The sequence below is a fragment of the Aquarana catesbeiana genome, linkage group LG01, assembly GCF_042186555.1.
Source record: "Aquarana catesbeiana isolate 2022-GZ linkage group LG01, ASM4218655v1, whole genome shotgun sequence".
Taxonomy (NCBI): Eukaryota; Metazoa; Chordata; class Amphibia; order Anura; family Ranidae; genus Aquarana; species Aquarana catesbeiana.
Window position 1 is genome coordinate 671,300,939 of NC_133324.1, and position 144,179 is coordinate 671,445,117.

General features: G+C 41.2%; 1 pseudogene; it reads left to right on the forward strand.

Annotated features, from left to right (window-relative positions):
- The first annotated feature begins 109,952 nt into the window (after positions 1–109,952).
- Positions 109,953–110,071, forward strand: LOC141124188 (5S ribosomal RNA; annotated as a pseudogene).
- Positions 110,072–144,179: the final 34,108 nt, after the last annotated feature.

Sequence of the window (144,179 nt, forward strand, 5' to 3'; positions counted from 1 at the left end):
ATAGAAAAAGTCATAGATCTTTGAGTTCAGCTCATGATAAATAGGGGCAAACACAAAAGTGTTGCGTTTATAATTTTGCTCAGTATATATGTATGTATGTGTATATATATATATATATATATATATATATATATATATATATATATATATATATATATATATATATATATATATATATATATACATATATATTCTCTTTTTATTGCTTTTTATTGTTTTTATTGTATTATCTTCATAGGAAGTAAGGGAAAATCTCCTTCATAAAATTCAGACAGAGGCTCTTAATCCTGCTCACTGTAGTAGATTTATTTTTTGCTGCCTACATCCCTGCTAGATATGTGGATGGAAGGACCTAGTAGGAATGGTCATCTTGCCTGGAAATTTGTTTAGAGTGTTGATTGAAAAAGAGCGTCAAATTCAACATGTGGATACTGATAGTAAACGTAAAATGTAAAACAAAAATGATAAAAATATAAAAATAATTAAAAAATAAATATGTTAACCATTCATTTGGATTATTATTTATTTCTAAGCACTACATATCCCATGTAGATACTGATAATAAATGTAAAATATAAAACAAAAATTTAAAAAATATGAAAAGAATAAAAATTAAAAATAAATTAACCATTCATTTGGTTTATTATTTATTTCTAAGAACTACATATCCCATGGTACCTTGCCTCCTACAAGCAGTGATTCCTGTACTGACTCTACCTCCTGAAACTCCTCCTCTCAGCTCTTCTGTGGTTCAGAAATATGTGATACAGCAGTGCATACCTACAAGGCATAGTGAATATGTGTCATGGAATTTAAGGAAGTAAATGTGTAGTTGTGAGATTCTACAAAAAATATGTTTTCAAACGTCAAGATCATTCAGGCTAGAAATCATTGAAATTCAATGTGGAAATGAATATATGATTTTACACTTTGACCAAAGATACACTTTAAGTATTATACTGAATCATACATTGTGCATCACAACCTCTTATATTAAAACAAGGCACAGTTTGTTGAATAGCCTGAACTGGATTTATAATGGGGTTATGGGACAATGTGCTGAAAGTTATCAAAGGGTGAAATGGATGAAGGGAGGATGACAGGAAAAAAATCTGAACCTTAAGCATTTAGGTCAATTTGGCGTGCACTGATGAATATGTGGGAACCCGAAAAATAAGTGTTTGAGAAATATTAAAAAGGGCTAACATGACTTGTAAAGGCGTACTATGCAGTTGGAGGTAGCAGGGTAAATAGAGCTGATGAAGATGTCTGGAAGTGCAAAGCTGATGGAGATAGAAAGCTCTTGTAGTTTGTGTGGAATCTTCCATAATATTGGAGTGGTGCTGAGCAGAGGTTGTGATTGTACAGGATCTATTAATTAGTGGTGGCTGAGCTAGGAAAATGTGTAGTGTGGAATTAATGAGCAGAGAAATCCAAGAGAGATAAACTGTGTGAATGACTATAGCTGGAATGGAGGTAGAAATGGAAAATGTGTGAGGCAAAGAAGAGAAACAATGAGGTGAGGACCTTGAAGAATTGTAATAATTGATGTAAACAGTAGTGTCATTGGGGTATGATGCTTGGAAGAGTTACAGAGTAGTATTAGTAGTAACTAATAGGGTAAAACTACCCTGACAGCAAAGATTAGGGTGGAACTGGCAGAGGAAGGAACTGTATGGGGTAGCCCAGCTTCCCAAAAAATGATTCTCTCTAGAACTCCACTATTTCACCAAATAATTTCATCAAGCACATATACAAATAACTTGTTGGCAAAGAAGAACTTAAATCATAAACAGACCCTCCTGGGAGACTCATGCCCAGACCTTTTCTGCTTGGAAACCATCAACGTAATACTTACACACAATTACCTTACTCAAACAAGGGGCACAGCAATGGGAACCCATTTGTTATGGAAATCTATAAATGACAGCATTCATGCTTAAATTAATTTATTCTAAAAACCTATAAACTCTATTACTAGTCTAAATGGGAATCAAGATGGCACCAAAAAATGATGAAGAGAGTGTCTGTAGCAGCTGTGTACTGGAGGAAGCAGCTTAGTTACATAGTAGAGGGATAAAAAATACTGGGGAATGAGCTGACAGGGCAACAGGTCCAGTAAGGAAATTAGAAGTAAGAAACTATGAATGCATCAGGGAGGGGAGGAACTAGGATACAATTCTGTTGAAAAGAGGTGGGTAAACCTGAATAACAGTGATTAGGCTGAAAAAGGTTGGATAGAAGGATGATGGGACAGTCAGGAGACCAGGAAGTGCCTGGTTGAGTGAGTGTCAGGTTTGCTGTGGAATAACTATAGCAGACGTGAAGTAATAGAAGAGGAATTTGTAGACATAGGTAAAGCAGTAGGAGATCAGGTAGTATGGAGTGTAGCACCATGTTATAGGAGGCTGGGAACAGACCTGTTTGTTGGTGTGACCAAACAACAGTGAGAGCAGCTGACTACTTCAGGGGGTAATGTTGACACCGAAATTTAAACAGATGTTGAGGTTTGACTATTCTTAGAGAATGCATATTCTAGAAGAACTGAGCTGGAGCAATGGAATTAGAGGAGGGGAAATAGATGAATAGTTGTGAAAGTCACGAAAAATGTTAACTGATAGGCAGGGATTACAATTCAGAGAACATAATAGTTTATTAATGAATACAAATGTAACAATAATGGATTTAAAATAATAATAATGAAAAAATGACAATTAAAATCATGTGTTTTTGTAAAAATAAATAAATACTTGAAAATACCAACAAAGATTTAAAAGAACAACAGAATACATATAGAACTTTGTCCTGGTAAACCCGTTGTAGTTGGAATGATAAGTGCCTGGTTATGAAGGTGCAATGTAAAAGAGGTTTGGCAGTTTCTATTCTAACTGGTGAAATGAGGCAGTGGTGGTGTGGGATGTTGTTGGTTCATTAGAATGCGCCTTCTATTAGTTGGTTTGGATATTATTTAGCTTTAAATCTTGATTTAAATGTGATTACATGATGAAGGAGAAATCTGTGTTACAATTTTCATCTGAGCTGTTTGAACTGTCAAAAGTGGATATTTTTGAGCCATGGCTTGTTTTGGCAACTGGTATACTTTAGATACCCACTGCTGTCGACTGTTTTGAAGAAGTTTCTGATGGTAATGGTGCCATCTTGATTCCCATTTAGACTAGTAATAGAGTTTATAGGTTGTTAGAATAAATTCATTTAAGCATGAATGTTGTCATTTATAGGTTTGCATAACAAATTTTGAGAAATCCTCAAAATGGGTAAAGTAATTGTGTGTAAGCATTACATTGATGGTTTCCAAGCAGAAAAGAGCTTGGGATGTGGGCATGAGTATCCCAGGAGGGTCTGTTTATGATTTAAGTTCTTATTTGCCAAAAAGTTATTTGTATATATGCTTGATGAAATTCTTGGGTGAAATAGTGGAGTTCTAGAGAGAATTGACCAGTAGGGTCTTCATTCAGAGCGGTATAGTAATCTTTGTCTTTAAGAGATCTTCTTTTTTCATCAGTGTATGTGTCTCAATCTTGTATTATTATTCTGCCTCCTTTAGGCCAACATTTCATTTTTATATTATTTTAGTGTCTTTAATGCCTGCTTCTGTTCTCTTTCGAGGTTCAGGATTTTCACTCCAAGTATGTGGACAATTGATTGACATTTGCTGTTACTAGAGTTTATCCATTTCACCCAGTTAATCCCCAGCTAACACACTACGTTACTACTCCGTAGTACTATTGTTTACATCCCTTGCAACACTTACCATAGTGCTCTGTTTACATTCCCAGCCACACACACCACAATACTGTTATAAATGCATCCTTCAAAATTTTTCAAGGTTCTAAGCTCACTTTTTTCTCTATCACCACTTTCCTACCACCAGATTTATCTGCTCATCAGTTCCACAACACACATTTCCCTTGCCCTGCTATCGCTAATCACCAGAATATCTACAAGCATACCCTCTGTTCAGCACTACCCTAATAATAAGCAAGATTCAACGTGAACTACAATAGCTTTCTATCTCCTTTGCCTCTGTTTTAATTACCTTTCATGATCATTACTTCTTAGCATCTCTCTGCCTTGATTAATTCACAAATAATTTTAGACGTTTTAAAAAGTCTGTTCTTTTCTATTTCTTCTAAGCTTGTGATTTTTATGTATAATATCAATAATCTCAATATGTCATCCTCTGTGGAGACAGATCCTTGTTGGCCAATGTGTTTCTCATGTTAGCTTTCTCAAGACATACAAAGTAAAAGTATTGCAGTGGTCACTGAATAAAAAAGAGAGACCATTAACATTTATTAATATTTTGTATTTTACATCAAACCTATATTTCTACACCTAATCGTCTGCATCTTCGATCTATAGGTATGGCCGACATGCAGAGAACTCCCTTGGCGGGCACCGAAACACATAAAGCAGGCGGGGGGGAGGCAACCAATTCTCTTAAAAAGTATTATAAATATGATGATAACATGATTAGAGACAACAGTCTAGGCTCTGTACTGGTACTGTACACCAACCCTTCCCAATATGTTCGCCTCCTTAAAAGAGAACACCTCCTCTTTTGGATTCACACCAAAGCCAATTCCTATTTCTACTGGTTCAACTCTATCACATAAGCAGCAATAAATATTGATGTTCTAACCGCCCCCCCCCCACGTTATGAACAACTAAAGATTTAACAAGATATATAAATATTGAACTAGATTTGGGCTTTTGATTATCACCCCTTTCTAATGAGAGGTAGGAGTGAATACCTATAGTACTTTAGAACAACATTGCTTTACAAGTAAAAATATGTGAAGGCAATCAAAATGGTTTAATTTTGGATATCTTGAGTTCTTTGTAGTTCACAAAATGTTCATATGTATTTATATAAACCTAAACCATTTATATTAATCAATGCATGCTTTAATTGCAGTATAATTTTGATTTTCCACATCATTTGCAATATCAGAAGATTCAAACAAATGTTGATTTTCCAGTAATGTTTGCAAACATTTTTTTTCATTACATATGTGGGAGGCCTACAAAACACTCCTGCTTTGCCTTAATTGTGTTTTATTTGTATTATATTAAGCATTTAATTGAGCGGTGATGATTCCTTATGCTCTGGGACCATTTTGAAATAATGAGATGGCTTGGATGCAGAAAGACTTGCCAAATTCTATTTCCATATACATTGAATTTTTAAGCTGCCAGGGTGTACCACAGAAAGCAATATGAATAATTCATATGTTGGTGTAAATGTTGTCTTTCTACACAGACATATGTCATTTCTCTTTTATGATTATCAATATCTTTTCTCCATTGTATATTTTCTCTGCCCTGGTTCAGGTGATATCTTACCTTAATAAAGAAGTAAGCTTAACTGTGCCTTATATAAAATGGTGCCATGCCTTTTAAAGAAACAATACTACTACCATTTCTATTATATATATATACATATATATATATATATATATATATATATATATATATATATATATATATATATATATATATATATATATTACAATTAAAAATTTCCAAAATCATTGCTAAATGGAAATTATGTGTTTTTTGTTTTGTTTTTTTAGATTTATTAGGTTTGTATTTTGTATCATTGTTTTTAATAAGGTAAATAAATTATTTATATTACCATTTACTCTTGGATGCTTCAATACTTCAGTGTATGCAATGGATTCTCAGGCTACCTGATATGCAAGCCCAATATTTACTATGCATTTGCTAATGTGCTCCTACAGAATGAAGCTCCAAATAGCATCAATAGTGAAACCTTTCTGATTCATTCAGCTAACTCCTTGAGCTGTGTATGAAACCTACGATTTTGCTATTTCATTCTGTACAGCAGAACAGTAAACCATATATCTGAAACCCTAGAGTACCAGATGTATGCTTGCTACCTCAGGTTGCAGAAAGTAAATGACATCTATAAGCTCTGCGCAAACTGTTGGCACAATCTAAATCCTGTATTATAATAATAATAAATAATAATATATTCATAAGTAATCATATGAATTGTATTTTTTTGTGCAGGAACATGCTGATATGCTGAACTGGCACCTCCCAACACAGCCCTATTTCCTGAAAGTGGCTGTATGGGGCTGTCATATTGAAAGCCACATACAGCAGGTCTCCTCAACTTATCACACATCAAGATCTCAATCGCCTGTCGATCTGCATCCCTGAAACCTATCAGCATCCCTGTAAACCATCAGTACCAGTTTCCTGCTCAACCAGCACAGATGATGTGTGATAAGAAACAGATTTTACCATTGGCTGATCATGTCTGGTTTTCCTAAACATTGCAACTCTGGGGGAATCAAGGATGGAAAAGGACCTGGGGTCCTAATAAATGATAGGCTCAGCAATGGCATGCAATGCCAAGCTGCTGCTAACAAAGCAAACAGAATATTGCCATGCATTAAAAAGGGGATTAACTCAAGAGATAAAGCGATTAATTCTCCCACTCTACAAGACTCTGGTCCAGCCCCACCTGGAGTATGCTGTCCAGTTCTGGGCACCAGTCCTCAGGAAGGATGTATTGGAAATGGAGCGAGTACAGAGAAGGGCAACAAAGCTAATAAAAGGACAGGATGATATTAGTTATGAAGAAAGGTTGCGAGCACTGAACTTATGCTCTCTGGAGAAGAGACGCTTGAGAGGGGATATGATTTCAATTTACAAATATCATACTGGTGACCCCACAATAGGGATAAAACTTTTCCGAGGAAGGGAGTTTAATAAGACACGTGGCCACTCATTATAATTAGAAGAAAAGAGGTTTAACCTTAAACTGCGTAGAGGGTTCTTTACTGTAAGAGTGGTAAGGATGTGAAATTCCCTTCCACGGGCAGTGGTTTCAGCGGGAAGCATCGATAGTTTCAAAAAACTATTAGATAAGCACCTGAACGACCACAACATACAGGGATATACAATGTAATACTGACATATAATCACACACATAGGTTGGACTTAATGGACTTGTGTCTTTTTTCAACCTCACCTACTAGCCTGAAGGAAATTATGTGCCCCCCATTAATTGGTGATCACTGCCAGTGATGCAATGGGAAACTTCCTGGACAGGTGGGCATATGTTATTTTAGCAGATTTTCTCCCGACAGCTGAAAACTGAGAGCCCATACACAAAGCAGAGGAGGGTCAGGACAGGAGTTGTTATTGTCAACAACTTCCTATATGTGGATCATTCACATACTCAAGCAACACTGACACACCCACTGTCTTAGGATCCTCTATTTCCAAGGATGAACAGACCCCCTGTCTGCAGCTGACAGTTCTCAACAACAGCTCTGTGCATGACACTTTTGCTGTGCATCACTCATGTGCTACAGATGAACCACTAAACAGAAAGATACTGTCACATTATATGATGATTAATATGTCAGAATTAACAAGTTATTGATTTCCTTGCAGCCTCCTGATTCTGACTTGAAACATAACTCCTGTTCTTAGTACTGATGCTTTAATACATCTGGGTCTGTCATTTTCAGCTGTTCCCCCTTTTAGAAGACCATCAGAGGATTTGTCCTTTGAAATTATAGTCCCTGGTAATATCCTTGTTTTTCAGAACTGACCCCATTTACCATAAAATTTCTACTTAATGCTTGTTTAACTGCTTTCTTTCTTTAAAAATGTGTTTAGGTGCAATTTTTTTTGGCATTACAATTTATTGTGTGGCAGAATTAAAAATGCCGAAATAATTTTATTTTGGTAATCCAGCATTAGGACTTATGTACAAGAGGGAGGTCTTCAAGGGGCCACACAGAAACTACCACAGAGCCACAGGTTGGAGTGATAAGAGTCAAGACCATGAAAGGGATTTTATAATGTTGGGGCTATTCTTGGTACAGCTGCTAGTGTGATATTACCATCACTCAGGGCTTTTTTTATGCCGGAATGTGCCAATATGCCTTTGTAACCACATACAGGGATACTCCTCTTCTGCTGGTGATACAACAAGATCGCACTCACTTGTCGCTCTGGGCTCTGGCTTCTCTGGAAACCTTGACCTGAAAGTGACATGACTTCCAGGTCACAGGTTTAAAAGCTACAGCAAAAAGCAAGTAAGATCTCTCTGCATCACTGCAGAAGAGGATCAGTCCTGTATATGGCTGTCATTGGACCTATAGTCTTTTCTGCTTGGAAATTAGTGCTTTGGTTGTAAAGAGTAGTTTGAATTCTAAGTAAGGTTGTAAAGAACCCCCCTTATAAAACTGTATGCAACATTGGGTTGTTCCATAAGAATTCATATGATTCAAACATGAGGAAGCTGCTATAAAGCCAACATTTTGATAGATATACATTCAGTATTTATATTGTATGTAAAGGCATTATTATACAGGATTTTAATTGCACCAACAACGAATCAAGAAGTGAGGTAAAATCTTACCAGCTGGACCCCACAATACTTTCTGAGCCTCCTATTCTGAATCAGAGTAAGGAGTTATCCACCCTTATTCTCTCCACTTTCTCATCTGTACTATTAAGAAGAAATTGTTTTGGTCAGTTGCATAAGTTTCTTCAGTGGTGAGCAGAATCCCATGATATTGAATGAAACTTTACCTTCTCATTCTTCAGTCTTAACTATTAGACCACTATTACAGAGATTCATGGGAATGTACAGCTCCTAACTACCCATGCTTCTGTTCCAATATGTTATTCATGTTGTGATCATAAAGACTATTTTGGTAACATGGTCTCGCTGATTTCAACACTGTAACCTATCGTTCTTTGTTTGCAAGATACCGAACACTCAATAGATAAAGAATTTACAAAAAATCCTACCAACTGGCATACCTGTCTCCTTTGGCTTTCTGTTACATCCCATGGACAGGAAGTGATGGGAGATCTCCTTTGTAGGACACAGGCAGCAAAAAGTAATCTGTTAGGGTTTCACTACTCTATCCAAAGTGAATAAAAAATGTAAAAAAAAATTTTCTGGGTTTACATACATGTACACCTTATAGGAAGATTGGTTTTATTTGGCTGGAATTCACACTAATGCCCCGTACACACGGTCGGATTTTCCGATGGAAAATGTCCGATCGGAGCATGTTGTCGGACATTCCAACCGTGTGTGGGCTCCATCGGACATTTTCCATCGGATTTTCCGACACACAAAGTTTGAGAGCAGGCTATAAAATTTTCTGACAACAAAATCCGAATCGCGTCAATTCTGAACGTGTGTGGCCTGTTCCGATGCACAAAGTGCCACGCATGCTCAGAAGAAATTCCTAGACGGAACAGTTCGGTCTGGTAAACTTAGCGTTCACAATGGATACAACACTTTCTTCACGGTGCAATGTTAAAAATGGTTTAATACAGCGCACTCTCTTCTTCTTTATAATGTGAGAAGAATGAAGTAGTTTTGCTGCTCATATTCACACAGACTTCTTACAAACTTATTTCTTTATTATTTATCGGGATTCCCTTAATATATTTTGATTTGTCACATCTGACAAAAATTATTATTTTTTTTTTTTTAAGGCAGTTTTTTTTTTTATTTTAGGTTTGTATTTTTTCCAAGGCTGATCTTTGTTTTATTTTATTTTTAGTTTTACTCCAGAATATTTTTGTGTGTGTTTTGTGTGTCAAGTTACCACAACACCATTATTATCTTGTATTATTTAATCTCAAGGAGATTGTTTGGTGTTGGTGTCCCTTGTTAATTTCACATTGTATTTTTGAAATGTACCTGAATCCTCACAAACAAACTGTCCTTTTTGAAGGAAAAAACACATAGGCAAGTATAATAGAAACCAAAAATCCTTTATTAAGGGCTCAGAACTAAACAAAGAGGGAGGCAACGCTGGAGAAACAGCAGAAATTAGCGAAGCCTTGGACCCCCAGGGCAGACATCAATTCTTGAACATCAAAATTGGTGGCCTGAGGAGTCCATATGTAAGGGAGTGCAGTCTGGTCCAGAAGTCCCAGAGATCCGGAAAGCAGCAGATGACATCTGTATCCCCAGGCTGTGGTACCACAGGGGGCTGCATCTTTTGCCAGACCAGACTGGATCCAGGGTCATCACTTTCTGGTCTTCCTTCCACGCTTCCTTCTTGGCTGTGGCTCTGCTGTTGGAGATGTGGCAGGAGGAGGAGTAGGACCTGGAGGAAGAGGAGGACTAGTGGGACCTGGAGGAGGAGGAGAAGTAGAAGGACCTGGAGGAGGAGGAGGACCATGTGTGAGGTCACAAATGTAGGTATGAGATGTTATTTGGTCCCTCAACCCCTTATTGAGAGCTTCCAACATTAATGACTCACACATGAGTTGTTGGCCCTCCTCCATCCGCTGCATTTTACAGGCAATTATGGCAGCAAAGTCCTCCTCCACAGTGTGTGGTGCTCCCAGGGCCTCTGTAGCCTTCCAAAAGAGGCCTATGGCAGCCTCCTCTAGGGTACTCCTCTTCCTGCCACTTTCTCTTTGCAGCTGTAGGGGAGGGACCTGCATATCAGGCAGCCTGCTCAGCCTAGCCACCTCCTGGCTGAGACTTCCCTGTGTATGAAAAAGGGACATGTTGTAATGTTTTGCATCATCAATCACAATCATAAATTAGTACTCCAAACTAACATCTAGTTAACATCATTGATTGGACAACCTGAAATATTTAGAAGAATGCTATACCTGGCTCAAGCTGGGCTCCTCCACATGTTGCTGCCTGGAAGGCCCAGGTTGGGTGTCAGAAGCCTCAGTTGGGGGTTAAGGAAGACTGGAGAGTGATGACCTGGGTTCAGTCTGGCCTGCCAGAAAATGCAGCATAGTACCACATGCTGGGGACATAGATGTCATCTGCTGCTCCGGATCTCTGCGAATCCTGGCCTTTCTGGCGCTCCCTTACATATGTGCTCCTCAGGCCACCAATTAGGATCTTCAAATAGGTGATGTCTGCCATGGGGATCACCTGCTTCACAATTTCCAACAACTGATCCAGCGCTGCCTTCCTCTTTGTTTGGTTCTTATAATGTGGGTGGTTGATCTCCCACAGACAAGGCAGCTCCCTGAACATGTCAATGACTATTGCCATGAAGTCGGTATCGTTCAAGATATCCATTTTCATTGCAAGACACAACACAATACAAACCCTAATGTCAGCCAAAACTCTCCTAATCTTGTTACAATATAGGCCTCAATCTAGAAGCAGTATAGGCCCAAGTTTGTCTCTTACCTTCGTTATTACGATTGGCGCCTCCGTTGCTCCTTCCTCCGCTCACAGATCGTACGTAATACGCACGCGTGTTACGCTTTATACACAATGCGCATGCGTGTAACTCCGCCCGCCCCTGACATTCTTTCTAGTCTATTCCCCACCCCTTTTCGTTCTGTGCAGTGGGGGAAGAGCACATAGCAGATACACAGCAGGTGCGTGCTAATTATAGCAACGAGGAGGAGGAGGAGGAAAGCCCGGACACGTCCCGATCCAGAAGGAGATTTAAGGCCTCAAATATGTCCTTTGGGGAGATGGTGGACATCCTGAAGAAGGCCGACTATGATGGAAAGTATGAACCTTACCCCAACCCCAATGTCAGAAAGGCCAAGATCATGGCGAAAGTGGTCAGAAGTCTGCACCGGAATTTCGGGGTACGACGATTGAAAGATCAGCTCAGGAAGCGGTGGTCGGACCTGAAATTACGAGAACATGAGCAGTACAGAAAGATCCGGAGAGTGCTGCAAAAAAGTAAGTAGTTGTGCTGTGCTCCTTTTCTTTCTGTTTATTACGTTAGTGCTGCTCCATGTGCTTTTAGGAACTGTTGTACAGTTTAAAATGGCAACTTTCATGTTCATGGGCATTATTCGTTCGTATCAAACATTTTTCTTTCGGCCTATAAAATACCATTGTTTTGGCCATATGCATTTGGCCACATTTTTTACGCCCTACTTGTATGAAACTAATTTGGTTGTGTAGATGGCTTTGTTACTAGAATGAAATGCAAACTAGATTCTGTGTAAGGAGAGGACACTGAGCAGCTGTTTTCACATCTGGACACTGGAGCACTAGTGTGGTACACAAGAACACCATTTTTATTAGGGGGGCCACACAGGAGCTACAGTGTATACTATAGGGGTGACTCCATCTGTGAAGCTTGTACCAAACAGGTAAAGTATTGCAGCTTAACAAAGGACACTGAAAATGCTTGGAACTCTGCAAAAATAGACAATTGTACCCCACTTCCAAGCAATGTTTCCTATTTATAGTTCTGCCATCAAATATCTGTGTGCTAAGTAGACCTATTTTTTTTTTACATAGGGGAGAAAAGACTCGGAGGACACCCCTCATCCGAGGAGACCACAGACCCCCCCACCTCTGGAAGAAGGGGAAATCCCCCAACCCAAGAAGTGCAGGAGGAGGAAGAAGATGTGGTGGAACTAGTCACCACAACAGGTGAGTGTCTGCGACCGCAGGCTCAGGTAAGAGATGGATGCCGGCATTTTTTTGATACCTGTTTTTGTTTGGTTTCTCTCTTTGTAGGTGATTGTGAGGTTGTGGATCCAGATCCTTTCACATCAGAAAGTGCCCAGATCCTGATTGGGGAGATCATGGGGTGTAATTTAGAATTGGAAAACCTCAAGAAAAAAATCAATGATGTTATTAAAAAAAATAAAAACATGATTGAAGTTTTGGGGCGAGTTTAAAACCCCTCCAAATCCCTTTTTTTTGTGTGCTACAATGTTCAAAATGTTTTAGCGATTTTTAGAAAAGCCAAATTTGGAGGATGCACACAGTGTGTCAACATGTGCTATCTGCCATCACGGGAGATCAATGGACGCGTTTTGGGGGTGCAACCCCTTCCTCAATATTAAAGTAGCTGAGAGGAAGGGGTTTCTCCCCCAAAACACGTCCCTTGATCCTCCATGATGGCAGCTAGCACATGTTGACATTGGCAAATTTGTGTGCATCTTCCAAATTTGGCTTTTCCTGGGGTGAGTTCACCCCATCTGAACGCAATATCAAACACAGTTCCTAAATACTCATGTCTGATATTGCCTTCAAGTTCTACCAAATGTGAACTTTGTAAGTTCAAGATTTGTGTCTTTCTTGTTGGTTTTACACATGCCTGTTTTATCTTAAATGGACATTTCTATTTTTTATAATGCCACCCCAAAAATTGTTATACAACAAACATGTTGGTTTGTTTTAAAAACCTTTTCTAAATGCACATGTGATTGTGCAGGTATTTAAAAGATTGTTAATCAACAATGTGTGGATTATTGTCTCAACGTTACAACACTTTTGTGGTGATGTAATTGCTGCTTTCTGTGAAAATGGGGGTTATTTCCTAAGGGCAAATCCTCTTTGCACTACAAGTGCAGTTTCAGTGCAGTTTCAAGTGCACTTGTAGTGCAAAGTGTCTTTGCCTTTAGTAAATAACACCCAACAGTGCTTTGTATAAGGTTACACAATCACGCCATTTTCAGGACTCCCCACATTTCTGTCAGGGTCAGCTAAAACAAACACAAGCAGTAAATGTCACCAAAGATTTGCTTTTTTTTGTTTTTATTTGATAAAGGCTTCACAAATTGTCTGGCATATTGATGGCCCCCCTACCCGCAAAGAACTCAAAGTATCTTAACCGGACATCACGGGCACTCAGGGAGGGCAAGCCAGGACGGCCACTTTCAAGCGCCGTCAGGGTTGTTTCATTTAGAATTCCGGCCCCAGGCCCAACTGAGCCAGCATAGTTGGCAGAATGTTAGCGTAAAAAGTTATGTAGAACACAGCACGCCAGGATTATATGATTAAGTTTATACTCCGCCATATGGATGGGTGTCAGAAATAGGCGGAACCGGCTGGCCATGATTCCAAATGTGTTCTCCACCACTCTTCTGGCTCTGGCCAGCCGGTAATTAGAAACCCTCTGTTCCGGGGTGAGGGTCCTCATCGGGAATGGCCGCATAAGATGGTCCCCCAGCGCAAATGCTTCATCCGCAACGAAGACAAATGGGAGTCCTTCCACATTCTCTTCTGGAGGTGGCAAGTCCAAGCTGCCATTCTGGAGACGCCTGTAAAACTCCGTCTGGGCGATGACTTCACCATCAGACATCCGGCCATTCTTCCCCACGTCCACATACAGGAAGTCGTAATTAGCTGACACCACCGCCAACATCACAATACTATTGAACCCCTTGTAATTATAATAGTAGGACCCCGAGTTGGGTGGTGGGACGATGTGGACGTGTTTCCCATCAATTGCCCCTCCGCAGTTAGGAAAGTCCCACCGCTGGGCAAAGTGGGAGGCCACAGTCTGCCATTCCTGTGGCGTGGAAGGAAACTGTTGAAGAAAACAAAAAAAACTTAGTATTTTTGCACATAAACATGGAAATCAGATTGGACACAAACATTCTTGGCCAACATCCAGATAACATTTATTAAGGGGAATTTTACAACACCAAAGTATAAGGTACACCTATCATATCCCCCCCTCTCATGGGCCATTTCTAACATTATAGGGGGGGGGAATCTTGGACAGGTAACCCTCTTCACTTCATTGAGAGATGAATGCCTAAATACAAGGTATTGCTTGGAACAGCCCCTCCTTAGTTACACTATTGGCAGCCCACTGGCCCTTGCACTACATGCTTTGGGGAATTCATCCATACATCTGACCACAAAAGAGGTGGGTATAGTGTGTATGGGTTTGGCAAAGTCAGCAAATAGATGATTGAGGATAGATAGAGAATTGGGATCAGCTGACTTAGCAGTTGAGGGAGGGTTAATAAAAATGATTTGGGGACACTACAAAAACAAGCCTCTGGCACTCTGCCTGAATTTAAAGCACAAATCACATTTCTAAATATTTTAGGGGGTGTTTGGGGTAAAACACTACTATGGAGCTGATAAAATACATTGTTAAGTGACTACATGAGGTGAATATAGGGGCAGGAGAGCATGCTGGGGAGGTTAGTGAAGGCAAATATGTATGAAGGACAAAAATAATTACCTAAAAATCCAGCATGCATGAGGACAAAGGGGACATTCACAGCATATTACAATCATGGTAATTAGGGAATGAGGAAAGAAAACATTCAATACAATAAAATTTGATATTAAAGGATAAAAATCTTACCTTCATATACTCCTTCTGCAGGACCTGGATGATGGCAAAACAGGTCTCTGGGATAATGATCCCCAGAGCCTGGGGGGAGATGCCTGTCGAGAACTTCAAGTCCTGCAGGCTTCTCCCTGTCGCCAAGTACCGCAGGGTAGTGACAAGCCTCTGCTCCTGAGTGATGGCTTGCCTCATGCAGGTATCCTGCCTGCTGATATAGGGGGTCAGCGAAGCCAACAAACGGTGAAATACGGGGTCCGTCATCCGGAGAAAGTTCCTGAAATCATCAGGATTATTCTCACGGATTTCACGGAGCAAAGACATATGAGAGAACTGGTCACGCTGAAGCAACCAATTCTTGGTCCATGAACTCCTCCCCACCCTGTTCATGGACTGCACTTGTGTCAAGGTCAGGACCCCAACACCAAGCCCCCGCACAGCACGAACTCTACGAGGAGTACGTATACGCAACATGGCTGGAAAACGGTCGGCTGCTCAGAACGAAGTAACAGAACGCACTGAAGAACAGCAAGGCCTGTGAAGAGCGACCTGAAAAACAGTAACGAACAAACAAGAACACAATGACAAGTCAAGGGTACTCGCTGCACGCACTGAAGAGCAGATACAAACCCACAAGCACAAACTGAACCGCAGAAAACGATCTGAAAGCCACGAGTCTGAAAAAGCACGAATCGTCTCTCACCAAACTTTTACTAACATGAGATTAGCAAGAGGAGCCCAAAGGGTGCCGCGCTTGGTTCTGAACTGGCCTTTTCTAGTCTCGTCGTACGTGGTGTACGTGACCGCGTGGTTGGCGATTGGAAATTCCGACAACTTTGTGCGACTGTGTGTACGCAAAACAAGTTTGAGCCAACATCCGTCGGAAAAAATCAGAGGATTTTTTTGTCGGAATGTCCGATCAATGTCCGACCATATGTACGGGGCATAATGCCGCGCACACACGAGCAGAATTTGCGTCAGAAAAACCATCCATGATTTTTCCGACAGAAATTCTGCTCGTGTGTACGCGACATTAGTGTGAATTCCAGTCAAATAAAACCAATTCCTCTCAAGCTTGGATTGCATGCACATGGTCACACAAAAGTTCGCTGAACTTTCGATCGTCAAGAACGCGGTGACGTACAACACTACGACAAGCTGAGAAAATGAAGTTCAATACTTCCGAGCATGTGTCGAATTGTTTCCGAGCATGCGTAGGAATTTTGCGCATCGGAATTGGTGCAGACGATCATAATTTCTGATCTGAACTTTTTCCGACTGAAAAATTGAGAACATGCTCTCAATCTTTTGCTGGCTGGAATTCCACCTGCAAAAGTCCGATGGAGCATACACACGGTCTCATTTTGGGAACAAAAGCTCTCATCGGACTTTGCTGGCGGAATTTCCGCTCGTGTGTACGGGGCATTAGGCTGGCTGTAGACAATGTAATATTATGACAACATTTTAAACACATTTGGGAACATAACCAATCAAAGTAATAAATAAATAAATAAAATAGTCTAAAAATCAGAGTTTTTTTCAATATACTGAAATAAATTGTACAAAAAAAAAGAACTGCAAATATTTTTCCTCTCTTTTATCCATGCCTTGTGGTTTAATCCTTGAATGATTAGAGCCCAATGTTCCTTCACCTGTGCCACTTAATCTAAAACTTGGCAAGCTCAAATGTGCTTGACGTGAATTTCATATATAGCCATTTGCTTCATACAAACTACATTATACACTTATCAAACTGGGTGTTCCAAAAACTCAAGAGCAATTCTGGTGATCTTTAGCTGGACTGGAACTAAAATGCAGTACTGCTACATAAAGCACATAAGCCATCATAAGTGTATAGGCTGCTGTGAATGTAATTTTATTAAAACAGCTCTGATTGAGGTTGATCAGCACAGAAGAGTTTCAACAGCCCACAAATAATCTCAGACTTTTTAGCTAATGCCAGAGTGGGATCATTTTAGTGTGATGTAATGTAGAATCACAAACTGCATTTCTTTAAAAAGAAAAGAAAATATATTATGAATACATAATAATGTCTTAGTCCATGATATTTTCTGGAACTATTTGTTGATATCTATTGCGTAGAAATAAAGATCTAAACAGGGGTCTCTTAATATATGCTTTTACATAAGATGCCCACAACAAGATCCTCTTATATTTTTTTTAATTGGATTAAATTGGAAAGATATGTAATCCCAGGAAAAGAGTTGTTGGAAAACATTTCTAAATAGACATTTTTTTAGGAGCAATTGCAGCTCAAATCACTCTATTCAGTAAAAAACAAAGTCTAGCATTTAATGAGCAGAAATGCACCAGAATGGCCTTAAAATGTGTCCTACTGTAGAATACAGAATGGACACTCTGTGCCAAACATGTTCTCCTCAGGTTTGTGGTACCTTTCCTTGCTGGATAATGGAAAATGGTAACAACAGCATGATGAGATTATTTCTGTCCTCTACCCTCCTGAAACCATTTTTCCTATTTTAGACTGACAGCACATGCAATGCAATAAAGACTGTTTGGCAGACATGGTTGCTTTTAGCTCTGCTATATAGGGGGCTATATAAGAACAATCTAAATACAAATTTGGTGACTTATGCTGTTTATTTTACAATTATTACATACATTGTTTTTTTTAGATTACTTTACTGTAAAGTTTTAAATTGGATGCTTGGGATAAATTAAACATATTCATAAATCTAGGGAGTACATATACTTATGTAGCAAGTTAACAATGTTACCTCTGCAGTACCAAAATCCCAAACAATGTAGTCAGCCCTGCCTGTGCAGAGTTAATAAGTACCCCCTCCTTATGTTATTGAGATGAGCAGAGGGGAGGTGTCCTGTAGTCCAGAAAGGAGGACTCTGTCAGGAATGACAACGCTGATTGGAATTTTAGTGCATCAGAGGCAGTACTGCAAGCTTAGAACATTAGGAACATGTATTTTTCTTTACTTGCAGCATTTTTTATATTTTTATTTAGTAAGTGAGAATGTATATGACATTCATTTGGCAATAACATTTAGACAAAAGAAATGGCATGTATGTACAATCATAAGATAAAAACACTGCAAGGACCCCGATATTTGGCCACAAGAACATGAAACTCCTGTCACCTGGCTATATAAACAACCCTAGAAAGGAATTAACATGTATTGGGTCCCACAGCTAAGATATCATGAATCTGTTGGATGCAGCTTTTTTACAGAGACAAAACAATATACAATACATGGGAATACATTGGATACACGTACATGTTGGACACGTGCAGGAAGGCCTGCCAATGGCACATTAAAACACATTGAGTAAGAATTGTCATCCTGGAAAGGAAGTGCCTATGGGTACACCTTGTTGGTAGAATCACAATTTATGATTTATTTTAAATAATTATATGTAAAAATATATATATATATATATATATATATATAGCGTTTACCACCTAATTCATCGCAGCCCATAAAATCAGAAACAGTCCACATTGCATTTTTTTCTTGCATTATTAAGTAACATGAACTGGGATAGGAGAAGGGTTTCTTTTGAGATGCTCTTTTGTTTCTTCATCATCTTTTCTCTGTCTCTCATACAAGAACCTAGAATCATTGCGGTTAATAAGATATCACTTTGTGCGATTTCTTCAATCAGGGAAGATGGAAGTAGATTTGATAGAGAATAATCGATAAAGAGTCACTCTGAATAACTTCTTCGTCTGCAGAACTCTGTATCTCTATATGTGTGTTCGCAGCTTTACTGCTACCTTTTTACCACTACTTCCCATCTGCATGGTACTTCCAAGTTGAGCTAAAGAAAAGTCACTCTGAATAACTCCTCCCGCTTGACTGATTGGAATCCCGGGGCATTGCTGAACCCAAAGTCACAGGCCATCACCACCTGTCTCACTGACTTGCGTACCAACATCCCTCAGCCTCTGGCAGTACCCTTCCCTTGGGCTTTCACTCACGTGATCGATAGTCCATGTGCCACTCATAAACGATCGATGACCCAGTTTCCTTCCGCTTTGTTGCTACTTCTTCCGCAATTATTCTTTGTTCCCTATTCTCCTTTCTGGCACGCTCCCTTCCCCACAGGGGCGGCCAACAACACCAGCGACTACATGCTGTAAGGTGTCATCTACTCCTCCACGGATGCCGGTTCCCCACCCTCCTCACAAGGGGGGCTCCGTTGGCTCCCCGGAGGGGGAACCTCTCCCCTCCGGGAACCAGGTTGGGCTTCTCCAAGCTCAAACAGGAAACTCCCGACTGACCATGTGACCCGGCTTTTATATGAGAGTCCCGGGACATTGCCCAACAAATTAATGATTGGCCGGGACTCGCATACAAACCACCTGCCACTCAAATCCCAATGAACAGGCCTGCTGTAATGATACAAGCCTGCCTAAATTTACCTGAAACTATAACCTAGCAAAAAGGTCACATACTAAAAAGTAGGTGCCCACTACATATATATATATATATATATATATATATGACATTTTTTGACATCACAGAAATATGTGCAACAACATGTTTGGCTTAAAGTGTATGTATAGCCCAAACATTTTTGTTTTGAATACAGTAGAGAACGAGTAAAACCCATCAGTTCATTTTTTTGTCTGTTCATTAGGGAGATTTCCCAGTACTTCCTGTCCCAGAGATGCAGCAGGAGGTGGAGGAAATCTCTACAATGTGAGGGAAATGTCTTTTTAAGACAGTTGTCACCCAATCAGATGTTCCAAATGGACAATCAACTCTGACTTCTTGCTCTTGTGACAACTGTAAAATTTGGATTTTCCATCCAATTTGTCTCCTACTGACAATGCTCTTTAGGACAAATAGAGAGGGTGAAGCTACTTAGTTAGGACACAGGCAGCAATGAAATTTAAAAAGATCCTGATTACTTCCTAAAATACTCAAAACTAGAAAAAACATTTTGGCTATACATACACTAAGTATATGAGTATAGATACAATTTAAGATTACTTGTTGCTGTATCACTAATCAATACTGCCTTGAGTGCCACCTCATTCATGCACACCCACTCCTTTACTCTAAAGATTTTGTGCAACAGGGCAGGATTTAAAGGTTTAACAGGAAATGCTCCATTCGTTGGCATAATTTCATACTGAAGGAACACTTAAGTTTAAAACATGTCCAGGAAAACATGAAAAAATGAACTACACCTCTGCAATACATGCACATTTCTGTGTTGTATCCCTTTAAAGATGCTGCAAGTAGACATACTGTAAATAGTTATTGATTTTCCAAAAATGTACTCTGCTCTGAAGCCCTGTTGTGGGCTGACAACTAATAGAATTTTTGTGGGCCTAGTGTTGTCAGCCATGCCCAGTCTTTTACTGACAATCACTCCAACTCTCAGATCTCTACAACATAAAGGATATTCATCCTGTAGGTTCAAAGTAACTACTAGAAGGGTTAAACAGACATTTTGATAAAACAAGGAATATGCAGTTTTTGTTTTGCACATATCAAAGACATATAACAAATGTTCCCAAAGTTACTGTATATTTAACAGACTAAAAGGGAGGCTCATTATTTTTAGGGTTTACACAAGCTTCAATATGACCTAAATGTTTACCACAAACACAGTATGGTCCACCCTTTTCAGCAATATGCTTTTGATTCATCTGAATTACTGTATATATATTGTAGAAAAAAACAACAGTCTTCCTCATCATATATTAGGATATCGGTAGCCTTAAAAAATGTCACAAATGTTTTGAGTAGCTACAGCTGAAGATGTAGTGTGGCTCAATCTTGTGACCCTCTGCTTGTTTGAGTTCTTGATCTTGGACTTTGCAAGTGTGTGAGAATTAAAGTAACAGACCATCTTCAAGGCATGAAGTATTTGGCAGTCACTACAGCATTAATAAACACCACTAACATTACAGATGCTAATCTAATCTTAAAAAGCACTATAATTTATCCTAGCATCTTAGAGTGAACAGTTGATATCATAAACAGGGGTGGTCCTTCTAATACCATCCAAATGATAAATTATAGTGTGTTGCTTATTTAATTGTGATGCCTTGGCAATTTATTTAAGCAATGTACAAAAGCAGATAGTCTTTGAGTGTGTTTAATTGATATATAAAACGCTATCATTAAAGGATGCCCTAAGAAGCATTTTTTATATGCTAAAAAGTTCTAAGGCCTGTTGACAAAGTAAAGAAATGGTGTGAAAAATAATTTCAAAACCTTTTGACCTGCAAGCTTTAAGAGAATTAGGCACAGATTCTTTTCAGTAAGCCTCTTAGTGACAAGAAATATGGTCTATTGCCAGCCAGTTTGATTGACATTGGTGTTTGTAGATTCAGCTGCTAATACTGTATGCTATCTCCACATCTCCGCTTGGTAAATATAGAAGGCTATTTGTCACCTGGGTTTTAGGATTATGCATAAGTGAGACAATGTGACTAAAGATCTTGCAACAGATAAAAAAGCAAGAAAAAAAGGTATGATTTTTATATAAAGGAAACATTTTTTGATCACCGTGATAATATGGTTTGGTAAGTAGTATAGTTACATAATTACATAGTTATTCAGGTTGAAAAAAGACACAAGTCCATCCAGTTCATCCATAAAAAATAAATAAATAAATAAATAAAATAAAAAATATCATACAATCTCATATACCCAATCCTATACCCATAGTTGATCCAGAAGAAGTAGAAAAAAACCCAGAAAAGCTGGATCCAATTTGCTACAGCAGGGGAAAAAATTCCTTCCTGATCCCAGAGAGACAATCGGATTTTCCCTGGATCAACTTTACCTATAAATGCTAGTACCCAGTTATATTATGTGCATTAAGGAAATGATCCAGGCCTTTCTTAAAGCAATTTACTGAGCTGGCCAGAACCACCTCTGGAGGGAGTCTATTCCACATTTTCACAGCTCTTACTGTGAAGAAACCTTTCTGTATTTGGAGATGAAATCTCTTTTTCTCTAGACGTAAAGAGTACCCCCTTGTCCTCAGTGTTGACCGTAAAGTGAATAACTCAACACCATGTTCACTATATGGACCCCTTATATATTTATACATGTCATCATATACCCCCTTAAACTCCTCTTCTCAAGAGTGAATAAATTCAGTTCCTCTAATCTTTCCTCATAGCTGAGCTCCTCCATGCCTCTTATTAGTTTGGTTGCCCTTCTCTGCACTTTCTCCAGTTCCCCGATATCCTTTTTGAGAAATGGTGCCCAAAACTGAACTGCATATTCCAGATGAGGTCTTACTAATGATTAGTAAAATTTTTATTTTTTTTTTCTAACTGCAGGATAGACAAAAAAAATCTCATGATGAACAGTAAGTGGATGTGACATACCTTGGGGACCACAACAGAACAAGAAAGTACAGGTAATTACTGAGCTTTTCGTTTAATGTGTTCAATTGCATGTCAACATAGATATGACATAGATTGCATGTGTGTTACATTGTGTGGTACAATTAGACAACAAAACTCAAAGATAATAAGGATTAACCTTTTCAGTTTGATTATAGTGGTTTGTGGAGTTTTGATTGTGTTTTTATTTCCTGCTTGATAGACCTTATTTTAAGGCAGTTTATTCCCCTCACTATGACTGTGAACAATGTGAACAATAGGTAGCATATGCACAGAAAGGTTTTCATCATTGAAATATGATTCCATAAGACATTACAATTTTGGATTTAAATGTTGCATTTATGCTGATTAATACAACATAGGAAAAAGAAAGCGGCTTTTAATGTTAAAAGGTTTCCTAAATTTAGACTAGACAAAAATTGCCAAAATGCACCCAGCAGACTTTTACAACACCCAAACAATTATCCATTAAAAACATATAGTTTTTTTATTGATTAAAACGTCAAATAAATTCAAAGCACGTTGATAATCAACATCGAAAATACATCCAAAGGGTATGTCACACCCCTAATATATAATATACATACCCATAAAGGTAGTTTACATGAATCCAGAATGGATATTTATTATAAGAACATCAACACTTAAAACATATCAAACTGGGGGGTGGGACTAGCCCTTTACTCAAGGCATTTCCTGGATTTATGTTCTGCTTATTCAGGAGAACAGATGAAAAATATATTATAAAATCTAGTAAACGCCAAGACCATCCAAATGGGGAAGGGGAAAGGGCACCAAAACCCAATACATGGGTCATAGCCAATACACTTTTCTATGAGTAAACACACTGAAAGTGGGAAAGGGGGCTATCAAAGATGTCAGGACATTATTTTATGTATGCAAGCAAAACCTGCAATTGCTGGTCCTGAACAAAAAACAATTTAGGCAGTCAATATTCTGTAATTTAGACCCAGCCTATGCTTCCAAGATTAAATGATAGTCTAAATGTCTCTATTGATGGTAATAGTGGCATCACCCCATAGATGAGCAGCATTTATGCTGATGCATCAAATAGGAAATTAGTAAAGTTTGGGCATGCATTCAAATTTTGATTGTTGTGCTGTACATGCTAAGGTCAACTTTTGGTTCTATTTAGTACTGATAGATGGTATTGGTATTGCTGTACATGTCCGGGAACAATATTTCAGTATTATGGATATAAAAGTTGGCTTCAGATGCTATACTTTTAATATTTGTGTTCATTTCATCTATCCATTTAGATTATCAGTAGAGTTGCTTATTGCTAAATTTTTCTTATATTGTATTTATAATGTTTGAGTTGTGGGGTCAGCAAACTAGTTTAGACATAACTTTGCCTTAGCTACAAGCTAAAAAAGTTTTAGTTTTCCCCAAACTGTCCAAAACATTCTTGATCTTTTCTTTGGCCATCTACCAGTTTTATTTAACTGTTCAAAACCCACCTACCTCAAATTTAGGTAAAAATAAGTGCACATTCCATTCCTAGGACTCGTTCACACTTGTGAAGAGACCTGCATTTTCCTGCACTAGAAGAATACAGGTATCTGCAAGGGGAGCACAATAGATTTCTACGTGTTTCCGATCCAATTGAATTGGCCACAGAACCACTTTGTTTTATGTTATAAAAAATATCAATGGGGTAATCTCTCGTTTCTATTGGCCTGATACAAAAGGGCGAGTCATCCTAGGGCTGGAAATGAGTAATTGGTAGAATCACAAGGTGAATATAAAAGGAAAAAGTTTAAAAAAAGAAAATGAATGCAGCGATCACCTCTAAGGACTGGTCAGCTGCAATACTTTTGCATTTTGGTTTAGAAATGCTTTAAGGAAACAATTTTTTTTATAACTAATCAACTCCTAATGACTGCATGCTAAATGAATACATTTTTAGGAATTACACACATGCCTATATATTAAAAAAACTGAAAGTTTCAAGATCCAAAGTCTGTATGCCTAAGAGCAAGCACAAAAGTCACCATGAAGATGTCTTATTCTCCCAATGGAAATAGAATTCACATCTAGCAAATAAAAAGAACAGAAAGAGTTTGAGCAATCATTTCAATGCTAAGAGTTCTAAAGCCTCTGAGTAACCCACAGTACACATGTCAGTTGGAAATGAATTTAGTTCAAAGCATAGTTTTCCAATGAGAAAACTACCAGAATAACAAAGATTGCTACATTTTATCTACATAATGTCCTCTTCAAAATACCTTACCTTTCTTTAACCATCTTGTTTTTGCCTATTATTATGGGTTTCCATAGTATGAGTAATTAATAGTTTTACCATACCAATAGTCTTGACATTTTACAAAATTAGATATGGAGTGTGTATGAACAGTAGATTGTATACTCCACTGATGTGATTAGTTTTATGTACTCTGTGTAATATGTTGGGGCTATATACTGTACACATAAATAATAATAATATGGTGGATAGCCAATAGTTAAACATATAGAAACTACAGTAATGAACAATACCTAAAAAAATTCCATGCAAGTAGGAATACATCAGAAATCAATAATGTTTTTAAAAAAATTAAAACAATACTTGAGTGTCAAATGTGTTACTCCAGCTTATCTCATTTGTATATTATGAATGAATTTTTTTTTATGTTATAAAATCCCTATGCCTATATCTATAGGATATTGTACATGTGTACTGTATATCAAATGTATATCCTTATTATCTTCATTTTAATTTTTTTTTTTTAAATATATCAACTTCTGTTGACACAGTAGTCATTATTGGTGGTGGTAATATTAAAGCTGAAGTTTAGTACAATCTTTTGCCTATAGAGCACCAGGGACATAACTTACCTCTATTAAACTGCATCCCATGTCCTGCTGACTGCTGCTTAATATAGGAATCTTCCCTGCATTGACTTTAGATACCTCCCACAGTTCTGATCTTCCAGTGCTTTAGGGTTTAAGATCAACAGCTACAAATGTGAAGCACCACCACAGCGCAACTACCCCTTTGATCTCCTTCCTATTCATAAAACTCATGCAAAGCATTCTGTGAATGGAGGATGGGTGGATAAATAACAGGATCTGCTTCCTCCAATTACAGAGCATTCTAAAAAAAAAATAGTATGAGTTTGGTGACTGGGCAAAGGGGCTGGTGACCAATGGTAATGCTTTACATTCGTATCCACTGATCTTAAACCCTAAAGTGCTGGAGAATAATCACCATGGGAATATGTGGAGTCTTTACGGAGTAGATTTACACTAAGTAGTAGCCAGTAGGACATGGGACATAATTTATTCATGGTAAGTTATGTTCTTGGTGCTGTATAGCCAAAATAAATGTACAAAACTTCAGCTTTAATAATAATAGCATGGCCAATAATAACCTGTGTGTCAACAGAAGTTGATAGGGTTGGGTAAATTATTATTAACTATGCAGGTAAAATGGGGAGGTAGGTATCTTTGGGCCCCCTTCTTATTAATCATTTTTCAGATTTAGATGGACATGACCATGTTTGGTCAACAACATCACTGGTGCTGTCATGTCCATTTTCTGTCGATGATATTACTGAGCTGTCATCCACTGGAGCTGTCATTGGGCCGAGGGTGTTTTTTTTGTGTTTTTTTCAGCAGGTTAGCATCAGTCATTGTGACTAATGTGCACCTACATGGCTGGAAGACATGACTGATAAGACACATACATGGGACATTTTTCTTTTTTTTTGGTTATTAATGGACTAATGGTCAAAAACTGCGTCTATCTTTATTTTCATTTTATATTTTTTAATGAGTAGGGGTACTATGTATTACATGGGAGGGGACCGGTATCTTGGGCCACCCTTGTTATTAAATGGGGCTTCCAACTTCTGTATCCACAGACTTCCACAACCACTGTCCCAGAATTGTGGGAAATATACTCTTGTTCTCATCAACACAGGGATAAGATGCTTTGCAAGGGGGTGGGAAAGGGAGAACTGTAGGGTTCTGTGGTCCTCTCTTGTTTCTATTCTCTTGATATAGAAGGGTGAGTGTCATCCTACGTAGTGAAGTGTAAACAGGGAAAAGTTTGGTCAGCAGGAGGTTCAGTGAAGCAAGTAAAAATCCACTAAACCAAAATAAAGCATTAATAAAGCATTAAACTCTATTGAAGTCTATGATAGCTGAATTGTTTATTTTTTTCTGGCCTTTTCCAAAGCCAATGTTAGGTTATCCTCTGGCAAGTGGTGCAGGCTCTACCTGGGCCCAGGATCTATGAATGAGTTGGTCTTTATCAGAGCTCTCGATAGTGGTAATGGGCCAAATGGTCCCAGGAACACTTTGCTGCAATTGCCACCAGGTTATGTGTCGTGATTTTACACCACCATGTGGTAGCAAATAGACAGGAGACCATCATGCAGTCGGAGACATTAGCAAGCAAAGGGTAATCAGACAGTCTGAGTTAGCAGCAATAGCAAGGCAAAGGCAAGGCAGAAGACAGAACAATAGTCAAGCAATCCGCAACAACAGGTAAAAGGCTTTAGTATTATAGCTCTTATGCACTGGTAGCTGGTTTGAAGACATGACAGCTTAAATACTCCTTTGATCAGAGGACACATGCAACATTGTTTCAGGGAACTATGGAAGTCCTGAAAGGCATTCTGCAAGTGTCTTTGAAAGTACTGGCAGGGTTTCAATGAGTACCTTTGGTAGTACTGGCAGAGATTCTGAAATTCCAGCAGGGATTCTGCAAGTATCATTGTAAGTACTGGCATGAATACTACAAGTGCCATTGGAAGTATTTGCAGGGTTTCTGTGAGTGCTATTGGAAGTACTCGCAGGGATTCTAGAAACTGTGTCAGTTTGCAAGTTTTTGTCAAAAAAAGGGATGTGACGCCAAACTCATTGCCACCCGCCTGAATGACATCCTTCCATTCCTCATTCATCCGGACCAGACGGGTTTCACCAAGGGTAGACAGACTGTTGATTAGGGATGAGCTGAACACCCCCCTGTTCGGTTCGCACCAGAACATGCAAAAAAAAATTTGTTCAAACACGCGAACACTGTTAAAGTCTATGGGACTCGAACATGAATAATCAAAAGTGCTAATTTTAAAGGCTTATATGCAAGTTATTGTCATAAAAAGTGTTTGGGGACCTGGGTCCTGCCCCAGGGGACGTGGATCAATGCAAAAATTTTTTTAAAAATGGCCGTTCTTTCGGGAGCAGTGATTTTAATAATGCTTAAAGTGAAACAATAAAAGTGTAATATTCCTTTAAATTTCGTACCTGGGGGGTGTCTATAGTATGCCTGTAAAGGGGTGCATGTTTCCCCGTGAAAAAAAGTCATTTAAAACTACTTGCAGCTATTAATGAATTGTCGGTCTGACAATACACATAAAAGTTCAATGATAAAAATGGCATGGGATTTCCCCACAGGGGAACCCCGAACCAAAATTTTTAAAAAATGGTGTGGGGGTCCCCCTAAATTCCATACCAGGCCCTCCAGGTCTGGTATGGATTTTAAGGGAAACCCCACACCAAAATTTAAAAAAAAATAACGTGGGGTCCCCCCAAAAATCCATACCAGACCCTTATCCAAACACGCAACATGGCAGGCCACAGGAAAAGAGGGGGGATGAGAGAGCACCCCCCCTACTGAACCGTACCAGGCCACACGCCCTCAACATTGGGAGAGTGGTTTGGGGTCCCACCCAAAGCACCTTGTCCCCATTTTGATGCAGGGGGCTTATCGGAATCTGGAAGCCCCCTTTAACAAGGGGACCCCCAGATCCCGCCCCCCGTGTGAAATGGTAAGGGGGGTACCCCTATCATTTCACAAAAAAAGTGTCAAAAATGTTAAAAATGACAAGAGACAGTTTTTGAGAATTCCTTTATTTAAAGTCTTCTTCTTTCCATCTTCTTTCTTCTATCTTCTTTCTTCTATCTTCTTTCGGTTTCTTCCTCCATCTTCTTCTTCCTCTGGTTCATCCTCCGATCCTCTGCTTCTTACTCTGGTGTTCTCGTCCGACATCTTCCTCGGCGGCGTCTTCTTCCCTTCTTCGTTCTCGGGCTGCTCTGCATCCATGATGGGAGGCTCCCACTGTGTGACGTTTCTTGTCTTCTGATGCTTCTTAAATAATGGAGGGCGTGGCCACCCGGTGACCCCGCCCCCTCTGACACATGGGGACTTGACGGAGACTTCCCTATGGGTTTCCCCGTGACGTCAGAAGGGGCGGGGTCACACGGTTACGTAACGGTTATGTAACGGGTGACCTTGCCCCCTTTGATATCACAGGGAAACCTAAAGCGAAGTCTCTGTCAAGTCCCTGTGTGGGGACTCCCTCCCTCTACATGAATCAACCCACACTATCAGCCTTTTTGCGGATGACATCATTATGGTGCTCACGGAGGTGGAGTTTTCCCTGGCTTCAGTACAATCCACATTGGAGTTATTTAACCGAGGTGAAAGAGAGTAAATCATATATATGAGGACTGGGCATCGATCCATCCCTACAAGGGAAACTTAAGGCACACTTTCCGTACACCTGAAGTGCAGAGGGGATCAAATACCTGGGCATCACGTTGACAGCCTCCACCGATCAATTAGTCAAATCTAACTATACCCCCTTTCTAAATATATTAAGTAATAAGCTTCAGGACATAGCTAAGGTAGAATTGTCATGGTTTGGGAGGTTGGCAGATTTCAAAATGGTAATCTTACCACAGTTACTGTATTTGTTCAGGACATTAATTATACCAGTCCCGCATTCATTCTTCTCCACAGCACAAGCTATATTGAATAAGTACCTGTGGCAAGGTAGAAGAGCGAGATGTGCTTTTAAGAAATTGGTAGCAAACAGGAGGGTAGGTGTTGTAGGACATGTACTATTAAAAGACTACCATACCGCTGCAACACTGGCGCAGATGAGGCCTTGGTTCCCCCAGTTAAGGGCATCTGGAGCCAGATGGCTGGAACTGGAGAAGTTGCACGTTCAGGGTCACAACTTATATGATCTACTTCTAGCTAGCAGACATCATTCTTACTGATTCCAATCTATCCCCTACTATAGTGGCCACGCTTCAGGAGTGGAAGGTACTCTCTTCCATGCAATTTATTGGGATTACGAATAAACCTCTACCACTCACTTTAGCAAGTCTGGCCATGCTCATTCCGGACCTCCACATATCACAATGGGTAGCTAAAGGCGTAACAGCAACAGAGGACCTAATGGTAGGCCCCACACTAAAGGCTTTCAGGTCTCTACAATTAGAATATGGTATTGAGGAGCTGGACCATTATAGATATCTACAAATCCCTCATTTCCTCCATACTAACCTTCACTCCACCATCTCCCTACCATGGAGAATGGTTTTATACCTTACCAGCCCAAATACTAACATCAAAGGCATCTCACTATTTTATAACGTGTTACATGATAAAAATAAATTTATCAAGAATGCAACTATTAAAGCATGGGTGTGTCTTATACCACGGAGCAATGGCAGAAAGCACTACACACTACGTATGCAGCAACTAAGAGTGCCAATTTGTGGGAGCTCACCCATAAAATATTGCTGCGTTGGTATTTGACACCCTATCGGATCTCCAAATTTAGTTTGCAGGCCTCCCCACTCTGTTGGAGAAACTGTGGAGATATAGGAACACTGTACCATATTATGTGGAAGTGCCCAGTGCTTAAGGCCTTTTGGGCCAAAATATCTAACCTAATCACACAGATCACAGGGTTGTATATTCTACTATCTGCTGAAATGGTAATTCTGTCCTTGGGAATAGAGTCCATCCCGGGAGATTCAAGGGTCATAGTCATACATTTATTACTCAGTGCTAGATTGGCTATTTTGCGCCACTGGAAAGACTCAGGATCGCCTCCACTCACAGAAATAGTGGAGACGACTAATACCCACGCCACCTACGAGCTAATGTTTGCATCAACGCAAGGTACCTACCAAAATATGTGCTCCAGATGGAACCAATGGGTTGAATAGTATAAGAGAAGCAGCTAAGATAGGGGCCAATGATAACAATATCGTGATTGAATATTAATCTAGTGATAGAGACTGTAGACTCATTCTTTTCTTCTTTTCTTTTCTTCTTCTCTTCTCCTATTTCCTTTCCTTTTCTCTCTCTTTTCAATGAAGATCTCATCTGTCATTAATGTGATACTATTCTATTGTTATATTTTGCTCTACGTTTATGACAAGGAGTACTTACATATTTAAACCTCATACAAGCCTCAAACTTTAGGTTGACGCAAGTTAAACTTATGCATTAATCTAACGTGAGAATAAGAGTGTATGATATCCAATTTACAAATGTTTCGTACCAACATTGAAGGTAAGCCTGGTAACCAAAATAAATTCCTGAAATCATAATCTAGGTCATATAGAGGTGGGGGGGTGTCTTCCTCCCCTTTCCACAAATTTTGATCCCAGATGGGGTGTCGGGGGGGGCGGGGACTAGCCCTTATGCTGCACTTAAGGTGTAATATTACTTATTCGGTTCAATTATATCTGGCATTCTGATAATCATACACCACTATTCATTGCTTACTGATAATGTATCTTATTGTATCACATGTTCTGTTTACTTGTACTTTCATATCGTTCCCTTATTTTTTGTTGTTCTTGAAAAACTTAAATAAAAATCATTGAATAAAAAAAAAGAAAAGGGACGTGGGTATCTTGGCAATGCCATGGCTGGCATGTACCATTTCAGAAAGAGAAATAAGTGGGGAGAGGGTCTTTTAATGCAGCTAAACCACTTGTCCTCCGGAAGGTTTTACCCTCTTCACGACCAGACCATTTTTTGCTATTTAGAACTGTGCTACTTTAACTGGCAATTACTAGGTCATGCAGCACTGTATGTAAATTAAATTTATATCATTTTTCCCACAAATAGAGCTTTCTTTTGGTTGTATTTGTTTACCACTAGGTTTTTTATTTTTTCTATATAAATGAAAAAATACATTTTTGAAAAAAAATGCTATTTTCTGTTATAAAACATATCCAATAAAATAAAATTTCTTCATAAATGTATGCCAAAATGTATTCTGCTACATGTCAGCATCTATAAACTATGGTATATATATTTGGAAATTGATCAATCCTGATGTAGTGATGGCCTATTTCATTTCTTGAAGCCCTTAAAATGTCAGGAGAGTAGAGTACAAATTCCCTCCAAATTCCCCCTTTTCGGAAAGTATACAGTCTAAGGTAATAAGTCGGAGGCATGTGATGAGTTTTTTTTAAGCTGCAATTTTTTGGAAAATGAAGAAATTAAATTAAAAAGCTTTTTTTTAACATACTGTCTCCAGTGCAGTGCATCAGGGATGTAAAAAAACAAAACAAAACAAAAAACTGTATTCAATTTTTTTAACCCTTTTTTAACCTTTTTTTCTACTATTTTTACATTTTTTTTTACATACTTTCATCTGATTAGTTCAGTGTCACCATAGTGACATTGTACTACTCTGGGGGGGTTATAATGGATTTTTTTTTTTTTTTTTTACATACTGTCACCAGTCAGTATCCCTGATGCAATTTTTAGTCTCTTAACTGAACCTTTGGCAGAATCTGTTCAGTCCAACCCTAATATCGCTGTCTTCACATTCAATCACAGACATCATAAAATAAATCTCTTTGCAGATGATTTTATGCTATACTTTCAAATTCAGCTACTTCCTCACTGAAGCCAATCATTACTTGAACCTGTTCAGCAATATTTCCTACTATAAGCTCAATTCCATGAAATCGTATATTTTAAATCTTGGCGTTGATGCAGACATTAATCAGCATCTTCAAACTAACTTTTCCTATATGTGGAGTAACTCAGGGATATTATATTTAGGAATTACTCTAACTAACACTACCTCTTTCCTAGTAGAACAAAACTATAAAGGCTACTTACGTAAGCATAGAAAACTGTGGTGGTGCCTTCATAAGGGCGGACGGGCGCTGTCCCCTCTCTCCAGTCACCCCCCTCTGTGTATAATGGATAGATTCATGCATTGTATGAATCTATCCATGGCTGCTGTAGACACCCCCTATTCAGGCAACCGGCCCCCTTTTGGTCACCGGGCGCCTGAATTATAGCTGCGGGGGGTGTTTTGATGCACCTGATTAGAGCCATAGGCTCTAATAGGCTTCAAAAAAGGTGAATTGCGAGCGCAAAGCATTGCACTTGCAGTTCACCCAGGTTGGTTAGCAAAGCAAATTAATATTTGCTTTGCCAACACTGAGTCGCCTTTCAGTCATTTACTAGGCATGGATCTAATACCCGTCACCGGATTGGCTGAAGACACAGGTGTCCTGGTTGGAAGACTGGGAGGGCAGAGAACCATGGAGGACACAGGAACACGCTGCTGTCACCTGCTGCATGTGCCACAGCTCGCCGCTGTCACCCGCCACAAGGATGGGGTAAGTGTGTGCCGGTCAGACAGCGAGCGGGGGGGTCACAGAGGCTATATATGATGGGCACACAGGCTACATATAATGGGCACACAGGCTACATATGATAGGCACACAGGCTGCATATGATGGATACACAGGTTGCATATGATGGGCACACAGGCTACATATGATGGGCACAGGCTGCATATAATGGACACACAGGCTGCATATGATGGGCACAGAGGCTACATATGATGGGCATAGGCTACATATAATGGGCACAGAGGCTACATATGATGGGCACACAGGCTGCATATGATGGGCACACAGGCTGCATATGATGGGCACAGAGGCTGCATATGATGGACCCAGAGGCTGCATATGATGGGCACAGGGGCTACATATGATGGGCATAGAGGCTACATATGATGGGCACAGGCTGCATATGATGGGCACAGAGGCTGCATATGATGGGTACAAGGGCTACATATGATGGGCACAGGCTACATATGATGGGCACATAGGCTGCATATGATGGGAACACAGGCTGCATATGATGGGCACACAGGCTACATATGATGGGCACACAGGCTACATATGATGGGCACAGGCTGCATATGATTGGCACACAGGCAGCATATGATGGGCACACAAGCTGCGTATGATGAGCACACAGGCTACATATATAATGGGCACAGAGGCTGCATGTGATGGGCACAGAGGCTGCATATGATGGGCACAGGGGCTACATATGATGGGCACAGGCTACATATGATGGGCACAGAGGCTACATATGATGGGCACACAGGCTACATATGATGGGCACACAGGCTGCGTATGATGAGCACACAGGCTACATATGATGGGCACACAGGCTGCATGTGATGGGCACAGAGGCTGCATGTGATGGGCACAGAGGCTGCATATGATGGGCACAGGGGCTACATATGATGGGCAAAGGCTACATATGATGGGCATAGAGGCTACATATGATGGGCACAGGCTGCATATGATGGGCACAGAGGCTGCATATGATGGGCACAGGGGCTACATATGATGGGAACAGGTTACATATGATGGGTACAGAGGCTGCATATGATGGGCACACAGGCTACATATGATGGGCACACAGGCTGCATATGATGGGCACACAGGCTGCATATGATGGGAACACAGGGGCTACATATGATGGGCACACAGGCTACATATGATGGGCACACAGGCTACATATGATGGGCACACAAGCTACATATGATGGGCACAGAGGCTACATATGATGGGCACAGGCTGCATATGATTGGCACACAGGCTGCATATGATGGGCACACAGGCTACATATGATGGGCACACATGCTGCATATGATGGGCACACAGGCTACATATGATGGGCACAGGCTGCATATAATGGACACACAGGCTGCATATGATGGGCACAGAGGCTACATATGATGGGCACAGGCTACATATGATGGGCACACAGGCTGTGTATGATGAGCACATAGGCTACATATGATGGGCACACAGGCTGCATATGATGGGCGCAGGGGCTGCATATGATGGGCACAGAGGCTGCATATGATGGGCACAGGGGCTACATATGATGGGCACAGGCTACATATGATGGGCATAGAGGCTACATATGATGGGCACAGGCTGCATATGATGGGCACAGAGGCTGCATATGAAGGGCACAGGGGCTACATATGATGGGCACAGGCTACATATGATGGGCACAGAGGCTGCATATGATAGGTACACAATATACATATGATGGCAACACAGGCTGCATATGATGGGCACATAGGCTGCAAATGATGGGCACACAGGCTACATATGATGGGCACACAGGCTGCATATGATGGGCATACAGGCTACATGTGAAGAGCACAGAGGCTTCATATGATGGGCACAGAGGCTACATATGATTGGTCACAGAGGTTGCATATGATGGGCACACAGGCTACATATGATGGGCACACAAGCTGCATATGATGGGCACAGAGGCTACATATGATGGGCACAAGCTGCATATGATGGGCATAGAGGCTGTTTGATGAGCACAGTGGCTGCATTTTATGGGGCACAGTGGCTGCAATTGATGGGCACAGTGGCTGCATTTGATGGCACTGTGGCTGCATTTTATGGGCACAGTGGCTGCAATTGATGGCACAGTGAGGCTGCAATGGATGTTTTATTTTCAGATTTTTCAGTTTGTTTGTGCCCCCCAAAAAATTTGAGCACCAGCCGCCACTGATAGAAAATAACTTTTTCAGTTAGCTAAGCATGAACTATCTTGGCTAGGACAAATAGCCTCCTTTAAAATGCTGGCATTGCCTCAGATTCTTTACTTGTTAAGAACTCTGCCAAAACCCATTCTCCCTCTTACTTTAATACTTTATACTCAACAATTAAACAATGTATCTGTCAAAATGGCAGCGCAAGATATACACACTTACAGTTGATCATACACAGAAAGGCAGGAACAATGGGCTATGATAATCCTATGGATTATTATGTGTCAGTGCTTTTAGGCCAACTCAAATACTGGCTTAAAGGAGCAATGTGAGAAAGGAAAAAAAAAAAACCCAAACATACATACTCACCTGTATAGCCCAGTATCACTGTGATGCTGCAGCTGTTTTCCGCTGGCTCTAAGCCTGAGAACTGAGCGATCATATGACCGTTGAACGCTCAGTTCCTGGGTCCACTCTGAGCAGAGAGTGGTGACTATCACCACTCCCCGCTCTGTCCCTCCAGCCTTCACAGGAGTGTCGGGCAGGAGAGAGATGGGAACGGCTAGCTTAGGCTCTCAGTGGCGTGGTGCTGGTCAGGCATCTGGGTGGATCACAACATTATTTTCGGGATACATCCAGAACTTTAGCCCGCTGTTGCCTGATTCTGGGTCACAGAAGTACAAATGTAAGTGCGCTCCTGTGATCCATATGGGAAGTAGGGATAAGCTTGAACATCGAGTGTTCGCTCGTTCGCCGAACAGCGAACATTATGGGGCGCTCGTGGAAAATTAGAGTGCAGCGGAACGCCCCATAATGCACTGCAAGATCGCAGTGCATTGCTATAGGATGATTGAAGACATGCACCTGACCTTCATGCTTTGGCCAATCACAGCACACTTTGATAAGAGAGTCATAATTGGCCAAAGGCAGGGTGCCTTTGGCCAATCATGTCTCAGGGGGACTAAGTCCAAGCCCCACACTATATAAATCTGCTTACACTGCGGCTGTGTCTAGTGTTGTTGGCGTGGACAGAGAGATAGCTTGATTTAGGCATGCTTGGCCAGTCCATCACCTTTACCCTCAGCTTCTTTAGCAAGACAGTGGTCGTCTTGGAGGTGTGTTTGGGGTCGTTATCATGTTGGAATACTGCCCTGCGGCCCAGTCTCCAAAGGGAGGGGATCATGCTCTGGTTCAGTATGTCACAGTACATGTTGGCATTCATGGTTCCCTCAGTAAACTGCAGCTCCCCAGTGCCAGCATCACTCATGCAGCCCCAGACCATGACACTCCCATCACCATGCTTGACTGTAGGCAAGACACACTTGTCTTTGCACTCCTCACCTGGTTGCCACCACACACGCTTGACACCATCTGAACCAAATATGTTTATCTTGGTCTCATCAGACCACAGGGCATGGTTCCAGTAATCCATGTCCTTAGACTGCTTGTCTTCAGCAAACTGTCTGCAGACTTTCTTGTGCCACATCTTTAGAAGAGGCTTCCTTCTGGGACGACAGCCATGCAGACCAATTTGATGCAGTGTGCAGCGTATGGTCTGAGCACTGACAGGCTGACCCCCCACCCCTTCAACCTCTGCAGCAATGCTGGCATCACTCATACGTCTATTTCCCAAAGACAACCTCTGGATATGATGCTGAGCACATGTACTCAACTTCTTTGGTCAACCATGGCATGTTCTGAGTGGAGCCTGTCCTGTTAAACCTCTGTATGGTCTTGGCCACCGTGCTGCAGCTCAGTTTCAGGATCTTGGCAATCTTCTTATAGCCTAGGTCTTCTTTATGTAGAGCAACAATTCTTTTTTTCCAGATCCTCAGAGAGTTCTTTGCTATGAGATGCCATGTTGAATTTCCAGTGACCAGTATGAGAGAGTGAGAGCGATAACACCAAATTTAACACATCTGCTCCCCATTCACACCTGAGACCTTGTAACACTAACGAGTCACATGACACCGGAGAGGGAAAATGATTAATTGGGCCCAATTTGGACATTTTCACTTAGAGGTGTACTCACTTTTGTTGCCAGTGGTTTAGACATTAATGACTGTGTGTTGAGTTATTTTGAGGGGACAGCAAATTTACACTGTTATAAAAGCTGTACACTCACTATTTTACATTGTAGCGAGGTGTAATTTATTCAGAGTTGTCACATGAAAAGATATAATAAAATATTTACAAAAATGTGAGGGTATACATATATATATATATATATATATACAGTCAGTCTAGTATATACTCTGCATTTAGAATAGACTATATATTCAGTGTTTACTCGATATTCAGACAGTACAGGCAGTGTATTAATATATATATATATATATATATATATATATATATATATATATATACACACACAGGCTCGTATATATATATATATATATATATATATATATATATATTTCTAATACAGTGTGTACAGTTTATACTACACTTCTGGTGGTGTACACAGTACACAATACAGTGCTGCCATAGAACCATTTCTATTACTTTTCTGATGGTGTACACAGTATCTAATACAGTGTGTTTAGCTTCTACTACACTTCTGGTGGTGTACACAGCAGATAATACACTGCAGCCGTAGTACCATTTCTACTACTTTTCTGGTGGTGTACACAGTACACAATACAATGAAGCCGTAGTACCATTTCTAATGTAGTGCAGGCGGTGTACACAGTATCTAATACAGTGTGTTCAGTTTGCACTATACTTCTGGTGGTGTACGCAGTATAAAATACAGTGCAGCCATTGTGCAGTTTTTAATACAATATCTAATACAGTGTGTACAGTTTCTACTACACTTCTGGTGGTGTACACAGTACACAATACAGTGCAGCCGTAGTACCATTTCTACTACTTTTCTGGTGGTGTGCAAAGTATCTAATACAGTGTGTACAGTTTCTACTACACTTCTGGTGGTGTACACAGTACACAATACAGTGCAGCCGTAGTACCATTTCTACTACTTTTCTGGTGGTGTACACAGTATCTAATACAGTGTGTACAGTTTCTAATACACTTCAGGTGGTGTACACAGTATCTAATATAGTGTAGCGTGGTGTTGCAAAACAATAAATACATCATGTCCGGAAGGCCACCAAGGAGAGGCAGAAGCTCACAGGCCACTAAAACAGGGGAAGCAGCCTCTGTGTCTACAGTCAACAGTGGTGGTCGTGGACATCCTTTGCAGGGGCTGTGGGGCACGCTTGTCCTTTTTTTCTGCTGCTGGCCGTGTTATTAAACCAGAACATGCAGAAGAGTTGGTGGAGTGGATAACAAAGCCATCCTCATCCTCCTCATCCTCTGTCACCCAGGCTCAGAGTAGTTTGCCTTGTAACGCAGCTGCCACAGCGTCCTATTCCACCAGCTCCTTTTCCACAGTCATTACTTCCATAGCCCCGCCATCATGCACAGAGGAGTCCCCAGAATTATTCAACCACAGTGTCGGGTACATGCTGCTGGAGGATGCGCAGCGATTTGAAGGCTCCAATGTTGGTTCCCAGGTTGAGGACAAGAGTAACGTGAGTCTAGAAAGAGAGGTGCCACAGAAAGACAAGAGACTGGCAGTCATGTTCCCCCAGCTGAAACATACTGCTAAGTTTGCTCCAGTGACGAGGAGGGAGGGGATGATGAGGTCACTGACTGTACTTGGGTGCCTGAGAGAAAAGAGGAAGAGGAGGAGTAACAACTCCAAAGAGGCAGGATGTCCTCTAGGGAGCAGTTTAAGGGCAGCCACCCTACTTCATCACACCGCAGAGCTCCGCAGGTGCCGGCTGCTGCTGACTCCCCGCTGACTTTTAAAAGTTCCTTGGTGTGGGCCTTTTTCAACATGTGTGCAGCAGATAGCACAGTTGCTGTTTGCAACCTATGTCTGAAGCAGATTAAGCGTGGCCAGAACCACATGCTTGACCAGACATATGACGACCTGCCATGCAGTCCATTGGCAACAGCACTTGAAAGACCCACAGCAAAGAAAAAGGTGGACTTCTCCTTGCTCCTCATCTGGGATCTCCAACTTTACTATACCTACAGTCCTCTCAAAAACCTGCACTGAGAGGAATGAAGGTATAGCAATAGGTGTCCCAAGTACTTGCAGCCAATCTGCTAGCAGTACACAACCATCTGATTTTAGCAGGCAAATTTCCCTACCCCAGTTGCTGAACCATAAAGATAAATTCAGTCCCAGCCATCCACATGCTCAGTGTCTAAATGCTAGCTTGACCAAATTGCTAGCACTGCAACTGCTGCCTTTTTAGCTGGTAGATTCTGCCACCTTTTGTGAATTTGTGGAACGTGCTGTACCTCAGTGGCAGGTTCCAAAACGCCATTTCTTTTCACTGAAGGCCGTTCCGGCTTTCTACCAGCATGTGGAAGGCAATGTTTTGGCCTCGTTGGACAAGGCAGTCAGCAGTAAGGCCCTGCTCCCCCTCTGAAACCCCGGGAAAGCCATAGGGAAGTCCCCATACTATGGCATACTATAGACACCCCCCAGGTACGAAATTTAAAGGAATATCTCACTTTTATTGTTTCACTTTAAGCATTATTAAAATCACTGCTCCCAAAAAAAACGGCCATTTTTAAAACTTTTTTTGCATTGATACATGTCCCCAGGGGCAGGACCCAGGTCCCTAAACACTTTTTATGACAATACCATGCATATAAGCCTTTAAAATTAGCACTTTTGATTTCTCCCATAGACTTTTAAAGGGTGTTCCGCGGCTTTCGAATTTGGCGTGAATACCCTAAATAGTTCGCTTTTCGGCGAACAGGCAAACACCCAATGTTCGAGTCGAACTTACGTTCAACTCGAAAATCAGGCTCATCTCTAGTTGTCAATGCTGCAGCGGAGCACACAACACACAGCAGAGGGCCATCAATGAGTACCTGTGTGAGTATGGCACCAGGACAGGGTCAGGGGAGCTTGGCTTCTTTTCGCCATGCCAGTGGCTACTGATCAAGCATGCATGCACTGTCCTGTCACCATTTGAGGAGGCCACAAGCATAGTGAGCAGTGACAATGCATGCATCAGAGACACTGTCCCTCTAGTCTTTCTGTTGGAGCACAAGCTTTGTGGAATCAGGGACAGGGCACTTGAGGCAGAACAGTGGGAGGAAGAGGAGTACTTCCTTACCTCTCAAGGCCCCCTTTATCCAGATTGCATTTCTGTGGGCCCACCAAACACACAGGAAGAAGAGGAGGAGGATTGTGACAGCATGGATGTAGAGGATAACACTCAGCAGCAGTCTTCAAGGGATGGTTTTCAGTCCCCAGAGTTGTACGTGGCTGGGAGGAGGTAGTTACGGAATATGTGATCCTTAGTGACCCAGGGGACTCAGATTTGAATGCCTCTGCAAACTTAGCTGCATGGCCTCCCTGATTCTGCAAAGCCTGCTAAAGGACCCTAGGATTCATGGTATCAAGCAGAGGGATCATTATTGGCTGGCAACCCTCGTAATCCACGTGATCCACGTAACAAGGGTAAGGTTGCAGAACTCATCCTGCCTTTGCAGAGGGAGCAGAGGATGAAACATCTTCAGGATACCTTGAAGAAAGGTTTGTGCAAAGCATTTCAAGACCCTGGGAGGTTACAATTTCCTGGTGCTGGACAACGTGTTGCTGAGGCTTCGTTCAATCAGAGGAAGAGCAGTGGAGAAGGTGGCCGGCTAGCCGATGCCTTTAAACACTTTTTCAGTCCTCAGCGCCAAGGTCTGATCGGTTCACGCAACCATTGCCAGGGTCTGAATTACATGGTGCAGGAATATCTAGGGGCAAGAGCAGACTTATAGACCTTTCTAACAGAGCATCCACTGGGTTACTGGGTCTTGAGGATGGACCACTGGCCAGAACTTGCTCAATATGCAATTGAGCTACTAGCCTGTCCTGTATCCAGCGTGCTTTCTGAACGCACATTCAGTGCTGCTGGAGGGTTTGTAACGGATCAAAGAGTGCGCCTGTCCACAGACACTGTTGATAGGCTCACCTTCATAAAAATGAATCAGTCTTGTAAATGTAACTGATTGAATTTGCTATGGATGTGGGATGCCTTGAAGACTGCCTATGCTGACTACCCTATTCCTCCTCAATCTTGATGATGCTAGCTTCCAACAATATTTTTGATTTAGGGCATCACTACCACCACCACCACCCAAGCCCCAAGTTTTCTGTCCCTGTTTAACAGGGGCATGTAATTAAAATTTTTGATCTAATATTTCACAGTAGGGCCCATTCCTGTGCCCAACAAGAGTATCTGTGAGAGGTTACAGTGTTGTGGCATCACCACCACCACCCAAGGCCCAATTTTTCTGCCCCTGTTTAACAGGGGCATGTAATTATAATTTTTGATATATTTAAACGCAGGGCCTATTCCTGTGCCCGCCAAGAGTAACTGTGAGGGCTTACAGTGTTGTGGCACCACCACCACCAAAGGCCCAGTTTTTTGCCCCTGTTTAACAGGGGTATGTAATTACAATTTTTGATATAAAATTTCAATGCAGGGCCCATTCCTGCACCCAACAAGAGTAACTGTGAGGGCTTACAGTGTTCTGGTACCACCAACACCTAAGGCCCAATTTTCTGCAGAGTATATAGGGTAGGCCATATAGTATATATACTGCTGTTCAGATTATATAGTGCCTGGGGGTCTGGGGGACCCCCATGCCATTTAAAAAAAAAATTGGGTCCGGGGTTCCCCTTAATATCCATACCAGACATGAAGGGCCTGGTATGTATTTTGGGGATGACATCCACGTCATTTCTTTTGGTATTTTTGGTATTTTTATCTATATTGCTGGGTCGGACAATACATTACAGCCACAAGCAGGTTTCAATAAAATTTTTTCCTTTAGAAATGTAATTTTGCTGTGGCACTGGTATAAACATGGGAAAGATGCACTACTTTACAGGCATACTAAGGACACCCCCCAGGCACAATATTTAAAGGAATATTTCATTTTTATTGTTTCACTGTAAGCACTATTAAAATCACTGCTCCCGAAAAAAAACTGCCATTTTTAAAACTTTTTTTTCATTGATACATGTCCCCTGGGGCAGGACCTGGGTCTCTAAACACTTTTTATGAAAATAACTTGCATATAAGCCTTTACAGTATAAGCCTTTAAAATTAGCACTTTTGATTTTTCACGTTTGTGTCCCATGTTCTGCTGTGAATCGAACCGGGGGGTGTTCGGCTCATCCCTAATGGGAAGTATGACCAAACAAGCTTTGGCCATACTTTCCTTTAAAGCCTTCCCCGGAAATGTTATGGTTTGACATAGCACAGTGCTTAGTCCCTAGAATCTCTACTCCTGCTTAATGTCTGATACATGGCAAAATGTTTCCTTTAAAGAATTATTTCTGATCATACAGACATCCATCACTGCCTAGAGAGCTATTTACATTTAATTATGTAATATGAGCACCCAAACACAATCCCTTCCAAAGCCAATAATCATCTTTAAAATTCTCCCACCACATCTATCTATCTATCCAAAATTCGTGTACAAATGGTATTAATTTTATACATAATCTTTATTCATACTCCTTACTAAAGCAGTTCAAATGCCCTGTACACACGTTCAGACTTTCCGATGGAAAATGTGCAATCGGAGCTTGTTGTCGGAAATTCCGACCATGTGTGGGCTCCATTGGGCTTTTTCCATCGGAATTTCCGACACACAAAGTTTGAGAGCTGGCTCTAAAATTTTCTGACAACAAAATCAGACAATTCCGACACACAAAGTGCCACGCATGCTCAGAATCAAGCAGAAGAGCAGCACTGGCTATAGAACTTAATTTTTCTCGGCTCCTCGTACGTGTTGTACGTCACCGCGTTCTTGACGTTCGGAATTTCCGACCAACTTTGTGTGACCATGTGTATGCAAGACAAGTTTGAGCCAACATCCGTCGGAAAAAATCTGATGGATTTTGTTGTCGGAATGTGCGATCGTGTGTACAGGGCAATAGAGCTGACTGAGGAATTAGGTCTTTTGAATGCAGATTTTTTTTTTAAATATCTGCAAGTTTCACGCCACTTATCGCAAAAACCTACAATAGAGGTAAAAGGCTGTGGACAAATAAGCAATTTGGCGCACAATTTATGGTCCCGTAAGAACCTTAACAGCTTCTAGTGAAAAATATTTCAAGTTATCCCCTTTTTTATCCAAACTTCTTGAATGTTTGGATTATAACCAACTAAGCGACCACCTCACTGTGACTAACCTTCCTGATATCTTTCAGTCTGGATTTCACCCTCAACACTACACAGAAAACACCCTCCAAAGACTAACTATCTACTAATGGCCAAAACCAATGGACAATATTCTGTACTCCTACTCTTGGATCTTTCTGCTGCCTTTGATAAGGTAACCACCCCCTCCTCCAAAAAACTCCACATCTTTGGTAGGGTTGCCACCTTTTCTTCAAACCAAACCCGAACACTTTAGCGGTGGCATTTTTTTGGGGGGTATACGCTATAAGATTGTAAAAGACCTGGGACACTTTTGGTGGCATGAAAGAGAGTAGTAATGTGGCGCATAGCTCGCCGCAGCAAACAGTGAGCGGGGCTGAATTGTGAGTGTTCTGCATGGAATGCAGGGGTCAGATATGTCCAGGGGAGATGGCTAGTGCTAGCAGGGGAGTGGGGAGAGTTAGATATTTGCTGTGGGGCAGTGGCGGCTGGTGCTAAAAATTTTTTTGGGGGGGGGCGCAAACAAACTGAAAAATTCTAAAAAAAAATCAATTGCAGCCTCACTGTGCCCCATAAAATGCAGCCATTGTGCCCCTTTAAATGCAGCCATTGTGCCCATCAAATGCAGCCACTGTGCCCATCATATGCAGCCACTGTACCCATAAAATTCAGCCTCTGTGCTCATCAAATGCAGCCTCTGTGCCCATCATATGCAGCCACTGTGCCCCTCATATGTAGTCTCTGTGCCCATCATATGCAGCCTATGCCCATCATATGCAGCCTCTGTGCCCGTCATATGCAGCCTCTGTGCCCATCATATGCAACTTGTGCCCATCATACAGCCTTTGTGCCAATCATATACAGCCTCTGTGCCCATCATACAGCCACTGTGCCCATCATATGCAGCCTCTGTGCCAATTATACAGCCTCTGTGCCCATCATATGCAGCCTCTGTGCCCTTCTTAAAGCCACTGTGCCCATCATATGCATCCTCTGTGCCAATCATACAACCTCTGTGCCCATCATATGCAGCCTGTGCCCATCTGTGCTGGGGGCGCTTGGGGGGTTAGATATGTGCTGGGGGGGTTATTTGTGAAAGAAGAGGGCCAGTGCAAGGGGGAGGAGTAGGGGTAGGATATGTGATGGAGGAGTCCTTTGGGAAGAAAGAGAGATAGGAGGGGTTGTCAGATTTCAAATCCAACCTCCCTTGTCACTTCCACCCACTTTCGCCTTCAAGACTTTTCCCAAACCTCTCCCATCCTGTGGAACTCCCTACCCCAATCTGTCCGATTATCTTCTACTCTGCTTTTAGACAATCCCTGAAAACCCATCTCTTCAGTGAAGCCTATCCTGCCCTCACATAACAACTGTACTTTAATTGTTTCCATTTTCTCAGCTATTACCTTTTGTATCACTTGCCGCTCCCTCCTAGATTGTAAGCCCTAATGAGCAGGGCCCTCTGATTCCCCTTGTATTGAATTGTATTGTAACTGTACTGTCTGCCCTCATGTTGTAAAGCACTGCACAAACTGTTGGCTCTATATAAATCCTGTATAGTAATAATAATAAAGTAACAGGGGTCCTAACATGACCTAACCTCACATTAGCCATTTTAAATTTGAGAATAAATGACTTCCTTCCATGATTTTGTACAGTGTTTACTCATATCCTTCTGGCAGTAAGATTTACTATCACTGGACACTGGAAACCTATTCTAGCACCTAATACATCTGAAACTGTCGGACTGGTTCAAATACACTATAATTATGGAAAAGTACTAACTATAAGAAAATATAAAATTGCAGTATTTGAGAATTTCTCAAGACCTCAGGTTACCTTGTTTTGAACTGAGCATCAGCAATGAGGCAGATGGAGAAAAAAAACAGTCCCTTTTTGAGTAGAAATATCTACATAATCTGTACTGTATAGTACATTATTATATCTCCCTTTTTTTTGTGAATGCTTTATGCAAGAAATTGAGTGTGCAAGTTTTGTCAGACCCTTTCCTTCTAAGCTGATTATTTAAAATTGACTTTACCACTTGATGCCATCAATGTATGATTTGATATTTTAACCACTTCAGCCCCGGAAGGATTTCCCCCCTTCCTGACTAAGCCCTTTCTTGCGAAAAGGCACTGCGTCTCTTTAACTGACAATTGTGCAGTCGTGCAACGTTGTACCCAAACAAATAGAGCTTTCTTTTGGTGGTATTTGATCACCTCTGTGTTTTGTTTTGTTTTTTTGCGTTATAAACAAAAAAGTGCAACAATTTGGAAAAAAAAAAGAAATATTTTTTACTTTTTTGCTTTAATAAATATCCCCAAAGAATATATAAAAAAAAAATCTTCCTCAGTTTAGGGCAATATGTATTCTTCTACATATTTTTGGTAAAAAAAAAACGCAATAAGCGTATACTGATTGGTTTGCGCAAAAGTTATCGTGTCTACAGAATAGGGGATAGATTTATGGCATTTTTATTAATTTTTTTATTAGTAATGGCGACGATCTGCGATTTTTATCATGACTGTGACATTGCAGCAGACAGATTGGACACTTTTGACACTATTTTGGGACCATTAACATTTATACAGTGATCAGTGCTATAAAAATGCACTGATTACCGTGTAAATGTCACTGGCAGGGAAGGGGTTAAACACTAGGGGGAGATCAAGGGGTTAAGTGTGTTCCCTCAATGTGTTCTAACTGTGGGGGGGGTGGGCTCACTAGAACATGACAGAGATCACTGCTCCCGATCACTGGGAGCAGTAGATCCCTGCCATGTTGCTAGGCAGAACAGGGAAATGCCTTGTTTACATAGGCATCTCCCTGTTCTGCCTCTCCGTGCCATGATCTCAGGCCACCGGAGGACATCGATCCCGCGGGCATGCTCCCGCAGCGGGCTTGCTTGCCGCCGATGATGGAGTGATGTATGGGTACGTGGTTTTGCGCACCCGTGCCATTCTGCCGACGTATATCGGGAAATGGTTAAGCATAGCTCTCAAATCATTTAACCTAATGTTTTCACACTTTTCTTTTTTTTGTGCAAAACCAAATAAAGTCTAGTCTTTAAAAATGTTTAAAATCAACGTTGCCTTTAAAATAAATTTTCCCTGCTGGAACGTAGACCAAGTGGAACTGGACTAAGTGGTCATGCTATTTTGAACACTTGAGAGGATTTGATCTGACAAGTTGGTTGCTTCTGAGGACTGCTTCTCTGTGATATCTCTTGACCAATTGGATTGTCTTACAATTTGATCTCCAGCCCAGATCCAGGTCTCATATTTTGGTGGTTGCACCATAAGCCTTGTTGACTCACTGAGCATATGCCCATTTGAGTCTTCTCACTCCGGTAAGCCTCCTCACTAACCGGTGGTAGTTCTATTGTCTGTCTCTTCAACTGAACATTGATGTCACGTGGAATCCCACTTCCTTTCCTTCTACCTTTTATGCCCAGAGTCCAGCCTTAACCTTTTCAGTGCCGCCCCCATTTGCCATAAGTAAATGTCCATTTACTGATCTCCCCTTCCTAGAAAGAACCTAGAAGTGAAAACATCAAAATCTGTCACCCAAAATGCCTCACATAGTGAACATTTGTCTCCTATGTGATGAAAAATATAGTTTAATATAAAAAAGTGCAAAAAATTAAAGCAACACCCAAGCTCTCCACCCCTCCAAAAAACATTTTTGAGCCACCCACCCCCACATATACCCACATATTAACGTAAACACAGACATCGGGGGTACTTTTGCATGAAAACATCCATTGTGCTACACACATTACATATAGCTGTGCATATCAGAGTGGGAGCAATAATTATAGGCCCATTATTAATGGTTAACTCTTAATTGATGACCTGCAGGGGCTTTTTAAGCATTACCTATGGAAAATTTAGGGTGCCAAAGTTTTTTTCACTGAGCAAACAGATTTAAGGCTTGACATACTGTGTATCTATTTACTCAGTGCAACCTCATACTTTAAATTTTACAAAAAAATGGGTATTTTTTTTCATTTGTGTGCCCTAAAATTAACTTAAGTGTGTATTTTACTGACATTTTTCCACTTAAACTATAAACTATAGCTCTAATTTTTGTGTGACAAAAAAATTGGAACTACCGCTATTTTTTTCCAGGGTTTTTGCTTTCAGAAAATATACAATCTTTGAGGACTTTAAGTAATCTCAGGCCTAAAATGATTGTGTGTGCAAAAGAAACATAAAAACAGCTCTTGCAGTGAAAGAGTTAAAGTGTTTCTTACCCCAACACTTCATATTCCTGATATGTGTCTGCTGTACCGTGTACTTGTATGAGAAAGTATCCTGTTCTCTTTGTATTGCTTCCTGTATGTGAAATTCCCGGTGTTCCTGCTAGCCCCTCTGCTTTACTATTAAAACTGACCACACTAAGCATGAGAGCACACTGTGGTCAGTTCCCTAGCTCTGCTGGGAACTCGGCCTGTTCTCTTCCAATGATCAGTCTTGCCCTTATATACCCCTCTGCACAGCCTCTCACTGTGAAGATTAGTGTACTGTTGCTCCCCCCCCCCCCCCCAGCTCATCTGCAGCTGAGAACAGAGAGAATGATCACTTATGAAAAAGGGGGAAAAAAAGGTATTGATCATTTTTTTTTATATCTATATGCAAATGGTTTGCCTTTCATTTTAGTTTTAAACTGAATGGGTTGTTTTAAAAGGTGTTTAACAATGAAACATGAAATGTAACAAATATAGTAAATTTACACAGGGAATGCAATCTCCTGGCTCAAGGTTTCTGATTCTTTAGGACAGGCATTTCCAACATTGCCTATCTGAGTCATTTAATAAATAACTACTTACATATCATTCCAACCACCACTGTAGTTACTTGAGGCATTACTCAGAATAATGGTTGCACATAAAAAATTATTGTATAAGGGTTCATTCCAACAGGCAGAAAAAAATGCTGCATTTAGATGCATGTTTTCTGCATGAAAGAAAGATCCTGCATAAAATAGGTGCCTAAAGTACTCACATTTATGCGTGTTTATAATCATTTATGCGTGTATGTAAAATCTGCAGAACTACAAGCATGACCAAACACAATGCACATTTTCGTATGACACAGCTGTGTATATGGTTTATTGAATACTATAGTGCTCAATTTATCTGCTGTATGCATCTAAACGCTAGTTTTTTTCTGCCCACGTGAATGAGTCCAAAATAGATAGCAGTCTTACCCAGAGGCATAAAAAAAATGGTTTCAGGCTAGTAATAGAAAGTTGAACAGAACTAAATTTGGAGTGAGATTTGGAGATGTTACTGCTGTGCTGCTCACTGCTGCTCTTGCTGGAGGCTCTGACATGTGCAAAACAAGGAATGGTAGGTCAGTGATGGGGAAACAACCAGCTACTTTCCTCCGTCCTATTTTCGGTTCAGTTTATCTTTAATATGGCAGAAGGTGCAGCCATGTCCAGATCTGTGTCTTTCCTAAAATTGTAGTTGAGAAACTTTTAGAAAAAAAGTATTTGTATTCAGGTCTACAAATATGTGATGTGTTCTAAATATGACAAATCATTGCAGTCCAGGAAATCTCACATACAGTGCCTTAAAAAAGTGTTCATACCCCTTGAAATGTTCCACATTTTGTCATGTTACAACCAAAAATGTAAATGTATTTTATTGGGATTTTATGTGATAGAAACACAAAGTGGCACATAATTTTGGTAGGTGGTAGGAAAAGGAAAAATTGCTTCCAAAATTTTTTTAAATAAATACGTGAAAAGTGTGGCGTGCATTTGTATTCAGCCCCCCTGAGTCAATACTTTGTAGAACCACCTTTCACTGCAATTACAGCTGCAAGTCTTTTTGGGTATGTCTCTACCAGCTTTGCACATTTAGAGAGAGAAATGTTTGCCCATTCTTCTTTGCAAAATAGCTCAAGCTCTGTCAGATTGGATGGAGAGCATCTGTGAACAGCAAATTTCAAGTCTTGCCATAGATTCTCAAATGGATTTAGGTCTGGACTTAGACTGGGCCATTCTAACACATAAATATGCTTTGATCAAAACCATTCCATTGTAGCTCTGGCTGTATGTTTAGGGTTGTTGTCCTGCTGGAAGGTGAACCTCCACCCCAGTCTCAAGTCTTTTGCAGACTCTAACAGGCTTTCTTCTAAGATTGCCCTGTATTTGGCTTCATCCATCTTACCATCAAGTCTGACCAGCTTCCCTGTCCCTGCTGAAGAAAAGCATCCCAACAGCATGTTGCTGCCACCACCATGTTTCACGATGGGGATGGTGTATGCAGGGTGATGTGCAGTGTTCGTTTTCCGCCACACATAGCATTTTGCTTTTAGGCCAAAAAGTTCAATTTTGGTCTCATCTGACCAGAGCACCTTCTTCCACATGTTTGCTGTGTCCCCCACATGGCTTCTCGCAAACTGCAAATGGGACTTCTTATGGCTTTCTTTCAACAATGGCTTTCTTCTTGCTACTCTTCCATAAAGGCCAGATTTGTGGAGTGCACGACTAATAGTTGTCCTGTAGACAGATTCTCCCACCTGAGCTATGGATCTCTGCAGCTCTTCCAGAGTTACCATGGGCCTCTTGGCTGCTTCTCTGATGAATGCTCTCCTTGCCCGGCCTGTCAGTTTAGGTGGATGGCCATGTCCTGGTAGGTTTGCAGTGCCATACTCTTTCCATTTTCTGATGATGGATTGAACAGTGCTCCATGAGATGTTCAACTCTTGGTGTGACAGACTCACCCAGGACAGAGGCTTTTGGAGGGGACTGCATGCTAGCCTCTTGCCTATCGCCTATGAGCCCTGGCATTTGAGGGAGCTACAAGCATTTAGGAATATATTCAAAAGGACATTATTAAGGAGGCTATGATGGTCTCTGCATGCTTGGGACTCATATAGCAGATGTATCTGAAAGGAATACTGATTAATGAGATCTGGAAAGCCCTGGGTCTCCTGTTGTCTACTAGTGTGGCTTCTAAGAGTATTTCACCCATTGTTGTTTGTGCTAATTAACCTTGCTATTGTATTAAGGAGTTATGTGTTGATATTTACGATAATGTGTATTATATAGTCGGTGAGCTAGGAGATGTGAAGTCTACCCCGAGGGGTCATATCTCTGAGTCACCTAGTCTGGGTAAATGATTTAGTAAACTAGCTCATGTTATTAGGTTTCTGGTTACAGGTGTATTGTTAGAGTAATATGAGAAGGAGGGAGGAACCTCCTCTTTTACTGTATGTAAGACTTGTATTTTGGTTCTAATAAAAGAGTCCATGTTTAGCAACCAAACAAGTATCATCTTGTTTTGTGTTTGTGAGTGGTTGGAATATCTGATATCTATATTCAGACTGGAAGGAAGCGGTATATGACGAAAGCACTCAAGCGGAGTGTGGGACGATTCCTTACACTTGGGATATTTTTTTATAACCTAACCCTGCTTTAAACTTCTCCACAACTTTATCCCTGACCTGTCTGGTGTGTTTGTTGGCCTTCATAATGCTGTTTGTTCCATGAGATTTTTTAATGAGATTGAATTACGCACAGGTGGACTCTATTTCCTAATTAGGTGGCTTCTGAAGGCAATCGATTCCACTTGATTTTAGTTAGGGATATCAGAGTAAAGGGGCTGAATACAAATGCACACCACACTTTTCAGATATTTGTTTGTAAAAAATGTTGAAAACAATTTATCCTTTTCCTTCCACTTCACAATTATGTGTCACTTTGTGTTGGTCTAGCACATAAAATCCCTATAAATTACATTTACGTTTTTGGTTGTAACATGACAAAATGTGGAAAATTTCAAGGGGTGTGAATACTTTTTCAAGGCACTGTAAAACAGTAAAGCAGCCATTATATTATCTCTTCAATAGAGGCTATATTTTCCTGCCTCCTGCATTTCAGATTTCCAGTGAAGAAACAATTTTCTCCTTACTGTGAATAAAGGAAAGAGCGTGCTTATATTCCAAAGCATGACTGGTAAACTGTGCTCATCAATCGCACATAGGGAACCATGAGGAGCTGTACAGAAATAGGAAGCAGGTTCATAGCAGGGGAATGCTCATAGTGTGTGCTGCTAAATATATCATTACAAATCTGGTAGCAAATTTTTAACAATCAAGCCAAGATGTTTAGAGATGTATCACAATTAATCCAGATGATGAATAATTTACATAAGGGTGACAGCTGGCTGGTTTGTAAGCATATTTTTTTTTTTATAAATTATATTGAGTTAAAATACATCATGCAAATTGAATTACATATACTATCAACACATAATCCAAAAGTACACAAACACAAAAGAGGTAAGCAGCAAAACACAAGTCAGATTACTGCTGCAGGCCTTTATGGTTAACCCAGACCAAGCTAACATTATGCAGTCAGAAAAACTATTACAATTTAAAATTTACAATGCTTGTCCCAAATGGACAGTTTGCAATTTATTGGGTTATGAAACAATTATGGCTTGAAGAATCATGTGTTATTCTTTGAATTGTTTATATATTTAAGTGGATGCCCTGCTAATTCTGCCCCAAGCACTATGTATCACACATTTATAATGAGGGCCTATCCAGACTTGTCTGTTACAGTTTATCAGGTTAATGCACTGAAGTTGACATGTGTTATGTCACACATTAGAGTGCTTTGCATTAAAGCAGCCCATTCTAATGAATGTACAGACAACACACCAAACAGACCTAAAAAAGGACGTGCACCACAGAGCACAGTAGTGTGTTACTGGGGCACTACAACACGTGCATCAGGGAAGTGTTAGGTTAATGTGCTGGGATGCCATTAACAACAAAAAGCACCACACTATGCTACAGCATATAATGTGCCTCTACATACTTTGTGGAAATGAGTGCCTTCCTGCAAAATGCTACACTGGAGATGAATTTGCCCTAAGAGAATATTTACAGAATTATGGGAAAGATGAAGATGTAGAAGCCTTACTCACTTTCTCCATAGTAATGTTGTATATGGCCAGGTACATCAATCAAACTGGTATAAGGATAATGGATTTTAATAAGGTATCAAATATGTAGATATGACACATACATGTATTGATTGCCTATTTACAGTGTTAAATCAAATCTGCCACAATTTTCATTGTCAAGATTTCACGACCCTCTATTTGTCAAACGATGTACATGAATTTGCCCTTGTTTATCTGTGGAAGGCAGCATATGAAAAGTAAAATGTGAAATTGTGGCCTTTTTTTAGGCCTCATGCACACTTGACTTAAAAAAAATTCAGGTGTTTTTTCAGCCTGTAAAATCACCTCTGTTAGCCTATGTGTGCATATTAGAAGAAGAACATATACAGGCTGAAAAAAACCCTCACTAGCTCACAGTGGCAGCTGGTGGGTTCTTCTTTTGGGGGGGCAGCACTGAAACAGCACCCCTCCCCTGCCTGCAGGCGGTCGATCACTTACCCGCTCATGTGGCGGGGCTGTAGTGTCCTCTCCTGCTCTTCTGGAGTGTGGACAGCGGCCGTGGCAGCTCCTGTGTCCGCTCCTCCAGCTTCCTCTGCCGTGACTCCTCTTCCACCAAAGCGCTAGGCATCCAATAGAATTGCCTGGCGCTTTGGCCAATCAGGAAACAGGTCTCACAGACCTGCCTCCTGATTGGCGGGGAGGATCTCTAGTGTGATAATAACGAAAATTCATTCGCTATGGTCACACAACTGGGTGGCTTCGGAGCGCATTGCTCTTCGCTCCGAGGCCACCCTTTTTGAAGCCTATTAGAGCCTCTGGCTCTAATCAGGTGCTTCAAAAAAACAATCCATGGTCTGGCACCACTGATAGGTAGATCAGGGGGCCGGATGCATGGATAGGGGAGGCGGAGCCCGTGCACCCTCTATGGATGGGCCGCCACTGCTAGCGCATTCAGGAGAGAAACTTTTGAGCAGAGAAAATGCTAGATCTGCCTAAACAGGCCTAAATGCACCTAAACACTAGGAGCCTTTAGGTGCGTTTGAACATTAATGCATTCCATTGGCATGAATAAGTTAATATTTATTGCCATGGAGTCCATTAACACCCAAATGCTTTATGCACCTACACTCACCATCAGCCATCTGCAAGACCCATGGGGGTTATTTACTAAAACTGAAGAGTGTATAATCTGGTCCAGGTGTGCATAGAAACCAATCAACTTCCATTTTTTTTTGTCAAAGCTTATTTGAACAAGGTGAAGTTAGAGTGCTCCAGTTTTAGTAAATCTACCCCCATGCTGTATCAACTAAAAAAAAGCTTGAAGGCATTAGTAGTTCTTAGAGAAAGAGAACATGTAGGTTTGTAACCATGGTAACAGATTGCTCACACCAAAGTTTTAAGCATTTCTGATTAAGTTGGCGTGACTATTCATCAGCCACTGCAATCACAAAATTTGTACAAAGCTTTCAACACCTGTTGAAATTTGCAATCAGCATTCATTTTTCCTTCATGCGAACAATATTCTTTGTATGATGTCCATGTGGACTGCCAACTTGTCTCTCCAATGACTGACAGATATGAAATACACAAATTACACAAAATTCACTAACAAGTATAACTTAAATAAGTACGTAATAAAGCAATGCATTGGCAACTTTAAAACCCATGAGTGCTAGGGTCACTAACATATACAATATATCTAATATATCTGAAACATATCTGAAAAACATTTCCTCTCTAGCTCAGCCATATACATTTCAAGTGCTGTAGCAAATATGTAGCTCATCCTTCCTGCTTAACCACTTCAGCCCCTGAAGAATTTACCCCCTTCCTGACCAATGCGTTTTTTGCGATTCGGCACTGCGTCATTTTAACTGACAATTGCACGGTCGTGCGACGTGGCTCCCAAACAAAATTGACGTCCTTTTTTTCCCACAAATAGAGCCTTCTTTTGGTGGTATTTGATCAACTCTGCGTTTTTTATTTTTTGCGCTATAAACAAAAAAATAGCGACAATTTTGAAAAAAACGTATCATTTTTTACTTTTTGCTACAATAAATATCCCCAAAAAATATTTAAAAAAACATTTTTATTGTCCTCAGTTTAGGCCGATATGTATTCTTCTACATATTTTTGGTAAAAAAAAATCGCAATAAGCATTTATTGATTGGTTTGTGCAAAAGTTGTAGCGTCTACAAAATAGGGGATAGTTTTATGGCATTTTTATTGATAATTTTTTTTTTTTTTTACTAGTAATGGCGGTGATCAGCGATTTTTATCATGACTGCGACATTATGGCAGACACATCGGACATTTTTGACACATTTTTGGGACCATTGTCATTTATACAGCAATCAGTGCTATACGAATGCACTGATTCCTATGTAAATGACACTGGCAGTGAAGGGATTAACCACTAGGGGGCAGTGTAAGGGTTAAGTATGTCCTGGGGAGTGTTTCTAACTGTGGGGGGGTGTGGCTACATGTGACACATCACTGATCTCTGCTCCCAATCACAGTGAGCAGAGATCAGTGACATTGTCACTAGGCAGAATGGGGAGATGTGAGGCGATCGCGGGTATCCCCGCGGCAATTGAGACCCACGACCCGTCCCACGGAGCTCCCGGCTGGTGCGCGCCGCCGATGGCATGCACGCAATGGCACGGCCGCAAATTTAAAGGGACGTGCGGGTACGCCCATTTGCCCAGCGTGCCATTCTGCCGAAGTACATCGGCGTGCACCGGTCGGGAACCGGTTAATTTCCCTTAGAAAGCAGCCACAGCCTGATAAAAAGCCTGTCCCCTTCCAGCATACTGAAAAGAAGGACCACTCCATTTATACCTGAGCGATTTGTAGCAACAGCTGCAGCAGCTCGTGTTTTTGAGCTTTTTTTTGTTTTTTACTTGAGCGTTTTTGGAGCATCACCATTCATTTGAATAGACCTCCCTCCACTCCAAAAATGCTAAAAAAGAAGCTCATGTACCAAATCTTGGCACAGAGCCAGGAGCATTTGCGGTCGCAATTTTTTCCGCGGTTGTACTGCAATTTGTCACTCGACAATCACTGCAAAATTGCACTGTGTTTGGGGTGCCATTTAGAAATAATGGCATCACAAACGCATTCCTCGCGATCCAGAGCGCTCAGGTGTGAATGGAGCCTGTTTGATTGAATACTATTAAGAAGGTCGAGCTGTCTGTGGCAGCTTTTCTCTCAAACATCTTGGTGAAGTCCATAATGGCTATCAATAATTTTTTTTTTCACACATTACAAACTACAGTTTTTTAGAGGAGATTCAATAAATATGGTGTAAAACTGGGGATGCTGTAAATAGTATGTATTTACAAACTAGCTATTAATTTTGTAGTCCAGTTTTATCTCAACCACATGTATCAATATCATGAAGCAAGGACAGTGTGTGACACTGGCACTGGACTTTTAAGCTGGCCATACGCGGTTAGATTTTTATTTGAACATTCACATGGAAATTCTAAAAATTGTTCATGAGAACATTCTCTCTTGCCATCACTGAGTCAATTGATTTACATTTTCCAATACCAAAACCACATTCACAGCTAGAGTTTCATTTGTTCAAGAAGAAATTTCCATAACGATCCTCTGAATTTATATTGTCATTAGTTCAAAATTAACATCTAAATGAACATTTTCAAACTAAATTCTGCTGTTCTGTACTGGAAATCTTTGTGTATAGTTACATAATCACCAGCTGAGAAAATTCTGGACCAACCACAAATATAGGGATGTTACCCGATCTCTGCCTATGGACATCTCGAAATGATTGGCACACTTGCAGCTCTGAGGTCCTGGGTTTGGGAAATAATTATGAAGAATTTTACGTGTTCCTACAATTACTATAATAAATATCAATCCCTGAAAAAACCCACAAAACAAATATTACAGTAGAAAATGTCATTTTAAAGAATTAAAGTGGTGCTTTACTGTTATTCCAGCTTAGCTCACTTATGCTTGTTTAAAAGCCTAAACAGGTTGTAAGAAATTTTGATTTCCATCATTTTCCCCTAATGCCTAACTAAAGCAAAAAACTTTTTTTTTCACTTTTGTATATGACTTTCTTTGTGATACCACTGCAAGACCTTGCGATACCTCTGCAAAAAATAGGGAATCGTTACAGGGACCATTCTCCACTTTACTAAAAACATATTATTATTTTATCTGCATTCTTGTTGGAGAGGTTTCCATTGCATTTTGTCCTGACAGGATGTAACAGGAAGACTCTAACCTTTCCCCAATGTATCCAAAATTTAAAAAATGTTTTGACCAGAGTTGAGCTTTTTCTCCACTTTTGTCATTAAGTTAACAACTTACATGAATATCCTTTAATCAGTGCATACATGTTGGCTTTATTTTAAAAATTTTAAAATACCCATAAATAATGAATGACTAGTATTCAATTTTTACATATGCTGACAAAAAGTCGACAAGTTCTAACAGTAACATCTATGAGATACAGGCTGTCCCACTGCCAGAATATTTGAATTAGAACTTTGCAATCAGTCCAACTTTGTTGTGTTTTTTCATGTTAATAATTTCAGCATCATCAGTAAAGGTCAGTGAAAGTTTAAAGCTGAGCTCCAAGCAAACAAGTAAATGCACAGTTTTAATATACTGTATTTTAGAGTGTTTTTAACCTGCCAAGGGACTTGTATTGCTGTCTCTACATTCCTGGGATTTACCCAGCCTTGATAGACAGCACAGCCAGCCATGTAACCTGACTTTTCTCTGATGCAGTTAAACAACCCAATTAGGTCTCCTACCTGCCCCAGAGGACTTCAATTCTAATGAAACACGTCGGCTGGAGACCATGCCCGTGAGATACCACACACGCCAATCCTGTATACTGGTTGATTGACTTCTAGGATGTCTTGAATCTATTAATGCTTGTTTTATACAGGATTTCTGTAAGTGTTTAGCAATGATTTCTTTTAATAAACTGTCAAGCAGTTTTACACTATGTGGCTGTTTTATCTTTCCTTCAAGGGCCCTACTATGGATTAAACTTTACCATCAGCCATGATAGTACCACCACCTGCAATATAATAGAGGAAGCTAATTGGATCTTCTATACTTGCATATCACGCCTGCCTAGACTCTTATAATTTGGAGTCAAAACCTCTGGTAATGAGGCACTTTATCAATATCGGTGTAGGTGCACTTGGGTGATCAAAATGCACATCAACATTAATTATACACACTGTTACTGGATGTTCATCATGAAATTCACCTACACTTTATAGACACTTGTTTATTCAATATCTATGTTTAGCACGGCAACATTTTTTTATTGTTTCATATTTACCACGATTGGTCCTGTTGTGTTGTTGCCAGCAGCTTGTACTTTTATATGTAGTTTGTATACCAGCCCGATAATTTTTTTTTTCTTTATGCTCCTCCCTGCCTTGAATCTGTGAGCAGACAGGAGCAGAAACAGAGTAATGAGCTTATGTCTCTAACGTCTACTCCCGATTGGCCACTAGTGTTGCCGCCACATCTCTCAACCTAAATTCTTCTGTACAGTGGATTTCAAGAGATTGAAATTAAATTAAATTCATGTATTAGTTATTTTATTAAAATAATCTTAAGGTAATAATAATAATATTTATTATTATTATTATTATTATTATTATTATTATTATTATTATTATTATCATAACTGTATTCATTGGTGTTTGGTTTTAATGCTCTCCTGGAGATCAGCTTTAAATTGTATTATGTTTTTAAATAACAAGGACACTGTTGAATCTTGTCGCTAAATGATCAAGCACTTGTTTTTACTTTGGTCTGATCATTTATGTGTAGAATAGATTGTGCAAAGACTGAGTCACTGCAAAAATAATACCTTTTGTTAGTGTTGCCTAATATATCTGCAATAGAACATTTTACTTGGTGATTGAATTGTTGGAATGGTAGAAAAATATTTTAATTAACCACCTGAACACTCCTGAACACTCCTCCTGAGTGTGGGGATACCACATGTGTGATATTTTTTACATCCTAGATGTATAGAGGGGCCCTGTCAGAAACCATGAACCAGACCGAGACAGAAGTACAGTAAAATCACACTTGTTTATTATTTAAAAAAAAAAGGTAAATAAAGTAAGCATAATCAAAGCATAGCCAGAGTCCAGTAACCGGATCGGGTAGTCAGCCAAGCCAAAGTTCAGTAACCAGATCGGGTAATCAGCCAAGCCAGAGTTCAGTAACCACATCGGGTAATCAGCCAGGCCAGAAGTCAGGGATCCAAGTAGAGGAACAGCAAGCAGGATAAGGAGCCAGAAGGGATGTCAGCAAAGCTAGTCTTTAAATAGGAACGCAGGAGGTGGTTTCTTGTGATGTGACCAAAGTGAAGGCAGGAATGAAGTGAGCTGGAGATCTTTAAGTAGGCGGGACTGACGAGCAGATCCACAACAGCTGGTTAACTGTGGAGAAAGATGAGAGCTGGCAATTAGCCAACAGCTGAGCGGCCAGCTCAGAGAAGGAAGGGCTGAGCCAGCCCTGACAGGCCCAAAATCCAAGGAGCACCCTCATGCTTTCTAGGGGCATAAACTATGTATCTAATTCCCTGACTATCTATCATAGTTATTGAGTCCCTGAAGTACCAGGAAAAGAAAAACACCCACAAAATGACCACATTTTGGAAAAATTTGAAAGGTATTTTCTAAAAAGCATAGTGAGTCCTATGAAAATGTTATTTTTTGTCACAGGATTTTGAAAAATGCGGAAAGAAAAATGTATTTCTTTATACAAAGTTGTCAATTAATAAGATATTTCTAACACAGCATAGGCATACTTAGAGCCCTGACAGTACCCCCCTCCTCAACGCCCCCCCTCTCGGAGGACACCGGGCTTGAGGGGAAAACATCTATGGAAATCACGGAAGAGGGCAGGAGCATGTACGTCCGAGGATGAGACCCAAGAGCGTTCCTCCAGACCGTACCCCTTCCAATGCACCAGGTACATTGTTGACTCCCGATCACCTACGGGAGTCAACAATGGATTGTACCTCATACTCCTCATGGTTCTCAACCTGTATAGCAGGGATATGCAATTAGTGGACCTCCAGGTGTTGCAGAACTACAAATCCCATGAGGCATAGCAAGACTCTGACAGCCACAAGCATGACACCCAGAGGCAGAGGCATGATGGGACTTGTAGTTTCACAACAGCTGGAGGTCCGCTAATTGCATATCCCTGCTGTATAGGGTGAGGACGTGGCACCGAGGTGGTAAAGCGGTTGCAGACCAACGGTTTCAATAAGGAGACATGAAACACATTTGAGATGCGCATACTAGGAGGAAGGTCCAACGCGTAAGCCACTGGGTTAATCCTGCAATGGATAAGGAAAGGCCCAATAAACCAAGGTGCGAGCTTCAGTGAGGGAACACAAAGTCAGAGGTTGCGAGATTACAGCCAGACCCTGTCCCCAACCTGGTAGGAAGGCGCAGGCAGCATGGAGTCTGTACCTATCATTAGCATGACGCAAAGCCTCCTGGACTTGTGCCCAAGTGGAACGAAGACCATGGAGATGCTGCTCTAGTACAGGAATACTCTGTGGAACAAACGAGTCAGGCAACATGGAAGGTTGGAAACCATAATTCGCCATAAACTGAGACAATTGGGAACCAGAATTCAAGGCACTGTTGTGAGCAAACTCTGCCCATGGTAATAGGTCTGACCAGTTGTTGTGATGGTCAGAAATATAGCAACGTAGGAATTGCTGCAAGGACTGATTGGCTCGTTCTGCAGCCCCATTAGACTGCGGGTGATACACAGAGGAGAGAGCAAGCTGAATTCCCAGCTGTGCACAAAAGGCTCGCCAGAACCAGGAAACAAACTGACTACCCCTGTCCGAGACAATCACCTTGGGTAGCCCATGTAAGCGAAAGATCTCCCGAGCAAAAATGGAAGCCAGTTCCTTAGAAGTGGGCAACTTCTTAAGTGGACTACAATGACACATCTTTGAGAACCAGTCAACCACCATAAGGATAACTATGTTGCCTTGGGAGTTGGGCAACTCCACAATGAAATCCATAGACAGGTGGGTCCAGGGCCTCTTTCCATTGGGTATGGGTTGTAGGAGACCCACTGGAAGGTGTCCTGGAGTCTTACTCTGAGCACACACGGAACAGGCAGCTACGAAGGCAGTTACATCAGCACATAGACTAGGCCACCAGAATTGTTGGGAAATAGCCCAAACGAGTTGATTCTTACCAGGGTGGCCAGCTGCCTTGGGAGAATGGTAAATCTGGAGCACGGCAGTACGGAGACAGTCTGGGACAAAGCATCGGTCACAAGGTTTCTCAGGAGGAGCATCGACCTGAGCAGCAAGAATTTTGTCACCCAAAGGAGAAGTAAGACTGGTGCGAACCGTAGCCAGAATACGATCAGGAGGAATCATAGGAACCGGAACCGACTCCAATTTGGAAGTGGAGGAAAATTGTTGTGACAAGGCGTCAGCCCTTACATTCTTAGTACCGGGTAAGAATGAGAGTATGTAATTTGAACTTGACAAGAAAAGAGCCCATTGCGCCCTTCTGGGAGAGAGGCGTCTAGCCTCAGACAAGAATGTGAGATTCTTATGGTCAGTAAGAATGAGAACCGGCACAGTGGTACCATCGAGGAAATGTCTCCATTCTTTCAGGGCTAAAATGATTGCCAACAGCTCTCTGTCACCAATCTCGTAATTGCACTCGGCAGGTGACAATTTCTTGGAAAAGTAGCCACAAGGATGCTTAGCACTCTCAGAGGTAGGGCGTTGAGACAGAAGGGCGCCAACACCAGTCTCAGAAGCATCAGCCTCAAGGATAAAAGGTAACGTAGGATAAGGATGTGCCAACAGAGGATGCCACCCCGGGGGTTGAGGCCACTGTAGGACTGCTGAAGGTTTCTCTGGGTCCTTTGAAAAACCAGCAGTGGAAATGACATAGCCAAGGAATTTAACCTGTTCCCGATGGAACTCACACTTCTCCAGTTTACAATAGATATTGTTCTCTCTTAATTTCTGAAGCACACAACAGACATCTGTGTGGTGGCTCTCTGGGGACTTGGAAAATATGAGGATATCATCGAGACAAACCACCACACATAACTGCAATAAATCTCTGAGGCCATCGTTAATAAATTCCTGGAAAACTGCTGGGGCGTTACAAAGGCCAAAAGGCATTACGAAATACTCATAATGGCCTGTTCTGGTATTAAATGCAGTTTTCCACTCGTTGCCCTCCTTAATCCTCACGATATTGTAAGCCCCTCTCAGATCAAGCTTAGTGAAAACCGTTGCTCCCTTGAGACGGTCAAATAACTCTGTAAACGGGATTGGGTATGCATTCTTAATCGTGAAACGATTGAGACCCCTATAATCAATACAAGGTCTCAGTTCACCGCTCCTCTTCTTCACAAAGAAGAAACCAGCACCAGCAGGAGACGAGGATTTGCGGATGAAACCCCGAGAAAGTGCGTCTGCAACATACTCCTCCATGGCTTTATCCTCCAAGACCGGCAAAGGGTAAACCCGGCCACGAGGGGGAGTGGCACCAGGTTGAAGGTCAATTGCGCAATCATACGGCCGATGTGGAGGCAAACTACCGGCTTGACCTTTGTCAAAGACATCGCTAAAATCACGGTACTCCTCTGGCAGGGAGGAGAGTAAAGAGGTACACAGGACCTTGGCTACCTTCTGGAAGCATGTGTCACTGCATTGTAGACATGTGCACACTGAAATATTTCATTTCGGAATTTCGTTTTCATCCAAAAAATAAATTTATTTAGTTACTCCCTAAATTCCTTTTTATTTATTTCGTTTTTCGTTAAAAATTGCATTAGTCCGAAAATCCAAATTAAGGTTGAATCTGTCATTGAAGGCTTATGGCAGGGGTCTCAAACTGGTGGCCCTCCAGCTGTTGGGAAACTACAAGTCCCATGAGGCATTGCAAGGCTGACAGTTACAAGCATGGCTCCCACAGGCAAAGGCATGATGGGACTTGTAGTTTTGCAACAGCTGGAGGGCCGCCAGTTTGAGACCCCTGGCTTATGGTGTCTGTTGAATGTTCAAAGAAGATTCGACGGAGCAGCTACTCCGCAACTGTACGATGCCATATAGTTTACCTGCTCCGTCGAATCTTCTTAGAACTTTCAACAGACACCATAAGCCAAAGTACGTGTGTACTTAGTTCTAGCTATTTTACTGCTCCTCCTCTTTGGTTACAATCAGCCAATAACATTCATCATCATCATTATTTTTATTTATCTTTTCTCCCCTACATCGAATCTTTTCTCCCCTACGTCAAATCTTTTCTCCCCTACGTCGAATCGTTTCTCTCTATGTCGAATAATTGAATAATCTTGGACAAATAGAGTTAAGGTTAGGCACATTCGACCACAGGTCTGATGGACACAGATTGTTATTGTCATTATCATGTCAACGAAAATAAAGCATTTGTTTATGTCGGATCTTTCGTTTTTTGGATTCTGCACTTTCGTTATCGTTTGTTAAAACGATAACGAAAATACCTGAAATTCGGACGAAAATGCATTCGAACTAAAATGAATGCACATGTCTACTGCATTGTGGTGACCAGGAGAGAACCTCAGCACGGAGCCAATCAAAAGAGGGGTTGTGCCTCTGTAACCAAGGATAACCAATAACCAGCAGAAACTTAGGAGAGGAAATCATGTGGAATTGGATTATCTCATGGTGAAGAGCCCCTACGGCCATGGACAATGGAACCGTCTCATGAGTCACATGGGCAGGATGTAGAGGTCTCCCGTCAAGAGCCTCAATGGCAAGTGGAGTGTCACGCAGCTGCAGTGGAATCGAGTGCTTTGATACAAAGGCAGTATCATTGAACAGGCCTGCAGCCCCAGAGTCGATTAGAGCCTGTATCTCGATAGACGACTTAGCTCAAGAAAGGGTGACCGAAACCAGGGGCTTATACTTCTGGATAACTGGGGATGACACAACACCACCTAAGGTCTGTCCATGACAGGACCTCAAGCTTTGGGTGTTCCCAGGACGGGTAGGAGAAGACTTCAAAAAGTGACTTGCCTGGCCACAATAAAGGCACAATCTCTCCCTCCTCCTAAAGGCTCTCTCATCTGCAGAGAGACATGTGAAGCCCAAGTGCATGGGTTCAACTTCACTAACCGACTTGGTACCAGGAGGAATGGGAGGTGAGGAAGGCACTGGTGGGACTGCAAAGCTCGTAGGCAAACGTACAGGAGGCTTCCTCAAGCGTTCCTTAAAAGAAAGTCTTTCTCTGAGTTTGGAGTCAATGAGGATGGCAAACGAGGTCAAGCTCTCCAGCTCAGTGGGTATATCTAGGGCTGCTATCTCATCCTTGATGGAATCCAAGAGACCATGAGAAAAAGCAGCCTCATTGTTCCAAGCAACCTCTGCTGCCAGAGTATGGAACTCAATGGCGTAGTCGGCAACAGTTCTCGTACTCTGTTTAATTGGACATGAGGCACTTGGCAGAAGAAGCGGAGCATACGGGAACGTCAAATACCCTTTTAACCACTTCAGCCCTGGAAGAATTTACCCCCTTCCTGACCAGTGCGTTTTTTGCAATTCGGCACTGCGTCGCTTTAACTGACAATTGCACGGTCGTGCGACGTGGCTACCAAACAAAATTGATATCCTTTTTTTCCCACAAATAGAGCTTTCTTTTGGTGGCATTTAATCACCTCTGCGGTTTTAATTTTTTTATTGTGACTGCGACATTATGGCGGACACATCGGACATTTTTGACACATTTTTGAGACCATTGTCATTTATACAGCAATCAGTGCTATACAAATGCACTGATGCCTGTGTAAATGACACTGGCAGTGAAGGGGTTAACCACTAGGGGGCTAGGGAGGGGTTAAGTATGTCCTAGGGATGTGTTACTAACTGTGAGGGCGTGGCTACATGTGACACATGACTGATCTCTGCTCCCAATCACAGGGAGCAGAGATCAGTGACACTGTCACTAGGCAGAACGGGGAGATGCTTGTTTAGTTTAGCATCTTCCCTCTCCGTGAGGCGATCGCGACCCGACTCACAGAGCTCCTGACCTGCGCGCGCACGCAATGGCGCGGCGGCAAATTCAAAAGGGACCTACGGGTACGCCCATTTACCCATTTGCCCAGCCGTGCCATTCTGCCGACGTACATCAGCGTGCGCCGGTCGGGAAATGGTTAAAGGAGGCCACAAGCTCAGGGTAAGTCAAGACAACAGGTTTTTGCGCCTCCCATAGAGAGTTAGCCCAGGCCAAGGCTCTCTCAAAAAGCAAAGACATCACAAACCCAACTTTGATTCTCTACGTGGGAAACGCCTGGGGCAGCATCTCAAAGTATATCAAAGTATATCTCAACTTGGTTGAGAAACCCTCTGCATTGAACTGGATCACCCCCAAATTGCTGGGGAAGCCGGGCAGAACCAGACATACCTTTTATAGAGGTAACAGTCAAGGTGGGTGCCTGCACAGAGACTGACGCAGCAGCAGGGATGGCCTGCAACTCAGGTTGTACCGGAGCAGCCACAGTGGGGGATTCCAGGTGAGCCGTGCGACTCAGGAGCATTTGTAACGCCATGGCAAACTGATCCATGCAGTGATCTTGCTCATCCAATCTGGAAAAAATATTACCAACAAGTGGATTGACTGTATCTTCTGAATTCATGGCCTTCACCTACTGTCAGAAACCATGAACCAGACCGAGACAGAAGTACAGTAAAATCACACTTGTTTATTAATAAAAATTATAAGGTAAATAAAGTAAGCATAGTCAAAGCATAGCCATAGTCCAGTAACCGGATCGGGTAGTCAGTCAAGCCAGAGTTCAGTAACCAGGTCGGGTAATCAGCCAAGCCAGAGTTCAGTAACCAGATTGGGTAATCAGCCAGTCCAGAAGTCAGGGATCCAAGTAGAGGAACAGCAAGCAGGATAAGGAGCCAGAAGGGATGTCAGCAAAGCCAGTCTTTAAACAGGAATGCAGAAGGTGGTGTCTTGTGACGTGACCAAGGCGAAGGCAGGAATGAAGTGAGCTGGAGATCTTTAAGTAGGCGGGGCTGACAAGCAGATCCACAACAGCTGATTAACTGTGGAGAGAGATGAGAGCTGGCAATTATCCGACAGCTGAGCGGCCAGCTCAGAGAAAGAAGGGCTGAGCCAGCCCTGACAGGCCCAAAATCCAAGGAGCACCCTCAGGCTTTCTAGGGGCATTAATTATGTATCTAATTCCCTGACTATCTATCATAGTTATTGAGTCCCTGAAGTACCAGGAAATGAAAAAGACCCACAAAATGACCACATTTTGGAAAAATTTGAAAGGTATTTTCTAAAAAGCATAGTGAGTCCTATGAAAATGTTATTTTTTGTCACAGGATTTTGAAAAATGCAGAAAGAAAAATGTATTTCTTTATACAAAGTTATCAATTAATAAGATATTTCTAACACAGCATAGGCATACTTGGAGTCACACCCCAAAACATATTCTGCTACTCCTCCAGAGTATGGGATACCACACGTGTGAGACTGTACCACAGCCTAAGTACATAGAGAGGCCAAAATTGCATTCAGGTGTTCTAGAGGCATCATTTTCACATCTAATTTCCTGAATACATATCACATTTTTGTAGGTCTTGGAGCACCAGGACAATGGAAACACCCACAAGATGAACATATTTTAGAAACCAATACTCCAAGGTATGATGAGTTATTTAAAGACTTCATTTAGTGCCACAAGATTTTAGAAAGTTGTGTTATTTAATAAAATAAAAAATAAAAAATGCAGCGCTCAAAGAATATAACAACTCCAAGAGTCACCTTGGGGTAGGGAATTCACTGGTGAAATACTGATTGGTACCGCAAATGTACAATGTATAAAATACAATAAAAGTGCTCAGTGCATAAGTGAGGACAGTGGGAGAACTCATGTGGCACAATCACAAAAACCAAAGGAATACATATAATAAATACAGTAATTACACATGAAGTGTTGTCTGACATAGGCCAGTCAGCATAACAGTATGCCTATAATGCACATTAAAATGTCCGTGGAGACTCTAATAAAAGATATATAGTCTCTTATAGATGACATAGAGATGCAATCATTCTTGTGAGGGAAAATGATGAATATACAATGTAGGGAGTGAGTTTCACACACGACACTCTGGGTTGTGCATCCAACACCGGGGGAGAGGGATGGGTACTCTTACCCCAAATCGTGGACACACACGCCAGCGGCGGTGGGTCAATCGAGTAAAAAATTATCCTCCAAATCGGACTCTCCAACCAGAACTCCTGCAGAGAAGATGATGTATACCAGCATCAACATCCAGGGGGGTCGGTGGTAAGTTGTCACAGTAGAGGCTCCAACAGGTAGGTGTTTGTTGTCATCCAAACGGGCAGCATGGATCATGGGAAGAAGGTAAAACAAAAAGGCCTTCACATAGTGCAGATAAATCCGGAATAAAAATGTATTAAAATAAAATAGATTAAAAATGTACCAAACATCGTTCAACATGCGTACATAGTGTGATTACAGACCTCAAATAAAAAAAGCACGGTCTGTAGAGCCAAGCAGGCTATGTACCCGACATGTTTCGTACTAACGTACTTCTACTGGGTCATTAACCTGCTATTTGATACCACGACAATATATAGTGATTGGATGCACAGCCTTGGGGCTGTGCATCCAATCAAGAATCTTAAACCCTCTGCATCACATCATCTACGTCATATGACATTCCCCTAGAGACTTATTTAATAAAATGGTTGTCAATCGCAGTATGGGCATCCTTAGAATTTCACCCCAAAACACATTCTGCTACTCCTCTCAAGTATGGGGATACCACACATGTGAGAATTTTTTATTATCTGGACTGATTATGTACCAAATATTGTATCTTACGTGTCACAAAAATCAACCAATTTTATCAAAAACAGTGTACTGTGATGCTTGCCTCGGTATGAGTAGTCAGGGAATATAGCTTAGTGTATCATCACCTATAGCAGTCCCCATTCCTTTAAGCCGAGCAAGTCTTAAAGGACTTGCTTGGCTTATGGTTTTCAATTGCAGTATGGGCATCCTTAGAATTTCACCCCAAAACACATTCTGCTACTCCTCTCAAGTATGGGGATACCACACGTGTGAGAATTTTTTATTATCTGGACTGATTATGTACCAAACATTGTATCTTACATGTCACAAAAATCAACCAATTTTATCAAAAGCAGTGTACTGTGATGCTCGCCTCTGTATGAGTGGTCAGGGAATATAGCTTAGTGAATCATCACCTATAGCAGTCCCCATTCCTTTAAGCCAAGCAAGTCTAGCCTACTGGTACATGGTTACCCCTATCAATGCCATGTTCACTGGGCAGGAAGTACAGGATGATGAAGAAAGGAAGAACAATATTTCTGTGGTTTCAGGAGTGCAGTTGTCCACAGGGGATGGCTGGTGTCTACTCAGGTCACCTCAGGCAAACAGGCAGGGACATTGTGACTGATAGGGATGGGCCGAACACCCTCCTTTTCGGTTCGCATCCACAACATGCAAACAGGCAAAAAAATTGTTCGAACACGTGAACACCGTCCATGGGAATCCTGCGTTGCATCAGAGGGGGGTAGGGCCACCCGTAAACGTCACTGGGAAACCCCACCGTTTCCCCTTGTCAGAGGGGGACAGGGTCACGGGTGGCCCTGTCCTCGGCTACATAAGAGCTGTCAAGCTGGTGCCATGTCATTGGCTGGGTGCCTCCGGTGGAGGCAGGATCCTGTGCGTGTTCCTCGCTGGAGTCGCTGGAGATCTTCCATTGCTGGAGATCGAGAATTGGATTACATCGCTGGAGTAGGAGCATGGATTTATTGGATTACATCGCTGGAATCTCTTTTTTATTTTTTGACCTGCTCCCGAAAAAACGGCCATTTTTAAAACTTTTTTTTGCATTGATACATGTCCCCTGGGGTAGGACCCGGGTCCCTAAACACTTTTTATGACATTAACTTGCATATTAACCTTAAAAATTAGCACTTTAGATTTCTCCCATAGACTTTTAAAGGGTGTTCCGCGGCTTTTCGAATTTGCCGCGAACACCCCAAATTGTTCACTGTTCGGCGAACGGGCGAACAGCCAATGTTCAATTCGAACTCATGTTCGACTCGAACAGATAGCCCATCCCTAGTGACTGGCTGCACTGGTCTGGTGATATTGTAGTACTGTGCCGGTGATCAGAGACAATGGCTGGCTGCACTGACATACAGTGATATCAGTGTACATGATTAACACCATAGCATTACAATGTCACTATAGTGACACTGAACTGGCTCTATTGACAGGAGGTAAAAACAATTTTTTTTATACACTGCCACCAAAGCAATGCTGTGTTGCTATAATGATATGGTACTACTGTGGCTAGTGATCAGAGACACCGACTGCTGCACTGGTATAGGTTGTCACCAATGCAGCCAGCCAGTGTCTCTGATCACTAGCCACAGCTCTGAGTGCTCACTGTATTAAGCATTTTGTTTCCTCTCACGGCAATGAAATGGTTCAAAGGCTGCGAGATACAGCCTTTGTTTACAAGTGTGATCACTGTAATTGGTCACAGTAATCAAATGATACAGGGCCAGTTTTATTGGATCTGTACCTGATCTGTGATCCACAGCCCAGCTGTTTATATACAGTGGCTGGGCGGGAGGTGGTTAAAATAAACCAAGCATTTTGGATTGTGTATGTGATCCACTTAAAGAGTGTCAGCTTTTTCATGGAGGCCTTACAATGCTTAGAATGAATTTTGGATATAAAAAATAGGCCACTCACATACGCAATTGCAAGCCCCTATTGGATGGCTGTAGGGAAGAGTGGAAACATTCAAGACAGCATGGAAAGGCATGCAGAGAAGCATGAGGGGCTTATCAAGTGTCATCAAAACATAAAAGCTGAAAACTATTTGATACATGGCACAAAAAGTTTGGAAGTTTCCCCATCAATCTCTAGTCAAGGGTCACAGACCAGCACAGCGCATGCACGCTTATAGGATTTGAAAATAAAGATCCTTTGACATCCACTGAGCTCTGTATTTATTCCAAGACACATTAATCTACTAGTTGATTAAAACGAATGCAAGTAAAATGCACATAAGGCTAAATGCTCTGGCTCTCAAGAGACTGAAGCCAAAAGATGTTATGGAAAGAAGGCTTCTACTAAAACAATATATACAAAAATTCAAGAAGTACAAAAGTATATCTCATTTACAGTGTTAAGATAATAGTTCATAAAAACTATTTTGATTCACTTAGGTATACTTTCAAGTGTCATGGCGTGCAGTAAGGCAGTGGCTGCTCTGACTCTCGGTAGTGTTGTAAAGGCTGTAGATCATATGAACAGTGTAACTGTTGACTGCAACAACTTAGAACTAAAATGACAAGGCCAGATATTCAATCGCCTTTTCTGGCCAATGTTCATCCAGTGGATATCAAAATGCATCTGATTAGACTGAGATTTAATTTTTTTTGGGTGGGGGGGGGGAATGAGGAACTAAACATGTGCAAAACAAAAAAATGTGTTACGTTTCGTTTCGATCTGTTATTTAACCAGTTTTGTTTAGCTAGATTTGTTAAATTTGTTTAATTTGTTTTCGGAATTCATTTAATTTATTTGTATTTGAATTTGACTGCATTCGAAAAACATTTCAACTGCATTTGAAAACATTTCAACCAAATTCAAAGCATTTTAACCACATTAGAAAACATTTCAACCACATTAGAAAACATTTCAACCACATTAATTAATCTTTCAACCGCACTAGAAAACTAGAAAATGATTCGAATTCGCTAATGGTTTGAAACTAATTCGAAAATGGTTTGAATTTGATTCAAATTTCGTCCAAAATTTTGTTTTGTTATTTCTGATTTGTTTAAATTCATTACTAATGAAATTCAGAAATTAGGATACATCCGCATTCCCAAATACTGAATAATTCATCCAAATTTCAATTCGGAACAAAACGAACTGCACATGTCTATGAGAAACTGTTATGTCCTCACAATACAGAAACTTGGCTAAATAAGAACATGCTAGATTCTCTTTTCCAACTCGATGGGATGCTACCCTTCCAAGCAGATTGCAATCAGCTGCCAGGGAGAACCCAAGGAGTTGGACTTTGTATTTACATTAATAAAAATTAGTGCTAAAACTATTCCCTGGTTAGTAGTCACTGTACTAAACCAGTGATATATCTAACATTAAAATGCCGACTGCATTATTTGTGTCTATATTCCCATCATCTTGGTTGCTGCCTAACTCCCCTTGTTATAAGTCAGTAAACCAATAACAAAGACTGAAGAAAAGAAAAAGAACAATTTGGGACTTTATGTGAGGCGTTGACCTGGTAAGGTCCAGTGCCTCCATCCCTGTCTAAATGAAAATGGGTAAAAGGGGCGGTGGGACTTTAAATGAATCACATAGGTATACAAAAAGTTTAATAATGATAATAATAACAATATTCTGGTACATGTTAATAATCATGATGCATAATGGAATCAATACAGTTAATATATATACACAAGTTTGCATGTAGCAGAAACAGGTAATCACATAAAAAATAGGTAGTTGATATCACATAATGCACGTATAAAAAGTATGGTAAATAGAGACACGCCATTAGATAGCTCTACGCATTTCATGGATTGATCCAATCTTCAGGAGCATGCACGTGACTTAAAAAATGAAGTATCTGGTAGTGGAAATATCTATAAGGTCTGACCCTGCCAAGGAAAAAGGGGGTTGGTGATGAGAAGTAGAATTCAAGATTAAACCCATAAAAGCCCCCACAGTCTAAAGTACTTACAAACGTAGTTATATGATGAGAGTGTGGCACTGCAGATCGGAGACCCCCTAGGGACATCTCCACCTGGAGCTGAGATGGTGTGGAGTGGCCCGAAACCCAGCAAGGGCCGCATTCCAAATATCTGTTACTGATATGTAAAGATCTACAATTACTTTGCCATGAACAGAACTGTGATGTTCAAAAACAGAAAAGTGATGACTGTGCTAACCCCTATGTTATGTTAAATGAATTAAATAACACCACTCCTGTTATGACAGTAAATATATAGGTGGGGTAATGAAATCCTAATATATATATATATATATATATATATATATATATATACTGTAGTATGCACAAAATGTACCACTATACACTATATAACCAATACCTGTGTCGCATCAAGATATGTCAACATTAATCTTTAAGTGATATGCCAAAACAACACCCCACCAACAATATAAATAATTATAAATCAAATAATAAAAAATAATAAAACAAATGTCCTGTGTTTCTGCTGGATTAAATATCCCAGCTGATTGTTACTAGTGGGTAAGAAAATAGAAAGTCCCAATGCAACTCTCCAGTGGGTAAGAAAATATAAAATCCCAGTGCAACTCTCCAGTGTGGATAAACTACTTCCGTGTGCTTATGTCCCCATCCATGGTTCCATGCAGCTAATTCCACCAATATTGTGACAGCACCACCACCATATGGATTGGCCACTCACCAGATGCGGGTGTCAACACGCCTTTGGCTCATTAATGGGATAACCACTCCACTCAGGGTCTTTGCCTATGCTTTTCCCAATAGTATCGGTACAAGGGATGTTCATCCTCATAGAAAATAAACCATGATGATTGTGCAGTATGTATGCAATTTGGCTGTGCCCATATGCAGGCACCAAGCCTATCCAGCAGTTTCAAAAGGGTGAAAGTATTGCAGTGTATCTCCTATGGCGGCGTGCGTCTCAAGCCTCGCTTTCGCCCGGCAGGAAGTGACATAGTATTTTTCCCAGCAGCCTTTCCCAGAGGCTGTTAGTAGGGGGTTGTATTGGCGTATCACTTAAAGATTAATATTGACATATTTATAACCATAGGTATTGGTTATATAGTGTATAGTGGTACATTTTATGCACACAACATATATATATATATATATATATTTTTTAGGGTTTCATTACCCCATATATATATTCACTGTCATAACGGGAGTCGTGTTATTTAATTCATTTAATATAACATAGGGGTTAGCGCAGTCGACACTTTTCTGTTTTTGATTTTTCACTCCACCTAAAGGTGGAATGCATTTTTGACTGCGGCAAACAATAATTTCACATTAACTAGGTTACACTTATAAAATTTTTTTATTTTTTGCATTGGTGGCTTATATATTTCAAAAATGTGATATTATCCATCACCAAGGTTACCATTCCCCTGCGCCCCACGTGCACTGCCCAGCCGTGGGCTTATGTATGTATATGTCAATAACTCTGCTCAAACCATCTAAATGCTTTAATTTTATTTAATCAAATCTAATTTTCCTTAAACTATATGTATCTATCTATGTTTTTACACTAATCCTGTTAGTGATCGTGCAATGCATTGATCCTTCTCCTCTTCAGCCCACTATGTCCCCACCCAGCTCACAAAGGCCCACCATCTAGTATGGTGGACCTCTTTGTACGCTGCACTGCTGGATGATGTGCATATCCACCCTGTGTGGCGATGCGCCCTGTCCAATGCATCTGCTGCATTTTGTGCACCGTTGGGCTGTGGGTGCATGACGTCCTTCCACTTTTGAGAGTGGGGGGGCCGTGCACGTATGGCTCTGGGGATGCCTCTTGCAGCCTCCCACATTAAGCGATGTCCTTTACTTTATTCTTTTCCAACAACATTCCCCCTGGGTACGAGCTACAATCGCATTTAGACACCCACATCTATTCACGCCCCTTAATCCTCTATCTGTCACACCCCTAACTGCACATCGACGCGGGATGCTGCGGCGTGACCAACGTCCGCACTGCACATGTGCGGGCGTCTGTATAAAATCTCAGGTGGCGTGTCTGCTCAATGCAAATGCTGCTGCTCTGGAGATTTATATGGAAACCCAGTTTTGTGCCATTTGAACTACGCCATCTAGGTAGGTGTTTTCAACCTTTGTGCATTTCCCTTCATGGACTTTTCCTATGTAAGGGCTGCTTAATAATATCAATAACATGATACATGGCTGGGTAAAGCACACCCATATAAAATGTTGGCCCTACTGTTTATTTATTAGCTTTTGCAATTCCTTTACTAACTATGTAAAGACTCGGATGGCTCTGACAATATTTTTTTTTTTTTAAACTCCTTTGTTTGCATTATTGATATCACCCTATTTTTCTCAATGCTATGGCATGTCATTTTTTATTATGATACTTATGCTTTAGCTTTTGGCCTTTATGATTTATTGTTATGTATTAATTTTTCCCCCATAGGCTGAACTATTACACCTGTGTGTATATCCATCTTCAAGATTTGCCCGTGATAGACCACTGGCACAACCTTTATTTCTAGCCCTGTGGGTTGACTGCAAAATCCCCCTTTTTGGGATCCTTGTGTGGGACATCCTGGGCCTTAGGGGTTCTCCATTTATTCAGTCCCTTTTCCAACAGGAAAATCTGTACTCTTGACTCAGCTCCATCCTGTATTTCTTAACCATTTCAATACAAGGCACTTACCCCCCTTCCTGCCCAAGCCAATTTTCAGCTTTCAGCACTGTCACTTTTTAAGTGACAATTCTGCGGTCATGTAACACTATCCCACAAATAGAGCTTTCTTTTGGTGCTATTTGATCTCCTCTGCGGTTTTTATTTTTTGCTAAACAAATAACAAAAGACCGAAAATTTTGCAAAAAAAAATTTTTTCTTTGTTTCTGTTATAAAATTTTGCAAAAAAAGTAAGTTTTCTCCTTCACTGATGGGCACTGATAAGCTGAACTGATGGGCACTGATAAGGCGGCACCGATGGGGTGGCACCAATGAGATGGCACTGATGAGGTGGCACTGATGGGCACTGAGGATGGGCACTGATAGGCAGCACTGATGGGCACTGATAGGCGGCACTGATGGGTTGCACTGATATGCAGCACTGATGTGCATTGATAGGCACCACTGATGGGCACTCATAGGTTGCACTGGTTGGCACTGAAAGGCTGCACTTATAGGTACTAATGGGTGGCACTGATAGACGGCACTGGGCACTGATAGGCGGCACTGCTGGGCACCAATGGGCAGTGATAGGCGGCACTGATGGGCACTGATGGCTGTCACTGATAGATTCCACTGATAGGCATCACTGATGACACTGGCAGGCATTATTAATGGGCACTGATTGACAATTTTTTCTATGCTTTACTACAATTTGCTTACTATAGTCTGCCCTTAAAGTCTCATAGTACTGGGGGGTACTTTTTGTTCTTTCTATACAATACTACAGGACTGTTTTGAATGCTCTAATTTGCAGGTCTTTAAAGACAAGTAACAAGTGTCAAAGATGTGAACCTGGAGGAATATAATTAAGCTGTTATGAATTATATAAGCAAGTGTGTGCAGGATGTTACTACACCTAAAACCAGGGCTTTTTTTCAGCCTCCAAAGTATTCCGGCACCTCCAGCAGCCCTCCCCTCTCTAACCTTCCTTTTAACACAGAAGCCGGTAGAGGAAGTTTTTAACACAGCTCACTTTCTCTACTGGCTTCTCTGTACTAGTGATGGGCACTCAGGGCTTCTGCCCTCAAGCCTTGGTCCATGCCTAGGGTCCTGTTGCTGCAACTGCAGCTGCCTGTGTTGATTAGGAAGGCAGCTACTGTCCCCACCTGCCGCCTCTACTCAATGCAGACGTTGTAGCATGGAGCCGAGTAAAGTCTCTGCCTCTTCAGCTCTCAAACTGTATCTATGCTCAAACTGTAATCAAACTGTAATGTGCTGAGATTAAGTAAAAAAAAAACAAAAAAAGTGCATACCTTAAAGAGTGGTGTCGGCTTTCCTGAAGAGGTGAGGGAACTGTGAATAAAAAAGAGGAGAGCTGGAAAAGTGTGTGTGTGGGGGGGCACTTAAGTAGAGAGGAGAGCTGGAAAAGCATGTGGGGACATTTTAGCAGAGAGGAGAGCTTGGGGGATTTGTGAAGAGAGGAGACGTGGGGGGGGGGATTTTAGCAGAGACAAGAGCTGGGGGAGATTTGTGCAGAGAAGAGAACTGGAAAATGTGGGGGGGGTCATCAGAGGAGAGCTGTAAACCTGTGTGGGGGGGTTTCCAAAAAAGAGTGCTGGTGGGGATTTGTGCAGAGAGGAGAATTGGAAAAATGGGGGGGGTTAGCAGAGAGGAGAGCTAGAAAAGTGTGTGTGTTTGTGTGGTGAGATTGAGATTTTTGCAAAAAGGACAGCTGTAAAAGTGTGTCGGGGATTTAGCAGAGAGAAAAGCTGGGGGGAGGATTTGTGCACATAGGAAAAGAGGAACTGGAAAAGTGTGTGCGTGGGGGGACATTTTAGCATAGAGGAGAGCTGGGGGGATTTGTGCAGAGATCAGAGCTGGAAAAGTGTGTGTGTGTCTGGGGGGGTGGGGGTTAGAAAGAAGAGAAGAGCTGGGAAGGGGATTTGTGCAGAGAGTAGAGTCAGGGGGGATTTGTGCAGAGAGGGAGGGGAATTTAGAGCTGCAGAAGCCAGGTTGTGTAAAATGAAAGATGTGGAGGGGGAACAGGTTGTGCACAGGTGAGAGCTATAGGGGAGGGTGGGGCAGGTTGTGCAAAATGAGAGCTAGGGAGGATGGGGCAGGTTATGCAGAGGTGAGAGTTGTAGAGGAAGCTGGTGGTGTAGTGGCAAAATATAGGGGGTGGCAGAGGTAAGAGCTGTGGATTGGGGTGAGCTTTAGATGGGGGTATAAAAGTGAAATGTGGAAGGGGGTAGAGATAATATGGATGGGGGTGCAGAGGTGAGTTGTGAAATGGGAGTGTAAGCTGTGTTTGGAGGGGTGCTGAAGTGAGATGTTCACAGGCGGGCAAGGGTGAGCTGTGGATGGGGGGTGCAAAAGTTAAACTGTGAATAGAGGTGCAGAGGTGAGCTGAGGGCAGGGGGAGAAGAGGTGAGCTGCGGATTAGGGTTGCAGAGGTGAGTTGTGAATGGGGAATGCAGAGGTAAGCAAAGAGATGTGCAGAGGTGACTCCTGAATGTTGTACTCTGTAAAATGGGTTTTGCGTTACATACTCCTGAGCTCTGCACTCTGTATGCTAGACTGCATATTACATACACTTTACTACTGCTATCTGTGTGCTGGGAAATATGTTACATATTCTTGACCCCTGCACTTTATACACAGGGCTGAATGATGCATATTCCTGAGCACAAGGAACGCTTCGCATTGAATATAGGTACTCTTCCTTTTGCTGATTTTTTTTCTGCACCCTATGTGATACACACTTCTCACCACTGCACAATACACAGTCCTAAACCCTGTGTGTTATGCACACCTGAAACTTTACTTTGTGTGTTACACATTCCTGAATCATGTGTCTTGTGCGATTCACAGTTCTGAGCCTTAACTTAGTACCATTATTGGGCGCCACTGTACTTCTCTCCTCTAAGAAAGGAGTTGGCCGGGGAGGGTAAGTTCCTGCACCTTTTCTCTGAGAAAAAAAGCCCTGCCTAAAACTATTATTCTCTACTCTATCCTAAATCCCAGGATAAATGCAGAGGTCGGATTTCCCTGGAAAGCCGTGGTTCCACGTTCAAGTCTGGAGAAGCATTTGAAAGCAGCAAGAAAAAGCCTCATTACAAGTATAAGGAGGGCTAAGGCTAACTATGCTCTAAAAAATCAGTGTTGCTTTTCCACCAATGACCCACAGGGATTGAGAAGGGAGCATTAAGAGCATCACCGATTACACCAACAGTGATGCAGGATCCTTTCTCTTCCTGAAGCTCTGAACATTTTGTATGCTCATTTTGAAGATTTCAACACATCCTCTAGCTCTAGGCTCACTTCTCCACCAAGTGAGCTGCCCCTCAGGGTGACCATGACAAAGGGGAGAGAAGGTTTTTTGGGGGGATTTTAGTTATGTCTTCAATGCTATTTTTCCAAAAGCCCTGATAGATTAAACTGAAATTACTTGGAATACGTTCTGCATGACCCCAAATTATTTCTGCTGTATGTTAGTATTTTTTTTCTGGGCATTGCTGCAAAGATCTATTTAAGAAGGTGAGAGTGTGCTCACTGGGGAAGGTGGAGGTCACAATTGTTTTGCAACCAGTGTATATTTATGACTTCAGATATTGCACAAGGATATTAGAAGATACAATTTATGGTCATTGTCATTTGTTTGCAACATATTGTCTTTAAGATTTTGATTTTTTATGTCCACGTTTCATGATTTGTTATTGTGTTTTGATCTTTATATGAATGTGATACACAATTTGTTATGGGATACACTTTGTTATGTATTATTGTGTTTTGTGATATACAGTAGGTGTATAGGTATGGCACATGATTTGATGCACTGGATAGGATTTATCTATTTGCATTTAGCGCGGCATAGGTTATACACACATTTTCTGGGTGTTTTTTTTCACTTCAAATGCTAGCTGCTTAAAGTCAGGTGAAGGTTTTACGTGAGATAGCTTAGGATAAACACACTATATCTATGTTTGGTAATAATTGCAATATTATGTATTTATATTTATGTTTAAATATTTTTATTTTTATTTGTTTGTGTTGATTTTATTATAGTTCACCAAGGAAGGGGTACCTTATTTCATTGCATTCATGTATTCATTTTTTTAAAAAATGGCAATAAAAAATATCCTTATCCTTATATAGCTACAGCTAAGCCTGACATTTGTAATATACTAGTCCCACAATTCATCAGTTTGGTGGGGGTCGGGTCTTATATTCAGCACCATCACCAGGGTTTTCCTAGAATTCTTGTGTTGATAGTAAAGAATAATAGCTACTAATTCAGTATCTGATCCCATGTTCAGTGTATCATATAGCTTCTCATCTATAACCTCAGTGTGCTCCATATTCAATAACGAATCCTCAAAATAACCCATGATGAAAGTGAAACATGTGGGGCTGAAAAGTACATTGACATATTGATAAATTAGTGGTGAGAGATTAATGAACTCTTACTGTTTTGCACTTGTGCTGTATTTATTTTGGTGATTTTATGTATATATTTAGCTCTATCTTACATGGATAACAAACTTTTCTTTCATTTTTAGAATGTGTCATATGTTATTTTTCAGCTAAATTCTTATTACAGTATCTTAAATATGTGTACATCAAAATCATACAAATATCAACAAATTCAATTGCTGTATCCTGGAAACAATTTTTAAAAGGTTTAAGTATTGATTAATTTCATTCATTTATTATCTGTGAAAAATACAGTAGGTGAAGAAAATGTAAAAAGATCATTTTAGCCTTTATAATCAGATGGGTGATGTTGAGTTGGGCTGAAAGAAACCAAAAATACCCCAATGTGGAGAAGGCTATATAATGCAAAGCATCTTAAAACACAAGGTTTTCATAGCCAGAACCCATGTTTTGAGATGAGCACCATCAACCCTATTACACATTTAAAATATATTTCCTAATGCAGATAGTAGGACTATCATGGTACCCTAAAAAAGTATATGGGCTCAATCCATTAAAGGATATCAAATGTGATATTTGGATCATGTGACACATTTCACCCAAATATCACATGTGATATAGAAAATCTCAATTTACTATAGGTTCATGTGTTTTTTTTCCCGCAAAAAATAAAAGAAAACTCGGTAAATACCTCATAAACCTAAAATCTAAAAGTCAATTCACTTTTAAAAAAATGAAGTAAACAAATACATTTGTTAAATAACTAATGGTCTAACCAAGACTGTATTCAATTACCAGCTGGTTGTTAATGAGCCAGCACCTACCACATCCTTAACAACCAGTGACTCATCTGCTGTCAGCTGGGGATTCCCTGCTGACAGCAGAATGTAAACAAAAAAACTACAGTACAAATAAAAACAAAGTGCGGTTCCTCCCCAATCTATTCCAGGCCCTTAGGGGCCTGTATAGATTTTGTAAGGGATTCACACCAAAAATAAAAAAAATATATATGTGAGGTCCTCCCAAAATCCATACCAGGCCCTTCTCCAAGCATGCAGTTTGGCAGGCCACATGCCTTCAACATGGGAGGGTTCCTTGACCTGGGGGGCCCCCTGACACCTTGTCTCTGTGTTGATGAGGACAAGGGCCTCTTCCCCTCCACCCTGGCCCAGTGATTGGGGGGGTGCAGGGGGTGACTTATCAGAATCTGGAAGGCTCCTTTGACAAGGGGATCCCCAGATACCGCCCCCCCCCCCATGTAAATGAGTAAGGGGTATATAGTACTCCTCATTCCTGCCAAAAAGGTCAAGTAAGAATAAAAACACAAGACAGTTTTTGAAAAGTCCTTTATTAAAAAACAAAAACCAGTCCCCCCCATGCACTGTAATCCATTGTCAATCACAATGGACAACAGCCGACCCGCACACAAACAATAAATCTGCCACCTACCGACACCTGACTGCTTTTGATTCTTGGCTCTCACACTCCACTCTGCTTCTCCCTACTGCTTAAATAAATAAGGAGAGCGAGCCAATGATATCATAAGGGTCAGGGCCAGTCTGTGACATCGTTTACCATACATGGACACATCTATATTTTGGTAAATTACGTCATAAGGGGGCAGGGCCATCCAGTGACATTATTGACCAAAAATGGATGTGTCCATGAATGGTCAATGATATTGCCAGGTGGCACCACCCCTTATGACATCACTAATCCCACACCATTGTTTACTTTTTTGGTGGTGAGAAACAGAGCAGTCAGTCAGATGGAGCTAAGCATTGGGAGCGTTCAGGCAGGCAATGTTGGACATGTAAAATCTATACGTGAGTAAACCTTGTATGTTGCTGAGAAAAGGGTATAATCCCTGGTATCCGGGTGGATTATACACCAAACATCTACCAGCTGAGCTTTGTGCAGTGCTTGCAATATACAATTGCGGGAGCCAGGAGGGGTCAAGGCAATCCCTAAAGAAGTGTCCAGATTGGGGTCTAAGGAGAGATTAAAATCCCCACCCAACAGAAGAAATCCTTCAGAGAGGAGAGAAATTCTATCAGTATATGGAGTATAAAGCATTCCTGGTTGACATTAGGAGAGTAGATTGAGGCATAAATGTAACAACCAAGCCTTTTACAAAGAGTGAATGCCCATCATCTGTAGTCTGAGAGTCTAAAAAGGTCCACGGGAGGCAGCACAAAATCAAAATAGAGCCCCCTTTGACTTAGCACATTTATTGTAAGAATGATACAAAGTGGGAAATAATTATTTTGGGGCAAAGCTGCTTTACCTGTTTTAAAGTGAGTTTCGTGGATCAAGGTTATGTCTGAGTGCATTCTATGCAGGCCCTTAAGTAAGGTTTGCCTCTTCACAGGAGTATTAATTCTGAATTAACATTCAGGGATATGATTTGTAGGCTGTCTATCTGGTGGTTCTCGAAGAAGAAAGGAGACAGATGAAAAGGAGAAAAAATGTTTAAAAATTGGGGGGGGGGGGGTTAAAATGGAGGGAGGTTGAAGCATGCAGGAGGGAAGAACATAAGGTATATGAGCTATGTTAACTTCCAAACTTTAAGGGAGAGAAAACCGTGAAGTTTAGTCCAGCTAGATAGAACAGGTAGTAAACATGAGGGGAAGCTTCAGAAAAGAGGTGAAGGTGGGAGAGGGTGTTTCTAGAAACAAAGGAAATCTAAACTTGTAGTAAAGACTGCATCTAATATCTGGAGAGAAGAGGAAGCCTAAATGGGGGGAGGTTGCTATGGAGGTGGGACAGTAATGTGCCAAGGGCAAATCTGGAAAATATATGTTTACTAGAAAAAAGGCACCGTGAAGTGCAGGCTGTACCACACAATTGTCCAAAGTATTAGTGCAATGTCTATAAGAAGTAGGTAAATAAGGTTCCGTTTAGAGTCAGCCAAATTTTCACTGGTACAGAGATGTGTCACTAATTCTGAACAATGAAGTCTACCTTTTTTCTCATAAGGAAAAGGCACATAAGGCGATAACTCAGTTAAACACATTGCATGGTAAACATGAAAGGCATCTTAAACATCTAAATATATTGCTAAATAACATATCTGTCTAATAGCAGAGTAGTAAGACAAAAGTGAATAAATCAGTAAAAGACATTCTCTGACGGCGGGTATAAGAGACTTTATTCTCACAGGAGTGCTGTAGATAGCACCAGGCAGGGCTAAATAATAGCATAACATATGGAAGCGAAAACAGGGTCTCCAGATGGACCTGAGGTTTATAAAGTCTTGTCTTGTACTCCAGTACCCTCCACGTAGAGAGATGATCTTTCCCATAGATTGTACCGGGGGGCCAGAGCGGGGCTGTTGGCTTCACACCAAAGGCTCTCTGGCATGGGCTATGGCTCAGTAGGCAAGAAGCCAGAGAACCACACAATTAGTCTCCCCAGCACAATACATTTCTCAAAAAAAGTTGAAACATTATGATGTTAGAAATACATGCTATCAGGCAAGTAACCATTTCAGACATAGTAAAGGTACATAGCTGGATTAAGTATAGAAATATATGTGTAGCGCCCCTTAGTTAGCTATTAGTGTTGGGTAATTTTTGTTTTTGTCCTCCCTGTTGTCAGGAAGAGCCTTATTCATTTGCTAGTGTCTGTTCTAGGTTTTGCTGATGCAGGCTCAGGTACTTTCCTTTGCATCCCTCTGAATTCTGGGATATAATAGACGGAAGAGCTTTGACTCTGGCCTGCATATTAATGCCTCTTCAGCCAATTCTTGGTTAGGATAGTGAGTTACCAGCAGGGGGATGAGAGAGGTATAAACAGGCTGGGGCCTGGAACAGCTTCCTCTTGTTCCTGGGGGAGTAAGACCCAGACCGAGGGCTGAGGCATCCCTGGGAGGCTACCTGCAACATCAAAGATTTTTGTGGTCTCAGCTCCTGCTTGTTCTCAGGGACCTCTGGCCTAGCCTCCTGAAATCACGCAGTAAGCTCATCTGAGGATCCAGGCCGCAGGCAACAAGTACAGAAGCTGACTAGTACTGCAGGTACACATTATATGGGGCACAGGGAGTACCTGCCATGTGGATTTTAGAGACTTTTCTTTGCACTGTTTGGGAGCGCTTACAGCAGTACATCCAGGACTATATTCCTGTTGAGAAGTTCCTGTTTGGAATCTACCTTTCACATTAAAGAGAGTGGTTCTCACCCTAAAGGAGCAGATCAGATTTAGGGCTCATGCACACTGCTGCTTAAAAAAAGCTGCTTTTACAGGCATTCAAGCTTTTATTTCAGCTTGAAGAAGCTTGTGCTTTTTTGTGCTCTTCTGTACGTTTGTATTGAGCTTCTTCAAGTTCATTTGAGCCCCTCTGAGTGCCTTTGAGCTTTTTTGAGCATAAGTCTTCTTTTTTTTTCAAAAACCCTCCTAGATAGTATTTTCTTAACCACTGTATAAACAAAAAAAAGCTAGAACAAACGTTTTCGTGTGTTTTCTAGCTTCTTTGAGCTTTTTTAGCTCTTTTGAGTTTGGTAGGGGGTTTTTTTTCCTGCCTGTAGGAGCATATGCATTAAAATGCCTGGAAAAATCAAAGTGTGCATGGACACTTTGGCTAACATGGAGGGGAGTTTCCAGGCAGAAAAAATGGGAGCTCAAAAGAGCTTAAAAGCCTGTAGGAGCCCCTTCTTTAAGCTCATTTGAGCTGCAATGTGCATGAGCCCTTAGAGTCCTCCATTACAGTCTTGTTAGAAGTTTCTAACAAGTATCCCAAGGCTCACCCTCACCCTATCCAAATTTTCTCAGCAAATAAACTGCAAAAAAGTCATGCACGGCCTGTTTTTTGACTCGACTGACTGTGAACTACTGTGTGACTGGCTTGATTGAGTGACTGTGTATCAGAAAATGGAACCTTGGACCAAACACTTGGACCAGTACCGGGTTTTTGCTACATAAGCATAAACTAGGGAAATACAAAGAGTCCCAGGAATAAAAAAAATATATAAAAATGACCCTTTGGTTAATGTATCATGTCACAGACTCGGGTCCATAGGTTTCCATAGTAACTGGGGCAGCATGGTGGTGACACCCAGACAAGTGATCTGATAAGTCACCAAGGCAAACAGGTACGCAAAACAGGTAGACTAAGCAAATAAATAGCCCCAGGATCAAAACAGGGAGCTAGGGAATAACTATTAAAAAGCACACTGGTGGAGTAAGGTTTATTTAGCCGAAAAAGCAGGGTTATGTTCATTATGCCTCTAAAGCTGTTGGAGGATTCTGTGGTGAGGCAGTACAGTGGGTACATGAGCGAGATCATCTGGGTGCTGAGGTAGAGTATATGAGTGTTGTGTGTTATCCTCCTCAAGAAGAGGTTCAAAAAAGTTAGGGACTTGGAGCAGCTGGATGTTCAGGAATTCAAAGAGATCTGGAAGTGGGTCCAAATGATATAATGTAAAGGTGTTATCTGCCTTAAGAATACTAACATGCAGTGAATATCCCCATTTGTATGAGGCGTCTTGGTGTCTAACTGAGCTAGAGGAAGATGCAATGCAGGGTTCTAATGCACAGTACTGTCCAGTGGAAGTTAATGTGTTGTTGCGAAGGACTACAGTATTTGTGTCATATTCAAGCCAATCAGACAGGAGACGGGTGACTGGCAGAGGTGACGGTTACTGTGGTAGTGGAGGGGATAAAGTGCTTGGCAACTCCACTTGCGGCAGGGTCCCCAATCTTTGGCACTGGACCTGTGACACAGAGTGCCTAGAGACCCACCTTGAAGTCACGCAAGAAGGAGAGAGATGTATGAGGTACCTCGGGAGAATAGGAGCAAGCATGGTGGATGGAGAATGAGAAAGAGCATTTCCTGTATCCCATAGCAACAGTGGGATGGGTCATTAGGAGAGAGGTGACATGCATTGCTGGATTGGTGGAGCCGGTACAGGCTCAGCTCTACCGGCCTCAAATTTCTGCACACCTGGGAAGTGGTGTCCTCTATGCAAAAGTGTGTCTGAAGTGTACAAGTGTCATTAGTGTAATGGAGTCAGCACAGAGAGCAAGGAGTTAACGGTGTATTTGCAGCTCGCTTCCAAGTCCAGGAGACCTGCTTTAATGTTGACTGTCCCATGACCACAGTTCCCAGCCTGAAGTTCAGGCATTAGCAAGTGCAGTTCTGCTAGTCCCCACAGGGGAGCCTAAGCCCCAACCACAACTAGATCTGCTTTAGTAGGAAGAAAGTACAGGAGAGCTCTGAGGTCTGTGGGAATAAGGGATGCAGAGATGTCTCTCACATGCAGTAAGGAGGGCTGTCCCTATCCTTTTTAAATTCAGTCAGAGAGGAGGGAGAGATGAGTGCAGAGATATCAGGATCCTTGCTCAGATGCCACCCATATGCTGCCACCCAGATGCTGTTGTGGGAGATGAGCTTGAGTGCCTGTGTCTTCCAGAAAAACTGAGCACAGGACGAGAGAGGCAGGGCACTGAGATGGTAGGTTCACCACTCATATGCAGCCATGTGGGCTAAGCTGGAGCACCTGTGTGTCCTGGCATGTCAGATTCAGCAGGAGCTGAGCTGAGTGCTGTGAGAGTGGGCTCCCCACTTAGCACAGGCACCGGTATGTGGGTTAGGGCAGGACTAGCAGTCGCTACCTTGGCGACTTGAGAGGAGGAGGGTAGTGGTGCCATCTTCAACTCTGCCAGTGTCATTGAGGCAGGAGAGGGTGAAGTGAAGAAGTTCTGGATTGGAGGTTCTCTGAACATGCTGGGAATTCTCCCGAGTTTTTTGCAGGCATATGAACATGGGCTGCCTGCAAGGATGGAGAAGTAGAAGTTCCCGAGTTGCACAGAGCTCCCTGGTGCATGTCCTCACACCACCATAGCTGGACACGCCCCCATCTGAATTTTTTCATTTAGGACTTGTCAAAAACTGTCTTGTGTTTTTATTCTTGACTTTTTTGTGAATGAGTAGGGGTACTATGTACTCCCTACTCATTCATATGGGGGGGGGGGGGGCTGGAATCAAGGGGCCACCTTGTTCTTATTTATAATTCTCTGGTAGATTCTTGGAGACTTTTGAATCTGATTGCGCAGGATTATACAAGTTATTTCATGGGGCATGCAACATTTTCTAGAATCAATCAAATCCCCCTGCATAAAACCCTCTTCTCCAGTGTAACAATGGTGACTATAGGCAATCTGGCACTTTTGGACCATGCCCCTCTCATATTGTCTTTATCCTTGCTTTGTGCAATAACTAAATTGCAAACATGGGGGTTTTCTACATTTTTCGGCAGATCCCCACAAAAAAAAGTTTTTCTCATAGCCAACTAAGACAATTGCCTTGATGACAAGTTGGAGCATTGGGATACCTCTGTTTTACTGTTGTGGACCCTAAAGGAGGTTTTGTGATACCATATAATACTACACACTGCTCATTAACGCAAGGAAACACAAAAACCTATGCAGACTTACAAAAAAATGTCCACCAAGCCTATAAAAATAATTTCCACCAACATGTTGAAGCCCAAAAAGGCATGGTAGGAAGCAGTAGTCCTCTATAAATCCCATGTGTTGGCAAGAGTGCACAATAACACTATATTCACACAGAACAAAATTTTTTAATGATTCAATAAAGATGGCTCACTACTGATGAAATTGACAAGACCACGCACATCAAAACAACACATTCTTAAGTTTAAAAAAATCCAGACACCCCTGCTCTTGCCACTGTGCCTGCCACTATTGTTAACCACTTACTACAGAATTACTACACTTAAAACAGCAGAATCCTATAACCCAGCAGTTTTAGATGTTTTTATTGCCAAGGCAGGCCTCTATTAAGTAAAGATAAAGCAAGGAGCTACACTTAATGCCCATATTACCACTAAGAAGGTATCAAATAACACCACAGCTAACAATAAGACTACCAGCCCTGACAGCTTTCTGTCCAAAATCTTCAAATTCCTAACTGTAGAAGTTAACTCAGTTTAGACAAATTGAGAGCACTATATCTGACTAAATGCACGGGTGCACTGGGGTAATCATTATTCATTTTGTTTATATTTCTTATTTAGGTATCCATATTTCCAAGGACCCTCATAAATTACACAGTGTGAATGTTCCACCAGTGTTCTCACAGACTTGTTCTCCAAGTGGTTTCACCTGACTCTATTCTACATGGACAGAATTAGCTTATTTAAAATTGAGCTGTATGTTATTCAAACACTACCATTCTTTGTCATGTTATTTAAACTGAAAAACTTAAATCAAGTGATTCAAAGATTCATATGGGCTGGGAGGACATGCCAAACTTGATTCAATGTATTTTAACAGCAAGTGAAAAAAGGGGGTCTCAACCTCCTTGATATAAAGTTGTAAAATTTAGTGGCCATTACAAGATGGTTGCATTTGATTGCATTCATGGCACAAGAATCTATGCAGATTCTGACTTATACAGCACCACATTTGCACCTTCTAGTACTCCACATGCACAAAGAACTTTAACCCCAGTAGATTGTGTCCAATCCTCTTCTACTGTATATTCATATTGAGTTGGCTGGTACAAACTTCATACATATCACTTCACAGTCATTCTTCCCTGTATACTCTTTTTAGGGGAAACCCTAAATGCTTTCCTGGCTCTTGCAACAGTGTCTTCAAGGATTAGTCTTCTCAACATTTTTTTTTACACTGCAATCTCTTGTGTGAACCAACTACTCATAAACCACTCATAATTGCAGCAGTGATGAAGGTATACTTTTTTTCTCAAACTCTTCTCTTTTTTGCATAACATGTGCCCATATGCATCTTACATACTCAACAATATTTCCCAAAAAAGATTGGGAAAACTCCCTGGACTGCCTTCTGGGGGAACCTAACTTCCTTAAACACTATTTTATGGACATACACTTTCCTTCAATCAAACACTGATTATGCATAATGGACCTTTCCAAATGGATGAAACATTTTCCAACAATATCTACCATGGACATATAATTCTCCTAATAGAGTTTGGACTGTGCTCACTTCCTCTACTCACAGGGAATTGATGCTCAGCATTTGCCATGGTGCCTACATCTCTCCACATAGATCTTACCTTGTGGGTCTGAGTAAATCATCACAATGTCCTAAATGTGGGCAAGACTCTGAAGATTTATATCATACATTCTGAACCTGCCCTTTGATAAAGCGCTTATGGAGAGTGGCTTCCTGACATGTCACTTACAATTTGGAGAATTATCTCCTCCTTACCCTGTCATGGGCACTCTTTTGCATCTTGGAATTAAATGCTGCCAAAATTGTAGTGGGAAGTAGGAAATTATTGACTATAATATCGTTTGTGGTGAAAAAAAACAATACTACTTTAATTGATTCATCCTTAGCCACCTTTCCTAAATCTTTTTTTGAACAAGCTGATGTTTGTCTTCTAAATGGGCTGGACTGAAGCAACTTTGTGGAAGGAAGCACAGACACAAAAATCCTTAATTAGGGGGCCATATTGATAATTATGATAGAGGCTGGTTGCTGCTGGATACTGTTTCTTATTGTATCTTGCTCTTTGTTTTATGCACATGTGTCCCACTGCTGCTTTTATTTGTTAGTTTCCATGTATAACCCTCATAGCTTGTAGCAAGCTTTTTGCCTTCTATCAAAAAGGTTTACAACTTATTGGAAGACCTTACATTATAATGCAAGGTCCACCTAAACTGGCTAAAAAGCAAAGACATCCTCCCATAGTAAGAAATCATGAGGCATAAGCAAAGAGCCAAGGGAACCAGAGGTATGCTGTTTATAGGTGGGAATTCAATGTCCTGGCCACCTTGCCAGAGCTTGGCCCAAAGAAACTAAATGATGCACACATGTAGACAAACCAAATTGAGGTATGGTGCCATGAAACACAAGAAATGGCAAAAACATAATCTCTTACATATTTTGAGGCTCAAATAAATTGAACTTGGTTGGGCAAACCCATGTTCACTTCAAAATATTCATTCAAATGAAAAAGAATTAAAGAAAAATAAATAGCTCTGCAAACAGAGATTCACTGGATCTCCAGGAAATATACTCATCAAGTAATTCAGCCCATTCATATATCTGTTTATAAATTATAAAACTATTTCACAATACAAGAATAATTAGCATATTAAAATGTATATTTTGATAAAATATTTTATTTGGATCGCTGTCATTTAGTAAAGGGACAAAAAGATTTTCCATGAACACTTGGGAGGCCTGTGGCAAACGATATGGATACCCCAATGCAAATACTCTTAGCTACACATGCTATGACATTGAAAATCAATTTATGGAACATGCACAGCATCTCCTTGTGTTAATGTGCTGTACAGTCATATAAATTATGCATTCCTTTCTTACTGTCTTTAAGCAGGACCATCAAAACACATAATGAGTTTGTTTGTTTTCTTTTCAGTCTCCCAGCTGAATGTCTCAATATGCAAACATATGACTTTTTTTTTACCATCAGAATTTCATCAGCATACAACAGACATCCGAGAGCTATGTTTTCTCCCTTCATTCTAATTAATTATTACAACACTGATCAAAGCTCCCTTCTGCTCGGACTACACAATGAATGGTATCTTCAAATGAAAACAATTTAAAAATTCTTGAAGTCTAAAGAAAAACACCAATGCTAACGTTTAAACCTATTTTTTAAATAGATTCAATTACTTTAAAGAAAGAGATGGATGTCACGCAAAATAAAATTCCCTTTTGGATGTCATCTGTTTGTAGTCTGCTTCCATTATTATTCTTACCACATCAAAAATATCCTAATAAATTGCACGCCCTGTGTCTCAGCTGCACCAACTGTAAATAAAATAAAGGATTTTATCAGTCTTCAAATCTCAAAACAGATTTTGTTGGTGTGGGGGAGATCACAACATAGAATGCCTTCTGAGGCTGAGGCAGGGATTAAATTTACACCCTAGAGCAGTGATGTCCAAACTATGGCCCTCCAGTTGTTAAGGAACTACAACTCCCATCATGCCTAGTCATGTCTGTGAATGTCAGAGTTTTACAATGCCTCATGGGAAGTGTAGTTCCGGAACAGCTGGAGGGCCGTAGTTTGGACACCCCTGCCCTAGAGTAACTCAGCCCTACTTCATGAGCACTCCACTGCATCATGCTGAGACATACTAACCAGACCTGTGGGGACGAGGTAAAAGGGTTTTCTTCAATTTCATGATTAGCTCCCTCAAAGAAAACAAAGGTTTTCCTTAATTTTCTGTAACTTCTAGCTGCTGGAATTTGCAATGATTTTTACAATATAAAATAGTTTTTGCAGAAAAATGTTACCGTATGTGCAATGTTTAATCTTATAAGAACTATATATGAATTCAAAGAAACGTAGACAGCACCTGCAAATATTATAGAAGATGCATGCAACCAGAGCTCTGCCTTCCAGGCTTAATATGTAGCAAGATTCAATAAATAGGTTGCAGCCTACTTGAAGTTTACTTAAATGTCCATCAGACAAAAAAGTTTCATTTTAGTTATCCTTTTGGCCAACAAGCCCTTTGTAAGCACTCACATACTATATATACTACTAAGACCAGCAATAAAAGTTCATATGGCAACTTAATTACACAGACTCATGCAAGTAAAAAAAATATTTAAAAAAACTCCTTTTTTTCATATTTGAATAATGTATGCATTCATAGCAAAGATAACTACCCCTGTTTCTGGCACCTAAAAAATTAGTAGTAGATACAGTGAAACTCACACACTCAGCAAGAACCGCTTGATTATAAATTGTCCAGCCTCTTCTATATGATTAAAGGAAAATGACAAAATTCTCTAATTTGTGGGTAGTTACTCATCAGTATGTGCCAATGTCACTTAAGGCAAGAAAATTTTTTTTGCGACATTAGTTGATATTAAAATATGAATGAAATTCTATATTCAATTATTGTTTGAGTTTCAATCTGATTGTTCATCCAGGAAGACAATGATGACGATGTTCTGAACAATGGCAGAAACATTGCACAAGCTAAAAAGCATCACAAGATACATCCCTGGTCTTTCACTCATCACCTTTTTGGATCAAATTGTAGATTCTTGGAAGGTCCAACTTAGAGAAGATTTGAACACCCCCAAACCTGTCAAAGAGCTCTAAAATCTGACAGGGTCATCCTAACCTCTGGTATACCTTTAATTTCTGATATCTGAGGGGCACTTTCTACTGAAAGGCCAATATGATTCTTTCAGAGTTTTATTGAATTAACATGATATATTTGGAAGGGGCTTATCAATCCAGGCCCTTGACATCAGAGCCTTGGCATCACTGATTTTCTCTATCATCTAATAGGGGCCATACCACTTTTGCAGAAATTTACTCTGAAAAAGTTAGCACAAAAACTAAGACTGTTTTTTGGGTTAAAGGTACTGATTTTAGCAGACAGGTTATAACCTCTGGCCTGTACCTCTGGGGTTTGCTGTATATGCTCTGAAACTATGTGCATGATTCCTGCTATCTTGCTGTATCTGGCATCTGAGCAATGTGTCTGATTACACTTTTGTGAGGTATGGCCTCATGCTTCCAAATTGTACAGGCTATATCTATTGGGGAACTGTGCCACTTCCCTTTTCAAAACATTATATATCATAACAGGAAGTCCCAGTCCTTTCCATCCTTAGCAAATTGCTTTTTTTAGCATTTCATTCATACCATTATGTTGAACAGTTTTACCAGGCCATCAGCTTGAGGGTGAATAGGCGAGTAGTTTTCAATAACCAATAGAGCTCTTTATTCACCCTTGACATTAAAGGAGTTCATTGATGTGTCCAAATTTCCTTAGGAATATGGGAAAACATGTGAGACAGCTCTTTCGCTATAACCATATAACGTGTTTCTGAGAGGGATTGCTTCTGGATACTGGGTGGCATAGTTAAGCACTACTGATATGTGCTGGTGACCCTTGGCAAACTTTAGAAGTGGCCCAACCAGATCAACAGCAACCCTCTCAAAGGGGACCTCAATTATAGGCCAGCGGGTTTCAAAAAATGTTAATTTGGCACCCAGGGCATAATTTACAATACTCAACTGCTGCTCAGCTGGCTGTTTTGATTTGTTTTTTTACCTCTAAATGACCACCCAACTTGCTCCTATTCCTTCTTTACACAATATATTTAGTCATGGTATACTGCAAAATGGGTGTAGGTGTAGAAGTCAGCAACTTTGTCACCATCTGTAGCTGGATTTCAGTCAGCTGTTTCATCTGTTCTTGCAGTAGTTGATTAGTCTGGATGTAATGTCAATATTCCCATTGCACACTTTCTTGAATAAGGCTTATGCCTCGCACACACGATTGGAATTTCCGACAACAAAATCGAGGATTTTTGTTCGAAGGTTGTTGGCTCCAACTTGTCTTGCATACACACAATCACACATATGTTGGCCAACAATTATGAACATGGGAACGTGGTGACTTACAAGACGTACAACGAGCCAATAAAAAGGAAGTTTAATAGCCAATGCACCACCCTTTGGGCTCCTTCTGCTAATCTCACATTTATCTCGTGTTAGTAGAAGTTTGGTGAGAGACGATTCTCGCTTTTCAGCCTCGTGCTTTTCAGTTCGTTTCTGCCTTTCAGTTTGTGCTTGTCGGTTTGTATCTGTTCTTCAGTGCGTGCTTGTCAGTTCATTCCTGTCTTTCAGTGCGTTCTATTTATAGTTTGCTTCTGATTTTCAGTGCGTTATTGTCCACTCATTTCTGATTTTCAGCTCGTTCTTCTCAGCTTTTTTCTGATTTTCAGTGCATGCTGTCAGTTCATTCTGAGCAGCTGTTCGTTTATTAGCCATTTTTCGGTTACATACTCGTCGTAGAGTTTGTGCTGTTGTTGGGCTTGGTGTTGGAGTTATTGCTTTGACCCAAGTTCAGTCCATGAACAGGGGGAGGAGGAGTTCTTGGACCAAGAATTAGTTGCTTAATCGTGACCAATTCTCTCATATGCCTTTATTGCGGGAGCTCCAGGAGAATAATCCTGACAATTTCAGGAATTATCTCCGGATGACGGACCCCATCTTTCACTGTCTGTTGGCTTTGCTGTCCCCTTATATTACGAAGCAGGACACCTGCATGCGGCAAGCCATCACTCCCGAACAAAGGCTCGTCGCCAGCTTACGGTACTTGGCGATGGGGAGAAGTCTCCAGGACATCAAGTTCACGACTGGGATCTCCCCCAGGCTCTGGGAATCATTATTCCAGAGACCTGTTCTGCCATCATTTAGGTCCTGCAGAAGGACTATATTAAAGTAAGTTGTATCCTTTAACATCACATTCTATGTATTTAATGTTTGCTAATGTATTGTATTTATTTCATCATTCCATAATTACCATGATTGTAATATGCTGTGAATGTCCTCTTTGTCTTCATGCATGCTGTAAGCTTTTAATGCTCTTTTTTTGTCCTTCATGCATATTTGCCTTCACTAACCTCCCCAGCATGCTATCCTGGGCCCATACACACCTAGCCTAAACGTTTAAGCATATATTTTGTCAGCTCCATTGTAGTGCTTAACCTAAACACCCCCTAAAATATGTCCAAATGTTATTGTTGTCCTTAAATTCAGGCAGAGTGCAAACGGCTTTTTTTGGGCGGTCAAAACTCATTTGGAACCCTCCCTCCCCCCAACTGCTAAGTCAACCGATACCAATACGCTATCTGCTGACTTTGCCAAACCCATACACACTATACCTACCTCTTTTGTGGTCAGATTTATGGATGAATTCACCAAAACATGTAGTGCAAGTGCCTGCCTGAATACTTTCAAATGGTACTGTTTAAAGTTTTGTCCTCCTATTAACTTTAGGTAATTGCAGAATGTAAAAATGTGCTTCAATTTGTTCAGTGTGTATTCATATTTTTGGATTATGACACTTCTTACCTGTCCAGTGGGCTGTAAATAGTGTAAGTAAGGAGGGGCTGGCCAAAGTAACACACATTATTTAGGCATTCAGCTCTCAATGAAGTGGAGAGGGTTACCTGTCCAAAACATCTCCCCCCACCATAACATTTTTACAATGGGCCCTCAGAGGGGGTGAGGAATTTGATAAGTGGACCTTATACTTTTGTCTTTAAATACTCATTTCAATAAATGTTATACTTTGTTGGCCAAGAATGTTTGTGTCTAACCTGCTTGCAATGTTATGTGCAAAAGTACTCATTTTTTTTCTTGTTTGACTCCACAGTTTCCTTCCAACCCACAGGAATGGCAGACTGTGGCCTCCCAATTCCACCAGCAGTGGGACTTTCCCAACTGTGGTGGTGCAATATATGGGCAGCACGTCTGGATCGTCCCACCCCCCAACTCGGGGTCATACTACTTTAATTATAAGGGGTACAGTATTATTGTGATGTTGGCGGTGGTGACGGCCAATTATGAGTTCTTATATCTGGCCGTATGTCAGATGGAGGAGTGATCGCACAGACGGAATTTTACCGGCATCTCCAGAATGGCAGCTTGGGGTTGCCACCTCCAGTGGATAACGTGGCGGGTCTCCAGTTTGTTTTTGTGGCAGAAGAGGTTTTTGCGCTGGGAGGACCACCTGATGAGGCCATTCCCCATGTGGACCCTGAACCCAGAGCAGAGGGTTTTTAATTACCGACTGGCACGTGCCAGAAGAGTGGTCGAGAATGTCTTTGGCATAATGGCCAGCCGATTCCGGCTTTTCCAAACGGCAATCAAGATGGCTGAATACAAACTCAACCACATAATTTTAAGCTGCTTCATAATTTCCTATGGAAGAATGCAGCCAACTCTCTGGCCTCAATTGCGACTGAGGACGAATTTTCTCCGGTACAAACAATGACGGCACTTGAAAGCGGCCTTCCTGGCTTGCCCCCCCAAAGGGCCCACGAAGTACCGCAAAACTATGTGGAGTACTTCGTGGGTAGGGGGGCAATTGATTTACCAGAAAATCTGGAAGCTGTTTAAAATATTTTTTTTAAACTAAACACATATTTCATTTGATTTACTGCTTGTGTTTCTTATGCTTGCCTTTCAGCCTGATGTCTCAGTGCTTGCCTTTCAGCCGGATGTCTCGGTGCCTGCCTTCCAGCTTGATGTCTCCACTACCCAGTGTGATGTGCCCGCTTTCCAGTCTGATGTGCCCGCTTTCCAGTCTGATATGTCCGCTTTCCAGTCTGATGTGCCTGCTTTCCAGTCTGATGTGCCCGTTTTCCAGTCTGATGTCTCGATGCTTGCCTTCCAGCCTGATGTCTCAGTGCTTGCCTTCCAGCCTGATGTCTCGGTACCTGCCTTCCGGCTTGATGTCTCTGCTTCCCAGTCTGATGTGTCTGCTTTCCAGTCTGATGTGCTGGTACCTGCCTTCCAGCCTGATGTCTCGTTGCCTGCCTTCCAGCCTGGTGTCCCGTGTCCTGCCTTCCAGCCTGATGTCTTGATATTGGTGTCTCAGTCTGAAGTTTCGGTGCCCGTGTCTCAGCCTGAAGTTTCGGTGTCCCTGTCTCAGCCTGAAGTTTCGTGCACGTTACTCAGTCTGCTGAGCCGGTGCCCATTACCCAGTCTGCTGAACCGGTGCCGTTACCCAGTCTACTGAACCGGTGCCCATTACCCAGTCTGCTGAACCGGTGCCCAGTCTGCTAAACTGGAGCCCTTTACCCAGTCTGCTAAACCGGAGTCCATCACTCGGCCTGTTAAGCCAGTGCCCGTTATTCAGCTTGCTGGACCAGTGCCCGGTGTCCAGCTCGCTGAACCGGGGCCCATTACCCAGCCCACTGGGCCAGGGCCAGTTATCCAGTTTGTTGTGCTGGTGCCTGTGATCCAGCCTGCCCTTACGGTGCTCGCTGTTCGGCCTAACGACCCGGAGCCTGCTGCCCAGCTCGACGACCCCGAGCCTGCTGCCCAGTTTGACGACCCCGAGCCTGCTGCCCAGCTCAACGACCCGGAGCCTGCTGCCCAGCTTGACGACCCCGAGCCTGCTGCCCAGCTCGACGACCCTGAGCCTGCTGTCCAGCTCGACGACCCCGAGCCTGCTGCCCAGCTGGACGACCCGGAGCCTGCTGCCCAGCTCGACGACCCCGGGCCTGCTCCCCAGCTCGACGACCCCGAGCCTGCTGCCCAGCTCGACGACCCAGAACTTGCTGCCCAGCTCGACGACATGGAGCCTGCTGCCCAGCTCGACAACCGGGAGCCTGCTGCCCAGCTTGATGACCCAGAGCCTGCTGCCCAGCTCGATGACCCAGAACCTGCTGCCTGCTCTGATGATGATCTAGCTTGACAAAGGAGTACAGCCATCATGCCATTTATGGCTTGCTGACTCAGGAAACGCATCGCATGTGTGTGATGTCATCGCCCCTCGCCTGGATTGCTGTTTGCCTTCCAAGCCTCATTCTGTTATTCCTCCATCTTTGCAACTGGTGGGCACAGTGCATCTGAAAGACCAGTCTGATTACACATCCATGGCAGGGATGATCGACCTCACAGACCCCTCCAGTTACATCTGGGATTCTCATATGCCTTTTTAACTCAACACAAATGAGTGCAATCTCTGTTGCTGCTCTTTTTATTAAAATTGTTTTTAAGTCTGCACCCAGAGGCGCCTCCTTTCTTTGTTTCTTGCCTGCTCTGATGTGCCCGCTGTCTGCTCTGATGTGCTCGCTGTCTGCTGTGATGTGGTCGCTGTCCGGTTTGACGTATCCGCTGCCCAGTCTAACGTACCCGATGCCCAGCCTGATGTGCCCTAATCCATTGTTCGGTGTGAGGCCATTAACTTTGGACAATTTCATCTAGTTGGAGCGTCCAGAGGCTGCTCCTTTGGGGGGTACTGTCATGAAAAGGTTCATCCATTGGTGGCGCTGTCGGTCTCTTGGATCGCAACACCAGTGTCCACCAGCGGGTGTCTTCCAACACCCAGAACCTGTAATAAGAGGACTCACCTGCTGGTGGCACTGTTGCATCCTTGGGCCGTAGTACTGGTGTCCTCCAGCGGGTGTATTCCGGCAGTGTGGAGCAGACAGCACCTTCTGCGCTCAGGTGTAACGTGAGGTCAATTACTGCAGTCTGATAAATACCCGGCAAGCCCTCACATCCTTGCTATGGTGTCTCTCTCCCTGCGCCCTGACCTTGCTGCCTGTTATCCTGACCTTGAGCCCGCATCTGTCCTGTCCTGACCTGATCCGATCCCAAGCCCATCCTGGACCTGTCCCTCCTGTTCCTGATTACCTTGTATCCCTGCCCTGTAGCCTATCCATCTGTCCTCTCCCTGTCCAGTTGGTTTCCCATCCTTACCCATCTGCTGATTCCCCTGTGTATGACCTCGGCCTGGCTTTTGTTACGATTACGGTATTTCCCATTTTTTTGTATATAAAATTTGTTGTTTGTGGGTCTGTGGTTGGTTGTGCACTGTAATATTCACTTGCTTGTAACCTATTTAAATAACACCATTATTATTCACTTACATTTCTGGTTTCCTCTGTGCAGTCCACACAGTCTGGTCTACTAATTCTCTGACAGGAGGAAGGGGTTGTCACACACAAAATGCGTACATTCATATCCAATGATGGCAGATAGCACATGTTGACACACTGTGTGCATCTTCAAAATATGGCTTTGCAATTACTTTAAAACTTTTAAAAACGTACAACAATAACGACAAAATTTACATTTTTTTGGGTTAGATTTTGCCTAAAACATCAATGATACTAGTCAGTCTTTTTTTAACATCATTGATATTTTGCTTCAGCTTTTCTAAATCCTGATTGCACTCCATGATCTCACTGATGAGAACTTGCACTGCTGAAGTAAGTTTTCTTCTTCCACAGCATTGGCGCTCCACATGCACTCCGACGATCAGGGAATGGTTTGCGAGAATCTCCAAAATAAAGGATATGGAGGAGTTGATCCATATCTCACAAGATAGAATAGACAAATTTCCATTTATATGGGCTTGCTGGATCCATTTTATAACCACAGATAATTATCATCAATATGCCCAATAAGGGCACTCTATGAACCCTAAGACAAACCACAGGCGGCCCGCAGTTGATGATCGAGGTGTGGGGGCGGACTCAACCCGACTAATCCTATAACTTTCCCTTATATGTCTTACCCCCGTGTCTGCCTTCCCTCACTTTCCCCTCTACATTCCTCCATCTTCTTGACCCCCCTTTCCACTCCTTCATGTAGACCCCCCCTCACCTCACCCCCCCTTACTACTTCCCTTACCTCTCTTTCTATATGGCTTTGCCTACACCCTTTCTTTACTCTCTATCTATTTGGCTCCATTATTGAATCCTTGGCTCTCTAACTAAACCAGAGAGCCCAGATGCCAGGTACTATGGTTCAGCTCCTCTTACCTACTCTCTTACCTAGTATCCCGTATGCTTTAATACGTCACATTACATTTTTGCCCTGGACCAGGAACATAAACAGAATGCTCTCCCTACCCTTGCTTCGGCCGGGGGGGAATGAGGGGGAGGTGAAAAAATGAAAATAAGATTCTTTGCCCTCCGAAGCTAATTTTGTAATAACATTGTGGAAACTCTTTACTTTATCCCTGGACATGGCCCTTCAATTTGCTTTGTCTTGTTGTATCTTTCAAATGGTACTTTTCTAATGTCCTTGTTTAATACTGATGTGCGATCTTGTGTTCGATTTGTATGTTTACTTTTTTATATTACTATAAAAGAGAATTGCGCTAGGTGAACAGTTAGTGAATAAAATTATAATTAAAAAAACATCCGTGATAGAAGTCCTGCTGCTAAACACTATAACCCAGATATAATGCAAAAATAATATAGATAATAAACAGTGTAGCGCTGGACATAAATTAATAGTTATAACAACGAATGATAATGAAGAATATTAATACAAAAATGTGAATAATAATGTGCTAATAAAGAAACTGTGAGCAATCAAAATAATCAAAATAATTAGCCTTCAGTATAAGAAAACCAATTAGTGAAAAAAACTGAAAAGCACCTAAATAAATTACAAAAAATGTTCAGGTATAATAATAGAGTCCAAGAAAAGAAGATCCCAAAAAAGGTGTAGAATGAAGAATGTGAACTCCAAAATCCAGTAATCCACTTGCGAGTGAGGCCCACCACCAAAAGAGAAAAATGGAGGCTTATAGAAAGCCTGCGACCGTCCTTATTCAGGGGGGTCAAAACAGGCTTAGTAGATCTTCGTTGATGTCCTGCCAGGATAAGATCTATGGCTCCACAGACCTCCCTTCACGATGGCTTATGGGTGATGGCCAGAAGCACTCAGGAAAATTAGGTGACAGGATGGTGCACTCAGCGAACACTCCAGCAAGGGTATATCATGTAAAAGAAGAAGGAACTCCCATAGTGTAGATAATCAAGTTCCGTTTATTCCAGAAAAGCAGATACAATAGCAGGTACACTGCATTAAAAAGGCATATACAATGCCCAAACGAAAACAGTATAAAATCTGTAAAAAAAGCTCCGCCGCTGTTTAAATTAAAACCGTGCATGCGCGATGCGTGTTCACGTTGTGACACGTTGTTTTAATTTAAACAGCGGCGGAGCTTTTTTTACAGAGTACCTGAAGCTGTGGTCTCAGATACTGACCTGTTGTCAACACCAATTCGACCACTTCCTGAACCTCTGCATCCACATCCTCAGGTTCTGCATCCACATCCTCAGGTTGTGTGCTGAGTTCCCCTTCTTCGGGAGTTGTGGGGTTACTGGTGTCCTCAGATGTCCCAATTCTTTTCTCCCCTATGTGAATACAAAAAAGTTATACTTAGCAGACAGATATTTGAAGCTAGAAATAGTAATATGAACCATTGCTTGGAAGTGTCGTCCAATTGTCTGTTTTGGCAGAGTTCCAAGCTGAAAACATGATTTTTCCCTTTCAAAAACTGGAATAATTACCTGTTTTGTGCAAGTTGCACACATGCCATGGAGAGACCCCTAGTATCCACTGGAGCACCTGCATGGGACACCATAAAAAGGTTGTTATGGTGTCCCACACTAGTGCTCCTGCGTCCAGATGTGTAAACAGCTACTGAGTGTCCTCTCCTTACACTGAATCAAGTTGGCATTTCATTATAGATTCAAACACATCTAGACAACAATGTAATAAACTTCTTTTAATACAAATAGGCATGAACAAATGTAGTTAACCTGCATCTGCCAAAAATGTCATATTAGTGATCGAACGAACGATGTTTAATACAAGCAATTAATGTGCCCGTGAACCTCAAACTTGGCATTTTAAACTGTACAACAGTAAAGAAAAGCACATGGACCAGCACGAAAGTAATAATAATAATAGGAACACACAACAAATACTTACTTTTTTGCAGCACTTTACTGATCCTTCTATACTGATCCTGCTCCCTCAATTTCAGGTCTGACCAGTGTTTCCTAAATTGCTCCTTGGATCGTCGTACCCCAAAAGTCCAGACTTCTCACAACTTTAGCCATGATCTTTGCCTTTCTCACATTAGGGTTTCTGTACGGTCCATGATTCCCATTATAGTCGGTCCTCTTCAAGATGTCCACCATCTCCACCATCTCTTCAAAGGACACATTTGAGGCCTTATATCTCCTCCTGGATCTGGAACTGCCTTGCTCCGGTCTTCTTGCTCCTCATCGTTGCTGATAACAGCACACACCTGCTGTGTCTCCGCCATGTGCTCTCCCACTGCCCCAAAAGAAAAGAGGCAGGGAATACACTAGAAAGAAGGACGGGGATTTTCTCGCATGCGCAGTGTATATAAAGCATAATAATGGGTGACGTACATAGGATCTGTGAGTTGAGGACGGAGGAACGTTAGCGCCGATCATTCAAACGAAGGTACAATTGTGACTTGGGGCATCAGTAGTTAGTGGCCTATACTGCTTATAGTTTGAGGCCTATATTGGGACAAGATTAGGAGAGTTTAGCCTGACATTAGGGTTTGTCTTGTGTTGTGTCTTGCAGATAAAATGGTGGATAAATTCACAGCCCCTGATTTCCTGCCCAACTTCATAGACAAGTACAGGGAGCTGCCATGTCTCTGGCAAGTCCAATGCAGGAACTATTTGAACAAGCAAAAGAGGAAGGCAGTGCTGGATAAACTGTTCGAATTGGTAAAGCCTGTGTATCCCTGGCAGACATCAACTATTTGAAGGCAAAAATTGGTAGCCTGAGGAGCACATATAATAGGGAGTGCAAGAAGGTCCAGGATTCCATGAGATCCGGAGCAGCAGCAGATGACGTATATGTCCCCAGGCTGTGGTACTACCACAGCCTGTGTTTTTTGTCCGACCAGATGGAACCCAGGCCATCGCTATCAACACTTCCTTTCACATCAGCTGAGGCTCCTGAAGTCCAACCTGGGCCTTCCACCCAGGAAGAAGATGTGGAGGAGCCCAGCTTTACCCAGGTATAGCATTGTTGAACATATTTCTTGTTAAAAATTGAATGATGTTAACTAGATGTTATTAATAACTAATTACTGATTTAACAAAGTGGTTTACATATCAACAGACAGTAGTAGCCAAAAATGATTGGGACAAGAATGAAAAATTCTGGGCTCAGAATGCTAGTCTTTTCTATTTGTTACCATTCAATTTGCAACAGTCATGAGCTCAAAATTGTATGTGATTGATGACCAAAAACCTAAAACCATGTACCATTTTCATACACAGGAAAGTCTCAGCCAGGAGGAGGCCGTGGCAAGCAGCCTGATGGAATCCCAGGTTCTTCCCCTCCGCCCTCCAACCAAAAGGACTAGGAAGGCAAGGAATCTTGAGGAGTCCGCGGCTGCTTTCCTAAAACAGGCTACTGCGGCAATTACCACGACCCCTGGTGTACACGAGGCATTTGGATATGTCCCTGCAGGCAAATTAGAACACACGGAGGAGGGGCAACACACGACCTGTGAAGAAATTATTCTGAAGGCCCTAAACAAGGGGATGAGGGGCGAGCTCCCAACTCAAACCCACCTCTGTGAGTTGGACCATACTCCTCCACCACCTCCAGCAACACCACAGCCACCCAACCCACCACAGCAGAATGGAAGGGAGCATGGAAGGAAGTGTTGAGAGTGATGGCTTGGGTTTTGTGTGGTCTGGCAAAAAACGCAGGCTGTTGTAAGACCACGGCCTTGGGACATATATGTCATCTGCTGCTGCTCCCAATCTCTCGGAGTCCTGGACCATATTGTGCTCCCTATTGACTCTTCAGGTTACCAATTTTGACAGTCAAATAATTGATGTCTGCCCTGGGGTACAAATACCACCAATACCAACTGTTTCTCCAGATTTGCCTTCCTCTTTATTTTGTTCTGACCTTGTGATCCCTATTAAATTTCAAATTTTGGTTTTGACAAACACTTGGCTATGTGTTTTACTTCATAAAGAACAGTTTGTTTGTGAGTAGGCAGTTGCATTTCAAAAATACAATGTCAAATTAACAAGGGACACTAACATAGTTATATCTTTGAGGTTAAAAAATACAAGATAATAATGGTGTTGTGGTAACTTGACACACAAAATGAAAAATAAAATTATGGAGATCACTAGAAAAAAAAAAAGAAAAAGATTATTCTAGAGATCACGAGAAAAAAAAAAAAAAAAAGAGTATTCTGGAGATCACGAGAAAAAAAAAAAAAAAAAAAAGATTATTCTGGAGATCACAAGAAAAAAAACCAACAAAAACAAATATTATTCAGGAGATCACTAGAAATAATAAAAAAATTTGTTTGTCAGGACTCTGTGAATATCAGCAGAAAAGCAACTTCATTATTATAGCATTATAAAGAAGAAGAGAATGCTCTGCATTGAGAGATTTCATAATTTGCCACGTGATGAATGTGTTATCTCCATTACGAACGCTAGTTTTACAAACTCGAGCGCTTCCAGCTCGTACTTGATTCCGAGCATGCGTGAACTTTTGTGAGACGGACTTGTGTACACACAATCGGAAAGTCCGACAACAAAGTTTTGTTGGCGGAAAATTTGAGAACCTGCTAGCCAATATTTGTTGTCGGAAAGTCCGACAACAAATGTTTGATGGAGCATACACACTTTACACTCCCCTCATCACCTTCTTCTTTTTTATTACAGTTATCGTGACATATGTGGCCATTGGGGCATTCCAGGATACACCACATTCTCTTCCTCTTTCTTCGCCATGTCCCCCTTCTGCCAGGCCCCTGTTCAGTTGCTGCGGGCTACGCCCCTTCAGCTTCCGGTTGGAGTACTCTCCGCTGCTGCCTTTATTGACCAGTCCTATGGACCAATTGACCATAATGTAAGTATGGGTTGCCTCTTCTAGGCCACGTGCTTCTCTTCTGATCTAATCATCATTGAATGTTATATCTTATCGATACCTATTATCTTTTAGATATCCTGCATATACACCAACTCCTGAGGAAGCGAGCAGAGCTTGTGAAACGCATCGAGTATTATTTTAAGTTGTATATGTATACTATGTATCCTATTACTGTAACCAACATGTCAATGGTCAAACCATGCCCTATGATGTTTTTATGCTCATTTATAATCATGTTTTTGGAATTTCAATAAATCTTTATACTATTTGTCATAACCTCTATGACCAACTCATTTAAAGTCCCATGGGCTAACTTCTTTTGTTTTGGATGGAGCATACACATGGTCAGACTTTCAGCCAACAAGCTCACATCCAACATTTCCCATTGGAATGTCCGACTGTGTGTACGCGGCATTAGAAATGCTGAGTGCTGAAGCAACAACCAGCTAGAACTGGAGACATCACAGATCAAGTGCACATATTTGCCAGCACACCACGGATCATTAAATAGCGTCCAAAATCTTTACTGAAGAATGATCACATCACAAGGGTGCAATGTTTCAGAGCCATGCAGGACCCCTTCACATGTCTGAGGAAGAGGTCCTGCAAGTGTCCGAAAGTGTCCTTTGTGATGTGATCATTCTTCAGTAAAAATTTTGGGTGCTTTGCAGTGGGATTAGAATGCTTCTCAGTTACTATTGCTATCTTTGCCCCTGTTAAGGAGATTCCCCCTCTCTATTTGGCCTCTTTACCATTATCATTGAAAGTGAAAGTAAAAGAAAATCTCAAATTTTGGGTTGTCCCCAGAAAAGTAATACAGGGGAAATCTTCCAACTGGGACACTAAGTCTGGTGACCTGGGGGGTCCCAAGGAATTCCTTTAATTTGCAGGGATTTCCTCTCTCTACCTGTTTGGCAATGGGACAGGAAGTGAAGGAAAATCAGAGATGGTGAAAAACTTTATAGCTCTATAGTTCTACTTTAAGAAATTACTTAGCATGTTGCAACAAGAAGTCTTTCCTCTACTGAGATTAACCACTTTAGATTTTCCTCCTGCTTCTGAATGAAGGAACCAGCTTGGTGCAGCAGAAAATCAAAGATATCGACAGATATGCATATGTACACTATCTCACAAAAGTGAGTACACCCCTCACATTTTTGTAAATATTTTATTTTATCTTTTCATGTGACAACACTGAAGAAATTACACTTTGCTACAATGTAAAGTAGTGAGTGTACTGCTTGTATAACAGTGTAAATTTGCTGTCCCCTCAAAATAACTCAACGAACAGCCATTAATGTCTAAACCATTGGCAAAAAAAAGTGAGTACACCCCCCAGTAAAAAAATGTCCAAATTGGGCCCAATTAGCCATTTTCCCTTTCCGGTGTTACAAAGTCTCAGGTGTGAATGGGAAGTAGGTGTATTAGATTTGGTGTTATCTCTCTCTCACTCTCTCATACTGGTCACTGGAAGTTCAACATGACGCCTCATGACAAACAACTCTCTGAGGATCTGGAAAAAAAGAATTGTTGCTCTACATTAAGATGGCCTAGGCTATAAGAAGATTGCAATGACCCTGAAACTGAGCTGCAGCAAGGTGGCCAAGACCATACAGAGGTTTAACAGGACATGTTCCACTCAGAAGAGGCCTCCTCATGGTCAACCAAAGAAGTTCTGTGCATGTGCTCAGCGTCATATCCAGAGGTTGTCTTTGGAAAATAGACGTATGAGTGCTGCCAACATTGCTGCAGAGGTTGAAGGAGTGGGGGGTCAGCTTTTCAGTGGTCAAACCATACACCACACACTGCATCAAATTTATCTGCATGGCTGTCGTCCCATAAGGAAGCTCGTTCCCAAGATGATGCACAAGAAAGTCCGTAAACAGTTTGCTGAAGACAAGCAGACTAAAGACATGGATTACTGGACCAAGATAAACTTATTTGGTTCAGATGGTGTCAAGTGTGTGTGGTGGAAACCAGGTGAGGAATACAAAGACAAGTGTGTCTTACCTACAGTCAAGCATGGTGGTGGGAGTTTCATGGTCTGGGGCTGCATGAGTGCTGCAGGCACTGGGGAGCTACAGTTCATTGAGGGAACCATGTTATACAAGCTCTACACTCACTACTTTACATTGTAGCAAAGTGTAAATTCTTCAGTGTTTTCACATGAAAAGATATAATAAAATATTTACAAAAATGTGAGGGGTGTACTCACTTTTGTGAGATACTTATATAGGTATGCAAATTTGCCCAAAATCAGGACCTTTGGAAAGATGCTGGGACAGCAGTGGATGAAGCTAGCATCTTCTATGGAGAAAAATTATCTTCCCACCTTTCCCACACATGATCAGGACAAAGATCCTGATAGTGCACAGACAACATTTTCTACTACCCTTAATACTACTGTCTTCTATTCCATTTTACATAACTTCCCTTCCAAATAAAGAATGAAGAAGCTGAACCCAAGGGAAGGCATTAAAAATGTCTCTTGCCGTGCAAAAAATACTTTAAAAAACATGGACGGAGGTGGTGGGGGATCTATTGCCCTCGGTTATCTCTGCTAGGGACAAGGTAATTTTACAATTTAACTTCCTACATAGAATTTACTATACCTCAGCTCATCTGTATCAGATGGGTAGAGCAGACTCCCCAGAATGTCATCGATCTCATGGAGAGGAGGGGAACTACTTTCACATGATATGGATGTGTCCACGTGTAGCACAATTTTGGAAGGCAATCCTGGTGCTCCTGGAGGATAGATTGGCCATCCCAAACATTTACTCCCCAGCGAGGTGCCTCCTTGGAGACTTTGAAGGGGAAAAAATTCCAGTAATACAAAAACCCTATTACATAGCTTGTTTTTTTTATGCCAAGAAGGCTCTAGCGCTCAAATGGAAAACTGTTCAAGCTTACAAAAACTTCTAGAGGATGCCCAAAAAAATTTGAGAAGCTATGGTCCGGATGGATCACTTCGGTTTCTGGTGACATTGAGACATAAATATCTATAGATACTAATTTACGTTTTTTGGAGCATAAACATGCTAGTATTGAGGGTTTTATGGAGTATTTACATACAGGCACGGTGAACACTGATATGAACATTGGAACAGTAGATACTCTTTACCAAAGTGTTGAATGTTATGCTTAAGTTAGGATAATTTCCCTTTTACACCTAATGTACCTGCATTCGTTTTTTCATAGCAGTAGAGATTAGAATATTTAAATCGCTGTATGTTGAAAAGTTACATATGTGACTGAACAAGTGCTTATTTCTGATTATGTGACCATATACTTTCTGAAGAATAGTTAATGCTGTTTATTGTATTTTGTGAAACACCAATAAATTTACCCTTTGAAAAAAAAAGAAAGAATAAGCTGAACCATGGCCATGTAATGGGTATACCAATAGAGAGGCACAGGTGGTGGGAGAGATAGTCTCAACTTTCCCAGCTCAAATCACAATTTGCATAAATGAGTTTCCCAAAAGAAATCTGCAAGTCAATCTTCAGCTCCCTTTTTCATTATTATCCCTAGTGTTGGCAGCATAGTATCATAAAACTTTTTTGTTAGTGAGTTTCAGATTTAAACAAGAAAGTGGCAATCCTCATTGGTGTTCCTTGGGGTCAGCCAGAGGCATTGGCAAAGTGAGGAGTTGATTAGGACCCTTTGGTCACCAGGAAGCAACAAAGAAGTATGCATAACTATAAACACATTGGTTTTGTGATACCCTTTCGCTGCCAGAGCTGTTGTTGCTGTTTTTCACAGGTTTATAACATCATTTATACCTGAAGATTGGCTAAACCCCCGAACAATATATTTTCTGAAAGCAGACACCCTAGAGAATAAAATAGTGATATGTTAAAATTAATGCAATTGTTTAAAAAAAGCTACATTTCAGTAAAAAATACACTAAAGTAATTTATAGGGGGCACAAATACAATATATTACTAACTTTTTTTCCAACATATAAAAGACAACGTTGCACCAAGTAAATAGATCACCAACATGTAAAAGTTTAAAACCGTGTGTGCCTGTGAAATGGTGACAAACTTTGATACCCTATATTTTCCATAGGCAATGCTTTAAAAGCCTTTACAGGTCATCAGTTTACAGCTAACCTTGAATAATAGGCCTAGAACTATTGCTCTCACTCTGGTGTGTGTGGCAATATGTAACATGTGTAACGTTGACGTTTTTCAATTGAGGCATGTATTTATAATTGCACATATGTGTATGTGGGGACGAGCGGGGAGACTAAAAATCTTTGGGGGTGGTTTAAGTGTTTGAGTGTAGCTTTAGTTTGTTACACTTTTTAATTTTTTTCACTAAACTTTATTTTTCATCACATAGGGGACAAAACTGTCTCATGTGATGATTTTATTTTTTGGTATTTCTGGGGATATACCCTGGAAGGAAGAAAAAAAAACACAACATACAGTAGGGGAATCACAGACTCTAACTACACATATCAATTAAAATTACAAAAACAAGAACAGAGAGCTTTGTGTACAAATTTCAATCAAATAAAAAAAAAATCAATACGTTCTTAGCGCTTCTAACTCCACACTTTGCAAAGGCCTTTAATTTGCTCTTGAAGGGTGCAGTGCTTCCTACAGACTCTCTGCATGTGGAAGAGGGGAAAGATGTGCTATAATGTGCTAATTATCGCCCGATTTCCTTACTAAATGTAGACTTAAAAATATTCAATAAAAATCTAGCTAATCGGCTACTCCCTCTACTACCCCAGCTTTTCCATGGTAATCAAGTGGGCTTTATGCCCACGAGAGAAGCCAGGGATAACACTACTAGGGTCCTGGACCTTCTTCACTTGGCATGGTTGAGAGCTGTCCCTACTTTACTGCTTTCAGCAGATGCAGAGCAGGCTTTCAACCCATGTCTGAATCTCGGGGTGAATATGTGTAGGTGGATTGATGCACTATATTCCCATTCTTCGGCAGCTGTTAAGGTGAATGCGGGACTCTCCCTCTACTTCTTTTTAGTAATGCCGCAAGGAAGGGGTGTCCTCTTTTGCCATTCATTTTTACCCTTACCCTGGATCCCCTATCGTGATTTTAAAGAGAATACTGATATCAAGGGTTTAGAGGTTGGAAAGGACTCCCATAAGGTTGTGGCTTACGTTGATGACTTAATGTTCATTATGCATCTCTCTCAAACTACAAGATTAATGCAGGGAAGTCTGAAATGATGAATGTAAATATCCCCCTGTCCATATTTGCTTTTTTCCAGCTAACTTCCCATTCAAGTGGACTTCCACAAAAAAGGAGACATCTGGGAATCAACATTGCACCTTCTTTAAAGATATCTTCAAAGAAAACTTTTCACCCCTACAGTCAGTGATCCTTTTGGACTTGAAGTGCTGGCATCCTCAAACCTTTATCTGGTTTGGAAGAAATAATATTTTAAAGATTAATATTCTTCCCAGGTTTTCGTACCTATTACAAACCCTACCGATCCATATACCCAAGGCTTTCCTTTACTCCTTCAGGGCTGAGTTTCTCAACTGCCTCTGGTCATACGGGCCAAGAGGACCTCTTCCCGAGTTTTGACTCTCCCCAAGACCTGTGGAGGTATGGGGGTTCCTACACAAAAGACATTGTTTTGGAGACAATGAGGTGCACACGTTGGACACAGAGAACAATTGAACACAAAATGGTAAAATAAGCCATCTATGTCTAATTGGGGTGGGGGCTCTCACACATCTGTCTTCCACATATATTGCCATTTTAACATCTCTACCCCAAGAATTTGAAAACAGTTTTTCTTGTTCATACATCATGGGACACAGAGCCTTTGATAATTACTTAGTGGGTTACATAGTCACCATCAGGTGATTGGACACTGGCAACCCTAATTTCAAGGCAAGTTCCTATCCTATATAACCCCTTCCATATGGAGAGTACCTCAGTTTTTTCACCAGTGTCTAAGGTGGTTGGTCACGTTAAAGATGTGCTAAGAAGAAAGCTCTGTTTGATGATCTCTGCAGGGGCCTAGGAGCTATACAACCAGATCCATGCCTCGGGCCAATAAAAACGCCTAAGATGGATGGTACCCGGGCCTCGTAAAAGAAGAAACAAGGTTTTGCCTGTAATGTCTCTCTCTGAAGACTGGGCTCTGGGATCCAGCACTTTCGGGCACAAATTAAAAGTTGCTCGAAAAGTTTCTGGCAGAGTCTTCTACAGGTCCAGGGAAGAGGATCCTGTAAGTAGAAACCAAAAACCCTGAAGGTTGGCACAGTGATGGGTGAAGGTTGGATCTGTCTGTTCTCAGCAGTCCTGCGGCGGGGCTAAGGTAAGTGAAGACCATCCTCAGTATACACCTTATGGATTATCTTCCATGAGTAGTTTGCATGTCTTACCTGTTTTCTGCCACTAGAGGGAGTAAGAGACATGCCTGGTGTATACTTACATACCTTCCAGGATACACGCTCAGTGAAGCCAGTCTGTGAAGCTGCTCACCTCCTCCGCTGCAGGCTCTGCCACATGATCTGAAGGGGGGATCCCACGAAGTCTAGAGGGTCCCATGTAGTCCTCCGGTTGTCTCTTTTCTCCCCCCCTCGCCCCTGGCCACCACCATGTTGGTCCTACATGCGCGCAGGTGGGCGCGCTTTTACGGCGGATTCGGCGGGGAAGGAGGGGGGTGTGGTTGCTAGTGCCGTGCACGCCGCATCAGTGCTCAGGTGTGAGGCGGCTGTTTTTAAAAGCCCAGAACGCCAGAGCCCTGTAAGTGATGGGACACAGAGCTGTGGGCAGTAAGAATCTCGGTGGGTTCGGATCCAGGCATAGCTAAGACACCTACTCTGCATCAGGTTGTGCAGACTAAGCTAATAATAATATTGTAAGACTAGGCACAACAGTGATTGCATTTATACTAGTACCTCTGCTTTTGTCAGCTTAGGACTATGTCTCCCCATAAGAGGGCTTCAGGGGCAGCTTAAAGAGCCTAGATCTAAGGGTTCTATCCCCCCCCTGAAAGACTGGGGGCAGCTGCACAGAATGAGCCATTGTCCCTGTCAGGCTTGCAGCCTCTCCCAACATTGCAGCCCTGCATAGGTTTTTTAAAGACGGTTGTTTGCATTTGCAGTGTGTGGTGTACAGGAGAAGTTAGCTGCCTAATCGCAGCATCCTCACAAGAGGGCAGAAATTGGGGTAGTTCCCCTTCCCCTGCCCTAAATCCTCAATCAAGAGAATCAACAATCTGATGATGAAAGATCACCATCAGGGGACAGGGAACAGGTGCAATCTGATGAGGCGGAGGTATCAGAGGCCTCACAAGCTCTGAAGTTGTGGCTGCAATCTTTTTCAGAAATTCATGCTGCGTATAACTTACCCTCAGCCTAGACGGCCGAAGCCTCTCTCTCCTACTTGGGTTTTTTTCTTAAATTCCCATAGGCTTCTTGTACCTTTCCAAGTCCGTCCATTACTACAAAGAGGTGTAGAACCTCCACAAGGTCCTCATGCAGGTGCTTGCTTACAAACTAGCCGAATGCACAACTGCTGAGATGCCTACGGCCATATCACCCTGAAAGCGCCCAATCTCGTCTGATCTCAGAGGCTAAGCAGGGTCGGGCCTGGTTAATACCTGGATGGGAGACCGTCTGGGAATACCAGGTGCTGTTTACGGTTCTGTGCACATTGTTGCTAACACAAACAGCTAAACACATGAGTGTGGGAACGCACGTCAACGGAGGATAACTTCCTTTTTATCAGTTCACATATTTGCATAAATTACCTGAGTATTGGAATGTACAAGATGCATGTGCCAGAACATGTGTTTTCTGTTTGTGGTGGAATTACATAGTTGCATGAGAATGCTTGGTCGTTTGCTTATTTGTGGCAAAATGCCTAAAAATCGCATTAATGCCTAAAATCGTATAATTTCCTAAAGACGCATAAATGCCTGTTTGCATAAAGATACAGCGTCGCACAAGAGTGCTTGACCCCTCGTTTGCCCAGGAATACTTGTTCACGCAGAAAGGCTTGTTTTCACAGAAATGCCTGAAATCGCATAAGAATGCTTGGGTGCATAAAGTTGCAGGTTCACACCAGGGTGTTTGACCTCGCAAGAGTCCTTGATTACCCAAGGATACTTGGTCACGCGGAGAGGCTTGTTTTACAGAAATGCCTAAAAAAACGCATAAAGATGCTTGATTGCATAAAGATGCTGAATCGCACAGGGGTGCTTGATCTCACATTTTATGTTTTAAACATATTATGGCGTTAACTTTTGCCACTTATACATATGGAGAATCGTTTGCATATGTGTTTTCAGAACTTGTCTGCATTTCACAGGGAAATAGCATCTCTTCTGGTTGGTAGGCTTGCCCTTGTGGTTTGTCACCATGCTCAAGTCTTTTATAAACTGCTAGGACCTGCCTCTAAAGGGCTCAGGGTATAGCTGTAATGGCATACCAAGGCAGTCTGCTGCCGATAGATCAGTCGGTAGCATGGCGGGACCTAAGTGTGTCCAGCATGGTCTTTATAGCCCCTGTGGAGGCTAGAGTATTTGGGGATATAGCCCAAAGCAGGGTATCTTTTACCCAAATCAAAGGTCATTGCCCGAATCAAGGTCATGGCATTCATCCAGTGATTCTACATTGCACGCAGGAGGGACAGATTTGTCTCATGAAAGGTGGAATATTGGGACATTGGTCCCTGGGCTTTAACTCCACAACAGTGCCTTTTATGAACTATCTGGTCTCATCTCACAGTGGCTCACAATTGGAGCACTCTCCGTGAGACTATGTGGGTGTCACCCACCCAGAGAACACACTAACTATTCACAATTCCCATTAATGGCGAGGTGTGCAGTGTCAATAAAAACTTACTGGTCCCTCATACGTATTTTTGACACTGAATGACTACACCAGAATGTATTTTGAACACTAAACTTTCTGAACCCTTGGCCCCTGAAGAAGGTATTGGAACACTTGATACCGGAAACGCGTTGGGCATTTGGGCATTTATATTGTATGCGATTTCACATAATACATTGGTTTGTCTTATGCAGCACATGTTGTGCATCCTTTCATATATGCGATCTTTTGTATTTGTATTTTAATATATTATATTAAAGATTAATTTTATATAACCCTGGAGTTGGTGGTCCATTTAAAGTCCCAATTAGGGGGCATCTACTTCTACTTCGAATCAAAGGCCAAGACCATAAAGACTTGGCCCAAGTGGGCAAAGCAAGGGATAGACCTTCCATTTGCCTTTTGTATGAGGTTGTTCAGGAAGATGGTAGCCTCATTTAAGGCTGTTCCTTTCGCCCAGTTTTCAATCAACACCATTACTGAACAGCATACTGTCTGCTTGGAGCAAGAGGATCCAAGCCTTAGTTTTTCCCAGGCGCCTAGTTTTTAGCCAAAAGTCTACAGGAAAATCCTTTATGCCAGTCACCAGGAAAGTGGTAACTACGGATACCAGCCTTATAGGCTGGGGTGCAGTCCTAGAAAAACTTTCGCTCCAAGGAAAGTGGTCCAAACCGAAAGGTTCCTGCCCGTCAATATTCTGGAGATTCAGTACGTTTGGCCCTCAGGGCCTGTACTTACAGGTCACAAGGCTGTCCTGTCCGGATACAATCCGACAATGCTACAGCAGTGACCTATATCAATCAAGCAGGCACCAGGAGTCCGAATGCCCATAGGGAGGTGAACCATCTAAATTGGATGGTTTGATTGTTGATACCTACATCCTGAAAAGTCGGGTCCAGTTCTCTTTACTCTGGTTAATACTAGGGGGCTGGCCTCCAGGCTCGTCTATCACAGAGCCTGGAAGGTATATGTTTCCTGGCGTGAATCCAGGGGTTGGCATCCTCAAAGGTATGCCAGTGGCAGAAGTCTGGCCTTTCTACAGTTAGGGGTAGAAACGAAACTGGCCTTGAGCACATCAAGGGTCAGTTCTCGGCCTTATCAATTTTTTCAGAGGCCACTCGCCTCTCATTCCTTAGTCCGGGCTTTTTATCCAAGGGGTGTCGTGTTTAATTCCGCCAGTTGAGTCTCCCTTGTGTCCGTGGGATTTGAATGTTCTGTTTTTACAAAAACAGCCTTCTGAACCAATACACCATATTCCTTTGGTTCTTTTGACCAGAAGATCGAGTTTCTGGTTGCCATATCCTCTGCTAGAGGGGTATCAGAATTAACAGCTTTTGCTGCCTAATATGGTATCAGAATTTCATCTGAACCAAGATGTTGTCCTACCGTCCTTGTACGGGTCCGCATTCTGTGGAAGAAAGGTTGTTGCACTCTCTTGATGTAGTAAGAGCAGTCAAGGTCTATCTGAAAGCGATTGCTCTGATACAAAAAGCTGATGCTTTGTTTGTGCTGCCGGAAGGTCCTAGAAAGGGCCAGGCAGCGTCGAAATCCATTATCTCTAGATGGATTCGACAGATTATTGTTCAGGCTTATGGTGTAAAGAAGAAGATTTCTCCTTTTCAGGTTAAAGCGCACTCAACTAGAGCAGTTAGTGCTTCATGGGCAGTGCATCACCAGGCCTCCATGGCTCAGATCTGCAACTTGGTCTTCAGTCCATACACTCACTAGTTTTTATCAGGTGGATGTAAGAGGACATGAGGATGCCGCTTTCGGGCGCAGTGTGCTGCAGGCAACAGTATAGGTCCTCTTGTCCATTGGCGGTCTATGTTTTCTGATCTGTGTCTCCCTCCCCTCAAATTTGGGCATTGCTCTGGGAAATCCCACTAAGTAATTATCAAAGTCTCTGTGTCCCGTGATGTATGAACAAGAAAATACAATTTTTTAAAAACAGCTTACCTGTAAAATCCTTTTCTTGGGAATACATTACGGGACACAGAGCTCCCGCCCCTCTTTGGGATTATACATTTGGATACCTATTGCGTTGCTACAAAACATATGGGAGGGGTTATATAGGGGAGGAACTCGCCTTGTAATTAGGGTTGCCAGTGTCCAATCACCTGATGGTGACTATCTAACCCACTAAGTAATTATCAAAGGCTCTGTGTCCCGTGGTGTATTCCCAAGAAAAGGATTTTACAGGTAAGCTGTTTTTAAAAAATACTATTATACCATTAGCCATATGAATTGAGGAATTAAAAACTATGCAGACTTACTGAGGCCAAGGAAGGAATTTTCTAACTAGAACAGGTTAGTTCTACAAGTTTAACACCTATTCTGTTCTTTGACAATCAACATCTACATATACCATGGTGATTGGATTAAAATGTCTGTGATATCTGCATGGTTATAAACGTTGGGATATCTTCCTGACACTCATTGGCATTCAAGAAGTGGCTTTAAAGAAGAAATAAAATGTCTTCAACAAGTCCATTAAAATGTGAGTAACTACTACTAGCTTTTTATAGTGTAAAGTGTTGTGAAGTGACAGAATGCTCTTTAAAATAGTTTTTACTTGATAAAGTGTGAAATCATGTCGCCTCTTTGATATTAGTAAAAAAAAAAAAAAAATTAATTACCTAGAATACCTTATATACAGCAGAAGAAAACATTGCCTTTTTATCTCTAACCATCGCAGCTGGGAAGCTTGAACTGACTTTTACTACCATTGTATAGTAAATCTTAAATGCTACCCTGTGAGTGATCAATAAGCACAACTGTTCACGTATCCCTAAAGTCACTTAGGAAACGTCTTGTGTAAGCATAATTAAGACACAAGGATATTATTTTTGAAAAAACATGAAAGGCAGAATGAAAACCTGGCACAACTGCGAATTAAAAGATCATGTCAAATACTTGGGCTTTTTCAGGAAAATCCCCCTACTTCATTTAAAAAAACTCACAGTAAAGCCTTTAAAACACTTAAGAAGTTACCTGTCTAGTTTGTTAAAGCACTGAAAATTAATAGGTGTTTTTGCCAATCACCAGTGATAGTTTATTTACAACCACAAAATCTTGGGTAATAATTTATAAATCATTTGACCACACACCGCAAAACCCCTCTAAAGCAATTTTCTTTATTCCATAAAAGATGTACTATTTCTCCAATACTAAACTTATGCCAAATAAAATATATTGTTTTATTACTTCTAAATGCCGAGTATGGTTTCCTCATTAAGAAGAACTTGTAAAGAACCCAGCCTATTGGAAATTAAGTACAGGAGTAGTTTAAAAATGTGTTGGTGGGAACTGAGTCATCCATAGTAAAATGACTGAATACAAAATCATAGCCCACATTCTGTGTCTATATAAAGATTCTTAATTTTTTTTTAAAGTGGAACTGCATGTTTTTTCCCCTCTGCCCTACTCTCCTTTTTAACCCCCCTCCCCCCCTATCTACCCCCCACTCTTTTAAAAAAAAACTTTACACAAAGCTTAAATCCTGCAGTCTTCAGCCTGGTCCGGCAGCATCGCAGGTCTTTCATCTTATTCCTCAGGGGCAACACTGGATGGTCTTTCCTCCTGGATTGAGATGTGTGCAAGTTGTGACTGAGCACCCTGCACTCCAATAATACTGTACCCGAAGGGTGACTGTTATCAGCCTGAAGACTGTTTTCTTTATTTTAATACTGGCAAAGCAGCAAAATGAAAAAGAGAAAAATTTAAGTGGATCTTTACTGCATCTGAGCACCACAAACCAAAAACTCTATTTGATTCATTTTTAATATTCAAAGCAAACTCACCCATTCATTAATGTCTCAATGCTTTATTTTCTTAAGAAATCACTTTGAAAAACAACCCCTTAGCATTTCTAGCCATGACCACCTTGAGTAAGGGCAAATAATGAATGTAGCATTCACTTCCTGGAATCCATCTGCTTTTAACTGAAGCAGGCATGCAGAAGAGTGTACTTAGCTGAGAAAACCCCTCCACCTCTCCTCCTCTCCTGAAAACTCCTGGGATGTATAACATCATTTGCCTAGGCAAGAAACCAGGAAATAACTTGAGAAATGTAAAAATAAAAGTTTAAAACAAGTAAAAATGATATAATTCCCTATCTATTTACTTATGCTAGCAGCATGGGGATTAAAAATAATGAAGGTTTACTGGGTGAGGGAAGTTCCACTTTAACTAGATTTTGACTTTAATCACTTCCCGCCCACCATATAGCAAAATAATGTCTGGAAAGTGAACTGTTATCCTGACTGGGCATCATATGACATCCAGCAGGATAAGCCACGGTCGCTCGCCCGCAGGAGCACGCAGTGCGGCGATCGGTGGTGTCGTGTGTCAGTCTGACACACCGCCTCTCTGATCGAGGTAAAGAGCCTCTGATGTAGGCTCGTTATCACGTGATCAGCTGTGTCCAATCACAGCTGATCACAGTGTAAACAGGAAAAGCCGTGTATCGGCTTTTCCTCTACTCGCACTGACAGGTGCAAGTAGAGGAGAACCGATCAGTTGCTCTCCTGACAGGGGGGGTCTGATTGATTATCAGTGCAGCCCCCCCGAGGATGCCCACCCATGCCCACCAGGGATTTCAACCCATGACCACCAGGGATGCCCACCCATGACCACCAGGTAAGCCCACTAGAGCCCACCAGGGATGCCAATCAGTGCCCATTAGGGATGGCACTCTATGCCCATCAGAGAAACCTGCCAGTGCCTCCTGATTAGTGCTACCTATCAGTGCCATCTATCAGTGCCGCCCATCAGGTCCCATCAGTGCTGCCTATAAGTGTCCTCCAGTGCCACCTATTAGTGCCACCTATGGGTGCCCATCAGTGCCCATCAATTCCGCCTATGAGTGCCTATCAGTGCCCATCAGTGCCACCTATGAGTGCCCATCAGTACCACCTATCAGTGCCCAGAAGTGCTGTATATCAAAGCCACCTATCGGTGCCCATCAGTGCTGCTTATCAGTGCCACCTCATCAGTGCCCATCAGGAAGGAAGGTGTATAAATGCCCTGTATTGAAGTGGTTAAATAACATATAAAAAGTTGTGTACCAGATTTAACAAATGAGTAGAGTGTGTAAACTTTTCAAAATGAATTTGCTTAGCAAATGAGGTGAAGCTAAGTGAAAATTCACAAAGAATACCAGTTTATGTGCAAGAATGAGATAACTGAAGTCAGCACAGCATCACCTCATTCACTAAACTAAGTGAAAATTAATTTTGCAAAGTGAATATACTTTACTACTTTATTAAATCAGTCCCACTGTATTACTTCTTCAGCAATTAGATTTAGGTTGACCATAGACATAAAGATCATACACTAGGCATATACTATCATTTAGGCAAACCTGCTAAGTAGACATCACTGGTAGCACCATTATCTTAGGAAAAGCCTAGGGATCTCCCAGGAAAACACATTGCAGATTGACTTTAGAGGTCAAAATGTATCAATAGATATAAAAGAGGTTTCTGAACCTGGTCATTGTCAACCAGATTGTATATTGACCATCATGTCTTTATGGGTAGCCATTTTCTTGCCAATTGGTAAAACTACGCTGGTTATAGAGGATACCAAGGTAGTTGGCCCCTATAAATTGTGCAGGGCCCACGATAGGATTTTCCGATGGAAAATGTGTGATAGGACCTTGTTGTCGGAAATTCCGACCGTGTGTAGGCTCCATCGCACATTTTCCATAGGAATTGCCGAAACACAAAGTTTGAGAGCTTGCTATAAAATTTTCCGACAACAAAATCCATTGTCGGAAATTCCGATCGTGTGTACACAAATCCGATGCACAAAGTGCCACGCATGCTCAGAATAAATTAAGATATGAAAGCTATTGGCTACTGCCTCGTTTATAGACCCGACATACGTGTTTTACGTCACCGCGTTGAGAACGATCAGATTTTCCGATAACTTTGTGTGACCGTGTGTATGCAAGACAAGTTTGCGCCAACATCCGTTGGAAAAAATCCATGGATTTTGTTGTCGGAATGTCCGTTCAATGTCCGACCGTGTGTACGGGGCATTAGAGTAATCTGCCATTCAAATATTACCTTGGGTCCTAGGTATAGCAAAATCTAACTACCACCTATCCCTCTCCAGCCAAATAATTTCTAATTTTTAGCATAACAGCATGCACTATAAGGTGCTTTCAAGTGCGATGCATCTGGCAGTCCCCTAAGCTCTGATGAACTTCATAAAATGGCTTTGACTATACCCCCCAACCTGGAATTCCCCATATCCCTGTCCTATGAGAAAGGAAAACTGTTGAAGGAGAGTGTCCCTGTTATCTTGTGTTAATGAGAGGGCTCTTCCATTAAGAATATCCCTTTCTAATGTGAGATAGAGACTGTCAGGTGAAAGTAAACTGTCTAGTTAGAGTGCCCCTGTCCTGTGGGGAAAACTAGTGCATCTGTTATTTTTTTTTTTTTTTTTAATTTCAAGCCTGCTATGAGGTTCACAAAGAACTACACACCAAGTAATTCAAAAAGGGCATTTGAGCAGAAATAAAAAAGTGCACAAGGTGTGCGATTGGTCCCCTCCAGAAGAGGAAGGATCCTTTACTGCTCTTCTGGGGCACAAGACCCTTGAAATGAGCCAGGCACTCTGTAAAAGGCCTGGTGGGCCCCTCTCCTCCTGGCCAGTCAAAGGAGACCACTCAGTATTATTTTAGGGACTCTCTCTAAGCAAGACCCCAAAGTAAGTGGGGAAGGAAGCTAAGGACCACGCCCTACCATCACTGTGGGTTGAAAAAAGATACACAGAAACTGTGCAGTGAAAATGCACCTGTCCTGAGTGAGAGACTGTTCAGTAAGAGTTACCTGGGTGTGGGAGAAAAATCTGTTCATAACCTATCATAAAAAATCTAATTTCCCCTGCCATCCATAGATGATCCAGGAAGATTCCCTTCTGCAATCCCTACCAAAGCTTTTCTGTACAGGTCTTGAGTGGCGTACCTTATGAATAAATGTGCCTATGGTCAGTACCCACCTCTTCTCTTGCTGGTAACAAGGAGGCTGGTTTATGTTATTTTACCAGCAAATCAGTTCTAGTGATCCCTGACTGTGCAACCCCCAATGATCAATGAGTGGTAATATTTAGTGTTAAAAGTTGTCACTGGAACAGGTGTTCAAATTGAAAGATCTTCCCTCACCTTCTCTTTGGGGTTCAAATGTAAAGTTTTAGATTTTCCATCACTTTTTTGCCCTGGCAACAATGGTCACTAACCTTCTAACAACCCATGTGTAGGATGAACCTGAGCTGTATGATCCACAGGATTGTTTACATATGAACATGTCAGCGCTACCTCAGTCCTTCCTGTTGTGGATCTGCTCGTCAGTCCTGCCTACTTAAAGATCTCCAGCTCACTTCATTCCTGCCTTTGCCTTGGTCACATCACAAGAAATCATCTCCTGCATTACTGTTTAAAGACTGGCTTTGCTGACATCCCTTCTGGCTCCTTATTCTGCTTACTGTTCCTCTACTTGGATCCCTGACTTCTGACTGATTACCTGATCTGGTTACTGAACTCTGGCTTGGCTGATTACCCGATCTGGTTACTGGACTCTGGCTATGCTTTGACTACGTTTACTCTATTTACCTTTTTATTTTTATTAATAAACAAGTGTGATTTTACTGTACTTCTGCCTCGGTCTGGTTCATGGTTTCTGACAGAACAGCAGAAGAAAGGCTTACATCTGACAACAAATACCTGTCATCCTGTACCCAGACTGGGAGAACCTTAGCAAGAGGCATCAAGCTGCTACCCATACTTAGAAAACGATTTGCCATATACCGTAAATGTTTATTAATAAACAACAGATTGTAATATATCAAAATGTAAATCCTACCCCATTACAATTTGGTAAATCATTATTGTAGGTAAAAATACACCCAATTCTGAGAAACTTACCAGCTGTCAGGGAAATGGCCGTGTTGTGGGCAATTCCGCCAGTAACCGTCATGGTGGCAGGCGAGTCTAGTGAGCACGCCCTGATCTTGTAGGCACACCCCTCTGGCCTATTTAAACCTGCCACTGACACTTGCAGTTTGCTGGATTATCAAACAGCTCCTGTGTTCCTGTGCCTTGTATACTCTGAAGACCCCTGCTTGACCTCTGCCCGGCTTGACCTGTGTTACTGTTTATCTCCTCGCTCTGACCCCGGTTTGGCTGACTACTCTCCGATCTTCTGCCCTCTGTGTATGACCCGGCTTGTTCCTGTACCTCTCTCGGATTGTCTTTTGGTATCTGACCCCTGGCCTGGCTGCGGACCCTGTTCCTGGTTTACCCTGCTGTTACCGTTCAAGACTTCTCTCCGCACGGCTGCCACAACGCACTCTAGCTACTTACAGGCAACCAGCCAGCTTGCAGTATTCCTGGCAACCCGTGCACCTCTGTGCATCGCATTCCCTGTACCCAAATCCAGGGACGTGCTGCACTCAGCCGCAAGGGGCGCCCTCTCAGCAACCCGGCCTCACACTACAGACTTGACACCAGCATCAGGCAAACCTTTTCTGCTACAAAAGCTGCCCTGTAGGAGACATAAAAAATTCAGCCATGCGATCATGAATGATAAGATATTCTCCCTCCAATACTCCATTCAACCTGATCAAGAATATGGTGCAAAGTCTCATCAAAATTATAGCCATCCCTCTGCCTCACATAGTTGTGAAGCACACCAGTGGCTTTTATGACATCTGTCACATTGTATGGAGTAATTTGCATGGCTGTGTAAAATATACACCAAATATTCACCAGTATCCCAAACATGTACTCAACCATCCTGCCTACATAGCTTAGACCCCTCTGTAAATATTGCCACATAAGATGTTCACCCGGGCCAAATACCTCATCACCCACAAAAAGGAATTGGTAAACTGGCACATGGTTTGTTTGTGAAAAATCTATTTGCTTATTATGTAGTCTCTGGAAAAGTTTGAAATTCCTAAATATTGCTTAGTCCCTACTGCTTCCAGAAGACCCAACGTCAAAGAAAAAAAAAATCTTATAGCTGTAGAATCTGCTTCTACTACCCCTTGGCTTTTGGGTTCATGTAATGGATGGTAAATCTTGCTAATTTAACTCCAAATAGATGGAAATATATGAATTGCCAGTTGCAAGAAAAGTGAAATATAAAAACAAAATGTAAATCTATACCTCTCTGTTCCTCCTTTTGCAATGCAATCATTGAAAACAAGGTGGCAAACAATGTGGGACAATTTTTTATGCATGCAGAAACTGTAGGCCAGATGGTTCAGTCTCAATTAAAAAGACCCCTCCACATTCATTCTGCACAACCTGAATTTCTGCACTCTATAATGGAGCTTCATCCATAAGTAGATATAGCTAGGAGTGTTCTGATCTCTATTTTATCAGGGGAAAAGATTTACATTTTGTTTTTATTTTTTCAGCTTTCTTGCAGCTCATCTTTCTTTTGTGTGTCTTTGTTGCACAGAATTGACAGTAACTTGGGCAATAGTAAGAGGAGGATGTTTCAGTGAAAGGGGCTCCAGTGGTAACATCTGGATCAACCAATGCCATCAGTATCAAGGAGGGGGCAAGACCTTTGAATAAGTCAAGAGTTGCAACACAACAGCTCACACCAGAGTGCCAAGGCAAACCACAAGTAGTCCAGTGGGAGTAGGAAATTAGCTTAAAAGGAGTTCCAAGGAAAAGTCTCCCACTCTTATTTTTATCTTTAGTTTTTATTTTTTAGTTAATAAAGGTTTTTTACATTTCTGTATTTATCTAGGGGACAATCACCTTTTTTTAAGAATATTTTTCAAAACAAAGTTCAAAGGCTCTAACCACAATTTGGCAACTAAAAATGCTCTAAAAATGATTCAGCGTTTATAATTATACACAAATCAAGGCAAATATGTGCATATAAAAATGCCCTCAGCTCTTTAAAATCAGTGGGAGTTAAGGGGTATATAGTACTTAAAAGCAAAAAATGGCACTGTTTCCTCTTAATATTTCAGCCAAGCCCTTATCAAAGCATTTAGCTTTGGTGGCCAGGAAAAAGGAGGGCAGCAAGCTTGCAGTCCCCCTTTCTCTTTCATGCCAGGCCATATGTTTTTCAACATTGGGGGAGTACCTTGAAAAGTACCCTTGTTTTAATGTTGAGAGACGAGTACCTTTTCCCCTCCTCCATTTGCCCCATAAAGGAGGTGTGGCTAAATCCAGCATCAATCCCAATGACCCAATATAGTGTATATTGTTCCTGCGCTACCAAGCAGTGGTGGTAAAGGTGATTTTAGATAGGGAAAAGCAGCCTGCACCTAATAGGGTCCAGCCTGACCCCTAGCATCCCCTGATGAAGCCACGTGACCCAGGACGCCATGCGTAGGGACAGGCACCGCCCACTGTCAGCAGTGTATGAGCTCGCTGCTCGTCTGGATACACTGTACCTTTCGTTGTTTTACTGTGTGAGTACCCTGTTTGTTGCTAATGTCTAATAAAGCTGGAAACATTCCTTAAATACTACACTATATGGCATCTTTATCTCTCCATTTACTATGATGTTCCCCATGGATCTGAGGTCTGATATATGACAGTCCATAACCTAGGACCCCCCTGAACAGGAGACACCACAAGCACTGTCTGTTCTATGCTGTAACCTTAGTATAGTGAGGTAAGGGGCCATTATCTACCACTAGAGGATTGTTGCATGGAGAAGATCCTGTTATACACTTCACATTCACCACTCTTCTGAACAAATGATATTCAAACCCAGCTGCCACCTGCACGTCTTAATTGTCTGTCATCACTAATAAAACATTGAAGTTGTTTTGTTGCTGCACGAAGTCACCTTTATTGAACTGCATTATTGTCTCTTTAAGTTTGAGCACCCCCTACTGGCGCTGGACTCCATACTGCATGATGCACAGTTTTTAAGATCACTTTGGACATCCAATGTAACATTGTATTATTTGGCATTTTTGCTTTCATGTTTTTTAATTTTAGCTATTTATTTATTTATATGAATCACAGTTGATTGGACTATAATAATTCCCGGATATTAATTTATAGCACTTTGTACTGGCACTAATTGTCTTAGCGGCAATCACTACCTTATGAAAAAATTTTTTATTGTAGACTATACTATATTTTTTCTTTGTATATTCAAGTTGGGATACATATATATATAGTCTGTTTTGGTGGGCTTCACATACTGTTTGCACGTCCACATAGTGCTTTATACCTCATTGTGGTCAAGATCACCACGTTATGCCTCAGTGAAGGCAAGAGCTAAGCCCCTACCCCGGGATATTCAATACACCTGTCGATTGTAGTCTATTGCAGGATTAGCACAGCACCATCCCCCCTGTTGTCAATCCCAATGACCCGCCACCCATGATCAGAATAATGTAAAATCCTGATGATAAATTACAGATTGCACTATAGAAACACCCTCAACCCCTGATCACCCCATCCCAGTTTAGCTAAATTCTAACCTTGGACCTAGCCACCAGGTTTAGAGTTTAGATAACCAATGTAGTGGCAGCCAAACCAAAGCATACATTTTGGGGCAGCAACAATCTCCAATTGCTGCAGTCAAAGTTCAAATATATAGTTATATTATTCACTAGATTTTTTTATTTTTTTTTTTTTAATCCTAATTTTTAACTAATTTTGCCTGGAGGGCTGTGCATGGTCACACTGTCACCTCACTGATCATGAATGGAATAAACCTTATTTTTTTCACACATCACTTCAGTTGACCTCTATTGTTACCTGCTAATATCACAGTGTTATGTATAATTATGTATTAACACCTCTGGTCACAATGAGGGGCTTTGAAAACCCCAGAAAGAGGAAGTGAAGAGAGACAGAGAACTGAGCCACATGGCCCTATTTACATAGGGGCTGTTATTGCTGCTGTATTTTCACCCAGATCAGAAGAAGAGACTATTATGCAAGCATTCCTATGTTCCAATAGTTCAACTACAGCTGCCCATAGCTTCTTGAGTGTATTTCTGAATCCTAGTGACAGACGTATCACTGTTCTATTCGTATTATCTCACATGCACTGTGCCAGATAACTAGGTCTGTGCTACTGTATGTGTGTAGTGGTCACCTTCCAATATAGTAGTAGGTGAACCTGTTTATTGCAATATAGTATGCAGCTCCTGCTAATATAGTTAACTCTGCCCCTTCTGGTCTTGGATTCTATAGCTAGTTTTAGCATAGGGTAGAGCTATGTTACGCATCCGATGGCCAGTTCTGGTAGTTAGGGTAGTTAGAAGTTCAGTTGCACGTCAGAGTAGAAACTACCAGCAAGGAACTAAAGTGCAGAGTAGATAGTTCCAGTGCTACACAACAGTTCCTGCTGGTGAGAAGCTTAGTTCCAAGTTGGTTGAACAACAGTAGGAGGATCTCCTTGTGACCACTGATCTTGTCTTCAGGTCTCTGACACAAAGAGAGATACAGCATCATCCTCCTGGGCCCCTGCAACTGGACTTTTCTGCAAAATGTATCTGGAGGTATATAAACCTGGGTATATGTGTACAATTCCACAAGCATTCCTATCAGGTCCTCTGCTGATAATACCTGTTTGTACATTGGACATATATGCTGTTTTTAATCTTTTTTTTTATATATAAAGCTTGTATTATTTCTGTACTGGGGTACATTTATATACTTTTGGTTAATGTTATATTATGGTTTCAGTAGTTCTTCTGCTCCCAATTACTTTGTTTAGATTACTTATTCATTTTCTTGGAAGGGAATCCCCTCTGTTCACAGAGGGCCCTGTCCTAGGTGGAAGCATTGCCAATTTTCAAATCCACTCATCCACTTAGTGAAGTTCTTTAGTCTTATCTCTGTTTTGAACATTGTTAACTGGAACAAAGGAATGCAGTTACAACTAAACAATTGTTTGGAATAATAAAGTAGCTGCTCTGTTGTAGTTGGTAATTGTACATTTTGTATTATAATTCCTGTTGCCCTATTTCCTGCATGATAGAGATGATGCGGAATTATAAATTTCTACCTATTCCTTCCATGCCTAAAGCAGCAAACCCTCCAGTTTTCACTTGACTTGGAAGTTAATATTGATGTTTAAAGATACTGTGAATTGTACATAGCAAAATAAATATTGGGATATTTCTATGCTGACCTTCACTGCATACTTAAATACTAACCACAGCAAAAATAGCAACAATAACAATAATAGTAATAATAAAATGATAATAATAATGATGATAGTAATAATATGATAATGATAATTATGGGTTGTTCAATAGCCAAGCACAAAACATTGAAAGGTTATTCCTTGGTATAAATTGGTATAAAACTATTTTCACTACTATTTTAGTGATTCTAGTTAAGCATGAATAAAACTCAATGAACCCATACAGGATTCATCTTAGCAAATGTTTATGTGCCTCAAATAAATAGCTTGCATTTCCCATCATTTTGAAGCAATGTATCCTGCAGGGAACAAGTAGATCTTGTAACAGAAAATCTTGAGATCTCTTTGCAAAGTCAATCTAGACGAAAGAGCCTCCAAAGGGATCAAAGCTTTTTTTCAGTTTGAATTATTCCATTAAAGCCAAGTGTGACATAATTACAAAAGATGTGGCTGTAGAATCTCATCAGGATTATCTGACACTCAGCTTTGTTGAAAAAAGTCTTCCCAGCTGTTTCAGGAACAGCACAAATGTGATGTTAAGTGTAAGGCGCAAAAAGTACTAATCATTGACTACTGTTTTGCATGATCTGTAACGCACAGTGTTCTCACTGTTATGAGCTATAAATTTAACTTATTACCCGGGAAGCAAGAAGGAGTTGACAGTAAATGGATAAACATTTTAAATACAGCATATAATCAATGTGTATGTGATGCACAAATCATCTTTTATCAGTCATAATAATTTAGTTTATCCATTTTCAATAAATTTAATTTGAACTTAGTATCTCAGTCACAACAAGGAGAATACTGATAGCTATAAAAACACCTTTTTAGTAGAAAAGAAGGCCAGAGCCCCCATCATCCATTTTTGTGCTGTCTGTGTCTCAATAAGAGATATTCTGTAATTTCCTTGTTTAATGGATGGAAAGTCAGGAATCAAACAGCTAACAGCAAAAAATCACTAGGCAATCTGATATGTTAATTTTACCTTGTTATTATGAAAATTCCCTTAAAAAGTAAACAGACTATTTGCCTGTATTAAATCAACCCCTATGAGTCACAATGCAGTCTTAAAAAAGGGACTCTATGAGGCCCCAAATTGTTGGCCTGTATGCTGTGATGAAACTTTCACAATAAAAATTTAAATTAACATATTGGGGCGCTGGTCAGTTTCTGTTGTTATCTTATTCTTCAACATGGGAAATCTGCTATGCTGTTACTCTAAACAGGTCGAAGGCTAAAAGTTGCACAACACTTACACATATTTTACAATAGGAATCAAGCAGGAATGTTAAAGGGACACTCAACATTTGCTAACAACTATCCCCTCCAAGTAATTTCCATAAAGGGTTTTAGCAAACATAATTACAGATTCTTACTGGCTACTATTTTGTAAACAAAAATTAAGCCATTCTAGTAGTCCTCCTAGTAGTGCTAAGTAGAATGCTGTCTGTAAAGTAATCACATGACCAGTTTCAGCACTGAAATAAGAGAAAACCTTATGGTCAACCAACTGATCTGGAAATTACATTTCTAGGGGGCTTCCTGTAAATTTATTGATTTGTTTGCAGGGAACATAAATTTTGAAAGTTCTAGAAAGTCATAGCTTGCTGCACATGAAATAGCAAGGCAATATTTAGGGACATTACATTACAAAGTGGCTTTGTACAGCAAATATGAAAAGAACAGTGCATGCCCCTTAGTAAAACACAGTATTTAAGCAAAGAGAAATTAATTTAGCGAAAATATTACTTGTGGTATTCAAATTACTGTTTTCACTATGACAAAGCAAAAATCCAGACTGTTGGAGCACATTTTAGCCACATTTTGATTGGGTTCTTTATTATATGTCTTTTCTACGAGTTATAAACTGCGCTGGCTGTTGATTGGTTTAATTTTATTTTTCAGACATTGAGTACTGTCTTTTTTTTTCATTTTGCTTTGTTATTTCTCAACAATTATCAATGGTATTTTAAAGTAAAAATAGAGTTTTTCATACTGCAATTTAAATTGCAATTTCATTTATGAGTTATCATAAGTGGCATGAATCACCCGCTGACCTTTAAATTTACAGGGAAGTCTAGTGATCGGCCATCTAAGTCAGATTTCCAGTTTTTTACTTCAATTAACAAATCTGAAGCCCAAACCTGTAGCTTTTTTATGTCCTAAAAATGATATAAGTTGTTTCCATGTGTGTATACTATATAAAAATAATAATAGTAGTAATGATGTTACTACTAATAATATATTGCTGCAATGAATATTAATAATTCATTATTATTAATATTAATATAGTCTTGTTTTTTAATATGTGTAAATATTAAATAACATGCCTAAAAATGTTTTAAAAATATGCATTTACCAAAATGATTACAATTGAATGATAAAACATAGAATTTAAAATAGAACATCAGATGTTAACTAATCAACTGTTCTAAAGGATTTGGTAACCATAAAATAGTCTTGTTTTTTTTTTTCCCTGCCACACATTAGAATTCCCTCATACATTATTAATGAAGTTAAACTACTTGTAACATGCCAAATGTGCTGTGTAGGAGATTTGTGCCTAATCCAGCAAAAAACAGGCCCAGTCACATAATGATAGAAAAAAAAGTATAAATGTCAACAGTTTTACACTGGGACTGGATTAAGCACACCATACTTAGTGATTCCTTACACAAGGATTATCTCACTTTTGGTGTTTCGTCAAGGAAGGCCACACTTCTAAAAATGCAGCCCAGATTTCTACCTGGAAAAATATCTCTTGGTCAAATATTGCAAGCATAGCTTGAGGGACAACAGTGGAATCTTCATTTAATTAAGTTCTCAGCTCCAAACTACTGTATGCGTGATGAGCACCGGTTAGACAAAGCTATGTGACATACACGTTATTACTGCATGGAGAACAAATGTGAGATTACATTCAATTCAACTTCAATTAAGTTGACTTAAAATAACTCTGATGCTGCCTTCCCTTTGTAGCTGTAGAACAAACATGTAGGCCTAGAATTTCAATAAAATAAAAATAGAACATATGTTTCCTGCACCATGTGCTAAATGATAGCTCCTGCTTTTAAAGTAGCCCCGATAAAGTGTAAAGTAAATCACATTTTTATCTGAATGGTTATTCTGGTACTTACTTCATTGTGTTGCAAGCCTAAACATGTTCATGGCTAATCCATAATCCTTTTTTTCTATTTTTCTGAAATACCTTTTTGGTTACAATTATTGCACAGATATACCTTTGAAACAAATGCGTTATATGCAACTTTAGCAAAGAACTCTCATCAGAAGTTAAAAAAGGGACTTGTTAAATCCCCCCAGGGGTCCCAGTGCACACAGCATGTATCCCTGTTAAAATCTCCACTGTGGTTAAGGAATACAATTTAATTTTTAGTTCTGTCAGTGCAGTCTGTAGCTCCAATCCTGGCAGAAGCCCACGTTTTGGGTGTTCTTATGGTGGGAGGTACAGGCACCACTGAAGCCATAGCCCTGTCTCTGTTCTGCAGCCCCCCTTGCTGTTTAGCCTTGGTTACTCCTCTAATAATAAAGACTGTAGGTGAACAAATATAAACAGCCCAAAAATCTGTCCTACCACCACTGCGCTGTGAATGGAAAAAATAAAAAATAAAAATAATGCACATAAAAATTTAAATAAAAAGCTGCCACTTAAAATAGCGAATATATAAAAACTGAATTTCCCCCTAAGGTAGAGATGGAATAGTGGCGCTGGCCCTGATACTTGTGGGATAAACACTAGTGACGTTAAAGTGCTAGGATTGTACTCTAAGCAATGCTAAAAATAAAGCAATAAGTGTAATGGATAACACCTCTACGTCCACACGTTAGTGTGAATTTGCACATGCCATATAGTGACTAAATTAATATATAAACCCTTAATGAGAGTAACACCAAAACCAAAAAAGACTGAATAGACAGTGATGATGTCACATAACATAACTCAAAATACACGTGAAACATCAATATTATTGACACCCCGTGATAAATGTGTAAACTGGTGTCAAACTCTCAGCACAAAGAAATCTCAAAGCATTGAACTATATAATAAAAAAAAAAAAAACTGAAGAAAAACTGAACAAAGATTGAAAAAAAATTGGAAAAAAAAGGGACATAGTGAATCAATATAAAATGTGCAAAAAATACAAAAAATAAAAAGTGAAAGTCCACATATGATGTGAAAAGTAGCAAGGCAATTCCAAAAATAAAAGTGTCTCCACTCGACAGTGCTGCAAATCCAAATGTCCACCACACCTCAGTGACATGATTCCACTTCCTTGTGAATTTCCTTGTCAAAAGAAGTTTATTGAGTATACAATGTTATAAAGATACATAAAGTAAGTTTACAAGGATCTATAAAGTAAGCTCATTGTTTTACAGTAGGGTTTATATAGGTAAATATCATGAAATTTCAAATATTAAACATTGGGTTCACGTAAACCTAAATTAAAGATATATATCATTTCCTTAGTTACTTTTGTAGGTATTTAAATGATTTATACCTACTATACATATTGTTTACAAGTAGTGTGTATATAGGTCAAATAAATTCTGATAATGAGCTTTAATCGTAAGGTGGAGAAAAGGAAAGAGAAAGAAGAAAAAGGGTTGAAAGGTAGAGGTATGGTCCACAAGGTTGTCCCGCTCGTCAGTTTATTATTCTTTTTAGTTCTCTTTGAAGCCTTAGAATGGGTGTCTCTGTAAGTCATTTAATCTGTTACCATGGCAACAGGACAGAGTCATTGAAGTTTGACAGGAACTGTTGTTTTATCCAAGGATGCCAAAGTTTTTCAAATTTTGGAATTTGATTTTGATCGATGGCTACCATCTTAGCATGGGACTTTGTATTATTCATTCTGTGAATTGTTTCTGCTAGTACCAATGTAGGAGATTTCCATGCCTTGGCCACTGTTTGTTTTGCAGCCGTTATTAGTTGGATCATAAGTTTGAATTGAGAGAGTGTTAACCATTCCGGTTTTAGATTAAGTAAAGTTAAATATGGATCTGGTTGTATTATTTTTTTAAATATTTTAGATGCAATCACGAAGACTTCCTTCCAGAAGGTTTGGATTACTGGGCACGTCCACCATATGTGTAAATGTGTGCCTATTTCTGGGCATCCTCGAAAACAAAGAGCTGAGGTATTAGGTGAATATTTTGCCACTCTAGCGGGTACAAGGTACCAGCGAGTTAGGACTTTATAATTTGTCTCCAGTGCTAAGATGTTGGGTGAAGATGACTTAGATGTGAGCCATATGTTAGACCAGTCCGTGTCTTCTAAAGTTCGTCCCAGGTCCTCCTCCCACCTCTGAACGTAAGAGGGTCTATTAAGATTTGCTACTCCATATAATTGATTATAAAGTGATGAAATTGTACCTTTAGCAAATGGATCTTTTGTACAGATTGATTCAAAAATGGATAATTGGGATAATGGTGTATCCCCCTTTAGGAATGGTGTATAGAAATTTTTGATTTGGAGATATCTAAATATCTCAGAGTTTGGTAGATCATATTTTTCTCTAAGCGATGGGAATGAAAGGAATGATTTAGATGCTATGAAGTCATTTAGTGTCTGAATGCCTGATGTTGTCCAAGCTTTAAAAGAATTTGGGTAGATCCATGCCGGATAAAAGGCCGGATTTCTGATAAAAGAAAGGAGAGGATTGTGTGGAGATTGTAACTGATATTTGGTTTTTAGTTTATCCCAGAGAGATAAGAAGTGTTTAGTTATGGGATTATGAATTTTAAAGCGGTCTTTAGGATCAAGCCATAATAAATTTGATATTAATAGAGGGTCATTTTCTGAAGCCTCTATAAATACCCATAATGGGATTTCCTGTTTTGCATGGTATTTGGACAGACTGGCCAAATGTGCTGCTCTGTAGTAGTTAGTAAAATTAGGGTATCCCAGGCCTCCTTTATTTTTGGGAAGATGTAGTGTGTGTATAGGTATACGTGGTTTAGAAGAGCCCCATATAAACGAAGTTGCTCTTTTTTGTACTATTCTCAAAAAATAGGAAGGAATTGGAATAGGGAGGACTCTGAATAGATAAAGCAATTTGGGTAGAATAGTCATTTTGATTGCATTAATCTTCCCTATCCAGGATAAAGGAAGTTGCGACCATTGTTTTATTAGATTTGTGATCTGTCTTAATACAGGAGGATAATTGGTTGAGAATAAGTCAGAATGAGATGCTGTTAAATGAATTCCAAGATATGGGATTGATTTTTCTGCCCATGTGAATGGGAGTGCAGCCCTAGCCGGGATCAATTCCATGTTTGTGAGTGAAATATTAAGCACTAGGCATTTCTTAGGATTAATCATAAGGCCGGATAGGGCTGCAAACCCATCAAGAGCTGGTATTAAGTTAGGACCAGAGACCTGTGGTGATGATAGAAAAAGTAATATATCATCTGCAAATATACATAATTTGTGTGTAATACCTCCTACTTCAATGCCAGTTATAGTTTGGTTTGTTCTGATGTATTGGGCCATGGGTTCGAGTATAAGGGCAAATAATAAGGGAGATAATGGGCAACCCTGTCGGGTACCTCTTTCGATATTAAAGGCTTCAGATTTGTATCCAGCATATTTTATATAGGCTTTGGGTTTATTATATAATGCTTTGATCCATGTTAAAAAGTGGGGTCCAAAACCCCATTTTTGTAATGAATATTGCATATATTGCCAGGATACTGTGTCAAATGCCCTCTTAATATCCAGAGACAGAAAACATAAAGGGATTTTCCGTTTTTTAGCAATATGTGCCAATAACACTGCCCTGCGTATATTATCGCCTGCCTGTCTATTTGGCATGAAGCCTACTTGATCTCTATGTATTAATTTTCCTATAATGCTATTGAGGCGTTTTGCTATTATTTTTGCTAATAATTTAATATCGAGGTTTAACAGAGAGATAGGCCGATAATTCACACAGGAAGTATCATCAGAAAGGGGTTTTGGGATCATACAAACAATTGCCATTAGTGTTTCTTGCCGAAAAGAATGTCCATCTAGAAGTTTGTTAAAAGTTTCAGTGAGAATGGGAGAGAGTATTTCTGAGAATGTTTTATAGTATAAAGCCGAGTAGCCGTCTGGGCCTGGTCTTTTATTAAGTTTTAGGTCTTTTATGGCGTTAGCAACTTCATCTATAGTTATAGGCTCATCCAAACTGCTTTTTTGATTTTGAGATAACTCAGGTAAGGTTATTTTTGAGAAGAAGGATTCAGCCTCTGTAGGATTAAATTCATTGTTTGTCTTGTATAAAGTTGCAAGATGTGAGTGAAATTTATGGACTATTTTAACCACTTGCCGACCGCCGCACGACTATATACGTCGGCAGAATGGCACGGGCAGGCAAAAGGACGTGTATGTACGTCCTTGCCTGCCCGCGGGTGGGGGGTCCGATCGGACCCCCCCCCGGTGCCTGCGGCGGTCGGCAAATCTTCTCCGGCGATCGGAGGTGAGGGGGAGGCCATCCATTCGTGGCCCCCCCCTCGCGATCGCTCTCAGCCAATGGCATCATTTCCCTGCCTCTGTATTGTACACAGAGGCAGAGGAAATGATGTCATCTCTCCTCGGCTCGGTATTTTCCGTTCCGGGCCGAGGAGAGAAGACTGCAATGTAAGTGCACAACACACACACACACAGTAGAACATGCCAGGCACACAAAACACCCCGATCCCCCCCCCGATCGCCCCCCGATCCCCCCCCAATCACCCCCCCCCTGTCACAAACTGACACCAAGCAGGTTTTTTTTTTTTTTTTTTTTTTTTTTTTTCTGATTACTGCATGGTGTCAGTTTGTGACAGTTACAGTGTTAGGGCAGTGAGTGTTAGGCCCCCTGTAGGTCTAGGGTACCCCCCTAACCCCCCCTAATAAAGTTTTAACCCCTTGATCACCCCCTGTCACCAGTGTCGCTAAGCGATCATTTTTCTGATCGCTGTATTAGTGTCGCTGGTGACGCTAGTTAGGGACGTAAATATTTAGGTTCACCGTCAGCGTTTTATAGCGACAGGGACCCCCATATACTACCTAATAAATGTTTTAACCCCTTGATTGCCCCCTAGTTAACCCTTTCACCACTGATCACCGTATAAGTGTTACGGGTGACGCTGGTTAGTTTGTTTATTTTTTATAGTGTCAGGGCACCCGCCGTTTATTACCGAATAAAGATTTAGCCCCCTGATCACCCGACGGTGATATGCGTCGCCCCAGGCAGCGTCAGATTAGCGCCAGTACCGCTAACACCCACGCACGCAGCATACGCCTCCCTTAGTGGTATAGTATCTGTACAGATCAATATCTGATCCGATCAGATCTATACTAGCGTCCCCAGCAGTTTAGGGTTCCCAAAAACACAGTGTTAGCGGGATCAGCCCAGATACCTGCTAGCACCTGCATTTTGCCCCTCCGCCCAGCTCGGCCCAGCCCACCCAAGTGCAGTATCGATCGATCACTGTCACTTACAAAACACTAAACATATAACTGCAGCGTTCGCAGAGTCAGGCCTGATCCCTGCGATCGCTAACAGTTTTTTTGGTAGCATTTTGGTGAAATGGCAAGCACCAGCCCCAGGCAGCGTCAGGTTAGTGCCAGTACCGCTAACACCCACGCACGCACCGTACACCTCCCTTAGTGTATAGTATCTGAACGGATCAATATCTGATCCGATCAGATCTATACTAGCGTCCCCAGCAGTTTAGGGTTCCCAAAAACGCAGTGTTAGCGGGATCAACCCAGATACCTGCTAGCACCTGTGTTTTGCCCCTCCGCCCGGCCCAGCCCAGCCCACCCAAGTGCAGTATCGATCGATCACTGTCACTTACAAAACACTAAACGCATAACTGCAGCGTTCGCAGAGTCAGGCCTGATCCCTGCGATCGCTAACAGTTTTTTTTGGTAGCGTTTTGGTGAACTGGCAAGCACCAGCCCCAGGCAGCGTCAGGTTAGTGCCAGTAGCGCTAACACCCACGCACGCACCGTACACCTCCCTTAGTGGTATAGTATCTGAACTGATCAATATCTGATCCGATCAGATCTATACTGGCGTCCCCAGCAGTTTAGGGTTCCCAAAAACGCAGTGTTAGCGGGATCAACCCAGATACCTGCTAGCACCTGCGTTTTGCCCCTCCGCCCGGCCCAGCCCAGCCCACCCAAGTGCAGTATCGATCGATCACTGTCACTTACAAAACACTAAATGCATAACTGCAGCGTTCGCAGAGTCAGGCCTGATCCCTGCGATCGTTAACAGTTTTTTTGGTAGCGTTTTGGTGAACTGGCAAGCGCCAGCGGCCTAGTACACCCCGGTCGTAGTCAAACCAGCACTGCAGTAACACTTGGTGACGTGGCGAGTCCCATAAGTGCAGTTCAAGCTGGTGAGGTGGCAAGCACAAATAGTGTCCCGCTGCCACCAAGAAGACAAACACAGGCCCGTCATGCCCATAGTGCCTTTCCTGCTGCATTCGCCAATCCTAATTGGGAACCCACCACTTCTGCAGCGCCCGTACTTCCCCCATTCACATCCCCAACCAAATGCAGTCGGCTGCATGAGAGGCATTTTTATGTCCTCCCGAGTACCCCTACCCAACGAACCCCCCCAAAAAAGATGTTGTGTCTGCAGCAAGTGCGGATATAGGCGTGACACCCGCTATTATTGTCCCTCCTGTCCTGACAATCCTGGTCTTTGCATTGGTGAATGTTTTGAACGCTACCATTCACTAGTTGAGTATTAGCGTAGGGTACAGCATTGCACAGACTAGGACACACTTTCACAGGGTCTCCCAAGATGCCATCGCATTTTGAGAGACCCGAACCTGGAACCGGTTACAGTTATAAAAGTTACAGTTACAAAAAAAGTGTAAAAAAAAAAAAAAAAAAAAAAAAACACAAACAAAAATATAAAATAAAAAATAATAGTTGTAGTTTTATTGTTCTCTCTCTATTCTCTCTCTCTCTCTCTATTCTCTCTATTGTTCTGCTCTTTTTTACTGTATTCTATTCTGCAATGTTTTATTGTTATTATGTTTTATCATGTTTGCTTTTCAGGTCTGCAATTTTTTATACTTTACCGTTTACTGTGCTTTATTGTTAACCATTTTTTTGTCTTCAGGTACGCCATTCACGACTTTGAGTGGTTATACCAGAATGATGCCTGCAGGTTTAGGTATCATCTTGGTATCATTCTTTTCAGCCAGCGGTCGGCTTTCATGTAAAAGCAATCCTAGCGGCTAATTAGCCTCTAGACTGCTTTTACAAGCAGTGGGAGAGAATGCCCCCCCCCCCACCGTCTTCCGTGTTTTTCTCTGGCTCTCCTGTCTCAACAGGGAACCTGAGAATGCAGCTGGTGATTCAACCAGCTGACCATAGAGCTGATCAGAGACCAGAGTGGCTCCAAACATCTCTATGGCCTAAGAAACCGGAAGCTACGAGCATTTTATGACTTAGATTTCGCCGGATGTAAATAGCGCCATTGGGAAATTGGGAAAGCATTTTATCATACCGATCTTGGTGTGGTCAGATGCTTTGAGGGCAGAGGAGAAATCTAGGGTCTAATAGACCCCAATTTTTTCAAAAAAGAGTACCTGTCACTACCTATTGCTATCATAGGGGATATTTACATTCCCTGAGATAACAATAAAAATGATTAAAAAAAAAAAAAAAAATGAAAGGAACAGTTTTAAAATAAGATAAAAAAGCAAAAAAATAATAAAGAAAAAAAAAAAAAAAAAAAAAAGCACCCCTGTCCCCCCTGCTCTCGCGCTAAGGCGAACGCAAGCGTCGGTCTGGCGTCAAATGTAAACAGCAATTGCACCATGCATGTGAGGTATCACCGCGACGGTCAGATCGAGGGCAGTAATTTTAGCAGTAGACCTCCTCTGTAAATCTAAAGTGGTAACCTGTAAAGGCTTTTAAAGGCTTTTAAAAATGTATTTATTTTGTTGTCACTGCACGTTTGTGCGCAATTGTAAAGCATGTCATGTTTGGTATCCATGTACTCGGCCTAAGATCATCTTTTTTATTTCATCAAATATTTGGGCAATATAGTGTGTTTTAGTGCATTAAAATGTAAAAAAGTGTGTTTTTTCCCCAAAAAATGCGTTTGAAAAATCGCTGCGCAAATACTGTGTGAAAAAAAAAAATGAAACACCCACCATTTTAATCTGTAGGGCATTTGCTTTAAAAAAATATATAATGTGTGGGGGTTCAAAGTAATTTTCTTGCAAAAAAAAAATAATTTTTTCATGTAATCAAAAAGTGTCAGAAAGGGCTTTGTCTTCAAGTGGTTAGAAGAGTGGGTGATGTGTGACATAAGCTTCTAAATGTTGTGCATAAAATGCCAGGACAGTTCAAACCCCCCCAAATGACCCCATTTTGGAAAGTAGACACCCCAAGCTATTTGCTGAGAGGCATGTCGAGTCCATGGAATATTTTATATTGTGACACAAGTTGCGGGAAAGAGACAAATTATTTTTTTTTTTTTTTTTTTTTTGCACAAAGTTGTCACTAAATTATATATTGCTCAAACATGCCATGGGAATATGTGAAATTACACCCCAAAATACATTCTGTTGCTTCTCCTGAGTACGGGGATACCACATGTGTGAGACTTTTTGGGAGCCTAGCCACGTATGGGACCCCGAAAACCAAGCACCGCCTTCAGGCTTTCTAAGGGCGTAAATTTTTGATTTCACTCTTCACTGCCTATCACAGTCTCGGAGGCCATGGAATGCCCAGGTGGCACAAACCCCCCCCAAATGACCCCATTTTGGAAAGTAGACACCCCAAGCTATTTGCTGAGAGGTATAGTGAGTATTTTGCAGACCTCACTTTTTGTCACAAAGTTTTGAAAATTAAAAAAAGAAAAAAAAAATTTTTTTTTTTGTCTTTCTTCATTTTCAAAAACAAATGAGAGCTGCAAAATACTCACCATGCCTCTCAGCAAATAGCTTGGGGTGTCTACTTTCCAAAATGGGGTCATTTGGGGGGGTTTGTGCCACCTGGGCATTCCATGGCCTCCGAAACTGTGATAGGCAGTGAAGAGTGAAATCAAAAATGTACACCCTTAGAAATCCTGAAGGCGGTGATTGGTTTTCGGGGTCCCGTACGCGGCTAGGCTCCTAAAAAGTCCCACACATGTGGTATCCCCGTACTCAAGAGAAGCAGCAGAATGTATTTTGGGGTGCAATTCCACATATGCCCATGACCTGTGTGAGCAATATATCATTTAGTGACAACTTTGTGCAAAAAAAAAACAAATAAAAAAATAAATTGTCACTTTCCCGCAACTTGTGTCAAAATATAAAATATTCCATGGACTCAACATGCCTCTCAGCAAATAGCTTGGGGTGTCTACTTTCCAAAATGGGGTCATTTGGGGGAGGTTTGTGCCATCTGGGCATTTTATGGCCTTCAAAACTGTGATAGGTAGTGAGGAGTAAAATCAAAAATGTACGCCCTTAGAAATCCTGAAGGCAGTGATTGGTTTTCGGGGCCCCGTATGCGGCTAGGCTCCCAAAAAGTCCCACACATGTGGTATCCCCATACTCAGGAGAAGCAGCTAAATGTATTTTGGGGTGCAATTCCACATATGCCCATGGCCTGTGTGAGCAATATATCATTTAGTGACAACTTTTTGTAATTTTTTTTTTTTTTTTTTTTTTTTTTCATTATTCAATCACTTGGGACAAAAAAAATGAATATTCAATGGGCTCAACATGCCTCTCAGCAATTTCCTTGGGGTGTCTACTTTCCAAAATGGGGTCATTTGTGGGGGTTTTGTACTGCCCTGTCATTTTAGCACCTCAAGAAATGACATAGGCAGTCATAAATTAAAGACTGTGTAAATTCCAGAAAATGTACCCTAGTTTGTAGGTGCTATAACTTTTGCGCAAACCAATAAATATACACTTATTGACATTTTTTTTACCAAAGACATGTGGCCAAATACATTTTGGCCTAAATGTATGACTAAAATTGAGTTTATTGGATTTTTTTTAGAACAAAAAGTAGAAAATATCATTTTTTTTCAAAATTTTCGGTCTTTTTCCGTGTATAGCGCAAAAAATAAAAACGGCAGAGGTGATCAAATACCATCAAAAGAAAGCTCTATTTGTGGGAAGAAAAGGACGCAAATTTCGTTTGGTTACAGCATTGCATGACCGCGCAATTAGCAGTTAAAGCGACGCAGTGCCAAATTGTAAAAAGTGCTCTGGTCAGGAAGGGGGTAAATCCTTCCGGGGCTGAAGTGGTTAACTGGATTACAAGTGTAAACATTTTTTGATAATTTCAAACGTATTGGTTTGAAAGATTTGTTAGTTGAATTTAATGCCCGAGCCAAATATGTACCTGGTTTGTTTGTATTCATGTAGAAATTGTGTTTGGAGCGTTTGAGGGATTTATCAACTGACTCCGTGAGAAATAGATCGTATTCCAATCTAGATTTTTCCAGATGAGATTTTGTACTCTGAGATGGATTATCTTGGAATGATATGTAGGCTGCATTAAAATTGAGTTCTAGTTTTTTTGCTAGATTTTTGCGTTCCCGTTTAAATAGTGCCATTTGTCTTTGTATTGTACCACGCAAGACAGGCTTATGAGCTTCCCACAGTGTTATTGGGGAGATGTCTGTTGTATTATTAATTGATATGTATTCCTTTAAAGCTTGTTCAATGGCCATCTGATGTAGTGGGTGTTTGAGCATTATGTCCGGTAAGTACCACGTTGGGTCATGCGCTTTTGGTATGGCTGAGGCTATAGTAGTGTATACTGCATTATGGTCAGACCACGGAATCGGAATTATATCTGATGCAATAATTTCTGGTATCATTCCTATTGTTAGAAAAATATGATCTATTCTGGTGAAGGTTTGATGAGGGTGCGAGAAATAAGTGAATTTCTTTTTCATTGGGTTACTTTCTCTCCATGAATCTACCAGATTGTATTTGGAAAGAAGTTGAGAAAAAGGTAATCTAGAGGTTATTTTGGATGGTGTAAAAGGTGATTTATCTAGAAATGGGAGGAGGACCTGGTTCGAATCCCCACACATTATCACTGTTCCTATTTTGTGTGTATTAATCACTTGTAATATATGTGAGAGGAATGGTGTAGGTTGTTTGTTAGGAGCGTAGTAGGAAATCACCGTGATTGCTGTATCCATTATATAACCCATGAGTATCAGGTATCTACCTTCTGGGTCTTTAATTTCTGATGATAAGGTGAATGGTGTGGATCGGTGAAATGCAATTAGAGTTCCCCTTTGCTTGGTACAGGCAGAAGCCGTGTAAATTTGTTGATAAAAAGGAGAAATATATTTTGGAGTAGAATCTTTGGTGAAGTGTGTTTCTTGGAGGCATACTATGTGAGCCTTCTTGTTATGGAAAGTACGGAAGGCTTTGGTCCTTTTTTGAGGGACATTTATTCCCTGAACATTCAGGGAAAGTATATTCAGTGGTGCCATGGCAATAGATCAAATAGTTTTGACTTACTTTTTGTTATGCAGAGCTGACTGCGCAGATCAACCTGTGTGGACTGAAGAGATGAATAGATAGAAAAGAAACCAGTGAATTCTGGAGTAAAGAGTAAACAAAAAACATACGAGATTAGATGATACATTGTATAAATTATTTTTTGCAAGTAATCACAATTTACCCGTGAAAGAGAATAAATATCTCTCTCAGGGGAATAAGTGCCTTCGTCACACTCCCACATAATATGGTTGGGAGAATGAGGAGGGCTAATGGGGGTACACGGATCTTCCGCTTACAGGAGAGAAGTGCTATGTCAAAAGACATCAAAATGATGTTTCATTAATTGGAGTGCAGAATATAGTTTTTGTTGAAATTATTTATTCCAGGGTGGTTGTATATGGTTAGTCTTGCCCTAGGCTAAATAATTCAGTTAGAAAGGTACTGTTAATAACTTTGGTATTGATGAAGATAGTTTGAATTATTTTGGGATTTTAACCCTTTTAGAGTAAACAATTACATATTTTATTCATATGTAACTGTTTAGATATGTTAACTCATAAAATTGAGGTTGTATTGCTTCAGATTAGAATAAACAAAAACATAATTCTAGGAACTAGTTAGATAATAATATATTTGTTTTAAGAAAAGAAAGAAAAAGCTTCCATTACTTCTGGATTATTGAACATATTTGTCCTAAAAAGTAATAAATCTATTGTTATTACCTGATAATATATAACTGAACAAGAATTTCCTTATTTCACTTATATATTCTAAGGCTATATGAATCAGAAGTAATAAGAAATATAACTGGAATGTAACATGATCCCACACAGTGTGTGACTATCAGAATGCAGTTACATTCAGTTATAAATACAGGTTTTTTATAGAGAACCATCTCTTAGTATAATAAATGAAGAGATATCAGGAATTAGGATGTCAGTCCATTGAATCTTCTTGGTCCATGATGTGGCATAACGGCCTCTTTTGTGAGAATGATGATTCCCATTTTGTTCTGAAATTTTCTGGGTGCTGCCTGAAGGTGAAGATGATGCCATTCTTCTGCGTGTGGGAGTGTTGCTGCTTGTGGGTTCTGTCAGATTTAATTTTAAAAGGGTTTGTTGTAGTTCATCTGCTGATCTGCTTCTGTAAATTGTACCTTGGTAGTTAAATCTGACTGAAAAGGGGAAGCCCCATTGATACATAATGTTGTGGCGTTGCAGTTCCATTAGTTGGGGTTTCATGGATCGTCTTTTAGTAATAGTAAGTTGGGATAGGTCAGCAAAAATTTGATAATTGTGTCCTTGAAAATTAAGTTCCTTTTTTTCTCTTGCAGCAATTAGTATTTGTTCTTTCGTTCTGTAATAATGAAATTTTGTGATTATATCACGTGAGGGTCCATCTTTCTTTTTGGCTGTGAGGGCTCTGTGTACTCTGTCCAGTTCTAAACGTTCAATAGGGATATCTGGCTTTAGTTCTTGTAATAGAGCAGTAATAGTAGATTGCAGGTCTGTCACAGTTTCAGGTATTCCCCTTATGCGTAAGTTTGAACGTCTGGCTCTATTTTCGTAATCTTCAAGCTTAGTTTGAAGTATTAAATTCTCTTTTTTTAATTGTTCCAATTCTGTTATATTTTCTTGGGTTGTAATTTCAATTTCATCCATTTTTATTTCTAAAGCTGCGGTGCGGTTTCCCAGCTCTCTTATTTCTTTGGTTAGGCTTTTTGTTATTTGGTCTGAGGTTTGTTTTAAAGCCTTATGAAGCATCTTTTCAAATTGTAATAATATTTCTGGGGATACTGAGGAGGCTTGTGGAGAAGTTTGTGAGAGGATTTGTTCTGTATCTGACTCAAATGGAGAGTCTTGCTGTGACATTTTCTGTCTGTGAGAGCGCCCTGATGCTGTATATTGTGAGGTGACTGGAGCTGCTTCAGCTGCAGTGAGTGCCCGTGAGCTCTTTGTGAGGTGATTTTTATTTCTGCTACAGTTTCCTCCCAGTACCATATTTCCTGCCCAAACTTTCACAGTTTGTTCCCTGGGGCAAAAAGGTTCAAATGGATACCTTTTGAGCCTGCAGGCTCCGCTTTGTCCTTCTCTTCTCTCCTCAGCGGTGTGGAGCTCTAACAATGCATGTCTGCTCTGCTAGGCTCCGCCTCCTGCCCCCCCCTTGTGAATTTCAAACTCACCAGCTGAAAAGGCCTCCCACTCTAGTGTTTGGCCAAAACAAGCCTCAACCCACTCTTATAGGGGTTAAACAGCGACCACTGTTATCCACCGCTATATATTCCGGACCCTCTCCATGAAACGTGAAAGTCCTTCTGCCAAAAAGCAACAGATCCCCGTGTGCATGTGTGAATCTCCACCACCACCGAGAAGATAGACTCTTTCCTCAGGAGACAGACCTTCTGGTTACAAAGGGTCTAATAGGCAGATAGAATCAGCCAAACAACTGGTTCCTCCTCCGTTCCAAAGTATATTTGACATGTTTCTGTACCGGGGAACCGCTATTATATACTTTTTGCATTGTCTGGAGGGAGAGGAGGGATTGAGTCCCGAACCGCAGATGTGGTAGCGGCGCAAATCTCTGTTATCTTTGACTTTTTTTTTTTCCTCTCATTTGGATTTGCAGCACTGTCGAGTGGAGACACTTTTATTTTCACATCATATGTGGACTTTTACTTTTTATTTTTTGTATTTTTTGAACATTTTATATTAATTCACTATGTCCCCCTTTTTTTCTAATTTTTTTTAAATCTGTTTTCAATTTTTCTTCAGTTTTTTTTATTATATAGTTCAATGCTTTGAGATTTCTTTGTGCTGAGAGTTTGACACCAGTTTACACATTTATCACGGGGTGTCAATAATATTGATGTTTCACGTGTATTTTGAGTTATGTTATGTGACATCATCACTGTCTATTTAGTCTTTTTGGTTTTGGTGTTACTCTCATTAAGGGTTTATATATTAATTTAGTCACTATATGGCATGTGCAAATTCACACTAAGGTGTGGACGTAGAGGTGTTATCCATTACATTTATTGCTTTATTTTTAGCATTGCTTAGAGTACAATCCTAGCACTTTAACGTCACTAGTGTTTATCCCACAAGTATCAGGGCCAGCACCACTATTCCATCTCTACCTTAGTGGGAAATTCAGTTTTTATATTGGTTACTCCTCTGCTCTCTTTGTACTGTGAAAATACTGAGCCTACAACCTTACCAGCTAGTTTGGAAATGACGCAAGTGGCAGCCTGTGTTGTAAATGAAAGCGGCTGGTGAGCAGTGCTGATGGCTTACATTGCTGTTGTTATGTGTTTTGGTGGATGTATGCAGTGCTCTTCAGTAGTTGGTGACTGTGGTAGATTGTAGGCTCAGTATTTTCACTGCAAAGGGACCAGAGTACAGACTGAAAAGGAGGGCTGCAAATGTACAGAGAGGTCGGGGCTGTGTGTGCACTGTGTGCTCTGTATCTGTACTGGACCCTCCTCCTCAATCACTTAGCAATCCATCTCCTTGCTCCAGCATGTTAAGATAGCAGAGGAGAGAGGGGGCAAGCTATCCAAGCATGCAGCCCAGGAGCAGGCTAAGTGGTTAGCACTTCCTCCTAGCAGCACTAGGGTCAAATCCCAACCATGACACTACCTGCCTGGAGTTTCCATGTTCTCCCTGTGCCTGCGTGGGTTTCTTCAAGGTACTCTGGTGTCTTCCCACACTCCAAAGACATGCTGGTAGGTTAATTGGATCCTGTCTAAATTGGGCCTAGTATGTGAAAGTGAGTTAGGGATGTTCCATTGTAAGCTCCTTGAGGGCAGGGACTGATGTAAATATACAATATGTTTGTGAAATGCTGTGGAAATTGCTAGCGCTATATAGATACCTGTAATAATAACCACTCCACAGATTTTAATGGGGACAAGTGCTATGTGCACTGTGTCCCAGGGGGATTTAAAGTGATTGTAAAATCTCAAGGTTTTTCACCTTAATGCATATATGCATTAAGGTGAAAAACCTTCTGTGCTGCAGCTGCCCCAAAGACCCCCTACCCCTTTTTCTCACCTGAGCCTGATCTGATCTGGGGATGTGCACTGGCGTAGCTCTCCTCATTGGACAGTCTGATAGCAGGAGTCATTGGCTCCCACTGCTTTTAATCAAAAGCTGTGACACAGGAGCAGGGGCAGGGCCGAGTCTTGCTGTCTGTGTTAATGAACGCAGCAGCGGGACTCAGGCACGAGCCAACATGGGTGCCCCCATGGAAAGTGGCTTTTCGTAGGGGCATCCAATGAAGAGAAGGGGCCAAGAGCATCCCATAAGAAGAGGATTAGGTCTGCTCTGTGCAAAACAATTGCACAGAGCAGGTAAGTATAGGCATGTTTGTTATTTTTTTTTTTAAATCGAAGCTTTACAACTCCCTTTAACCTTTTCAAATTACAATGAAGCTCCTTTCATAATGCCAGGCAAAATGCTAAATACTGAAAGCATAAAAGGAATAAGCAGCTTGCGATAGGTATACAGTACCCAAACAAACCAACAAAAAAAATAATACAGCACCTCCAAATATAGAATATTAGAAACTTAAAGCATGTGCTATTAACACAGAATGCATTATGTGCAAAAAGCATCCACAATATTCAAAAATGATAATAAAATAAATTAGTGTAAATAAAGTCCAAAGGAAAAGAGTCCAAAATATGTGATAAATACCAAAGAAAGTTTCTTCCACCAGCTAATGAAAATCTTCTCCACCACCTGTGAGCAACAGAGTTAAAATGTGTTCACTGACATTAAAGCTGCCAGAGTAAAGCAGCAACATGCTCGTTTGTGTCAACAGAAACCTTCACACATAGTCAACCAGCTCCTTTCTCGCAATGGGGACACCCCGCAGTACCGCTTCTCACCGCTCGAGACAGTCAGAAGGTTTTCCTGTCTGGGAGAAAAGTGCTTACAACACGGAAGCCAAAAACAGGGGACCATATATAGTGTAGTATGTTTATTAAAAAGTAAAGATTCAACATAAAGTAAAAGGCTTCATCCAAATGTCAGTAAAATTATTGTCATGACAAATAAAACAGAGCAAAAGAGAGCCGCCAGTTCCAAGCATTGAAGTGGCAGCGAGATGTCAGTGTGTAGCTCCTGCCCCATTTCATGTGAATGCACGTCTTCAGGGGATGTGCATACATCACCTACTTGATTTGCCTGCTGCTGAATAAAGTAAAGACACTAGAGCACCAACTAAAGTTTGGGCGCCATTTTGTTATAGTCAGGGTAGCCAAAATGCTAA